This window comes from Mustelus asterias, chromosome 16 (assembly GCF_964213995.1).
Source record: "Mustelus asterias chromosome 16, sMusAst1.hap1.1, whole genome shotgun sequence".
Lineage (NCBI taxonomy): Eukaryota > Metazoa > Chordata > Chondrichthyes > Carcharhiniformes > Triakidae > Mustelus > Mustelus asterias.
In genome coordinates this window covers 9282842-9427020 of record NC_135816.1, presented here as the reverse complement: position 1 = coordinate 9427020, position 144179 = coordinate 9282842, and the positions used below count along the sequence as shown (strand labels likewise).

At 44.9% G+C, this 144179-nt stretch overlaps 1 protein-coding gene across 1 annotated transcript; it reads left to right on the top strand.

Annotated features, from left to right (window-relative positions):
- The first annotated feature begins 26370 nt into the window (after window positions 1-26370).
- Window positions 26371-135055, top strand: LOC144505614 (protocadherin-10-like). The gene is made up of 6 exons (XM_078231718.1): window positions 26371-28809; window positions 30673-30800; window positions 32405-32457; window positions 43677-43771; window positions 44088-44233; window positions 134719-135055. Exons 1-6 carry the CDS (start codon window positions 26371-26373, stop codon window positions 135053-135055), a joined length of 3198 nt encoding a protein of 1065 aa, XP_078087844.1.
- The last annotated feature ends 9124 nt before the right edge of the window (window positions 135056-144179 follow it).

Here is a 144179-nt window from a genome sequence, read left to right as displayed (position 1 = left end):
GTGTAAGCAAGAAGTGAGACAAATAAGCAACACGGGGTAAAAGCAGGGCGCTATCTCGGGTCAACGAGGGGTAAATAGTTGGCGAAACAAGTCCCGGAAGTAGCCGGTCCAGCAGGCAAAATAAAGATGAATAAAAGTTACATTGATGCATGCAGAAGGATTAGGGGGCATTTAGGGGCTGCGGAGAATCTTTAACTCAAATCGGATTTTGATGTCGGGCCACATTGGATTCGGGGAGAAAGTTAAATTACATGAAATTAATTAAATAAACTGGCGAGTTTAACGCCTGAATTCCCCCCTTCCGCCGCCGAAATAAACATCTAAAATAATTCCCACATTGCAAAATATATAATCAGTCCGATAAATCTGGCAATTTTAACTTTGAAAGCCGAGTTAAATCATTAAGTGGTTTTTACTATATATTGTAAAGTGAAACAAAACGCCGGACAGCGCCCGTGGTTAGGTGGATACGAACTCGTAACCACCTGGTCGTTGAGGCTAAACAAGCGAAGTAACCACTGAGCTAAAGCCAGCGCCGAAGAACTCTACCTAATAAGAGCTATTTGAAGAGTGATGTCATTGTTAAAATGAATGGCTGGCAAAGGTTGTCTTTTACCAAAATGTTGGGTTTTCAATGTAAGAAAGTTCTCAGGATTGGAAACTCATGCCCTCTCCCCCCACCACCCGGCTTTAACTCACCTGTTTCTTCATTTTACCTCCCTCCCCCATCCTGAGGGAACAATTAGGAGCTAACAGTGTTCATAGCACACATTAAAGCACCCTAATTAAACAACACCTTGCATTCAAACTCCCCTGCTCCAATCTAACCCCAACCTATCACCCTACCCAATTCTGGCCTTGCCCCAGCCTCCCCCCCCCCCCCCCCGCCCCCACAGCCCGTGTATATATCATTGAAGGTGGCAGGACAGGTGGAGAGAGCAGTTATTAAAGCATCGTAATGTTTATTTATTAGTGTCACAAATAGGCTTACATTAACACTGCAATGAAGTTACTGTGAAAATCCCCTAATCGCCACACTCCGGCGCCTGTTCGGGTACACTGAGGGAGAATTTAGCATGGCCAACGCACTCAACCAGCACATCTTTTGGACAGTAGGAAGAAACGAGAGCACCTGGAGGAAACCCATGCAGACATGGGGAGAATGTGCAGACTCTGCACAGACAGTGACACAAGTCAGGAATTGAACTCCAAGTCCCTGGCACTGGGAGGCAGCAGTGCTAAGCACTGTGTCTGCTTGTAGTGTTCTGGGCTTTATTAATAGGGGAATAGAGTACAAGAGCAAGGAGGTTATGCTGAATTTATATAAGACACTGGTTAGACCGCAAACAGAGTATTATGCACAATGCCAACCCAGGCAATATCCTGGAGAAACAAAAACAAAAAAATGCTGGAAAATCTCAGCAGGTCTGACAGCATCTGTGGAGAGGACGTAGAGCCAACGTTTCGAGTCTAGATGACCCTTCATCAGAGGAGTTTACTCTCTACTCTCTCTCCACAGATGCTGTCAGACCTGCTGAGATTTTCCAGCATTTTTCTGTTTTTGTTTCAGATTCCAGCATCTGCAGTATTTTGTGAATATCCTGGTGAATCTCCTCTGCACCCTCTCCAGTGCAATCACATCCTTCCTATAGTGTGACGACTAGGCCTGCACACTGTACTCGAGCTGTGGCCTAACCAGCATTTTATACAGCTCCATCAGAACCTCCCTGCTCTTATATTCAATGCCTCGACTAATAAAGGCAAGTATTCCATATGCCTTTTCTTAGCCACCATCTCTACCTGTCCTGCTGTCTTCAGTGATCTTTAGGCTTGCACTCCAAGGTCCCTCTGGTCCTCTGTACTTCCTAGCATCCTACCGTTTATCATGTATTCCCTTGCCTTGTTAGCCCTCCCGAAATGCATCACCTCACACTTTTCAGGGTTAAATTCCATTTGCCACTGTTCTGCCCATCCGACCAGTCCATCTATATCGTCCTGGAATCCCATACCTTTCGCCAAAGATTACTGAGTGCTTCCGGAAGTGGGCCCTGGGGTAGCAATTAGTCTGTTTCCTGTACCCATCTTTGTAATTGGCAATTAGGTTGTCACTGCCTGGCATCACATCGACAGAGGTGAGGATAACTCTTGAATGGTCAGAGGCAATAACATTAGCAAAGTGGTTTTTCAGTTTGTTCTCTTCCATGTTGGAGTTCTACCTTGTGAGCAGCTCGCGAGGATCAAGTGTCTCATATTCCCATGAGAATGGCACATGGTTATTGGCCTTCAACCTTTCAATTATGTCAGCAAGATCAGTGATGGGGATTGGTGAATGGTTCCTCGCGCCTGGGGTTTGGTAGTTTAGTCATCTCATTTCCAGAGACTCCATTTCTCCCTCCACAGATGCTGCCAGACCTGCTGAGTTTTTCCAGCATTCTCTGTTTTGATTTAAGATTTCCAGCATTTGCAGTGTTTTGCATTTATATTAGAGAAGATTAGAGCTGATCTGATAGAGGTAGAGAAAATCTCTTCCCCTAATGGGTGCTGGGTCAGTAAATAGATACCAGGGATTCTAATTCATTGGCAAAAGGGGTGGTAAAAGTTCTTTCCTCCCTCAGAGTGGTCGGCATCCAGCCAACTTTACTTGAAAAATAGTTTTGGAGAGGGTTGGGGAATCGCACACATGGGATCGAGGACAGAGAGCAGGAATGTGGGATTAAGGAGAACAGGTCTTTCAAAAGTGACAGCACAGACACCAAAGGCTGAACGGTCTACTTCTGTGCTGTGAATTTCAGTGAGAGATTGAATGAATGGAGTTAGTGCTCGTCCATTATGCTGAACCAGGAGTGTATTGGCTTGAGGGTTAGTCGGGCACTTTCAACTCTGATGTTCAATAAAACAGAATGGAATAGAATTCCTGCAGTATAGAAGGAGGCCATTCGGCCCATTGAGTCTGCACCGACTCTCCAAAAGAAATTTTTACCCAGCTTCCCCCTCCTGTAACCCATTTACCACGGTTAATCCCCCTAACCTGCACATCTTTGAACACAAAGGGGCAATTTAGCACTGCTAATCCACCTAACCTGCACATCTTTGGACTGTGGGAAGAAACGGGAGAAAACACGAGGAGACACAAGGAGAATGTGTAAACTCCACACAGACTGTGACCCAAGGCTGGAAATGAACCCGGGTTCCTGGCACTGTGAGGCAGCACTGCAAACCGCATGCTGGAATATGTGGGGCCTCAGACCTCCTTCTGTCAGCTGAAGAGCCTCAAAAAACTGGGAAGACCTAAAATGATGTGCAGGTGAGACTGAGCGGTATGTAGAAGCAACAGGTTATTGATACAGGCGGCAAATCATAACTTTATATTTCAAGCACCTGATGGCGATATCACTGAAATAGCTTTTTCAGATGTTTAACTCTGTAGTTACTCGGGTTTTAATTAGTAAATCTCCCTTGTTGAGTGTTCGCGGCCGGAGCACTAGGGGCGCTGTCTGGCATTTTGTTCTGTAACTTATTTGCTTAACTATCCCACAGAACAATGCATTTTTTATCCGGAAACATCAAACCACATTGTGACCTCTGTCTTCTTGTTGCAAAACTGTAATTGCGTCTGAATGGTTAGGATTTGCTGAGATGAGCGATGCTCGCGAAGATGAACTGCCCAGTGGAATGTGGCCAACAGACGGGAGAATTTGGGGACGTGGGGCATTTTTTGGTTAATGTTTAAAATGCTCCAAATTTATTTTTAAAAGCCTAAACAGGACTGGAATATTTCTATCGAAAGACACAGAGTTCACCCAGCACAGACTTGAGGATCGATTTGGAATGTTCCTGGTCTGGAGAGCAGATTTCCACTCCATCTGACGAAGGAGCAGCGCTCCGAAAGCTAATGGTATTTGCTACCAAATAAACCTGTTGGACTTTAACCTGGTGTTGTTAAAACTCTTACTCTTCAGAACTGACAGCACTGAACTGCACCTTTCTGAAATCAGACCTTTGGAAAGAAGAAAATAATCATTCCAGAGTTATTGCCAAGAATAATATTCCCCCCGAATGGGGATGAAAGTCACTTCTCAACTCTGAACAGATTGCAACTAACTGCACTTCCAGCAGGTATTACTTTTGCTCAAATCGGAATTCTTGCCTCAGCATGAACTACACTGCGCAATATCGTGGTGAAATTATCTTGTCCCCATTTCCAAGCGAAAATCAACTTCACATTTAATGCAAAACTGCAGCAGGTCACGGACTTTGCCACAAGGGGGTGCTGACTCCACTCTCCTCTCTGAGATTCCAGATCCTGACAGCTGAACACTGGAGTAAATATGCTGAGGTTTCAGAGACAAGGGATGTTATCCGGCTTTAAACTTAAATCACTTTCCAGTTGAATCTAGCAAACCAAAGGAGCAAGAGTCAACTCAAATTCACTGAAACAAACTTCAGTTTATTTCACACTTTAGGGACCAAACTCATAAACTTACAACAGTTACAACACTTTAACTTTCACTTTAACTCTTTAATTTTAACACTTTAACTTTAACTGAAAACGGATACTACCTGGTTCAGAACAAAATGGCCAAGTCCGTTCCCGATGTTGATTTGCCCCGTGACTCCTTTGTCCTCTGAAGATGTTCCTTCAGGGCACACTTGCGATGTTGGGTCTTGGTTATCGCTGAAGACAAAGGCTGAACACATCTCTTTATTGGGTATTGAGTTTAAAAATTGGCACGTCATGTTGCCGCTTTATAGACCCTTAGTTAGGCCGCACTTGGAATCTAGTGTTCAATTCTGGTCGCCACACTACCAGTCGCGACCAGAATTGATTTACCAGGATGTTGCCTGGTATGGAGGGCATTAGCTATGAGGAGACATTGGAGAAACTTGGTTTGTTCTCACTGGAGTGACGGAGGTTGAGGGGAGACCTGATGGAAGTCTAGAAGATTTTGAGAGGCATGGACAGAGTGGATAGTCAGAAGCTTTTTCTCAGGGTGGAAGAGTGAATTACTAGGGGACATAGGTCTAAGGTGCGAGGGGCAAGCTTTAAAAGAGATGTATGAGGCAGATTTTTTACACAGAGAGTGGTGGGTGCCTGGAACTCGTTGCTGGGGGAGGTAGTGGAAGCGGATATGGTAGTGACTTTTAAAGGGCATCTTGACAAGTACATGAATGAGATGGGAATAGAGGGATATGGTCCCCGGAAGCGTAGGGGGTTTTAGTTAAGACGGGCAGCATGGTCGGTGCAGGCTTGGAGGGCCGAAGGGCCTGTTCCTGTGCTGTAATTTTCTTTGTTCTTTATCCCCAAACTTTCCCAATCTTCCAGAAAGTTCTCTAGCACTCAGCCAATGATGTGACCAGAAACCAATCACATTGCTTGATTGGGTCAATGGAGTGACTGGTAAAAAAACTCCCAAATGTTTATACCTCATCATATATGGTAACAATGACTCTGATGTGTCTGGCATAGTCCAAACAACTATCCTTATTTGATCAACACAGGAAGCTTCAGGTCACAGCTCACAGGCCAGGTCATGACTCACTGCAGCCTTCTAACCAGCGTCTGTGTTTAATTGTAAATTGATCAAAGTTCCCAGCATTCTTGCTCTGACAGCTAATATTGCCGTTGTTATTGTTGTAATCGTTGTTGTAGTCGGCACTCTGACCACAGTTAGTAGGATTGGGTTTTCAACAGCTCAAAGAAATGCATTAGGAAAGAATGGAAAAACACACGATTAAATTTTAAAAGAGAATATCGCTAGTCTCATTCTGTGCTACGCTGTATGGAATTTCATCATAACCTCCAACATGCCAGCTCAGCCTTTCGCCAATTCAGGAAAAGATTTGATTTGATTTATTATTGTCACATATATTAGTAAACAATGAAAAGTATTGTTTCTTGCGCGCTATACAGGCAAACATATGTTCATAGAGAAGGAAAGGAGAGGGTGAGCAAGAGTAAAAGATAGATTTAGAGGATGTGCTGGATACAGCTTGCAATAAGTCGCTACGCTCTGGCACCATTTTGGATCTTTCAGCACCAGGGTTTCAAACCCAAGGGATTCAAACCTGCGGGTAAGGACATGGTTTATCAGGCAGCAGTGATTCCCAGCCACACTTTGGAAACTGGGCAAACTGGCACTTCAAAACACTGGAGAAATATCACAACATTTTCCAAATCTAGTGGCAAGGAAGGTACTTCTACAACAGCTCCTCTCCCAGACCAACCTAACTAGCACCGAGGCGCTAATCATTCAAACCCAGCTCCGCTGGGTGAGAGGTTCGATCCATATCCTGACAGATTCTTGAGGCAACTGCTCCAATCAGCTCTCGGAAGTGGCCGGAGATTCCCAGGAGGACAGTGGAAATGCTTCTGGGACATCCCTGATGGTTTTTGCATAGAAACAAAAAATGTTTAGGATCTTTAAAGAAATTAAGACAAAAGAGAAAGGTCACAATCTGAAGCTGCTGGACGCAATGTTGAGTTCTGAGGACTGCAACGTGCCTAATCGGAAGATGAGTTGCTGTTCCTCCAGTTTGCTTTAGGTTTCACTGGGATATTGCAGCAGGCCAAGGGCGGACATGTGGGCATGAGAACAAGATGTTGGGTTGAAAGATTAACTCTGTTGTTTCTCCCTATGGATGCTGCCAGACCTGCTGAGCCTTTCCAGCTTTCTCTGTCTTTTAACAATGCTGTTTGGTGCATTATTTTTCTTCATTATATCCTTCCTGGCTGGGATGTGGCTGCTGCTTGTATAGTTGCTAATTCTTCCATTGCAGGGTCATATATATTTCATATCAGACCTGGGACATAACTTAAAATTGTGCACAATCCTTTCAAATGATGCCTTCCTTTATCATCAAGTTCCTGTTTATCTGCCATATCAACAACACTTGTCTGTATATGTAGCTTGATTCTCTAAACCAAAAGAGCTTTTGCAATATTGTTTCTTTTATATTTCTGTCAACAGTACTGATGATTAATGTGATATACAACTCTAACTCATTTATCATTTTAATCTTTTGTATCTGTAGGCTGTGAGAAAAGGAAAAATAAAAATAATAAGTTCAAAAGATGTCCCCTTTCTTCATCCTACCCCTATCATTTTAGCAGGAAATGAATCAATTCTCCTATGGACAGTGTAGAATTTAACATTATGATGCTGCATTCTTGAGCATTTGATAACTTATAAAGAAACATCTACTTAGTTGATAAAATAAAACAAAAACTCTCTGTTTCAAGTGGTGTGAGCCTGCTCATTCAGTGTCTTGAACCAGGTAGCTGAGAACTGCAAGACAAAATGCTGGAAATACTCAACAGGGCAGACAGCCGTAAAGAGAGAAAAACAGAGTTGATGTTTCAGACTGATGACCTTTTATTAGATAAAAGCAAATTACTCCGGGTGCTGGAATCTGAAACCAAAAGAGAAAATGCTGGAAAATCTCAGCAGGTCTGGCAGCATCTGTAAGGAGCTGACCTTTCGAGTCCAGATGACCCTTTGTCAAAGCTAAAAAGCATAGAAAGTGGGAGATAGAAAGTGCATAGATATATAGCTATGCGCATAAATATTGATGGTTTGAGTTATAAGGAGAGGCTGGATAGATTGAGACTTTTTTCTCTGGAGCGTAGAAGGCTGAGGGGTGATCTTATAGAGGTCCATAAAATAATGAGGGGCACAGCTCAGCTAGATAGTCAATATCTTTTCCCAAAGCTAGGGGAGTCTAAAACTAGAGGGCATAAGTTTAAGGTGAGAGGGGAGAGATACAAAAGTGTCCAGAGGGGCAATTGTTTCACACAGAGGGTGGTGAGTGTCTGGAACAAGCTGTCAGAGGTAGTAGTAGAGGTGGGTACAATTTTGTCTTTTAAAAAGCATTTAGACAGTTACATGGGTAAGATGGGTATAGAGGGATATGGGCCAAATGCGGGCAGTTGCAATTAGTTTAGGGGCTTAAAAGAAAGGGCGGCATGGACAAGTTAGGCCGAAGGGCCTGTTTCCATGCTGTAAACCTCTATGACTCTATGACCCTTTTATCAGAACTAAGTTTATTTCTCAGTGCCGCAAGTAGGCTTGTATTAACACTGTAATGAAGTTATGCGAAAATCCCCTAGTCGCCACACTCTGGCTCCTGTTCACGTACGCTGAGGGAGAATTTAGCATCCTAACCAACACGCCTTACAGACTGTGGGAGGAAACCAGAGCACCTGGAGGAAACCCTGCAGACACGAGGAGAACGTGTAGACTCCGTGCAAACAGTGACCCAAACTGGGAATCAAACCTTGGTACTATGAGGCAGCAGTGCTAACCATCGTGCCATCATGCTACCTGGAGTATGTTAAGAGGATGTGTGAGAAAGGCTGGAGATCTCACAAGGTCTTTTCTGCTGAAATGTAGCTTCTGTAAGCAAATGAAAATCAAATAATGAATCAACATAATATTGCTGGAATAATGCAACTTTTTAATCCTTTCATTATAAATTTATTTCAGGCAGCATGGTGGCACAGTGGTCAGCACTACTCTCTCGCCAGGGACCCAGGTTCGGTTCCAGCCTTGGGTGACTGTGTGGAGTTTGCCCGTTCTTCCTGTGTCTGTATGCATTTCCTCCGGGTTTCCTCCCACAGTCCAAAGATGTGTAGGTTAGGGGGAATTACCAGGGTAAATGCATGGGATAGGGCCTGGGTACGATGCTGTGCCACAGAGTTGGTGCAGAGACTGAATGGCCAAATGGCCTCATTCTGCACCATAGGGATTCTATGATTCTATTTGATCCAATCAAAAATTAAATGCTGCACTGATGGAAACATTGTGACTGTTGGAAATGTAAAATAAAGAAATGCAAGAGTGCGATTGCTTGACGAATGTGGACACTTCCCAATATAGAAAGTGTCTTGCTTTGACCTAATAGTTGCTGTGCGGCACCTTTTATTTCCAGTTTCATATTACCCGATTGTTCCACGAGGTGGCAGTATTGTGCCGCCAGCCCGCAGCATTTTGAGCCTTTCAATCCTGTGTTCAGCCTTATGGTAACAGTTAGACACATTCCAATTTAGTTAGATCATATTCACAGCAAAATCCTGTGATCCTACATGAGATTTAAAAAACTGCTATAGCCATTGATGTCTGGATGAAATTGTGGAATGTTACATCGCACAATTCAGGCCATTCGGCTTATTTTGCTGATGCTGGCTCTTTGAAAGCGCTGTCCAGTTAAGTCTACCCACCCTATTCCTTCCCCATAGCCCTGCAATTATGTTTCTTTCCAAGAATGCTTCCAAGTCTCTTTTTTAAAAGTTATTATTGAATCTGCTTCCACTACCCTTTCAGACAGTGTGGATTCGAACATCACAACTGACTGAATCTTTTCCCTCATCGGCACGGTAGCACAGTGGTTAGCACTGCTGCTTCACAGCTCCAGGGTCCCGGGTTCGATTCCCGGCTCGGGTCACTGTCTGTGTGGAGTTTGCACATTCTCCTCGTGTCTGCGTGGGTGTGCTCCGGTTTCCTCCCACAGTCCAAAAATGTGTGGGTTAGGTTGATTGGCCAGGTTAAAAAAAAAAATTGCCCCTTAGAATCCGAAAATGTGTAGGTTAGAGGGATTAGCGGGTGAAATATGTGGGGGTAGGGCCTGGGTGGGATTGTGGTCGGTGCAGACTCGATGGGCCAAATGGCCTCCTTCTGCACTGTAGGGATTCTATGATTCCTCTGGTTAATTTGCTAATTGCCTTGAATCTGTGTTTTCTGGTTGCCAATTTGTTTGTAAGCTTTTTGAACACCTTTATTAATTCTCTTCTTAACTTTACTCCCAAAAGCACAACCCTAGTTTCTCGAAGATACAAAGGCCTGAGGACACGTACCAATCGTCACAAGAACAGCTTCTTCCCTGCTGCCATCAGACCTTTCAATGGACCTACCTCGCACTAAGTTGATCTTTCTCTACACCCTAGCTATGACTGTAACACTACATTCTGCACTCTCTTCTTTCCTTCTCTATGAACAGTATGCTGTGCCTGTATAGCGCGCAAGAAACAATACTTTTCACTGTATATTAATACATGTGACAATAATAAATCAAATCAAAAATCAAATCAAATACAAAATCTAACGCAATATAAAATAAAAACAGACAATGCTGGTTAAATTCAGCAGCGTCTGTGGGGAGAGACAGAGTTGCTGGGTGGGATTTTGTGGCCTTGCTCATCCTGAAACTGTAAAGTCCTGCCTGAGGTCAATGGATCTTTCCGTGGTCCGCCCCTTGCCCGTTCCGATTCCAGTGGCGGGCAGAACAGTAAAATTCCAGCCAATGTTTCTGATCTAAATTATTTGCTCTCCAGTTCCGTTTCTCTCCACAGAGGCTGCTGAGTTTAACCAGCATGTTCTGTTTTCATCGCAGATTTCCAGCATCTGCAGCATTTTGCTTTTACCTAGCTTCTCAGCTCTCTCCATTTAACCATTCTCCATCAATCTCTGCAACATCCTCTGCAAAGCCTCAGCATCCTTTCTAAAACGTGGTGCCTGTATGATGTTGGACACAATGCGGAAGGGCAATATTTCATAAAATTAAAAAAAATGTTGCTTTAATTAGCTAATCAAAAGGCAGCAAACTGCAGATTCCGGAAAGCTGGAACATTCATGACTTGTGAAGAGACAAGTTGACCAATCTCCACTTCTCTTTTTGGTGTTCAATGAATGCTTGGGTTTGATTCCAAGACAGTGGCCTATGATGGCCCATCCGTGTCTCCTTACCTCACGTGTGACCCAAGACACTAGAATCATAGGATCCCTACAGTGCAGAAGAGGCTATTTGGATCATTGAGTCTGCACTGATCCTCCGACGGACCACCCTAACCAGACCCTCTCCCCTGCCCTATCCCTGTAACCTCACACATTTACCATGGCTAATTCATCTAACCTAGACATCTTGGGACACTAAGGAGCAATTTAGCATAGCCAAGCTGTAGGAGGAAACCGGAGCACTTGGAGGAAACTCACAAAGACACGGGGAGAATGTGCAATCTCCACACAGACAGTCACCCAAGGCTGGAATTGAATCCTGGTCCCTGGAGCTGTGAGGCAGCAGTGCGAACCACTGTGCCACCATGCCGCCCAACATCTGGACATATGGCCTTTGAACTCAATTGGAGCCAATGCATAGCATTTTCTTTCAGGATTCTGGTGAGACATTGAGAGAACAAAGAACAAAGAAAATTACAGCACAGGAACAGGCCCTTTGGCCCTCCAAGCCTGCACCGACCAGGCTGCCCGTCTAAACTAAAACCCCCTACTCTTCTGGGGACAATATCCCTCTATTCCCATCCTATTCATGTATTTGTCAAGACGCCCCTTAAAAGCCACTATTGTATCTGCTTCTACTACCTCCCCCGGCAGTGAGTTCCAGACACCCCACACCCTCTGTGTAAAAAACTTGCCTCGTATATCTCCTTTAAACCTTGCCCCTCGCACCTTAAACCTAAACCCCCTAGTAATGGATTCTTCAACCCTGGGAAAAAGCTTCTGACTATCCACTCTGTCCATGCCCCCCATAATCTTGTAGACTTCTATCAGGTCAATAGGAGAGGAGCTTGAATCTTTCCTGGTGTGGATTAAGTATTAGGAAGACAGTAGCTATTGGTTCCCATTCCATTCCCCTCACTGGCAATAGTCTGAGACTAAACCAGTCTGTTCAGAAACTTGGTCTCACATCTGAGCCCAGGCTTAGCTTCACTCTATATTCACACCATCTTTCCATCTCCTGAACATTCCACAACTCCACCCCTGTCTCAGCTCATCTGCTGCTGAAACTCTCATCATGCCTTTGCTGCCTTGAGCTTTGACTGTTTCTATGCAGCCCTGACTGGTCTCCACCCTCCAGTAACCTCATCCACATTTTTGTTCTCTGTACTCACACAAGGTCTTATTCGTCTATCACTCCTGTGCTTACTGACCTCCATTGATTGCAGCCAATGTCTTGATTTTAAATTTCTCATCCTTGCCTTCAAATCCCTCCATATTCTTGTTGTCTCCTCCAGCCCCACGATCTTCTGAGATGTCTGAGCTACTGAGCATCCACCACTGGTGGCCATGCCTTCAGTTGCCTGGGCTCTAAGCTCTGCGATTCTCTACAGTGGTTAGCACTGCTGCCTCACAGCGCCAGGGACTCAGGTTCGATTCCTGGCTTGGGTCACTGTCTGTGTGGAATCTGCACATTCTCCACGTGTCTGCGTGGGTTTCCTCCAGGTGCTCCGGTTTCCTCCCACAGTCCGAAAGACGTGCTGGTTAGGCGCATTGACCATGCTAAATTCTCTCAGTGTACCTGAACAGGCACCGGAATGTGGCGACTAGGGGATTTTCACAGTAACTTAATTGCAGTGTTAATGTAAGCCTACTTGTGACTAATAAATAAACGTTAACTTTATCTCCCTTCTTTAAGAATCTCCTTAAAACCCACACTTTAAGCAAGCTTTTGATCATTTGACGCTAATATCTTCTTCAGTGGCTTGGTGTTTTTTTTTGTTTTAAGATGTTTTATTAAAATTAATTATATGGGTTGTGAGCATCGCTGGCTGTCCATCCCTAAATAGCAGTTAAAAGTCAACCTCATTGCTGTGGATCTGGAGTCACATGTAGGTCAGACTGGGTAAAGATGGCAGATTTCTGCCATTTCTATTATAGAAAGGATATTATTAAACTAGAAAGAATGCAGAAGAGATTTACAAGGATGCTACTGGGACTTGATGGTTTGAGTTATAAGGAGTGGCTGGATAGACTGGGACTTTTTTCTCTGGAGCGTAGAAGGCTGAAGGGTGATCTTATAGAGTTCAATAAAATAATGAGGGACATAGATCAGCTAGTCAATATCTTTTCCCAAAGGTAGGGGTGTCTAAAACTAGAGAGCATTGGTTTAAGGTGAGAGGGGAGAGATACAAAAGTGTCCAGAAGGGCAATTTTTTCACACAGAGGGTGGTGAGTGCCTGGAACAAGCGGCCAGAGGTAGTAGTAGGGGCGGGTACAACTTTGTCTTTTAAAAAGCATTTAGACAGTTACATGGGTATGATGGGTATAGAGGGATATGGGCCAAATGCAGGCAATTGGGACTAGCTTTGGGGTTTTAAAAAATGGTGGCATGGATAAGTTGGGCCGAAGGGCCTGTTTCCATGCTGTAAATGTCTATGACTCTATTTCCTTCCCTAAAGGACATTAGTGAACCCGATGAGCTTTTACGACAATGGTTTCATTTTAATTCAAGATTTTTATGGAATTCAAATTTCACTACCTGCATGGTGGGATTTAGAATCCCTACAGTGCAAAAGGAGGCCATTTGGTCCATCGAGCCTGTACCAACAAGTATCCCACCCGGGCCCTATCCCCGTAACCCCACTTATTTATCCGGCCAGACCCCAATCTATGTACAGTAAAATGGCCAATCAACCTAAGATGCACATTTTTGGAATGTGGGAGGAAACCGGAACACCCGGAGGAAACCCACACAGACACGGGGAGAACGTGCAAACTCCACACAGACACCCAAGGCTGGAATTGAACCTAGGTCCTTGGCACTGTGAGGCAGCAGTGCTGGCCACTGTGTCACTGTGCCACCCTTTGAATCCCTGTCCCCAGATCTTGCTCTGGATTACTAGCCCAGTGACAATACCACTACACTATCGCCTCTCATGGCATTCAAGATGTTATATAAATATAAGTCGTTGTTGTGTGAAGCTCAACACCACATCAGAACTATGCCATTTTCTGATGGAGCCAATGCTTCAACACTGTTCACATTCCAGCATTGGTGAATGCAACTTTTTGGTCCACATGGTTAATGGCTCCCATTGTATGGCCCAGTCATTTCCACACGCTGCCTTGCATCTCACCTTCATTGGAAACTCAGTAACCAGAGAGATTGTAACCCATTTAAAAACACCCAGATCAGCTCCTCTGCTAAACTAACAGAATAAATTTCTTAAGTTTTCCAACACTGTACAATCTCAGGGTTGATGTTTTATTTTGGTCTAAGACCACATGGAAATCCATCATTAAGAATGAAAGCACTGTCGATTTAACTTTTTTTTATTTGTTCATGGGATGTGAGCATCCTGGGTTGGGCCATCATTTATTGCCCATCCCTGAGGGCAGTTAAGAGTCAACCACATTGCTGGGCTCTGGAGTCACATATCGGCCAGACCAGGTAAGGATGGCAGATTTCCTTCCCCAAAGGACATTAGTGAACCAGATGGGTTTTTACAGCAATTGGCAATGGGTTCATGGTCATCATCAGACTTTTAATTCCAGATGTTCTGTTGAATTCAAATTTTATCATCTGCCATGGTGGGATTCGAACGCAGGTCCTCAGAGCATTAACTTGGGTCTCTGCATTACTAATCCAGTGACAAATGAAGACTTATGGAGGGTTTGACTAAGTTTTTTAGGGTAAAGAGGGATTGATTTGCATTTGACTGTTATGACATCAAAACCCCCAAAGTGCTCCATGGTCAATGAAGTACTAATGTATCATGGTCGGTGTTGCATTGTATGGAATCCTAGGAGGCCCCTGCTACATCCAACAAATACACATTGTATTGCGTGCCAGGGACAATTTCCCTGCTCTTCTTCCATAGAACCATAGAATCCCTATAATGCCAATCTGCCCATCAGGTATACACTGACTCTCTGAAAGAATTACCCAAACCCAATTTTTTCACACAGAGGGTGTGCATGCATGCACCATGCAACCCCATGCATTTACCAGTTGCCAATTTAGCATAGCCAATCCACCTAACCTGCAAATCTTTGGACTCATAGAATCATAGAATCCCTACAGTGCAGAGGAGGCCATTTGGACCATCAACTCTGCACCAACCACAATTCCACCCAGGACCTATCCCCGTAACCCCGCATATTTACCCTGCTAATCTCCCTGACACTAAAAGGCAATTTATCATGGCCAATCCACCTAACCTGCAAATCTTTCGACTGTGGGAGGAAACTGGAGCACCCGGAGGATACAGCGAGAATGTGTAAACTCGACACAGTCCCCAATGCGGGAATTGAACCGCTGGTGCTGTGAGGCTGCCATTGTGCCACTGTGCCGCCCCCACCGTGCAACCATGCTGCCCCTTCAGGTGCTGCATCATCAATGTGGGATATTTTCTCTCACCTGAAAGGACAGATGCGGCCTTTGTTTAACACTCAGGGAGAGGGCGAGGCGCCTCTGACAGCGCAGCACTCCCTCAGCATTGCGCAGGAGTCTCAAGCTCAGTTATATGTCCAAGTCTCTGAGCGGGACAGGAACCGAACCTCCTGCTGACTCAGAAGTGGGGAGACTGCTGCCCAACGGGAATCACGACTGGTCCTTGGGGCTGGGTATGATATTGTGCCAGCGGTTCAGGAGAGGAGCTGAGAAAAATTGGAGAGAGTGGGGAAAGAAAAGAACTGGATTGAAAGAGGATGTGGTTAGTTTCTAATCTATGCAAAGTGAATGAGAGATCAAATGAATTTTTCTCATTAAAATGATCAGACAAGCAGCGGGGAAAGTTTAAATGCGTAGAACGAAAGACAAAGGCAGTCAATCAAGTATAATAATCAGCCGGCAGGGTCCTTGCAGAGTACAGATAAGTGCAGCATCTTTGGATGCACAGCACTTTGAAGAAAATGGGAAAATGTAATCCCAGGGTAGTCTGCAGATCTGATGCAACAGCGCTGCTGCTGTGAAGAATTAATCCAGACTCCGGGTGTGTTGAACCGTGGGTGAATGTTCTCACACACACCATTGCCAGATTTAAGGGGAGCCGGAATCGTGGAAGGTTCTTAAACAATTATTGTTCAATCAATAAACAATAATGAGATAAACAATTAACTCCCAGATAACCGCTTGGTTTTAATTTTTGACAGTAATTTCATTAAAAAAAACTCTGTTTGTATTCCCGTGTTTGAAAGCTAGATATTGATTTGACTTGTTCATTATTGTCACATGTATTAACATACAGTGAAAAGTATTGTTTCTTGCGCGCTATACAGACAAAGCATACCGTTCATAGAGAAGGAAAGGAGGGAGTGCAGAATGGAGTGTTACAGTCACAGTTAGGGTGTAGAGAAACATCAACTTAATACAAGGTTGGTCCATTCAAAAGTCCAATGGCAGCAGGGAAGAAGCTGTTCTTAAGTCGGCTGGTCTGAGACCTCAGACTTTTGTATCTTTTTCCCGATGGAAGAAAATGGAAAGGAACATGTCCAGGGTGTCGTTGATTATGCTGGCTGCTTTTCCGAGGCAGCGGGAACTATCGATGGAGTCAATGGATGGGAGGCTGGCTTGAGTGATGGAATGGATTTCACGACTCTTTGTAGTTTCTTGCAGTCTTGGGCAGAGCAGGAGCCATACCAAGCTGTGATACAACCAGAAAGAATGCTTTCTATGATCTTTATGTATTTGATATACAATTGAGTGATCGTGAATTATCAAACTCTTACCTTTACAATTTGTCCGATTTTTAATTTCAGGTCAATAAATTATTGAATTATAGAAAAATACATGACTGAAGGAGGCCATTCAGCCCATTGTTCCAGTGCCGACTCTGGGATAAAGCTATACAGTTCGACCTGCTCACCTGCCCTTGCAAATTATCCTCAATTATATTCAATCATTTTTCTAATTCCTTTTCCGAAAGTTATTACTGAGCCGCTTCCACCGCCTTTTCAGAGCGGTGGAATTGGAGGGAGATTTTAAATGGATGGTTGATTGGCGGTCTTGTAAAGTCAAGATGACCCCTTCCCCAAGAGACTTACAAATTAAATTCAGAAAAGGAACTAAAGAATGCAGATTTTTTTTTTAACTAAACACAAGGTCAGTATGCAGAGCAGATTCCCAGCAGTGGGTGGCAGAATGGGTTCCAAGACGGAATTCCGCAGGTTCATTCGGTCAACCAATGGCACTCAGGGTTATTAGAAATGCACCAAGGGGATAGGTGGGATAGATGGGCTGAAGGTTCTCTCCTGTGATTTTGCAGTGTCCAGTGAAGGAGCTGAGACAGAAAGAGAAGGAATGACCCAAATGAATTTCCAGTCACCTATCAAATCACTGGCTGGCAGCTGGGTCCTCCAGTTGGCCTCAGTGCCTGGGTTGAGAAGCTGACAGAAGGTCAGATGGGCAGAGTGGTAGCAGATGGTAGTTAACCCTAATAAGTGCGATGTGATGCACTTTGGAAGAAGTAACAAGTTGTGGGAATATTTAATGAATGGCAGGACACTAGGAAGCTCAGAGGAACAGATGGATCTTGGGCTCCTTAGTCACAGATCCTTGAAGGTGGCAGAGTAGGTGAACAGGATAGTTAAGAAGTCATATGGACAATTGTTTTTGTCAGTCGTGGCACAGAGTACAAGAGCAAGGACATAATGTTGGGGTTGAACAGAATGCTGTTAGGCCAGAGCTGGATTGCTGTGTGCAGTTCTGGTCACCTCACCATAGGAAGGCTGTGATTGCACTAGAGGGGGTACAGAGGAGATTCACCGGGATGTTGCCTGGGATGGAGCATTTGAGCTATAAGCAGAGACTGGATAGGCTTGGATTGTTTTGTTTGGAACAGAGAAGGCTGAGGGGGGACATGATTGAGCTGTGTAAGATTATGAGGCGTATGGACAGGGTGATTAGGAAGCAGCTGTTCCCCTTGGTTGAGGGGTCAATCGCGAGGCGGCATAGGTTTAGAGTAAGAGGCAGGAGATTCAGAGAAAATTTGAGAAAAAGAATTACTCAGAGTCTGGTGAGAATCTGGAATGCACGGCCTGGGAAGGTAGTGGAGGCTGGAACCCTAAAACCTTTCAAAAGTATTTGGATGAGCACTTGAAACATATTATTCAATGATATGGGACAAGTGCTGGAAAACAGGATTAGCACGCCTTTGATGGTAGTCATTGTCAGTGTAGACTCAATGGGCCGAAGGGCCTTTTCTGCACTGTATGACTCTATGGCTGGAATTTTACACCCCCCCCCGCCCCTCACCAAGGATATCGAGCAGTGGAGGAGCGGACCATGGGAAAGTCCGTTGTCCTCGGGCAGGTTTTGGGACAAGCAAGGCTGTAAAATCCCACCCGTAGACTCTTTGAGAGCAGGATAGCAAGAAACATCCAGGAGTCCTTCTCCATCATCACTATCTAGCTGCAAGTGTGCCTGTTGGATGAGGACAGAATGAAGTTTGGCTCGTGACTCCCTTTCATGGTCAAATAGCCCAGTGCTCACTGCCACATTGCTCAGAATCAGTGACCTCCTGGAAATCCAGGCATTTGTAAGTGGAGGCTGTTATTGAGAAAGATAGGCAAGGAATAATTCTATATCTGCAGAGCACAGGTAGAGGGAAATTCAACATCAACCTAGCTGAATGTCTGTTGATAGGTTATTTCAGTCTGGTGAATTCGGGACCTGTATTTGCACCCCGCAGAAGCAGGAATAAGCTGGATGTTAGGCCATTCCTCTTTTCCAGAGGTTAGTGAATCTCTGGACATTATTGCCAGCTGGCCTGGTGGGTGCTGCCTCCCTGCATGCCTTCGAGATTGAGCTTCTTGGCTCCAGCAGAGATCAGTGGGAGGTAAATGCATTAACAATGAATGTACAGATGGTCAACATGATTTGCTGAGAAGGTTTTCAACACCTGGGGAGATGGGGGGAGAGGAAACTTACCAGATTTTGTTCCCCTTATTGTCCTTGAATTCCACTCCTCTCCCTCTGACACATTTTGCTTCTTCCAGGAGGTTAGTAACTGTGGGAGTAAGTGTTTAGTCATTATGTTCCAGGCATTGTGTTGTGTGGGGTAAGATTGGTGAACCAGCTGATCTTTTAGAGCCTGTCATGTTCTATTGTTAATGTGTTCAGATAACACTGAGAATCTACGAGGTTTTATGGTGAGAATACATGAGGGGTTTACACATTCTAGTGAGAATGTATATGGGGTTTGGACATTAACTTGATAATTTGAGAAGGTACATTACTGTGTTATGGTGCAGATGTTATGATATGAGTGAGATCCTTTCTAGCATCAAGCCAATTTATAATATGCAAGGATTCATTAGTAAATCTGATTTGTTTCCAATTGTTCTTGATTAATTTCTCACACTAATTGTACAGTCTATGGCTGGATTAACACATCTTCTGACATTTAAATGGCTCATTAGTTGTTTATAAAACATCAAAGGATCTTTACTACAGGTGTACAGTGCTTGCCTACATTTAGTCATAATGGACTAGCATTCTCTGGAATTACATGCTTCAGATATGATAAGGTTGGCAGTGCCTTATGTTTGAAAGAAAGCATGAATTTTGATCAAGCTTTGATTAAGTAGTATAGTCATGCTAACTAATGCTGCAACTGTAACACTGTTCACTAATTAACTACACGCAGTCCGAATGATATATGAGATATTACTGAAAGCTTGACATTGCTTTACAAGTGCTACAAACGGCTTTGAATCACTCCACATTGGTTCAATACATAGAACAATACTTATTCAATACAAGCTGCCACAGAGCAGGAAAATCCATTGCATGGAAGCTTCTTTAGGCCGTCCAGGGAGATATGAAAGAAAAAAGGATATCAAAAACTTGCATTTTTTTGAGCATCTATCACAACCAAGGTCCTTCACATCCTTACCACTTTCAGCAAATCAATTTTACCCCTGCGTCCTTGCACATTGTAAAGTATAGGAAACTGGAAGGGAGCTCATTCATCTCTGTCCATTAGGACCAATAAGGTGTCATATCGTCACTGTTGTAAAGTAGAAAATTCAGCAACAAATTTGTTCACAACAAGCTCCCATAAGCAACATAAGACCATAAAACATAAAAGCAGAAGACCCTAAGATGTAGGTGCAGAAGTAGGCCATTCAGCCCATTGAGTCTGCCCCGCCATTCAATGACATCGTGACTGATCTGGAATTATAATCCTCGATGCCGCTTTTCTGCCTTATCCCCATAACCCTTTATTCCCTTACTGATTAAAAATCTGTCTATCTCAGCCTCGAGCACACATAACGGCCCAGCCTATACAGCCCTCCGTGGTAAAAAATTCTACAGATTCACTACCCTCTGAGTGTAATAATGTAACAATGACCAGATGATCAGTTTGTGATGTTGGTTGAGGGATGAATGTTGGCTCGCACACTGGGGAAAACCCTGTACTTATTTGAATAAAGGCATGGGATCCGTCCAGCTACCTGAAAGGGCAAGCCGGGCTGGGCTGGGCCGAAGTTTAACTTATCAGGAGGCTACACCTCTGACAGCATATAGTCTCTCAGCACTGTGTGGATAGTGTCAACCTGGACTATGTGCTGTAGATTTCAGGGCTCCAACTGATGACTTTTATGACTCAAATGTTATCATCTGGACCACTGCTGACACTGTCTAGATTTGTCCTTGTTGCTTCTGCTAATGATGTGCAGTCATACGATATGCACAATGTTCAGTACAGCTGGTCACTGTGGATAAGGTGAAGAACATTTTATATTCCTGAGGAGGTTTCTTAAGTCACTAACAGTCTGGTGATTTGGTACTTTAGGTCATTTATATTCCAGATGCCACTGCCCTCTATATTAGTCCATTGGTGCCACTGTGTATTACTGATAATCATAAATTCACAGGATTTAGGATAAATCCTTTCATCTGAACACATTTAATCTGATGTAGGTTTTTGTTTACCATGATTGGTGTTTAACGTTAGTGGTACACATTGTTCCGAAGGGCAGGAACAAATAACTAACTTGTAATGCCAAGATCATTATTCAAAACATAGTATTTCTGTAAGACAGAAGTGGTATGGTGGACTGCCACATGCAGCAATATAAATGTTCTTTAATCAGCCAGCCAAGATGTGCCCAGGCTGAGACTGGTTATAATTGACTTCAAGACAAATCAAAGATTTTAAATGAAAACCTGATCCCATGGTGTATTTTAATCAGAAGGTACAATTACTGAGTACCATCTGCTAACATTGGAAAGCATTTATGAGCGTAGCTGGAAACAATATCGTTATCCTAGGTCATGTTGTAATATTGTTGCCTGGAACATGTTTCTGATTAAAGTTTTAGTTGAGGCTCTCACTATGGATTGGATTAAAGCAGGAGCTTTCTTTTACTGGCGCTGTCATTCAGCGCCATCGGAATCTTTCAAAATGTTCACATATCTCTTTTGGTGTCCAGAAGTTAGCAATGAAGAATATGGATGACAATGTGTTGCATTTAAAGATAACAACAGATTGGGAGCGAAAGGGTTTCAATGTTCCAAGCTTCACTGAATGACTATCTGGAGCTCTGGACATCGAAGTATATTTTCGCGTATAGAGTTTGGGACACAAATGTTCTGATGAAAGATCATCAACTTAAAGCATTAGATTTGTTACCTCTTCACAGGCGCTGCCAGACTTGCTGGAGATTTCTAGCATTTTCTGTTTTTATTTCAGATTTCTAGTATAGGTACAAAAGTACATAAGAAATAGGAGCAGGAGTAGGCCATCTAGCCCCTCGAGCCTGCCCCGCCATTCAATAAGATCATGGCTGATCTGATAGTGGTTTAGTTCCACTTACCCGCCCGCTCCCCATAACCCTTAATTCCCTTATTGATCAGAAATCTATCTACCTGTGTCTTAAACATATTTAACGAGGTAGCCTCCACTGCTTCAATGGGCAGAGAATTCCAGAGATTCACTACCCTCTGAGAGAAGAAGTTCCTCCTCAACTCTGTTCTAAACTGACTCCCCGTAATTTTGAGGCTGTGTCCTCTAGTTCTTGTTTACTTTCTAAGTGGAAATAATCTCTCTGCCTCTACCCTGCCTAGTCCCTTCATTATCTTATATGTCTCTATAAAATCTCACCTCAGCCTTCTAAACTCCAATGAGTACAGGCCCAATCTACTCAATCTCTCCTCATAAGCTAACCCCCTCAGCTCCGGTATCAACCCGGTGAACCTTCTCTGTACTCCCTCCAAGGCCAATATATCCTTTCAGAAACAAGGGGACCAAAATTGCACACAGTACTCTAGTTGCGGCCTCACCAGTACCTTGTACAATTGCAGCAAGACCTCCCTGCTTTTATACTCCATCCCCTTTGCGATAAAGGCCAACATTCCATTTGCCTTCTTGATCACCTGCTGCACCTGCAAACTGAGTTTTTGTGATTCATGCACAAGGACCCCCAGGTCCCTCTGCACAGCAGCATGTTGTAATTTTTCACCATTTAAATAATAGTCCATTTTACTATTATTCCTTCCAAAGTGTCCATAATATTCTGCCATTCAATCTAAAGTTTTACCTCTGGGCAATGGTTGGGGACTCCGCCAATCAGGAATTGTATAAGGTTTATGGGTCCAACATATTTCTGCTTTGATAATTTCTTTCAATAAATCTTTTTAATTATTGCACATTAGCATGAAAGCAAATTACCGCAGATGCTGGAAATCTGAAATAAAAGCCAATAATGCTGGAATTTCTTGGCAGGTCGGGCAACATCTTTGTAAAGAAACAGAGTTAAATTTCAGGTCACTTCCCTGTCAGCATCAGGTGTCATGAAGGGTCACTGGCCTGAAATGTTAATTCTGTTTCCCTTCACAGATGGTGCCTGACCCACTGAGTATTTCCAGCATTTTCAAATTTTTATTAATGATTGCACATTAGTAGATATGTGATTTCTAAACACTAACTCCAATTAGGCAGTCAGTGCTCCGTGGTTCATTTTCAAATCATGGTCTGGATCTGAAATGTGTTATTATTAATTTGTGAACAGCCGGAGTTATTTGTCAAACTGTATGGTTTCAGTTGTCAAAATAAATGAAAGGCAATTTAATTTCTACAGATAAACGTTGAAGATGTAAAGTTGCTTTGATTAAAAGAAACAGAAATTGGACAAATATGAGAGGATGTTGATTATTCAAATTATACAGGACAATTACTCTCAATGAATGGGCCAGATTATATCCTGAGTAATTGATGCATTCAGAACTAGTCTCATATCCAATCCTCTGACTGAGCTCCCTTAGCTGAGCTCTGCTTGGATAACAGCAGCGATGTGAGGTTTGGGTCTAATTCAATTTTCCCAGTATAGGGCACGGGACATTTGTCAAGGTTCCTGCCACTTATGGCTAGTGAGTAACTTGCAGAAGAATGTTTGTGGGCTTGGACGTTAGCCCCAAATCAGGATGATGTTCAGCTATTAAAAAAAGAATGAGCTTACATTTATGTAGCACCTTTGATGACCTAAGGATGCCACTTTACAATCAGTGAAGTACTTCTGAAGTGTAGTTGTTATTCCACTCTCCGAGCTGCTTCAACAGCAAGCTCTGAATCCTAAACCCCACAGAATGATGTTAATGATGATGAAGGGGATAGATAGAGTGAACGTTGAAAGACTATTTCCTCGGGTGGATGGAGCTATTACAAGGGGGCATAACTATAGGGTTCGTGGTGGGAGATATAGGAAGGATATCAGAGGTAGGTTCTTTACACAGAGAGTGGTTGGGGTGTGGAATGGACTGCCTGCAGTGATAGTGGAGTCAGACACTTTAGGAACATTTAAGCGGTTATTGGACAGGCACATGGAGCACACCAGGATGATAGGGAGTGGGATAGCTTGATCTTGGTTTCAGATAAAGCTCGGCACAACATCGTGGGCCGAAGGGCCTGTTCTGTGCTGTACTATTCTAGAACAGGGCCAGAAGACACATGGGAGTACCACCAACTGCAGGTTCCCCTCCCAGCTACACACCATCTTAACTAGGGACTATCTCATCATTCCTTCATTGTTGCTGGATCAAAATCCTGCAACTTCCCACCTAACAGCACAGTGGGTGTACCTACACCACACAAACTGCAGCAGTTCAGGAAGCCACCTAATGACTACCTTTGCAAGGGCTATTGTTGCACTGTCGGAATTCTGTGATTCTGATGATTAGGCATGGGCAATGAATGCTGGTCTGGCCAAAGATGCTCACATCCCAGAATGAACAGGAAAATGTAGGAAACACTGCTGGTATGTTTTGCATGGCAATGTTCCACAAACAGGGATGTGATAATGGCAAAAAGGAATATTATTTCAGTGATGTTGGTTGGGAGATAAATATTGATGCCAGGACATTGAGGAGAACTCCCTTGCTCTTCTTTGAAGATAATGTCACAGGGTCTTTTGGGGACCGAGAATATTTCTCAGTTTAACAGCGCAGTGCCCCCTGGAGCCTCAGCCTAAATTTTGTGGTAAAATCTCTGGGGTGAGACTTGAACTCACAACTTTTAAGATAATTGGCAAATGGACAAGAGGGGAGATGTGGACTTATTTTTAGCACAATGCATTGATAGGATCAGGAATGCACTGCTTGGAAAGGTGGTGGAAGCAGCTTCATTGGGAACTTTTAAAAGGGAATTAGATACAAACTTGAAAAAAGAAAAGAAGTTGCATGGTCATGGGGGACGAGCAGGCAAGTGGATTAATTGAATTGCTCTTTCAAAGAGCTAACACAGGCCTAATGGACCCAATGGCCTCATTCTGTGTTGTATGACCATGATTCTAGGTAGGCAGGGGAGAATATTACAAGGTAAAATCACTTAAGTGGGAAGTACTGCTCTTTGTGAACTTTATTTACCCAGAGGAGTGTTTTCCCTCCTTTCAATATCATCTAAATAATTCAAAAAGGTAAATAGTTATGTCATGATTAACTAATAGTGATGGAAAATTCAGCCAATTCCTGTTACATTGGGGCCTAGCGGAATGATTTGAAAAAGATCAGATCTATTGTAATGACTCCACCTGTTCCAGTCAGAATCTAATCAGAAAACATAACCAGTGCTCAGCTGTGAAATTTGCATTGCACAGTATCAGGGTTGGAATTACATTGCTCTGTGTAACGACACACATATAATTTACTTGCAGAGAAGTTTCAAAATTGAGAAAGCTCGATGATGGACAAAGGCTGACAACGCAGAACAAGACCATGGTTGAAATCCAGACCCGCATTTATATAGGGTTCTTAATGGTGAAAGATTTTTTCAAAGTGCTTTGCAGCCAGGTGTAGCCACTTGCACACAGGCAAATTATACACAGCAAGACCCCACAATCTGAAATGGATAAAGGTAATCTGTTTTTAGCTACTGCTTTGGGGACAGGTAAGATGATGGGTGGTGGGGGGGGGGGGGGGGGGGGATTTCATTACTTCCCTGAGGTAGAGCAATGGAACTTTTTATTCAGGTCCTCAGTTTAATATTCCTTGGGAAAGAGAGCAGCCCTGACTGTGCAGCACCTCCTCAATACTGTATTGGGGGTGTTCACATCTCTAGAGTGGTGATGGAACCCATAACCTTCTGACTTAGGAGCACCCTAACACTAACAAATGTTACTAAATAAACGGTGGCACAGTGGTTAGCACTGCTGCCTCACAGCGCCAGGGACCCGGGTTCGATTCCCAGCTTGGGCCACTGTCTGTGCGGCGTCTGCACGTTCTCCCTGTGTCTGTGTGGCTTTCCTCGGGGTGCTCTGGTTTCCTCCCACAGTCCAAAGATGTTCTGGTTAGACGCTTAGGCCGTGTTAAATTCTCGCTCAGTGTACCCGAACAGGTGCCGGAGCGTGGCGACAAGGGGATTTTCTCAACAACTTCATTGCAGTGTTAATGTAAGCTTACTTGTGACACTAATAAATAAACTTAAACCACTGCAGACTAAATGTAAAGTGTAGGTAAGAAAGACAGGCAAAACAGGATCTCACTATGAGAGGGCGTCAAGCTTGACTTTATTTGCACCTATGATTTGCCATTTTATTATGAATCTCCTACATAACCCAACGGTACTATAATTAAACGTGGGAATGGAAGTGGCGAGACCTGACAGTGCCTTATAAATACAAATCTAAGCGCATTATTTCTTCTTTGCGCTTTTCGAAATGCCCTTGTGGAATGAAGCAGGTACTCCCGGAGGGAGCCAGGGGCGCAGGGACACGGTGTGCTTCGTAGGCAACACACGCATTGCAATCGCTCCGAAGTCGCCCGGAGCGCTGGTATTGGAGCCAGTGCCTCGGCGGCGCTGTTCCTCCAATGAGGTGCTGAAATGCAAGCTGGGGAGCGGCTGGTACCCCCCCTTCCCCTCCCCTCCCCTCCCTCTCCCTCCCTCCTCAACATTACACACAGCACAGCAGACAGAGCTCACACCAACTCCAAGCTGTTCCACAGACCGGACCGGGGGTTGGGGGGCGGGGTGGGTGCTGGAGTCTGGCAAACTCACAATGTGGCCACATCCACGGGACCGCCTGGGCTCACCCAAGCTCTGGATCCAGAGAGCCGCGGAAAAAAGTTTGCTCTGAAGGCTTGGACCGGTGGGTCCATCCCCGGAGTGATTGGAGTCGGTGGAGGGGCTGTGGCGGCCGGGCAGGGATGTGGCAGCCGGGCAGGGATATGGCTCATCCTGCGGGGACGTGCAAGTGTTTGCTGCTGTTCTTCCTGAGCTTTTTGGACGCGGCTGGCGGGCAGATCCGCTACTCCATTCCCGAGGAGTTAAAACACGGGGCTTTCGTGGGGAACATCGCGGACGACCTGGGATTGAACGTGGCCGAGTTGTCGGCCCGCAGGTTCCGGATAGTGAGCGGTGCCCGCAAGCATTACCTGGAGGTCAACCTGGAGAACGGGATCCTGTTTGTGAACGAGAAAGTGGACAGGGAGCAACTGTGTGGACTCAAACCCACCTGTTTCCTCAGCCTGGAAGTTGTGATTGAGAATCCTCTGGAGTTGTACCAGGCTGAGATTGAGATTCTGGATGTCAATGACAACTCTCCCAGCTTCCCCAACACTCAGGTCAAATTGGAAATCACCGAGTCGGCGGCTCCGGGCTCCCGCTTCCCCCTGGAGAGCGCCCAGGACCCGGACGTGGGCACCAATTCCCTCCGCACCTACCGGCTCAGCCCCAATGAGCACTTTATCCTGGAGGTGCAGAGCCGGAGTGAGCGCAGCAAGATCCCGGAGCTCATCCTGGAGAAATCCCTGGACCGGGAGCAGCAGGCGCTCCACCGGCTCCTGCTCACGGCGGTGGACGGGGGGCTCCCGGAGAAATCGGGCAGCGTCCGCATCGCCGTCACCGTGCTGGACTCCAACGACAACGTGCCGGTGTTCGAGAGGGCGGTGTACACGGTGAGGGTCCCGGAGAACGCCCCCCGGGGCACCCTCCTCATCCAGCTCAACGCCACCGACCTGGATGAAGGCACCAATGGCCGAATAGTCTACTCGTTCGGGAACCACGCACACGAGGCGGTGCGGGAGTTATTCTCGGTGGATCCGCAGACCGGACAGGTCAGGGTGAAGGGGGTGTTGGATTTCGAGGGCAGCCCGGTCCATGAGCTTTTTGTCCAGGCCAAAGACATGGGTCCCAACGCGGTGGCGGCTCATTGCAACGTGATAGTGGAGCTGGAGGACGAGAATGACAACTCCCCGGAGATCCTGCTGACTTCCCTGTCCAGCCCGGTACCGGAGGACGCTTCCCCGGGCACCGTCATCGCCCTGATCAGTGTGACAGACCGGGACAGCGGGCCGAACGGCCGAGTCAGCTGCCGGCTGCCCGGGAACCTGCCCTTCAAGTTGCTGCCCTCGTTCAAAAAATATTTCACTCTGGTTACCGAGAGGCGGCTGGACCGGGAGCTGGTGGCCGAGTACAACATCACGGTGGCGGCCCGGGACGGCGGATCGCCCCCGCTGTCCAGCAACCGGACCATCCGGGTCAAGGTGTCGGATGTGAACGACAACCCGCCCAGGTTTTCCAGACCCTCCTACACGGTGTATGTGACGGAAAATAACGCGCCGGGAGCTTCCATCTGCTCGGTGACGGCGGAGGATCCGGATCTGAACCAGAATTCCTACCTTTTCTACTCCATCCTGGAGGGAGAGATCCAGGGAATGTCCATCTCCACCTACGTGTCCATCAACTCGGACAACGGGAACCTCTACGCGCTGCGCTCCTTCGACTATGAGCAACTCAAGAACTTCCGAGTCCAGATTCAGGCGCAAGACGCCGGCTTTACGCCGCTGAGCGGAAACACCACGGTTCACATCTTCATCCTGGACCAGAACGACAACGGGCCGGTGATCGTGTCGCCGCTGCCCCGGAACGGCTCGCTGGCGGCGGAGACGGTGCCCCGCTCGGCCGGGGCGGGACAGCTGGCGGTCAAGGTGACGGCGGTAGACGCGGACGAGGGGCCGAACGCCCGCCTCTCCTACCGCCTGCTGCGGGCCACCGAGCGGGGGCTCTTCAAGCTGGAGATCCACAGCGGCGAGATCCGCCTGGCCCGGCCCTTCAGCCACAGGGACTCCCCCCAGCAGCGGCTGGTGGTCTTGGCCAAGGACAGCGGGGTGCCCCCGCTCTCTGCCACCGTCACCATCCTGCTGACAGCGGTGGACAGCGCCCCGGGAGCCCGGGCTGAGCCCAGCCCAGACACCGGCCTCCACTCCCAGCTCACCCTCTACCTGATCATCTCCCTGGCCTCCATCTCCTTCCTCTTCCTGGTGGCCATCCTCTTGCTGGCCCTGCTGCGCTGCCACCGGGACCGGCTCCGGCTCCACGGCTGCCCCGCCGCCGCCGCCTGCTTCAGCCGCCGCAGGAACTCGGCGCAAATCTTCCGCAAGACCGACACCAACCTGCAGCTGGCAGCCGGAGCCAAGGCGGCAGGCGGCGGCCCCGAGCTGCCCGCCTGCCGCCTCCCCTCCCAGCCCTACCGCTACAAGGTGTGCCTGAGCCCGCAATCGGCCAAGGGAGACTTCATGTTTCTCCGACCGTGCCGCACGCCGCAGGGAGGCGACGTCCGCGTCGGGAACCAGGTACCGGCTGAGGTGAGGCTGCTTCCTTCAACTCACTGCCCAGCGCTCCCTGTAACAAATTCAGCCCAATCCGGTATCCAGCGCCTCTATCTATCACCCCCCCCCCCGCAACTCATCTCAGCCTCCTGTGCCATACAACACAGATGGAGGCTATTCGGCCCATCTTCCTTGTGCTGGTTCATTGAGAGTCATCCAGTTAGCTCCCCGCCTCGCTCTTTCCCATCAGAGCTGTAAAGTTTGGCTTTCCCCTTTATATCTTGCTGAAAATTACCGTTAAATCTGTTCCTTCCAGGCAGACTATTCCAGAACCCTCCTTAGGAAAAATCACCCCTCACACACAGACACACAAACATATACAGACACATTGAATTTCAGCATCACCCCTCACACATATTATATATATATATATATATGTTAACCTCATTAATAGGAATACCTATCCGATGTATAAATATTTGGTCCCCATTATAATTCCCCACCAAAGGTTATTCAGGGTTAACACTGCAATTTGGACTCGAAACGTCAGCTCTTTTCCCTCAAACATGCCGCCAGACCTGTTGAGATTTTTTAGCATTTTCTCTTTTGGTTTGGGATTCCAGCATCCGCAGGAATTTGTTTCTATACAATTAATACTTACCCAGCAGGTGACTTGTGTTAATATTGAGTCTAACAAAGCTTTATTTGGGGAGGGGGAAGGTGAGGGAGGTGCTGTTGATTACATGCCCACCCGAGGAGAACCTCATTGCGAGCCCGCGCATCCATGGACCAAGTTTAACGCCGGCCGTTAACTCATTCCACCCCCAGCTCGCCCCCGCCTTTCCCACACTCACTGACCGAATGCTGTTTGTGTTAACCCTCAGATTGCCAGACTCCTTTCCTTCAGTCGGGACATATCACACGGAGGGTCCTGTCTGATCCGCTGTCTTCAACTTTCATTCCGTTTATTAGAAATCATGGTTTCAACAGACAAGATCTGCGACATTTGCTCCGACCCATTGATACCGAATGTACAATCTCATTGGGACATCTCTCCGCACAGTGTATAGTCCTCAACGACTTACCGCGCGTCTGTTTTCCTGGACTGGGTATCTGTGCGTTACATTTAGCGAAACCATAATCGCCCTAACAAAGAAAGATCTCAACATTCCAACATAACCACCACTTCCCCTTTCTCCCATAACCCCGACAAAGAAATTATTTACCCCTTGCTATCATTTGGGTTAAAGGGTATATTTTAAGATGACCAGAAGTGCACTTGTATCAGAATTGCAACCACTGATATATCCAAATGTCAAGAGAATCAGATCTGGACGTCCCGCGCTCAGAGGACCCTACAGTGCAGAATGAGGCCATTCGACCCATCGAGTCTGCACCGACCACAATCCCACCCAGACCCTATCCCCATAACCCTAGCTAGTCCCCCTCACACTAAGGGGCAATTTAGCACGGCCAATCCACTTAACCTGCGCATCTTTGGAGTGTGGGAAGAAACCGGAGCACCCGGAGGAAGCCCACGCAGATACGGGGAGAACGTGCAAACTCCACACAGACAGTGACCCAAGTCGGGAATCGAACCCGGGTTCCTAGCGCTGTGAGGCAGCAGTGCTAACCCACTGTGCCACCCCAGTTGACAAATGCTGTGGAGAACTGTGACTGACCCCAATGACCCTGTGCAGATCTCACGCCCACCCTGAACTGAGTCCGTGGGGATATTGGATGTCCCACACGGACTCGGGGGGAGTGGAGGGGGGAAGGGGTGGGTGGGTTGGAATCAGGCACCGATGCCCGCAAGATCTGAGAGAGGCATTTCATTACTAGGAGACATCAGTTACAATACTTCATGCCACTTTTTTGTTGAGAGTTTTTTGATTGCAGACTGGAAGAGATGGTGCTATAATAGACGCGCCTGTTTTACGGCGACATGAGTCCTCGCCACAGGATTCCGCGCACAGTATTCTGCTGACTGCCTTCGCCGCCAGCGAGATACAGGGTTCTGGGAGAGGGTAGTGGGATATGGAAAACTGGAAAGCGTATTCCTTTATAATGACAGCGGGACGGAGTTGACTATTTTCCATTCGGCTCCTGACTTGGCGTGGATTGATTTGAAGGGAGCCTTGGTATGGTTAGAATCAGAAAGCCCAGAGGGAGGTTATTCGGCCCGTCACATCCCTACCGGCTCTTTGAAAGAGCTACTGTGCTCAATTAATCCCCCCCCCCTCCCCCCATCATCACCCACTCTCTCTCTCTCTGTACCACATTGCGTTTTTCCTTTATCCAATTTCCCTTTTGAAAGTCAGTTGGAACTGCCTCCACCCGCCCTTTCAGCGAATTTAGTGAATACAGATGCAACATAATCAACTGTTTTCAAGCTGGCTTTGTTTCCCCGCATTTCACTGAGAGATTCAAGACTCCTTGAACAGTCTCCCGTGCTGTCACAGTATTAATTCCACTGTAATTAATTTCCAATTAATTCAGTCTCGTCCACCAAGTTGCGGCTAACACTGCGATCAAACTGTGTTATGTGGAGATGATGGAGGGGAAGGGGGACTGTGGGGAGTGCGGGGGAGGGGGTATTGCTAATGGCATCGTTTGTATTGATCTAAATTGATCTGTAGCACGCTGCCTGTTCACCCACAGCGCGGTCCGATGCAAATCAATGGGACTCTGGCATATATCCACAGCAACAGAATTAATATTCAGTCGGATGGGTAACACTCAGAAGCCTTAATGCAGCACCCCCCCCTCCCTCCCCCCGACTCCCACCACCCCCTCTGCCGAGAGAACATTCATTTCCCCAGATTGTTAAACTGATCATTTCAATTAATATTGATGTGCTGAGGAAGTGGGATCTCTGAAGGCAGAGAGATGTGTCTGTGTGTGTCTGTCTGTGTGTGAGAGAGAAAGGAAATATCCCGGCGATTGCTCCGGGTTGTCTTCGTGTCAGTTGTATAAGCAAATGCATTATTTAAATTTGGATTTGGAGTGGAAATTAACTGGAAGTATGCATAGAGAGGCTTTCCTTTTGAGAAGAAAGGATTCCGACAGCTCGTGCAGCGCCGGCGAAGGTTTAATAAACCCGCAAACGCGCATTTAATTAATGTCAAATGCGGTTCCATCAGAATTATTGGCTTCAGAACTACAGCTTGCAAAACACAAGTACGAATGATCCGGTTTACAGATTTTCTTTGTGTTCTGACCTTGAACCGTTCTTACCGCTAGCACATTGGGTGTTGCGGTTAATCCATCCAATTATTGGCACGGTTTAATTAGCGTTTAACCCTTTCATGACCACGCTGATTTATAGATCCGCCGCTAAGGCCAGTTGGAGGCAGGTCGCGGTGTTTTAGGCAGTAGTATAGTGGCGCTCACACAGATCTCTCTCCCCCCCCCCCCTTTTAGGGATACAGTTTACCCTTCACGGCGCTGGGTTTGGGGTTGGGTGCGTTGTGCTAACTTTTAACAAGGGGATGGGGGAAGTAGAGGTGGATTAGCGCGCCCGGGTTCCCTCTCCCTCCCTAACATACACCTGCTATCAGTCTCGGAGCTTCGTGTGTTGTCTGCATTGGCGAGTGAATGCAAAACAAACAGCCCCTGTTGTGTTTTTCAGGTTAAACAACAAAACACTGACTACCCGCCTATCCAGAGAAATGGTGGCCTCAGGTACTTAAACCTTTCCTCATCTCATTCACATCTCCATTGCATTTTACCTGCCCTCTCCGTCTCTCTGTTTATCTGATTTCACTTCATGTTGTGGCCCTAAGCTGTTCTTTTTTTTGGTTTGAAGTTCCTTTACACATTTCTCTCTCTCTCTCTCTCCCTCTCTCTCGCTCACACCCAGTCTCACGCTGCGGTTTTTTTTTATTTATATCCATTCACAGCTCATGGGACGCGGAAGAGACGGGAGTCCAGCACAGCAGGGAGATGGAGTCAGGCAAAGTGCGGTCAGCGTCCACTACACCAACCGGTGAATACTCAGGGGAGGGTGGATGGGTGGGTGAGTGAGAGGGGGGTGGGTGACTGAAGGAGGCAGCCTGAACATACACAGCAACACCTGACAGGCATTTCTGTTAATGTAAATATTCACATCGTATATTTATGAAAACATTTTGGCACACTTTGACTTGACTGTTAAAGCGGGGTTTAATGATTGGCCAAAGTGGATGGAAAATCAAACGTGTAACAGACCGGCTCCCCCAGATACAGTTTGTCATCTCGTGTTCCGGCTTTTAATGCAATTTATACGTTTTATTTCAAGACTCCCGGTTTATTGTCGCTCAGATCAGCGGTTGAACTAGGGTTGGGGGAGGTGGTCAGTTAAATTACCAGTAACTATTATTTATATAATAATCCTCCTGGCTTGTTATCAGTATTCTGGTTTGAGTAAGCACAACTTTGACCTCACTGTGATTGGAGAGAGTAGAGAGCTTTTAAAAAAACGGTGAGGAAAGGCTGAGCAGGTAGCTCTGATGTTCCTGTCGGAATTCTCATTCTCTGGGAACTGAGAGTTTGTCACCGATCATTCCCAGTTTGCACAGAGTCTGAAACGGACAGAGGCTCAGGTGAAAACAGGATGCCGAATGCAGCACTGAGGTTTTATAAAACATTTAACACCCCATTAGTTGTTATTACTTAGTTAAATCAACATTTTAGTGGCCCAATCTTCCAGTCCACAGAGGGAATTTGTGACTATGAACTGCCCGCTCTAGGTGTCAGCATCTCTTTTCTTTCCCTACATTAAGGGCGATGCCGTCGGGTGAAGTTTCCCGCTTGACGTTGTTGATTATTAAGGATTGCCGGACGCGAGTAAAAAATAGTGTTACAGATAGCCATTGCCGCGATGCAGCAGACTAGCACACACACTCCTCTATCTCACCAGCCACACCTGTCTGTCTCTCTCTCTCTGTCTCCCCTTGTGTGTCTCTCCCTTTTTCCAGTCCCCTCTCTCTCTGTGTGTCTCTCTTTGTCTTCCCCTCTAACACTCCCTCTGTTTGTGTGTGTGCGTACCCCATGTGTCTAACAGTCACTCTGCCTTTCCCTTTCTTTGTGTCTGTCCCTGCATGTCTCTTTCCCTATCACTCTCCCCCTCTCTCTCTCCCTTCCATCTCCTTCTCTCTGTCTCTGTGTGCGTCTCTCCCTTTCACTCTCTCCTCTCTCTGATGTCTCTTTCACTTTCTCTCTCCCCCCTCTCTCTGCTCGTCTCTCTCCCTTTCACTCTCTTCCCTCTGCATGTCTCTCGCCCTCTCTCCCTCGTGCTGTCTCTCCCGGTTCTCTGCCTATTTCTCTGTCTCTCCATCTCTCTCACTCCCCCACTCTCGCTGTATCTCGCTCTCTCTCTGTCTCTGTCACACTCATACTGTAATTCAATCCAACAGGGGTTAGCAGCTAAAACGTTCGTCACTTCTAAAGCAGTTAAATCTGCATGACCACCCTGATTATGTTAATGTCAGCAGTGTTCATTAAAATAACGAAATCATAAGTAATGAGAACAGTAGAATGAAATTAATGTGATGAGATTTTGAAATCCACGCATCTATTTTATGCAGGAATAACCTGAAAGAGACATTTTAAGGGAATGCAAGATCCTTCTTTAATGGTAGCGAGGATCCGGTCATGGGGGCCCCAGAAAAACAGGGGATACAGGATAAAATTCAGATGATGGAAGACAGTTTTTGGACAGATGATATTTAACTATTTTGCGGAGGTGACGAATGATTACAATAGTCTGCGTAACAACACTGAAATCAGAACCCTCCACCTGAGACAGACATTTGGAGATCCCATTCCCTCAAGGGTCTATCTTTGTCCACCTTCTATTTCTCACCTATATGCCGCTCCTTGGCAATGCCATCCACATGCAGGAGTCAAATGTGTGTTGACAGCATTGGCTTTACCTCAGCACAACCTGCCTTGACCCCTCCATTGCCTCTGGACTGTCCAGTTGATGAACTGCAATTTCACCTGACTAAATACTGGGAAAACTGGAGCCATTGCTTTAGGTGCTTGCCCCAAACTCTGTTCCCTCACCATCCATGGTCACTGTCTGAGGCTGAACCAGAACATCTGGAACATTAACATCCTCTTTGATCCTGAGCTGATCTTCTGATCCCATTTTATGTTCATCGCTAAGATCTCTTGGTGGTGCCTGTTATATTGTCTAGAAACTTCTCCCCTAGCCAGGCGCTATGCCAGCTTAACTGCTGCTGAAAGCATCATTCATGCTTTTGTGAACTCCAGACGTGACTATTCCAACAATTTCTTTCTGGATTCCCACTTTTCCATAACCCTGGGCTATCCAAACCTGACTGCTGATATTTTATCCCACATCAAGTCCTGATTACCCTTCACCCCTGTGTTTCCTTTTTTTATTTATTCATGGGACATGGACATCACTAGCTGGCCAGCATTTATTGTCCATCCCTAGATGCCCAAGGGCAGTTGAGCGTCAACCACATTGCTGTGGTTCTTGACTTACATTAGCTCCAAGTCTCATCTGTGTGTTCAAATCTTCTCACAGCCTCACCTCCTCCCTAAGTCCAAACCTCCAGCCCTACAACCAGCACAAAGACTGGCTATTTCCACCTGTATAATGTCACTCAATGATGCCCTGCCTTCATCTGCTACTGGAAACCTCATTCATGTTTTTGTTGCCTAACCTTGACTATTTTCATACAATCCAGTTGGCCTTCTACACTCAACCCTTCATAAACCTGAGACCCTCCAAGGCTCAGTTTTTAAAATTTAATTTGAGATGTGGGCATTGCTGGCTAGGCCAGTGTTTATTGCCCATCCCTAATTGACCTTCAGCAGGTGGTGGTGAATTGCCGTCTTGTACTGCTGCAGTCCTTGAGGTGTGGATGCACCCATAGTTCTGTTAGGGAGGTAATATCCGTGGCAGTGAAGAAACAGTAATAAATTTCCAAGTCAGGATGGTGAGTGACTTGGAGGGGAACCTCCAGGTGCAGTTGTTCCCAGGTATCTGCTGCTCTTGTCCTTCTCGATAATAGTGGTCAAAGGTTTGGAAGGTGCTGCCTAAGGAATCTTGGTGAGTTCCTGCAGTGCATCTTGTAGATGGTACACACGGCTGCCAATGTTCGCTGGTGGAGGAGGGATTGAGTGTTTATGCAAGGTATAGTAATCAAGCAGGTTGCTTTGTTGGGATTCTTTGAGTGTTGTTGGAGCTCCACTCATCCAGGCGGATGGAAAGTATTCCATCCTGACTTGTGCTTTTTAGATGATGGAAAGGCTTTGGGGAGTCAGGCGTGAGTTACTTGCTGCAGGATTCCTAACCTTTGCCCTGCTCAGGTAGCCACAATAATTACAGGGCTAGTCCAATTCAGTGTCTGGCCCAGGATGTTGATAATTGTCCATGTCCTTACTCATGTTGAGTCACATTCACCCATTACCCCTTTGCTCACTGATCTACATTGGTTCTGGTAAAACAACATCTCAATTTTAAAACTCTGATCCTTGTTTCAAATCCCTCCCTGGCCTTAACCCTTTCCATCTTTCTAACCTCCCCAGAACTAAGGTCTGTTTGCTCCTTTAATTCTGGCCTCCTGAGCATTGCAGATATTAATTGCTTCAGCATTAGCAAGTGTTCCATTAGCTGTCTAGACCCCGAGCTGTGAAATGCTGTCCCTGAACATTGCTACCTCACCTTCCTCCTTTAAGATACTCCTTAGAACCTATCTCTTTGATCAAGATTTTAGCCAATGCACTCACCTTACCTGGCTTAGTTTTGAATTGTCCTGTGAGAGAACTTGGGACATTTTCTTACATGAGAAGCACTATATAAATGCGAACTGTTTTTTTGAAGAGTTCTGTGCTTCTCCAATTCTGGTCTTGTACATTGGCCTACACCCTTCACACCACCACCAGAAGCCATATGGAAGACGTATGGTTCAGTCGGCCGTTAGGAAGGCAAATGCAATGTTCACATTCATGTCGAGAGGGCTAGAATGCAAGAGCAGGGTTGTACTTGAGGCTATATAAGGCTCTGGTAAGACCCTACTTGGAGTATTGTGAGCAGTTTTGGGCCCCGTATCTAAGGAAGGATGTGCTGGCCTTGGAAAGAGTCCAGAAGAGATTCACAAGAATGATCCCTGGAATGAAGAGCTTGTCATATAAGGAATGGTTGAGGACTCTGGGTCTGTACTCGTTGGAGTTTAGAAAGATGAGGGGGGATCTTATTGAAACTTACAGGATACTGCGAGGCCTGGATAGAGTAGACGTGGAGAGGATGTTTCCACTAGTAGGAAAAACTAGAACCAGAGGGCACAATCTCAGGCTAAAGGGACGATCCTTTAAAACAGAGATGAGGAGGAATTTCTTCAGCCAGAGAGTGGTGAATCTGTGGAACTCTTTGCCTCAGAAGGCTACGGCGGTGAGGTCATTGAGTGTCTTTAAGACAGAGATGGATAGGTTCTTGATCAATAAGGGGATCAGGGGTTATGGGGAAAAGGCAGGAAAATGGGGATGAGAAAAATATCAGCCATGATTGAATGGCAGAACAGACTCGGTGGGCCGAGTGGCCTAATTCCGGTCGTATGTCTTATGGTCTTATGGTATGGAGCCATATGGCTCTCTCCCTCAACCCTTCCTTGCCTCTCACTCCTTCTTTAAGATGCTCCTTAAAACTTACCTCTTTGCCTAAGCTGCTAATCACCTGTCCTAATATCATCGCCTTTGCTTCAGTGTCAATGTTTGTCTGATTGTGTGAAGAGCGTTGGGATGCTTTGCGACATAAATTATCTTGAATATTTGAATAATATCTCTTCTCCAGAATAAATAATCCTATGTTCTTCAACTTTGTATTCTAGTTCAAACGAATCTTTGTTGATTGCCTCAGGGCCAGCAGATCCCTGCTGTAGTACAGTGACCAGAATCACATATTGTATTCCAGATAGATCTGTATCAGTGCCCTTTACTGACTGTTTATTAACTCATGGGCTCTGCATTCTGTGCCCCTGGTTATGCATCCCAGGATCTTATCCTTACTACCACACACACTGTGGTTGTTTCTCAGTGCACTATGCACTGATGTCTGTGATTTCTCCTGCATTTTCTCCCATACCCTAGAGCCATTTAGTCGATATAGACACTGTTCATGCTATTGTCATTACTTTGCCTTTGTCCGTGTTGCATGCCATTTGCCACCATCAGCCACCCTCCAAAGCTATTCAGACCCCACTCGTGTCTACCGTGTGATGTCTCTCTGCAATTTGCTGTTGTCTGCACTTTTACTTTTGTCCCATCTCCAAACAGTAATGACCCCCAGCACTGATTCCTGTTGCGTCTCATTGGTGACCCCTTTGTCAATTTCCTTTATTAAATACAGTTTGTTCCCTTTTGGTTTAATATATTTTCAATCCATTTTAGAAGTAAATTCATGAATACATTAATCCATTTACTTAAAGTGTTGTTACACTAATGTATAGAGGGATTTCATTCCATGGTAATTGCTCCTTTATTATTGAATTTCCCACTACTGAAATTGCCCATGTTTATAATAGACAATTGCTTCCAGTAGCCAGAAAGACCACAACTATTATCCAGCTGCTTAAATTGCAACCTCAAAGTTTCTGGTTATTTTGTTCGAAATGCTCTGTTTACTTCAGATAAAAACTGCTGTGTAACTCACTAATACTGAAAACAAAATATTCTAGATATTGGGGGTCTGAAATAAAAAGAGAAAATGCTGGAAATACTCAGCAGGTCTGGCAGCATCGATGGAGAGCAGTGATCTGAAACGTTAACTCTATTTCTCCTTCCGGCACTCATTGTTCTTACCCACCAGCCCACACCTCATTAAGGTGCACTGAATTACAGGAACAAACACAAGGAAACTGCAGTAATAAGAACAGAACATTTTAAGATGATTTCCATTTTTTGTATAAGTAAATAGCAATTCGATGAGGCGCACGGCGTGTGATAAAATAGCCTTTTATTGAGACAGACTTTGCTTCCCTTAGGCTGTGGTGGCATTGATGAGTGAGACACATTATAGAGTTTGCAGCCAGCTGTGCTTAAACAACAGTCAACGCATTTCATTTACTTTATATTAAAACTATAAGACAGCTCATTATTTTGCAGTATATTGTGGGGAAATTGTGGCAGTAATCCAACAGTTGCAATTGTGTTTACACCAAAGACAGAATATATTTCATGCCCTTTGTTTCCTAACAAGCAGAGCAACAAAGTTTTGTTATGACAGGAATAGCAACATCTGCAAAGTCATGAAACTGTTGAAAGAGTTGAGGCAGGTTGTCTTTTAGTGAATGACTCTAAAGAACCACTGCATTGATATAGCATCCAGTCAGGTCAAGGGTTGCATACATTATGAAATCATGGTGCATGAAATAAAGGCTCCCATGTTACATTGACCAGCACATGCAGTGGGTAAATTGTATTTGCATAAACATGCCTGAAAGAAGCCCTAGGGACTGTAGTAATGCAATTTTATCACTTGCTTGGTCATACAGAACTTGAATCTTGCTGAAAAGAAAGACATGTTGCTGAAGCTTTTCACGTCACACTCATCAGGACAAACACAAGAATGCCAAATTTCAAAATGATCACAACAAGTTGTACTACAGGAGAAAAGGGTGCTGATTGGCTGATGGAGGTAACTTGGTTGACGGAGGCAACTTGGCAATCAATCAGCCCAATTTTCTCCTGCAGTACAACTTCTTGTGATCATTTGAAATTTGCCAGCGACAGGTCAGAGTAAAACATTATCATTTATTTATTCCAATTTCACAAAAATAGAGAAAGTCTTACAACTCTGCCTCTTTAGACAATCTGCATATTTGAATTTAAAAAAACCAACAGTGTGTCGCGCTTTTGGGAATAAATTATACCTTTAAACTTACTCATTAGTGTCAAGGTTTTGCTTTAGTTTCCTCAGCTTCTCCCATTTCGCTCTATCCAAAGACAAATCTGTTATCAACAGTGTGGTCCCATAGGAAGAGGATGGTTAAGTAACCACCAAAATAAAAACTCACTTTAACATTTTCACAGTGCATCACTAAGGTGCAAGAAAAACACAATACCCTAGCCAGACAAAGAACTGTTAAGAGGAATGGTCAAAAGCATGGCCAAAGAGGTGGCATTTAAGGAAGCTTAAAGGCTGAGAGAGGTTTTAGGAGGCAACCAGCAATGGGTCAAAGGTTGTTCATGCACAGCCACCAGTGGGGGGAGGGGCAAAGTGATAGAATTGGTGAGGTGAAGGAGGTGTTTGGGGATGTTGTGTCAGAGGTGGGGAAGAGTGAAGCAAAGGATGTGCAAGAATGAGAATTCTAATTTTTTGAATCCCTACAGTACAGAAGGAGGCCATTCAGCCTATCAAGTCTGCACTGACTCTCTGACAGAGTATCTTACCCAGGCCCCCTCCCCCTCTCTAACCCCGTAAACCCACACATTTACCGTGGTGAATCCACCTAACCTGCACATCTTGGACTGTGGGAGGAAACCGGAGCACCCGGAGGAAACCCATGCAAACACTGCACAGGCAGTCATCCAAGGTTGGAATTGAACCCGGGTCTCTGGCACTGTGAGGCAGCAGTGCTCTGCCCCTGTGACACCCTCTAGAAACAGAAGTAGGCCACTAGACTCTTCAATACGATCTGGCTGATCTATGCCGGCCTCAATTTCTCTTCTGTGGCATTTCCCCGTCGCCCTCTATTCCTCAATCTATCAAATACTTATCCACCTCCACTTCAAATACATCTAATGATCCAGCACAGTCTATTAGCTGACACTGCAGTGTAGTATTGAGGGAGTGCTTCATGGTCAAGTATGCAATATTACAGGTGAGAAGTTAAATAACAGTCCTGTTTCCTCCATGGTTAATATTAAAAAATTACATGGCAAAGGAGAGCAGAAGTATTCTCCCGAGTTTCCTGCCCAATATTTAACCCTTAACCAACATCCCAAAAACTCCTCATTATTACATTATTGTTTGTGGTAGCCTGCTGTGTGTGCAAATTGGTTGCTGTATCCCCTACATTATAATGACTATATTTCAAAAGTATCTGCAGAGTGCATTGGTACATCCATAGGTTATGAAATGCGCTACATTAATGCAAGCTCCTTCGATGAGGCTCAGAAGCTAATGAATTGGACTGATTTACATAATCCAGTCTGAAACATCAGAGCTGTGCTGATGAAGCAGCATAATTCAGAGTCTGTGATCCACTGAATAGAACACTCATTATAGTCGCAGATTTGCTCCAAATGTCTTCCTCCAAAGGCCTACCATTATCAACCGTGTGTTCCCACTGAATGTAAAGGTGAAATTGCCGTCGTCCCAGATGACTGGAGGCTTCTCTCCCCTTTGAGGACGGTGATTTAACCTGAGGATCACCACACCTCAGGCGAGGGGCAAGTTTGAGAGGTGGAGCTTTTGTAATGTCAGCTGATACGGGTATTCAAGCCTCGCTGTTAGTATTGTTCTGCATCACGAACCAGCCGTCTAGCTGACTCCCCACCCAGAGAAGAGGAATGCTTAAATAATTAACAGAACACCATTCTATTTGTTTATGCTGGTTTGAGTTGATGTCCAAGATTCCATAGCTCTATATAAAGAAGATTAAGGAATTGTCCTAATGTCTTGTCCAGCATTCCTTCCTCAACTAACTGACCTTGAAACAACAATGCTACCGGAAATCAAGAAACGGCTGAAGGCATTGAATGCAGCAAAGGTGAAGGGCCCTAACAACATTCCAGTTGGAGGATTGAAGACTTTGCTCCGGAGATTTCCACCCCCCTGGTTTCAGTACAGCTGTGACACTGGCATCAATATGATACTGTGAAAGATTGTCCAGATGTGTACTTTCCATGAAAAGCAAGACAAATCCAACCCAGTCAACTAGCACCCCAGCAGCCCCTAAATTAAAGCGATGTAAGGTACTGTTGACGGTGCTATCAAGTGGCACTTACTCGGCAATAACCTGCTCACTGATGCTCAGCTTGGGTTCTGTCAGGGTCACTCAGCTCCTGACCTCATTACAGCCTTGGTCCAAAAATGGACAAAAGAGCTGAACTGACATGAGAGTGACTGCCCTTGACATCAAGTTAGTATTTGACTGAGTATGGCATCAAGGAGCCCTAGCAAGACAATGGGAATCAGGAAAACTCTCCGCTGGTTGGAGTCATACGGAGCACAAAGGAAGATTGTTATTGGTGTTGGAGATTAATTATCTCAATCCCACGACATTGTGGCAGGAGTTCCTCAGGATAATGTCCTAGGCCCAACCATTTTCAGCTGCTTTATCAATGACCTTCCCTCCATAATAAGGTTAGAATGATGATTGCACCATTTGTGACTCCTCTGACACCAAATCAGCCCTTCTTTCAAGCATGTTCATACAAATATGAAGAAGACCTGGATGATATTTAGGCTTTGGCTGATAACTGACAAGTAACATTTGTGTCACACAAGTGGCAGGTGATGACTATCTCCAACAAGTGAGGATCTAATCATCTCTCCTCGACATGCAATGTTATCGCCACTGCTGAAGCCGCCATTTCAACATTCCGGATGTTGCCAATGACCAGAAACTGAACTGGACTATCCATATTAATATTGCAGCTGCGAGACTGGGAGTTCTGTGGTGAGTAACTCACCTTCTCACTCCTCAAAGCCTGTCGACCAACGAGAAGACAGCAATCTGGAGTGTGATGGAATAAAGAGTGCGACTTTATAGAGAGAGCAGCTGCGAGTTTGGTTAGTGAGAACATTCTATTCTAGTTTTGTTAGCATTCAGCATTTAATATTGAATTAAATATTCCTTTTTAAGTTAAGTTTAAGTTTCTAAATCCAGTTTTAAGCAAAGATATACAAGCTGTCTACGAGAGAGCAGTTGTATTTGGTTAATTAGGTAGCTAATCTGGTTTCTAGCCGGGCTGATGTATTTAACTCTTACCGAGTGTAAATACAGAGCTCTCACTGTGACTTGTGGGAGTGCAACATTGTGGAGTGAGCAGTGGGAGTTTGAGTGAGGAAGGTTGGTGAAGAGGGGAACCTAATCTGCACATCCTGTGGGAGGAAACCAGAACACCCGGAGGAAGCCCATGCAGCATGGGGAGAATGTGCAAACTGCATACTGACAGTCACCCAAGGCCGGAATTGATCCAGGTTCCTGGCGCTGTGAGGCAGCAGTGCCAACCATTATCCCACCGTGCCGCCACAATCATTGAGCATGTTCAATAAAGAAATTGATAGATTTCTGGATATTAATGACATTGAGGGATAGAACAGGAAAAGTGGCATTAGCATAGATGATCAGCCAATGGCAGTGCAAGCTCAATGGGCCAAATGTCCTATTCCTGCTCCTATATTCCTAGTCCCCAGTTTTCTGGATGGACGCAGCTCCAACAACACTCAAGAAGCTTGACACCATTCAGGACAAAGCAGCCTGTTTGAGTGGCACCTAAGACAACACGTTAAACATTCACTCTCTCCACTGTTGGCGTTCACTGGCAGCAGTGTGTACCACCTGCAGGATGTACTGCAAGAACTCAGCAAGGCTCCTTCGACAGCACCTTCCAAACCTACGGCCTCTACTATCTCGAAAGATAAGGGTTAGCAGACACACGGGAAAACCAACATCTGCAAGTTCCCCTCCAAGCCATTCACCATCCTGACTTGGAAATATGTCGGCATTCCTTCAATGTCGCTGGGTCAAAATCTTGGAACACCCTCTCTCACAGCACTGTGGGTGTACCTACACCACATGGACAGTAGCAATTCAAGAAGGCAGCTCACTGCCATCTTCAGGGCAATTAGAGATGGGCAATAAATACTGGCCAAGCCAGCGCTGCCCCCATTCTCTGAGAGAATAAAACAGTTTAACAGTATTTATGTTGCAACTTGGAAGGTAGTAAAATATCTCGAGGTGCATTACATCATAATTTGACACTGATGCCACATAAGGAGACATCAGAACTGGTGATCAAAAGCTTGGACAAAGAGGTAAGTTTTAAGGAGTGTTTCTAAAGGAGGAAAGAGGTGGAATAATTTATGGAGCAAATTCCAGATCTTGGGGCCCATATCACTGAAGGCATGGCCGCCAGTGGTGGAGTGATGGAAGTTAGAGATGGAGAAGGGGTCGGAATTGAAGGAACGCGTTGTTCTTGGGAGGTTGGAAGAGATTCCAGAGATCAGGAGGGATGAGGATAGGGAGGATAAAAATACAACATGGGATCATCCACCTGTAATGACTTTACCTATGTGGCAACAATTATTGCAGCTGAAAGTCATTCACTGTGCATATATATGACAATGGAAGTGCTTCAAAGGCAATCTGAAGGTTTACTTCAAGAAATGCAACATAAATGTCAATATTGGAAAGACCTTTGTTCAGATGATGACCCGTCTGATTGAAGGGACTCAATTTCTTGAGGACACACAATGGCAAGAAGAGGCCTCGAAAAGGTATCCCAGCGATCTTGAGTCCAAGGACTGATCCCACCAACTGGAAACACCTGCCAAGTGTGCAGCCAAATGTGTGACTTGAGAATTGGGCTCATCAGCTACGGCAGGACCACAGAACCCATGAAAGATGACATGGAGTTTCCTAGGCGGACACTCATACTCATTAGGTCGCTAAGATATATTCACTGTATACATACATATTCACTGTACAAATATATTTTGATTTGATTTATTATTGTCACATGTATTAACATACAGTGAAAAGTATTGTTTCTTGCGCGCTATACAGACAAAGCATACCATTCATAGAGAAGGAAATGAGAGAGTGCAGAATGTAATGTTACAGTCATAGTGAAAGTGTAGAGAAAGATCAACTTAATGCAAGGTCAGTCCATTCAAAAGTCTGACAGCAGCAGAGAAGAAGCTGTTCTTGAATCGGTTGGTACGTGACCTCAGACTTTTGTATCTTTTTCCTGACAGAAGGAGGTGGAAGAGAGAATGTCCGGGGTACGTGGGATCCTTAATTATGCTGGCTGCTTGGCTGAGGCAGCGGGATGTGTAGACAGAGTCAATGGCTGGGAGGCTGGTTTGTGTGATGGATTAGGCTACATTCACGACATTTTGTAGTTTCTTGCGGTCTTGGGCAGAGCAGGAGCCATACCAAGCTGTGATACAGCCAGAAAGAATGCTTTCTGTGGTGCATCTGTAAAAGTTGGTGAGAGTCGTAGGTGACATGCCAAATTTCCTTAGTCTTCTGAGAAAGTAAAGGCATTGGTGAGCTTTCTTAACTATAGTGTCGGCATGGGGAGACCAGGACAGGTTGTTGGTGATCTGGACACCTAAAAACTTGCTAAGCTCTCGACCCTTTCTACTTCGTCCCCGTTGATGTAGACAGGGGCATGTTCTCCATTACACTTCCTGAAGTCGATGACAATCTCCTTTGACATTGTGGGAGAGATTATTGTTGCCGCACCAGTTCACCAGATTCTCTATCTCATTCCTGTACTCTGTCTCATCATCATATATATGTTCCCTATATGTATTAATTGTATATATATTCACTGTATATAGCCACTATGTATACATACTATATATGTTCACTATAGTCAGTGTCTATATATTCACTATGTATATCGTGTGTGTGTATGTATGTATGTATGTATATTACGCACACATTATATATTAGATATATATGCATATATAGAATCATAGATTTATTGCTACTTTGAAAACTTAATAGTTTCGGATTTAGCCCAGGTTCATCAAGTGCACAGATCTCTCAAAGTATTGATGCATATTGGTAAGACCATAAATATGGTAATCAAAATACTGGGTTCATTTTCAGGGGGACAGAATTGAAGAGCAGAGAAGTCATGTTCAAGGTCTATAGAACCTGGCCAGGCCACACCTGGAGTATTGTGTATTGTTCTGGGCTGTATTATATAAAAACAGATTTGGAGGAGCTGGAGAAGGTGGAAAAGGATTTTCTCACTCTTGTGACTGGAAGCTTGTTTCCGGTGGGATTCCACAGGGCTCAGTATTCAACCCCTTGCATTTTGTGCTTCTTGTCAATCATTTAGAATTTAACATAGGGACCATGATTGAGAAGTTTATCGATAGTGCGCAATGTTACTGTGTGGTTGATAATGAGAAGGAGATCTGTAAACTGGGGAGAGATATAAATGGACGGGTCAGCTGGGCAGAAAAGTGGTAAATGGAGTTTGAGCTGGAGAGGTGCACGGTCACACTTTCGGGGAGTGTAAAGAAGGCAAAGGAACACATAAAAAACGGTAGGATTCTGAGAAGTGTAGTGGAAGCATGAAATGTAGATCCCTGTAGCAGCACAGACAGATAAGATCGTAAAGAAGGTAGGGTGAATATTTTCTTTTATTAGCTGTGTATAGAATTTTGGTAAGAAGTTTAACAGCACCAGGTTAAAGTCCAACAGGTTTATTTGGTAGCAAAAGCCACACAAGCTTTCGGAGCTCCAAGCCCCTTCTTCAGGTGAGGAGCAGAGAGGTCTTGCTGAAACCGTACAAAACACGAGTTAGGACACAGCTGGAACACTGTGTAAATTCTGGTCACCACATTATGGGAAGGATGTGATTGCAATGGATACTGAGGAGATTTACCAGGATGTTGTCGGGAATTGAGAATTTTAATGTTGAAGAAAGATTGGAAGAGGCTGGGGCTGTTTTCTTTGTACCTGATGAAGTTGACGGGAGATTGAATTGAGGTGTATGCAATTATGAAGGATCAAGATAGATTCTTTACTACTTATTGTATAGGAAGGAGCTATTTCGCTTAGCAGAATAGGGACTTGAAGTGAATGACAGAAGGGGAGCCAATGAGAACTAATTTCACTCAGAGGGTGGTGGGGGCTTGAAACTCTCTGAAAGAATGGGGCAGAAAGTGAAATCACATTTAAATTGGGAAAGTTTATTGACAACACTACCACTAGATGGTGCACTATTCACATTTGCACAAACACACACACACTCCCAACAAGGCTACAGACCACAAACTGGAAAGTAGCTAACAGTCAGCACACATATGATGGGCTGAATGGGCTCCTTTTGTACTGTAGTTGCCTATGTTCCTGTTTTGGAAGATATTAGAACTGAGAGGCCAAACATATCAGGAAAGATTGAACAGAATGGGACTCATTTCACTATCTGTGGGTCAACCCACAGCACGTGGACTGCAGCGATTCAAGGAGGCAGCTCACCACCACCTTCTCAAGGGTAACTAGAGATGGGCAATAAATGCTGGCCACACAGTGACGCCCATGTCCCACAAATGATTTTTAAAAAATCAGGGTGACCTAATAGAAATCTTCAAGATTTTGAAAGCATTTAATAGGCTAGATGGAGAGAGGATGTTCCTGTTTGTGAGGGAGCTGGGTCTGGTCACTGATAAATCCAGCTGGGAATTCAGGAGAAAATTCTTTACCCAGAGAGTGACGAGAATGTGGAGCTCGCCACCAAAGTGTATCATTGAGGTGAAAGGCATAGATACACACAAAGGGAAACTAGATAAACACTTGGGGCAGAAAATAATAGAAGGATATGTCAATGGGATTAGAGGAAGAGAGGTTGGAAGACAAATATTTAGACCATAAACACTGGCAATAGACCGGTGAGGCTAAAAGTCCTGTTTCTGTGCTGTAACTACCTTGTAACCCAAGATAATTCTGTTAATTTGTTCTGGGTCGTATGCAAGTCTGTGGTTATTTGCCAAATTAATTCAGAGCAATGTGGTCCGGTGTCACACAGACTAGATCAGGCAGATGTTACAGGCACCCTCCCCTCGGACAGTTGGGTTTTAATAATAATCCTGGTGTTTTTTTTAAAACTGGTGCCAGCCCAGGAATCAGTTTGCACAACTTGCTATTAAGACCATAAAAAATAGGAACAGGAGCAGGCCATTCGGCCCCTGGAGCATGCTCCGCCACTCGATAGGATCATGGCTGATCCATTCCTCACGTCACTTTCCTGCCCTTTTCCCGTAATCCTCGATTCACTTACTGATCAAAATTCTGTCTATCTCGGCCTTAAATATTACAGCCTTGCTCCAGCCGAGACCAGGAAATCCCACCTGAGGTCAACATACATTTCCATTGTCCGCCCTTCCGCCCGCTCCGATTCCATGGCGGGTGGCAGAATTCCGGCGATGGACTCTGCCCCCACGGTTCTCTGTGGCAAGGAGTCCCAAAGACACTCAACCCTATGAGAGAAGAAATTCCTCCTCATCTCAGTATTAAATTGGCACCGCTTTATTCTGAGACTGTGCCCCCTTGTCCTGGACTCTCCCATGAGGGGAAACTTCCTCTCAGCGTTCACCCTGTCAAACCTCTTAAAAATCCTATATGTTTCAATGAGATTGTGGGATTTGAACTGTAGAGTTGCTTGTCCAGTGACATAGCAATTCTACAACCCATAATATTACTGAACCTATAACATAACTGGAGATCATACAGCTCATCCACTCCTGAATATAATTATCAATTAGAGGAAAGTGAGGGATGTGGAAAAAGGGGAGAACATTTTAAAGAGGGAATTCCAGAACTTGAAGCCTTAACCAGTGAGAGGCACAGCCAGCAATCGTGGGTGAAATGAGTCCAGGGAGGCGTCATTCCAACATAGGTTAACAATACTGCTCGGTACATTAAAGATCAAGTGATTAACGCGTAACATATGAATAATACAACGTAGTAGCTACAACACCAGTACAGACCTCATTGTACTCACAATGAAAGTCAACAAACCAGGATTATCCACGGGGGAATTGCTGAACTTTACATTTTATTCTCTCAATCTGGAATTATTCAGTAATTTGAAGATCATAAGAAATAGGAGCAGGAGTAGGCCATTCGGCCCCTCGAGCCTGTTCCACCATTCAATAGGATCATGGCTGATCCGACATTCCTCACGTCCACTTTCCTGCCCGTTCCCGTAATCCTCGATTCCCTTACTGATCTAAAATGTGTCTATCTCAGCCTTAAATATACACAAGGACCAGAATTTTCCCGTCTAGCCCACCACAGGAATCATGGTGGTGCAGGGGGTGGGGAGGGTGGGTGGACCATGCAAAGGTTCGTTGACTTTGGGTGGGATTTTCCGGTTTTGGGGCGAATATGGCCAGAAATCCCTGCCTGGGGACTCTGTCCCCACAGCTCTCTGAGAGAAAACATTTCTCCTCATCTTAAAATAGCGCCTCTTTATTCTGAGACTGTGCCTTCTGGTCCAAGATTCTCCCGTGGAATTGTCGGTCTGGAAAAGACTCGATGACCTCGCGTGCAACATTCTTTGATGCATTTTAAAGCCACGCTTTTGGTAAACTTTACTTTTGGCTGCTTCCTTTATTTGTCTGTTTAGATGTCCCTTAACTCGACAACTCTAAAGCAAACCCAGTGAAGTGCTTCATTGTAATAGTCCAAGTCTTGCCCCAGTGACACGTGGGAACTGCTGAGATACAAATAGCTGGTGTTACAGATCTGTTCAAGCCCAAGGTGGGGTGCAGTGCCTTTTCCCGTCTGCTTGGATCTTGTATGTCTCTCTTGTGGGAACCATGAATTGGAGTTAATTTGAATTTGGTTTCTGGAGCAAGCACAGAGATGGATTTGCCCAGTCCAGTCTGAGCTTTGCCTTTGTAACTTTGAGAATGGAGTAAAAATGTTCTAAAAATCACTTACATGATCCAACAGCGCCACCGAGAGGCGAATATCCGCTACAACATGTTAAGGCGGGACTCCAATAGTGCTCATCAGTGTCGCCTTGTGGACACAATGAGTACCGCCTGTGAAAAACTGCAACGTGCAAATTAAATTGAGATTTCACAGTAATTTGGTCCAACCAGTTGGTATCGCTGTTTAACCACCATGCAAGCAACTAGTCCTCATCCCTATTCCATCTTCAAACTCTTTTCCTTCTGTTATCTGTGCAGCGAATCTCAAATTTTGACACTGTTTCTGCATGAATCACAAACTCTGGGGGTGAATTCCACAGCTCATAACTCTTTGTGAAGAAGCTTTTCCCTGCCTTTTGTTCTGAGTCACTTACATTTAATTCTTGTATCGGCCGCCGTTTCTTTTATGCCTCTGAACAAATGGATGCAATCTGCTCTGTTACCCTGACCCTGACCCTCTTGCAGGGTGCCAGCGTGGACACAGAATCCCAATAGCGCAGAAAGAAGTCATTCGGCCCATCGAGTCTGCACCGACTCACTGACAGAGCATCTCACCCAGGCCCACCACTGGTCACCCTATTATAGAAAGGATATTATTAAACTAGAAAGAGTGCAGAAAAGATTTACTAGGATGCGACCAAGACTTGATGGTTTGAGTTATATGGAGAAGCTGGATGGACTGGGACTTTTTTCCCTGGAGTGTAGGAGGCTTAGGGGTGATCTTATAGAAGTCTATAAAATAATGAAGGGCATAGATCAGCTAGCTAGTCAACATCTTTTCCCAAAGGTAGGGGAGCCTAAAACTAGATGGCATAGGTTTAAGGTGAGAGGGGAGAGATACAAAAGGGTCCAGAGGGGCAATTGTTTCGCACAGAGGGTGGTGAGTGTCTGGAACAAGCTTCCAGAGGCAGTAGCAGAGGTGGATACAATTTTGCATTTTAAAAAGCGTTTAGACAGTTACGTGGGTAGAATGCGTATAGAGGGATATGGGCCAAATGTGGGCAATTGGGACTAGCTTAGTGGTTTAAAAAAAAGGCGGCATGGACAAGTTGGGCTGAAGGGCCTGTTTCCATGTTGTAAACCTCTATGACTATGATTTTATCTACCCTATCTCTATAACCCTACACATTTACCCTGCTAATCCCCCTAACCTGCACATCTTGGGACACTAAGGGGCAATTTAGCATGGCCAGTCCGCCGAGCCTGCGCATCTTTGGATGAGGCACATTGCCTCCTTTTGTGTCCTCTGATTCTGTGACCCTTTCATCATTTTCAATATTTTTATTCTTATCATTCCATAATTTGTGCTGTTTTATTGGAAATTCTTCATAATGTCCTCAGTTGCTTGGCGCTCTCAGCTCTGAGTGCGAGGGTCATTGTTCAATCCCAATCTGGGGTCTTGAGTACAATATCTTTTCTGACGCTCCCAGCCCAGTACTGAGGGAGTGCTGCACTGTTGGATCCTGCCACCTCTCTGTTGCAAACCGAGACCATGTCTGACCTCTCGGCAGTTGGGGGGAGGGAGGGAGTGAGTTGGGTGTTGACAGGGGACATAAAAGATCCTGTGGCACTATAATGAAGAAGAGTGGGGGGGGGGGGAGCAGCTTCTCCCCAGTGGCCTGGACAATATACGTACCTCAAATAACCTCACTGAAACAATTAACTGATGTCAGAATCTCATTGCTTCTGTGGGATCTTGCTGTGCACAGATTGACTACACTTCAGAAGTCCACCTTTGGCTGTAAAGCACTTTGGGATGTGCCAAGATTTGGCAAAGGTTTCTCTTTTCCAACATACACCCAACTTTTGACTGCATCACAGGGGTGGAAATCTGACCGTTCATTTCTTTTGTTTTAAATACAGAAATCAACCGGCGAGCCCCATCGCCAGGTGTTGATGGCCATGAATGGACACCAAGGTATGGACCGCAGTACCCTTACCCTGACCAGCCCATGGGATACAAGCTGAACGTCTACATACCTGGCAGTGCCCCAGTGAAGTCCAGCAAAGTGAACTCAGCCAGTGATACAGATCAGAACAGCACATTCTCAACCTTTGGGAAGAAAACCAAACGGACTTCATCACTTGATATCGAATTCGATAGAACTTTAAGTTAAAGTTTGCAACTTACTGGATTCTCGCCACAGTTTTAAAATAAAATTCATTTAAATCATTTTAGAACCGAGATGATTCACCAATAATTGACAAAAACGAAGCCATGAGGAGATGTGGAGAATTGTTTTTTGCACAGCAAGTTGTTACAATCAGGAATGCACTGCCTTAACAAGAGTGGATCCAGTCACAACCTTTCAAAGCGGAATGCAGCGTTACTAAGATCAGAAACACTCACAGGACTATCGGGAGCGAGCAGTGGCTGCATTGGGGAAAGGGGAGGGAGGGAAATTGGGATCAATTTGTAGATATCTGACATGGGTGTGGTGGCTTCCTCCTGTTTTAATGAGCTGTTCATCTCAGAGTGTGTATGGAGCATGTTTCAGATCAAATCAGATTGTGATGTTTTATCTTCTACTGTGTTTGGTGACAAGAACAATTTCTCTCAGCCTCTGAATGTTCGAAACTGTGTGGAAATGAATAATCTTCCAAACACCACTGTTGCCGGTTCTTTTTAAAAAAAATACAATTCCTGCTGAGAAGTTAAACATTTACTAACTTTGAGGCACTGCCCTCCAGAGGCTGACCTGGCAATGACCGCCCTCCAGTGTCTCACTGGGCAGTGACTGCCCTCCAGTGTCTCACTGGGCAGTGACTGCCCTCCAGAGGCTGACCTGGCAATGACTGCCCTCCAGTGTCTCACTGGGCAGTGACTGCCCTCCAGAGGCTGACCTGGCAATGACTGCCCTCCAGTGTCTCACTGGGCAGTGACTGCCCTCCAGAGGCTGACCTGGCAGTGACCACCCTCCAGTGTCTCACTGGGCAGTGACTGCCCTCCAGTGTCTCACTGGGCAGTGACTGCCCTCCAGTGTCTCACTGGGCAGTGACTGCCCTCCAGTGTCTCACTGGGCAGTGACTGCCCTCCAGAGGCTGACCTGGCAGTGACCACCCTCCAGTGTCTCACTGGGCAGTGACTGCCCTCCAGAGGCTGACCTGGCAGTGACCACCCTCCAGTGTCTCACTGGGCAGTGACTGCCCTCCAGAGGCTGACCTGGCAGTGACCACCCTCCAGTGTCTCACTGGGCAGTGACTGCCCTCCAGTGTCTCACTGGGCAGTGACTGCCCTCCAGTGTCTCACTGGGCAGTGACTGCCCTCCAGTGTCTCACTGGGCAGTGACTGCCCTCCAGAGGCTGACCTGGCAGTGACCACCCTCCAGTGTCTCACTGGGCAGTGACTGCCCTCCAGAGGCTGACCTGGCAGTGACCACCCTCCAGTGTCTCACTGGGCAGTGACTGCCCTCCAGTGTCTCACTGGGCAGTGACTGCCCTCCAGTGTCTCACTGGGCAGTGACTGCCCTCCAGTGTCTCACTGGGCAGTGACCGCCCTCCAGTGTCTCACTTGGCAGTGACTGCCCTCCAGAGGCTGACCTGGCAATGACCGCCCTCCAGTGTCTCACTGGCCAGTGACTGCCCTCCAGTGTCTCACTGGGCAGTGACTGCCCTCCAGAGGCTCACTGTAGTTGGCAGATATTTACCCTTTTGCTAATATTGCTCTCTCCTAAAGGCATTTATTTCATGCTGGGGTCAGTTGGCTAAAGGACACTCGTGAACCAGATGGGGTTTTACGGCAATCATAGAAACACATAAACTCGAAGCAGGAGTAGGCCATTTGGCCCTTCAAGACTGCTCTGCCAATTGATAGATTTACGGTCACCATTAGACTTTTAATTCTGTATTGAATTCAGTCACTGTGGCACAGTGGTTAGCACTGCTGCCTCACAGCACCAGGGACCCGGGTTCAATTCCGACCTTGGGTGATGTGTGGAATTTGCACGTTCTCCCTGTGTCTGCATGGGTTTTCTCCGGATGCTCCAGTTTCCTCCCACAGTTCAAAGATGTGTGGGTTAGGTGGCTTGGCCATGCTAAATTGCCACTTGGTGTCCAAAGATGTGTAGGTTAGGGGGATTAGTGGTTATGGTGATTGGGTGGGCCTAGGTAAGATGCTCTTTGGAGGGTCGATGCAGACTCGATAGGCTGAATGGCCTCCTTCTGCACTGTAGGGACTCTATGATTGTATGAAATTTCATCATCCGCCACGGTGGGATTCGGACCCATGTTCCCAGAGCATTATCCTAGCTCTCTGGATTACTAGTCCAGTGATAATACCACTAAGCCATCACTTCTCCCTCACTTCCTAATGATTTAAAAAAATATTTATTCATAGGATATGGCATCACTGGCAAGGCTTGTCCAGCCCTAACTGAGTGTCTCACTCAAACATTTCACAGGGCAGCTAAGAGCTGTGGGTCTAGAGTCACATGTAGGCCAGACCAAGTAAAGATGGCAGATTTCCTTCCCTAAAGGACATTAGTGAACCAGATGGGATATGACAACGAACTGGTTTTTATTTCAAATTTATTTAAGTTTTCTGTGGTGGGATTGGGACTCATTTCTCCCAGAGGATTGATCAAGACCTCTGGATTATTAGTCCAGTAACATCACCACTTTGTCACGGTCCCCTACAAGCCTTGATATTGACCACTGAGAAATGACTCCATTGTGGGGGGATGTTGTGGGAGGAGGGATTGTAACTGGCGCAATTCAGCCTGTGCTGCAGAGAAACATGTAGATCCAGGTGGAGTTGCAGGGCTGTGAGTACTCTGGTTTATTCCCACGCGTGCAGAGATTTTGTGATTGATTTGACCAACAATCTTTCTCCCGCCATTCCCCGCATCCTCCCCCTCCATCCCCATAAACACCGTGCCAGCTGAGATCAGATAAATTCAGTAGATTAGGATTAGAACCGAAGCATTTATGGTCAGAAGCTCAGAATAAACTTCTGGCAAACTGCAAATAGACATTCTTCGAGTGTGAACATCAACCGGCTAATTGAACTGCAGAGACTCCACACTTGAGTTAGTTGTACTCTTACTTGATGCCAGTAGACTGGAATTTTCCATAAGGTATCATGAGCAAGAAACCTGACTAATCCCCCCTGCTCCCACTCCATGACCAGTGCCTTCATCTACACATTGTGTAAGATTAGCTGACTCTGATGTGAAGTATGATCTTGCATGACTCACTGTCGATTGGTATCTTACTGAGTGGGGCTAGACAAATAGAAAGAAGGAACAGAAAGAATGGGAATTTACATGGTAACTTGCACAATGCGAGGATTCACAGCCAATTAAATATTTTCTTTTGAAGTGTGATCACTATTGCAACAGAGCAACCCCAGTAGCCCAGTTTGGTCACCGCAACACCCCACCCCCTCCACAAACAATAGCGTGCTAATGGTCAGATAACTTTAGCAAAGCTGTCTTAGGGATAAAGGTTGGTCAGGACATTGGAGAGAGAATTCCATTAAAATATTGGCCATGGGATCATTTATGTCCACGTGAGAGAGACTCGGTTTGACATCACATCTGAAAGGCAGCAATTCAGAGAGTTCAGCACTCCCCTGGTGCTGACACCATAGTGCCATAGGAGATTCACTAGGTTGGTTCTGGAGTTGAGAGGGTTAGCTAATGAGGAGAGACGGAATAGACTGGGGCTAGACTCATTGGAATTTAGAAGAATGAGGGGAGATCTTAAAGAAACATATAAGATTTTGAAGGGAATAGATAAGATAGAAGCAGGGAAGTTGTTTCCACTGGCAGGTGCAACTAGAACTAGGGGGAATAGCCTCAAAATAAGGGGGAGCAGATTTAGGACTGAGTTGAGGAGAAACTTCTTCACACAATAGAGTCATAGAGGCTTACAGCATGGAAACAGGCCCTTCGGCCCAACTTGTCCATGCTGCCCTTTTTTTTTGAAACCCCTAACTAATCCAATTGCCCACATTTGGCCCATATCCCTCTATACCCATCATACCCATGTAGCTATCTAAATGCTTTTTACAAGATAAAATTGTACCCGCCTCTACTATTACCTCTGGCAGCTTGTTCCAGACACTCACCACCCTCTGTGTGAAAAAATTGTCCCTCTGGACACTTTTGTATCTCTCCCCTCTCACCTTGAACCTATGCCCTCTAGTTTTAGACTCCCCTACCTTTGGGAAAAGATATTGACTATCTACCTTGTCTATGCCCCTCATTATTTTATAGACCTCTATAAGGTCATCCCTCAGCCTCCTACGCTCCAGAGAAAAAAGTCCCAGTCTATTCAGCCTCTCCTTATAATTCAATCCATCAAGTCCCGGTAGCATCCTAGTAAATCTTTTCTGCACTCTTTCTAGTTTAATAATATCCTTTCTATTATAGGGTGACCAGAATTGCACGCAGTATTCCAAGTGTGGCCTTACCAATGTCTTGTACAACTTCAACAAGACATTCCAACTCCTGTATTCAATGTTCTGACCGATGAAACCAAGCATGCCGAATACCTTCTTCACCACTCTGTCCACCTGTGACTCCACTTTCAAGGAGCTATGAACATGTACCCCTAAATCTCTTTATTCTGTAACTCTCCCCAATGCCCTACCATTAACAGAGTAAGCCCTGCCCTTGTTCAATCTACCAAAATGCATTACCTCGCATTTGCCTAAATTAAACTCCATTTGCCATTCGTCAGCCCACTGGCCCAATTGATCAAGATCCCACTGCAATTGGAGATAACCTTCCTCACTGTCCACCATGCCACCAATCTTGGTGTCATCTGCAAACTTACTAACCATGCCTCCTATATTCCCATCCAAATCATTAATATAAATGACAAATAACAGTGGACCCAGCACTGATCCCTGAGGCACACCGCTGGTCACAGGCCTCCAGTTTGAAAAACAACTCTCTACAACCACCCTCTGGCTTCTGTCAAGAAGCCAATTTTGTATCCATTTAGATACCTCACCCTGGATCCCGTGAGGTTTAACTTTATGCAACAACCTACCATGCGGTACCTTGTCAAAGGCCTTGCTAAAGTCCATGTAGACAACATCAACTGCACTGCCCTCATCTACCTTCTTGGTTACCCCTTCAAAAACTCAATTAAATTTGTGAGACATGAGTTTCCACTCACAAAGCCATGCTGACTGTCTCTAATCAGTCCTTGCATCTCTAAATGCCAAAGGGTTGTGAATCTGTGGAATTCCCTGCCCTGTGAAGCAGTTGAGGCTAGCTACCTCATTGAATGTTTTTAAGACAAGGATAGATAGATTTTTGAACAGTGAAGGAATTAAGGGTTATGGCAAGCGGACGGGTAAGTGGAGCTGAGTCCACAAAAAGATCAGCCATGAGCCTATTAATGGTGGAGCAGACTCGAGAGGCCAGATGGCTTACTCCTATTTAGAACATAGAACATAGAACAGTACAGCACAGAACAGGCCCTTCGGCCCACGATGTTGTGCCGACCTTCATCTGAAACCAAGATCAAGCTATCCCACTCCCTACCATCCTGGTGTGCTCCATGTGCCTATCCAATAACCGCTTAAATGTTCCTAAAGTGTCTGACTCCACTATCACTGCAGGCAGTCCATTCCACACCCCAACCACTCTCTGCGTGAAGAACCTACCTCTGATATCCTTCCTATATCTCCCACCATGAACCCTATAGTTATGCCCCCTTGTAATAGCTCCATCCACCCGAGGAAATAGTCTTTGAACGTTCACTCGATCTATCCCCTTCATCATTTTATAAACCTCTATTAAGTCTCCCCTCAATCTCCTCCGCTCCAGAGAGAACAGCCCCAGCTCCCTCAACCTTTCCTCATAAGACCGACACTCCAAACCAGGCAGCATCCTGGTAAATCTCCTCTGCACTCTTTCCAGCGCTTCCACATCCTTCTTATAGTGAGGTGACCAGAACTGCACGCAATATTCCAAATGCGGTCTCACCAAGGTCCTGTACAGTTGCAGCATAACCCCACGGCTCTTAAACTCCAACCCCCTGTTAATAAAAGCTAACACACTATATGCCTTCTTCACAGCTCTATCCACTTGAGTGGCAACCTTTAGAGATCTGTGGATATGGACCCCAAGATCTCTCTGTTCCTCCACAGTCTTCAGAACCCTACCTTTGACCCTGTAATCCACATTTAAATTAGTCCTACCAAAATGAATCACCTCACATTTATCAGGGTTAAACTCCATTTGCCATTTTTCAGCCCAGCTTTGCATCCTATCTATGTCTCTTTGCAGCCTACAACACCCCTCCACCTCATCCACTACTCCACCAATCTTGGTGTCATCAGCAAATTTACTGATCCACCCTTCAGCCCCCTCCTCTAAGTCATTAATAAAAATCACAAAGAGCAGAGGACCAAGCACCGATCCCTGCGGCACTCTGCTAGCAACCTGCCTCCAGTCCGAAAATTTTCCATCCACCACCACCCTCTGTCTTCGATCAGATAGCCAGTTACCTATCCAATCGGCCAACTTTCCCTCTATCCCACACCTCCTTACTTTCATCATAAGCCGACCATGGGGGACCTTATCAAACGCCTTACTAAAATCCATGTATATGACATCAACCGCCCTACCTTCATCAACACACCTAGTTACCTCCTCAGAAAATTCTATCAAATTTGTGAGGCACGATTTGCCCTTCACAAATCCGTGCTGACTATCCCGGACTAATCCGCATCTTTCTAAATGGTCGTAAATCCCATCCCTAAGGACCTTTTCCATCAATTTACCAACCACCGAAGTCAGACTAACCGGTCTATAATTACCAGGGTCATTTCTATTCCCTTTCTTAAACAGAGGAACAACATTTGCCACTCTCCAGTCCTCTGGCACCATCCCCGTGGACAGTGAGGACCCAAAGATCAAAGCCAAAGGCTCTGCAATCTCATCCCTCGCCTCCCAAAGAATCCTAGGATACATTTCATCAGGCCCAGGGAACTATTTCTTGTTCTTATGTTCTTAAAGTTTATTTATTAGTCACAAGTAAGGCTTTCATTCACACTGCAATGAAGTTACTGTGAAATTCTCCTAGTTGCCACGCTCTGGCACCTGTTTGGGTCAATGCACCTAACCCTCACATCTTTCAGACCATGGGAGGAAACTGGAGCATCCAGAGTAAACCCACGCAGACACGGGGAGAACGTGCAGACTCCGCACACACAGCGACCCAAGCCGGGAATCTGGCGCTGTGAGGCAGCAGTGTTAACCACTATGCCACCATGTTGCCCATCTTATGCCATCCTAGAGCCAATCCTCTGCACTGGCAAAACGTTCTGACTCAGAGGCAAGGCTGCCACGCACTGAATCACAGCTGACACCAAATGTGGCGGAATATCAATGATTCATTTTGGTTTGCACGTTTATCGAGGATTTTTTTCCACCGGGATAAGAAAAACATGTCAGATGGATCTGACTCCATTGCCAGCGTCTTGTTCATACCATAATTACTTACTGACTCAAAGTATTCACAGCTTGCACCATTTCTGCTGCATTCATTAACTGGGTGGATTGATGCCAGGTGTTAGTCAGTGCACTGAGTGGGGCAATGGTGTTGTAATGAGCAATGTTAATGCAAAAATGAAGCAATGAAAATGGGAAAAAGTTATTCCATTGACTTGTTGGGTTTCTCACAATGTTCAATAAAGTTTTGCACCTGGAACTGGTGGGTGCAGAGTTAGTTCACTGGCCTTTATGTTTAGGCTTCTTCACCGAGAGGGTGCTGCACTGTCTGAGGCACCGATTTTTAAATAAGATGTAAAATGGAGGGCCTCTCCTGTGGGTGTAGGAGGCACATGGTCAATATTTTGGAGATGAGCAAGGGAGTTCTCCCCCGTGTCCTGGCCAATGTATTATGTGGGTGGCACGGTGGCACAGTGGTTAGCACTGCTGCCTCACTGTGCCAGGGACCCAGGTTCGATTCCCAGCTTGGGTCACTGTCTGTGTAGAGTTTGCGCATTCAATCAGTGTCTGCGTGGGTTTCCGCTGGGTGCTCCGGTTTCCTCCCACAGCCTGAAAGACATGCTGATTTGGAGCATTGACCCGAACAAAGGCCAGAATGTGGCGAACTAGGGGAATTTCACAGTAACTTCATTGCGGTGTTAATGTAAGCCTTACTTGTGACTAATAAATAAATGGATAAATTATTTATTACTTTATGATTTATTATCAACTTCACTGAAAACAGATTATTTGGCAATTATCACACTGCTCTTTGTGGGAGCTTGCTGTGCACAAATTGGCTGTTGCATTTCCTGTATTACAACTATAACCACACTTCAATAGTCCTTCATTGGCTTTAAGTTATTTGGGATGTCGCTCGGCTATGCAAATACATTTGCTTTCATTCTTGTTTAGGAGTTCACAGCACCAGATTTTTCCATTTTGTATTAATTGCAATTTTTGGAGTGTCTAACAAAATTATCTGCACTGGCTCCTTCTCTGTATTTTCTGTTTCTTTTTATGCAGTTTTTCATCAAAGTATAGCTCACATTAAAAAAAGGGGTGTTGGTTTAATATCTCATCCATAAGTGGCACCTCTGACAAATTGTAACCCTTTTATATGTCTGGATATGGGGCAAAATACAGCAATCAACCAGGCTCCAAATGGAAAGGTTTTGCAATGTGTAGGGTTGGAACTGGGTGTGATTCTTCCCATGGTAGAATAGGCCATGGGCAATCACTGTCCAAGATGACATAGTGTTTACACTGGGAGAGTCAGTCATGAAACCGGAATGTTGAACTCTCTGGATTCAGACTGTAAATTCTTAACCGACCACCTTAAAGATGAAAGTGCTCCCAACTAGCTCACCATAGAATCATAGAATCCTACAGTGCCATTCAGCCCATCGAGTCTGCACTGACCACAATTCCACCCAGCCCCTATCCCCATAACCATATGCATTTACCCTAGCTATTCCCCCTGACACTAAGGTGCAATTTAGTATGGCCAATCCACCTAACCCGCACATCTTTGGACCGTGGGAGGAAACTGGAGCACCCAGAAGAAACCCATGCAGACACGGGGAGAACGTATAAACTCCACATAGAGTGTGACCTGAGCTGGGAATCGAACCCGGGTCCCTGGCACTGTGAGGCAGCAGTGCTAACCGTGCCACCTCCCAATTGAATAAGTGTCACCAGACACTGGATTCAGGGAGTTTTGAAGACCGTGATTGGCTCAGGTTTTAATGGATGGTCTTAAAATGATAATTGGATCCCAAGCCACTTGGTGAAGAATGAATTGAGATGCAATTGCTTTGCTTGGTAGTTGGTCTGTTTACAGAACACAGCTTTATATACGTCTGCCTCCTTTCTACCAACACAGTGTCACAGCACTCTCTCTTTAAAACAATAAATCAACAAAATAAACTAATTAGCAAATTAGAGGGACAGTCCCTTAAAGTGGCACTATAATAAAAAGGCAAAACTTCAACGGAAGTTCCTCACTTTTGAGCAAATTTAACAAACTTAATGAATTACCCAATTGAACAAAGAAGCCAATTAAACCAACTGATAGCCCCTAAGGAGCACTGTATCTGAGGAAAAAACTGAAAAAAACTGTACCAAATTAAATTAAAATGTCATTTTGGAGCAGCCTCTCTTTATAAGTGTTCTATGCACTTAATTAAGCAATGCCCTTCACCTTTGCATGTTAACAATATAATTAACTTACTATCAACATAAAAGATTGACTTGGATTACATGATAATTCATGTATAGCCCCAGATCCACATTCTTGGCAGTCATGTTTGTACCCAGTACAACACTGAGTGCAAACCTGAAGGAAAACCCCAGTCTGGTATTTTTACTATTAAAATATGTATATATCAATGACATACAATTTATAAAAGCCTTTAGAAATATACCTTTGCAGCAATGTTATTGCAGTAAGTGTCCGCTGATCTTTTTCTGTTGACCTTGAAGACATTTTGTTGGACATTGGGAGTTTACTGCCTCGCTCGTCCCGAAACTGTAAAATCCCGCCCAAGGTCAACGGACCTTTCCATGGTCCGGCCCTTGCCCGCTCCAATTCCCGTGGCGGGAAGTAGAAATATCTCCACGGAGACCCCATTGCACCCTTTCATGAAATTAACGGTTTTCATTTGGGCACCCCTCATTATTCTCTTTTCCAGAGAAAAGAATCGCAGTCTGTGCAATCTTTCTTGATAGATATAACCCCTCAGTTCTTGTATATTTTCTATCCTAGTCTGTTCCCAGTTGTTGATTTCAGCTGTGTTTGAGCTGTTGCAATGGGCCTTCATGCCCTGGCTCTAGGGAACTTACATTTATATAAGACTTTCAGTGTTGATAAACAGACCTAGATGTTTCTAGGTAATGAAAAAATGGACACAGGAAGCTGTAAAGGAAAAGGTTAGTGGGAGAAATAAGTGTTAACAAGGTACTTAAAGGAGGTGAGTTAGTGAAAGTGTGGAGGGGGGAATTTCAAAGCAAAGGGGCTTGATGGCTGAAGGCACACCCTCAATGGTGAATGAGGAGGGAGTGTAAGAGTCCACTTAGAGAACAAGAAGTCTTGGGAAGTGGAGTTTATGGAGAGAAGGAGAGGTAAGGCTGAGAAGGGATTTAAAAGCAACAATGGAAATTTTAAAGTCACCGTAGACCAGTGAGAAAAAAAAAACAGAATAGCTCTTGTTAAATTTCATGGCAAGTATTAAATCAGCAACTCTATTAAACATATCAAAAATATTAAATCATTATTGCTTCCGTCATTTATTTTGCTACTTGCGGATTTTGCAGTTTTTGTTAGCTAAAACCCTCACTAACTGCAATGCTGCACCCCTCTAGGATTTATTACACTCCTTTCAAATATGGGATTGAATTGTGGAATTCATCTCACATATGAAGTTTCACATTTCCTGATCTCAATCAGAACAGCGAGTGTACCAGGCAGCAGTCCCCGTGACTTAATGACATCCCATCTGAAAGCAGTGTCGTTAGCAAATACCAATTGCTCAGCTCTGTCTCCCTCACCTTAATCAGTTTGCACACACAGAAACTCAGCTCAGTCTTCGTCTACCACTTCTGGGACATTTGCAATATTTGACCCCCCCCCCCCCCCCCCCCCCAGCCCCCACCTCACACCCAGTCCCACATTTTGAAACGTGGGTTGGCTTCACACTCCCCTGTCGAATTTATTACACATCTTTCAAATGTGGGATTGAATTCTATAGGATAGGCCTATCTAAACCCTTATCATCCTCGACCACTTAGTTGCAAACCATGAAACCTTGGGGCCATATATAAAAACCAAGACGTGGCTATGAAGTTGTCCAGATTCACAGCTCTGATTTGGGATTTCATTGCAAATTAAGCAACAGTGTTAGAATAGAATAGAATCCCGACAGTGCAGAAGGAGGCCATTCAGCCCATCGAGTTGACACTGACCACAATCCCACCCAGGCCCTATTCCCGTAACCCCACATATTTATCCTGCTAATCCCCTGACACTAGGGGAAATTTAGCGTGGCCAATCAACCTAACCCGCACATCTTTGGACTGTGGGAGGAAACCAGAGCACCCGGAGGAAACCCACGCAGACATGGGGAGAATGTGCAAACTCCACACAGACAGTGACCTGAGGCTGGAATTGAACCTGAGTCCCGGGCACTGTGAGGCAGCAATGCTAACCACTGTGCCACTGTGCCCCCCTGTTAGAAGCAACTATTTCTAAGTGTTTAGGCTAACAAGACTCAAACAGGGCTACCCAACATAATAAAAATAATTGCAAATGAGGGCTGGGCCCAGGGCTGCACAGAAAGCTGGGGCTGCAGATTGGGCACTGCTGTCTTAACAAGCAGTTGGATGCAGCATTGTGAAACCAGGGATCATTTTGGGTGAATGAGATAAGGTGAGGCTTTCCACGCCTGTCCCAAATATCGTGTGAATGCCGAGGAGATGAAACATTGCTTTATAGTTGGACCTTCTTACGTGCTTCTTTCACTTGCCTTCTGAGGCAGAGAGTTCCAAAGTCACAAAACCTTCTGAATAGAAAAAAAATCTCCTAATCTCTGTCCTAAAAGGGTGACTCCTAATTCCAAAAAAGTGCCTCCTAGCCCTGGACTCACCCACAAGAAGAAACATCCTTTCCATATCCACCTTGTCAAGATCATCTTATATACTTCAATCAAGTCACCCCCTTACTCTTCCAGACTGCAGTAGAATGGACCGATTCTCTCAACAGTTCAGAATAATGAGCAATGATTGTGTTGATTCTGAATGGACTTGATAGGGTAGATGCTGAGATGCTGAGAGGAAAAAAAACTTTCCCCTTGTCTGGAGAGTCTACAATTAGGGGTTTGCAGGAACAAAGCAACATATGAATAAAATCATAGAATCCTACATAGAATCCTACAGTGCAGAAGGAGGTCATTTGGCCCACCGAGTCTGCAACGACCACAATCCCACCCAGGTCCTATCCCCATAACTCCATGCATTTACCCTAGCTAGTCCCCCTGACACTAAGGGGCAATTTAGCATGGCCAATCCACCTAACCTGCACATCTTTGGACTGTGGGTGGAAACCGGAGCACCCGGAGGAAACCCATGCAGCCATGGGGGGAACGTGCAAACTCCACACAGACAGTGACCCAAACCAGGGGTAGTAATAGGGAGTGATAAACTATTTCGCTCCTGAAACCTGTTCTGCCATTAAATGGGATCACAGGTGACCTGTGAACAAATACATGTACCTCCTTTTGCCTCATATCCCCTAACACCCTTGCATAACAAAAACCTATCAATCTCACTTTTAAATTTGACAATTGGTCTAGCAGCAGTCACCATTTTCAGAAGAGAGCTCCAAACTTTTACCAGTCTTTGCCAGTCAAAGTGTTTCCTAATTTTGCAGGCAGCAACTTCTGGATTTCTGGATTTAACAGTGTATGTGCAGACTGCAGATGGTGCTGCCAGTTTCAGAGCAAGCAATGACTGCGAACACTAACAGCTACACTGTCATTCTGACCACAAAATCCCAAGCCTGAAGTCCAATCCTTGGTCACCATGCTTTAGGAATGATGTCAAGGTCTTTGAGAGAAGGTTAACCGAGATGATTCCTGGAAATTGGGTCTTGGGTCTGTTTTGTGGAAAGATTGGAAAGACAGTTCTCCTTCGAGCAGTGACGGTCGAGAGGAGCCCCACAGGGAGAAACTGTTCTCTCTGCAAATGAGTTGGTTACTAAAGGTCACATTTAGAATAGTTGACAAAAGAACTTGAGGCAGAATGGGAGAGAGTTATTCACAAAGAAGGTTGTTATTCTCTGTAACATGCCAACTTGAAAGGATGGATTCCAGAAGAACTTTCATAAGGCAATTGGCATCTATTTGGAGAGGTCTAATTGCAGTTTAATGGGGAATAAATAAGTTGCAGTGTAGGACAATCTTGGAGTGCTTTTCTAAAGACCTGGCACAAGAGCGACAGGTCTGAATGACATCCTTCTGTGCCCTCGGATCCTGACCTATTAAATATTAACACTGATTTACATACAAGCTGCTATTTAGTTTATTAGTTGTCTTTGTAATGGAATGGGACAGACAATAAAATCTTTTTAATATATTGCTGGAACCTAAGTTTTTGTGATCTTGTGTACAAGTATTGTTTGTTACAAACACTTGATAAATGGATTTGATGATATGAATACCAAACTTGAAACCAACTGATCCCAGTCTCTTTGTGATCTAATGAAAGATATATTATTATTTCTCTTCCTGCTGCAGATTGACATTTCTTTAATTTTACTTTCTCTTGGTTTACAGGTTTGCTTTTTATGTGAAATGACAGTGGGAGGATAAGTCTTTGCAGTGGCTCCATAAAGGAACCGTGGTGCACGAAAGCTGTGCGGGACCTAGTCGAGAAGAAAAGGAAAGCGTACAAAAGGTTCAGAGAGCTTGGTGAAGACAGGGATCTAGATGAGTATATGGCTTGTAGGAAGGGACTAAAGAAGGAAATTAGGAGAGGTCACGAGAAGGGGTCACGAGAAGGCCTTGGCAGGTAGGATTAAGGAAAACCCTAAGGCGTTCTATAAATATGTGAAGAATAAAAGGATGAGACGTGAAGGAATAGGGCCTATAAAAGGTAAAGGCGGGAAAGTCTGTACGGAACCAGTAGAAATGGCAGAGGTGCTTAATGAGTATTTTGCCTCGGTTTTCACAGAGGAGAAGGACCTGGGTGGATGTACTGCGGGCTTGCAGTGGACTGAAAAGATTGAGTATGTGGACTTTAACAAAGAGGTTGTGCTGGAATCTTTGAATGGCATCAAGATAGATAAGTCGCTGGGTCCGGATGGGATGTACCCCAGGTTACTGTGGGAGGTGAGGGAAGAGATTGCAGAGCCTCTGGCGATGATCTTTGAGTCGTCGATGGAGACGGGAGAGGTGCCGGAGGATTGGAGGATTGCGGATGTGGTTCTATTTTCAAGAAGGGGAATAGGGATAGCCCAGGAAATTATCGACCGGTGAGTCTAACTTCAGTGGTTGGTGAGCTGATGGAGAAGATCCTGAGGGACAAGATTTATGAGCCTTTAGAGAGGTTTAGTATGCTCAAGAATACTCAACATGGCTTTGTCAAAGGCAGATCATGCCTTATGAGCCTGGTGGAGTCTTCGAAAATGTGACTAAACACATTGATGAAGGGAAAGCGGTAGATGTGGTTTATATGGATTTTAGCAAGGCATACGATAAGGTCCCCCATGCACGGCTTCTAGATGAAGTGAGAGGGCATGGGATCCAAGGGGCTGCTGCCCTGTGGATCCAGAACTGGCTTGCCCAAAGGAGGCAGAGAGTGGGTATGGAAGGGTCTTTTTCTAAATGGAGGTCGGTCACCAGTGGTGTGCCCCAGAGATCCGTTCTGGGACCCTTGCTGTTTGTCATTTTCATAAATGACCTGGATGAGGAAGTGGAGGGCTTGGTTGGTAAGTTTGCTGACGACACGAAGGTTGGTGGGGTTGTCGATAGTCTGGAGAGATGTCAGAAGTTACAGAGGGACATAGATAGGATGCAAGACTGGGCGGAGAAGTGGCAGATGGACTTCACCCCAGATAAATGCGTAGTGGTCCATTTTGGCAGGTCAAATGGGATGAAGGAGTACAATATAAAGGGAAAGACTCTTAGTACTGGAGAGAAACAGAAGGACCTTGGGGTCCGGGTCCATGGGACTCTAAAATCGGCCCCGCAGGTGGAGGAGGTGGTTAAGAAGGCATATGGTGTGCTGGCCTTTATCAATCGAGGGATTGAGTTTAGGAGTCCAGGGATAATGATGCAGCTATATAAGACCCTCATCAGACTCCACTTGGAGTACTGTGCTCAGTTCTGGTTGCCTCATTACAGGAAGGATGTGGAAAAGATTGAAAGGGTGCAGAGGAGATTTACAAGGATGTTGCCTGGATTGAATGGCATGCCTTATGAGGATAGGCTGAGGGAGCTCGGTCTTTTCTCCTTGGAGAGACGTAGGATGAGAGGAGACCTAATAGAGGCATATAAGATGTTGAGAGGCATAGATCAGGTGGACTCTCAGAGGCTTTTTCCCAGGGTGGAAATGGCTGCTACGAGAGGACACGGGTTTAAGGTGCTGTGGGGTAGGTACAGGGGAAATGTTTGGGGGAAGTTTTTCACACAGAGGGTGGTGGGCGAGTGGAATCGGCTGCCGTTAGTGGCGGTGGAGGCAAACTCAATAGGGTCTTTTAAGAGACTCCTGGATGAGTACATGGGACTTAATAGGATGGAGGGTTATAGGTAGGCCTAGAAGGTAGGGATGTGTTCGGCACAACTTGTGGGGCTGAAGGGCCTGTTTTGTGCTGTAGTTTTTCTATGTTTCTATGTTTCTATAACTCTTACCCAGGTCCTGCAAAGTTGCTGCAGCTGGAGACAGAAGGAAATGCTACAGACTGCCCATCAACAAATGAAAATGATCACATCTGGAGGCTCCATTGGAGCTCAGGGTTTTAGTGATGTTTCACTGCTCTTTTGATTTGGAATGATTTTCCAATTTAAATAATGTGAACTCTGAGGTTCTTCCTTTTTTGAGGTCCTGTTTCAGGTTGGCATTTAAGACACAATTCAAACAAAAGCAGAGTGATCTCTCCCATGTCCTGGTCAGTATTTGTGAACCTGCAAATGAATCTGCAAAGAGATGATCTAGTCTTTATCTCATTCCTGTTGGTGCCACCTTACTGCACGCGCATTGGCTACCATGGTTTCTGCATTCTGATAATGAGTACGCCTCAAAAGCACTTAATTGGCTGTAAAGTATTTTGGGAAAACATGAAGGGTGCTATGGACATGGGGAGAGTGTGGAAATAACAGCTGGAGGATTTGATGGGACAACTATTATAAATTGTTGCATTAGCTGTAAATATCGCTAAAGAGCTAGAAACCAATTAGCTAGGAACGGATTGTTATGTGTAAGTGTTCTGGGCAGGTCACATTTAGCAGCTGCACGAGATACTCATGTGAAGTGTAACAGAACCAAATCAAACTGGTCCTTCTATTGTACAAGGCAGCATGGCAAGTATTAATCATTAAGGGAAGGCATTTTCTGGCCTCCTGTGGCGTGTTTCTCACGGTGAGAGGCAGCGTGCCATCTGTGAATGGTGGAATCTTCGAGTCCTGCCTCTGTTAATGGGATTTCCCATTAACTGCACCCCACACTGTGGGAAACCCATAGAGGGGACACACCTTTAGCTGGTCTAGAAGATCCCGCTGGCTTGAACAGCCGGAAAATTATGACCAAAGGATTCTGATCTTTCCAAGCTTCTAACCAACATCTGGGAACCTAAAGATAACAAGAATATACAATATGGTGGCAGCAAGTAACAGAGCAGGGAGGGAACATTCAGGGTGTAACATTGGCCTAGAGTTTGCAGTCAGCAGCAACCACTGACCTCAAATCAAACTAGGAACCTGCCAAGCATTATCCGCATGGTGAGAACTTGGGCTTGAAGGAGGAAGGATTCTCTCCTGGTGTGGACTTCGTTAGTCTATAAGACACTTTGACAAGATTTCACATGTTTTCATGTTGATTTTTTAAACGTCATTTACATTAATGCAATACAAAGCCTGCTAAAACAGTCAGATTAATGTTCTCAAAATGTCATTCGTATGAATCTATTTTCACATTTAAAAGACCTGTTCCAATGACTCTTCATTGTGGAATTTGAGATAAGGCTCCTTAACACTGGGCAATACCGGCTCGAAGATCTTTTGTGTGACTAGTTTGTTCGTGAACAATCAGCCCACCTATTCCATATCTGCCATTTACATCTACAGGTCAGTGATAGAAGTTGAAGACCTTGAGAGTTGTGTTGGTTGGCCCATAGCAACTTCTGTATTTATGTACTCGAATACGCATGTATTAGGACATTACTGGGCCTCTCTGACACACAATAACAGTGAATTCTGAGCTCAGCGCCATTACTAGCACCATAAAATGCAGCCAGTATGTTGTTTTTAGTGAGATCCTGCAAACCGCAAGTTGATGATTTGCTTTAGTGATGTTGTTTGAAGGATTAATATTGGCCAAGATTTCAGGGAGATCTCTCCTGCTCTTCTCTGAATTGGCATCATGTGATCTTCTACTCCCATCTGATAGGGCAGATGGAGCCTCAGTTAAATATCTCATCTGAGAGACGGTACCTCCGGCAGTCCAGTGCTCCCTCAGTATTGTACTAGATGTTTGCGTTCAAGTCCCTGGAATGGGATGATTGGGTTGATTGGCCATGCTAAATTGACGCTAGTGTCAGGGGGATTAACAGGGTAAATATGAGGGGTTACGGGATTAGGGCCTGGGTGGGATTGTGGTCGGTACAGGCTTGATGGACCGAATTGCCTCCTTCTGTACTGTAGGGATTCTATGATTCTATGAACCTCCTGACTTAAAGAGAAAGTACTACCCACTGAGCTATGGCTGAAGAGTTAGCACTGATGTAGCACAATGGGCCAAATGGTTGTCTTCCATCATTCGAGATGAAAACCTTCACTGCTTGTTTAGTGTAAACCTTCCCAGACATAGAGTGACCTCCATGGGAAACAGAGAAATATCATGGCAGAGATTGTCTGTCTGAGATAGGGGATGAGGTGTATTCTTGATCACGTATCTGTCCAAGATTTGGGATGGCTGGATGATGGCACTGGTATTCGATTTTAGTGCTGTGCCTCAGTGTACTAAACTCACAGACAACCGAAAAGAAAAGTTGAAGAAACTTTTTGTCCAGGCCTACTGATAGGGTTAGCTGCAGAAAGGTGCATGGGACCAGTTAGTTCAAAGCTCTGTTTCTGTACTGTACATTCCTCTGTAATTCTGTGCGATTTCCTATTATCATGTATTTAGGATTATGTTAACGCAGCTTGGTAAACATATCAAATCTCATCCCCAAAATTCCATTATATAAAAAAAATTGTTAAACACATTTTCAAATGTCAGAACAATCAATAAAGCTAATGCAATGTACATAATTCCTGAGGGATACCTGTCTATCCGCAATCCAAGCACAGCCATCTGCTGTCATAAAGTTGGCACAGTGTGCATGTAAACAGCAGATATTTATATTCTCTGCCATCATTCAGACTATGGCAGACTGTGATAAACAATTGAACAATTTTCAGACCCAACAGTGCTTTGAGTCTCCGACTTAATCTTCTATCGAAGCTTGCTGGTTGAGAAACCAAGATGAACGTCCAAAGATATATCCAAACCAGCGCTGGGTGCTGCAGTCTTGAATGCAGAGTTTTTAACATACTAGAATGGTCCAGTCGTGTCTCTGCCCCATCTGCTGCTGATATCCGCAGCCATGCATTTGCTACATCCTAATCAGGAGTATTCCAATGCTCACCTGGCTAGTCTCCCAATCTCCCCACCTCCAGCAACTTGAGCTCATCTAACACTCTGCTGCCCATTTCCTAACTCGCATCATGGGCTGCTCCTTCATCACTCCTAAGAAAAATGCAGAAAGATGGTGCACGCTAGAGAGAGAGGAACACTATAAGTAACAGTTTGTGAGATGTTAAACTGCTTTAAACTTGTTCTTCACAATTTTGAAGCTGTCTTCACTTGCCTCAGTGCCATGGTTCATCCTGATGTAGTTCTTTGGGTGTTACCTTTTCTATCAGTTTAAAAATTATTTGCTGTGACTTGACAAGGTTTCAGAGCCTGATTTTCACTGATCCACATTGTCTGGTCCTCTTGGCGTTTAAGGTTTTTGTAAGATATTTTTTGGCCTGGATACGCAATGGTGCAGGTGAGGTCTAACATAACACCAAATGTTTCACATCGATGTAGGACATAACCAGGTATTTTGATGCAGAATCCAGCCCATGATTTTTTACAGATGAATCACCATTAAAAGGGAGCCAGACTGAATCCAGAGCAGATTGTACTGTTCCAACTCTAATTTCAGAATAATTCATGAGTACCTAGGTTTTTGGCTCCAGTTGCACCCTACAGACTGAGACATATCTGCCCCTTCATGAAAAAATACAGCAGAGCAGATGGACAAATGTTCCTTTGTGCGTGTGTGGTCATTGCCCAACATTTCAGCTCCATCACTCACATTGCCTGCTGTCCGTGGCTAGACACTGTGTATTTTTGAGTATCTTGTTAGTTAGATCCCCAGTGGTCTGGTAGTCATAAACATTCTAATTTGTAGTCGTGTGGTGTCTGAATCTTGACAGCTTGAACTTTGTATTTTGTATTTGGAACAACTCAACTTTGCATGTTTCGAATCCTTGCATGTTATCTGAAGACCTGTCTCTGATACACACATCACTGCTTCTACCTACTCATAATTTCAATCCATGCATTCCAGAAATATATTCTAATTATTGCCAGCAGTAATTTGCATGATTTAGTATTAGAAATCACAGCTGATGGATGTTTACACAGAGAATATTTATCCCTCAATCAACATCACAAAATAACCCTGGATTATCTGTTCGTTCGTTATCAATCCCTTGAAATGAGGATGACGTCTGCCGGGCTCTCTGAATTTGTGTCTCCTCAGGTGACTCAGTAGACCAGTCCTGGAGCTACAGGATTTGGGCAGAGAGGTGCCTAGAGGAAGGTGGGGTGGGTGCGGGGGATCCCTTGAGACAGGGTCTGCTTTCTGTCTTTCTCTTTTTGTCACTTCTCTGCAGATTTTACACAGTTTCTGACTGTTGCGGCTTGCCGGATGAGACACCGTCACGCAATGCAGTTCACCCCCCCCCCCCCACCATTCCACGCGGCCCCCCCCGCCCCCCCCCCCAGCTCCCCACCCCACCCCCTCTCAATTACCGATGTTAATTTGTCCCCTTTTCAATGTGGCCTTCAGAGTGTCCTTAAAATGTCTTCTCTGTCCTAGGGATAGAGCGGCACGGTGGCACAGTGGTTAGTGCTGCTGCCTCACAGCACCAGGGACCCAGGTTTGACTCCCGGCTTGGGTCTCGGTCTGTGCGGAGTCTGCACATTCTCCCCGTGTCTGCGTGGGTTTCCTCCAGGTTCTCCGGTTTCCTGGGAGGAAACCCAGGCAGACAGGAAGAGAACGTACAAACTCCACACAGACAGTCACCCAATGTTGGCATTGAGCCTGGGTCCCGAACGCTGTGAAGTAGCAGTGTCACCATGCCGCTAGGGTTTGTTTGTCTGTATCATCCTTCGACTTCATCCATCCTTATTATCACATTGCTGTCTGTGGGACGTTGCTATTTGCAAAAGTATAAAGAGCTTTGGAATGAGATTGTGAAAAGCACTGCTGAGATGTAAGCCCTTTCTTCTCAATAATACAATAATGTTTTCTTAAGACAAACATCATCCAATTTTCATTCAATACATTCTTACCTGTGCATCCAATTCCAGGTTGAATGATAGTGTCAGAGGAGTTTCCACCAGATTGAAGCCAAGTTAATGGGTCACAAACCAGGAAAAACCATGGCACTGGACAATGGTTGTGGAATGATTTTAAATATTTTAAGGCTTTGCTTGAAGAAAACTAATTTTTTTAAAGGCACCAAATCTCCCCAGTTTCCTTACTTCATTGTGAAGTACGCATAATACAACTGGGCTGAGATTTGGGTGGAATATTTGGGTTATACTGCCCAGTTATCTGTGTCCTTTCGCGAGCTTGTTACACCTTGTATTTGCAGCTTCCATTCATGGTCTCCTTGGCTTTGGAATATTTGCTGAATAGGGAACTGGCGCTGTTTCTCTTAATTTTTCGCAGAGAAGAGGGGAAAATGTCATTAGAAGATAAGCGGTAAGCCAGTTTTCATATAGAAAGTGAAATGGACATATTGGAATTGAAAACCCCTCTTGTGTGCTCTGTAACTGGAAGACACCGAGGCATGGTCCATTGGGGAAACCATGCAGACGCTACGACAACGGATGAATGAACACCGCTCGACAATCACCAGGCAAGACTGTTCTCTTCCTGTTGGGGAGCACTCAGCGGTCACGGGCATTCAGCCTCTGATCTCCAGGTAAGCGTTCTCCAAGGTGGCCTTCATGACACACAACAGCGCAGAGCCGCTGAGCAGAGACTGATAGCCAGGTTCGCACACATGAGGACAGCCTCAACCGGGATATTGGGTTCATGTCACACTATCTGTAACCCCCACAGCCTGTTTGGATGTGCAAAATCTCACTAGCTGTCCTGTCTGGAGACAATACACATCTCTTTAACCTGTGCTTAATGCTCCCTCCACTCACATTGCCTGTACCTTTAAGACTTGATTAGCTGTAACGGCTCACATTCCAATCATTATTCATGTAAATTGAGTTTGTGTCTTTGTGCCTTGTTTGTAATCAGAACTCCCACCCACCTGACGAAGGGACAGCCTGTTCCGAAAGCTCGTGGCGTTTACTACCAAATAAACCTGGTGGACTTTAACCTGGTGTTGTCAGACTTCTTACTGTGTTTACCCCAGTCCAGCGCCGGCATCTCCACATCATGACTGGAAGACACACACAGCAATGAGAGTAAATTCAGGAATTTAGTGTGACAGGGAATTGCTCTCACACCCACGACACGCTGGCAGGAAAATGAACACTCCAGACTTTGTTGGGACTCACAAAATTTTGATCTAATGTGAGACATTTATTGAAAAGCAGAGAAATTATTTCCAACTTGTGTCGAATCTTAGTTCGGCCACATTTGGAGGATTGTGTGCTTGTTGCGATATTATAAAAATGATATAGGGGCACTGGAGAAGGTGCCATAAAAATTAACAAGTATGCTGCTGGAACTCAGAAGATAAAAAAAATCTCCGTAGAAAGGTTAATGGGGTGAGCTGATGGATGTCTTCATCATAACAAATAGTGTTAGCTCGGGTAGATGTGGAGAAGAAGTTTTCACTTGCTAGGAGACCAAAACTATAAATACAAAAGCAAAATGCTGTAGATGCTGGAAATTTGAAAATTAAACAATCTGGAAATCTGGCTTCTGACAGTAGTTCATTCATCTTAAATGAGATGCTGCCAGTCTATTTTTCATCATTTCAGTATTTTCTTATTCATTCCTGGGATATAGGCTTTGCTGGCTAGACTAGCATTTTTGCCCATCCCTAATTGCCCTTGAGAAAGTGATGGTGAGCTGCCTTCTTGAACCACTGCAGTCCATGTTTGTAGGAAAATGCACAATGCTGTTCGTGAAGGAGTTTCAGGATTTTGACCCAGCGACAGTGAAGGAACGATGGGCAATATATTTTCAAGTCAGGATGGTGAGTGGCTTGGAGGGGAACTTGCTGGTGGTGATGTCCCACTTGGGAGGGTTCAAACTAGTTTGGCAGGGGGGTGCGATCCAAAGCAGTAGGGAGACAGAAGAGAAGTTTGAGGACAGCACAGAAGTTAAAGAGAGCACATTAAGTAGTAAAGGCAGTGTCAATAATCTTAGTACCAGACAGATCAGGCAAAAGCAGAGCAGAGAGCAAGGGAAGTCCAGATTAAACTGCGTTTATTTCAATGCAAGAGGCCTGACGGGCAAGGCAGATGAACTCAGAGCATGGATGGGTACATGGGACTGGGATATTATAGCAATTACTGAAACATGGCTAAGGGAGGGACAGGACTGGCAGCTCAATGTTCCAGGGTACAGATGCAATAGGAAAGATAGAACAGGAGGTAAGAGAGGAGGGGGAGTTGCACTTTTGATTAGGGAAAGCATCACGGCAGTTCTGAGAGGGGATATATCCGAGGGTTCGGCCACTGAGTCTATATGGTAGAACTGAGAAATAAGAAGGGGGAAATCACTTTGATAGGATTGTACTATAGGCCCCCAAATAGTCAGCGGGAAATTGAGGAGCAAATATGTAAGGAGATTGCAGATAGCTCCAAGAAAAATAGGGTGGTAATAGTCGGAGATTTTAACTTTCCCAACGTTGACTGGGACAGCCATAGTATTAGAGGGTTGGATGGAGAGAAATTTGCTGAGTGTATTCAGGAGGAATTTCTCATTCAGTATGTGGATGGCCCAACTAGAGAGGGGGCAAAACTTGACCTCCTCTTGGGAAATAAGGAAGGGCAGGTGACAGAAGTGTTAGTGAGGGATCACTTTGGGACCAGTGACCATAATTCTATTGGTTTTAAGATAGCTATGGAGAATGATAGATCTGGCCCAAAAGTTAAAATTCAAAATTGGGGCAAGGCCAATTTTGATGGTATAAGGCAGGAACTTTCAAAAGTTAATTGGGGGAGTCTGTGGAAAGGCAAAGGGATGTCTGGTAAGTGGAAGCTTTCAAAAGTGTGCGAACCAGGATTCAGGGTAAACACATTCCCCTTAGAGTGAAGGGCAAGGCTGGCAGAAATAGGGAACCCTGGATGACTCAGGATATTGAGGTCCTGGTCAAGAAGAAGAAAGAGGCACATGACATGCATAAGCAGCTGGGATCAAGTGATTCCCTTGAAGAGTACAGGGGGTGTAGGAGTAGAGTTAAGAGGGAAATCAGGAGAGCAAAAAGGGGACACGAGATTGTTTTGGCAGATAAGGCAAAGGAGAATCCAAAGAGCTTCTTCAAATACATAAAGGGCAAAAGAGTAACAAGGGAGAGAATAGGGCCTCTTAAGGATCAACAAGGTCATCTATGTGCTGATCCACAAGAGATGGGTGAGATTCTAAATGAATATTTCTCATCAGTATTTACTGTTGAGAAAAGCATGGATGTTAGGGAACTTGGGGAAATAAATAGTGATGTCTTGAGGGGTGTACATATTACAGAGAAGGAGGTGCTGGAAGTCTTAAAGCGTATCAAGGTAGATAAATCCCTGGGTACCTGATGAAGTGTATCCCAGGACATTGTGGGAGGCTAGGGAGGAAATTGCGGGTTCCCTGGCCGAGATATTTGAATCATCGATAGTCACAGGTGAGGTGCCTGAAGATTGGAGAATGGCAATTGTTGTGCCTTTGTTTAAAAAGGGCTGCAGGGAAAAGCCTGGTAACTGCAGGCCAGTGAGCCTCACATCTGTGGTGGGTAAATTGTTGGAAGGTATTTTGAGAGACAGGATCTACAGGCATTTAGAGACGCAAGGACTGATTAGGGACAGTCAGCATGGCTTTGAGTGGAAAATCATGTCTCACAAATTTGATTGAGTTTTTTGAAGGGGTAACCAAGAAGGTAGATGAGGGCAGTGCAATTGATGTTGTCTACATGGACTTTAGCAAGGTCTTTGACAAGATATCGCTTGGTAGGTTGTTGCATAAGGTTAAATCTCACGGGATCCAGGGTGAGGTATCTAAATGGATACAAAATTGGCTTCTGGACAAAAGCCAGAGGGTGATTGTAGAGAGTTGCTTTTCAAACTGGAGGCCTGTGACCAGCGGTGTGCCTCAGGGATCAGTGCTGGGTCCACTATTATTTGTCATTTATATTAATGATTTGGATGAGAATATAGGAGGCATAGTTAGCAAGTTTGCAGATGACACTAAGATTAGTGGCATAGTGGGCAGTGAAGAAAGTTATCTCCAATTGCAACGGGATCTTGATCAATTGGGCCAGTGGGCTGACAAATGGCAGATGGAGTTTAATTTAGACAAATGTGAGGTGAGGCATTTTGGTAGATTGAACCAGGACAGGACTTATTCAGTCAATTGAGAGCATTGGGGAGAGTTACAGAACAAAGAGATCTAGGGGTACATGTTCATAGCTCCTTGCAAGTGGAGTCACAGGTGGACAGAGTGGTGAAGAAGGCATTCGGCATGCTTGGTTTCATCGGTCAGAACATTGAATACAGGAGTTGGAATGTCTTGTTGAAGTTGTACAAGACATTGGTAAGGCCACACTTGGAATACTGTGTGCAATTCTGGTCACCCTATTATAGAAAGGATATTATTAAACTAGAAAGAGTGCAGAAAAGATTTACTCGGATGCGACCAGGACTTGATGGATTGAGTTATAAGGAGAGGCTGGATAGACTGGGACTTTTTTCTCTGGAGCGTCGGAGGCTGAGGGGTGATCTTATAGACGTCTATAAAATAATGAGGGGCATAGATCAGCTAGATAGTCAATATCTTTTCCCAAAGGTAGGGGAGTCTAAGACGAGAGGGCATAGGTTTAAAGTGAGAGGGGAGAGATACAAAAGTGTCCTGAGGGGCAATTTTTTCACACAGAGGGTGGTGAGTGTCTGGAACAAGCTGCCAGAGGTAGTAGTAGAGGCGGGTCCAATTTTGTGTTTTAAAAAGCATTTAAATAGTTACATGGGTGCGATAGGTATAGAGGGATATGGGCCAAATGCGGGCAATTGGGATTAGCTTAGGGGTTTTTAAAAAAGGGTGGCATGGACAAGTTGGGCCAAAGGACCTGTTTCCATGCTGTAAACCTCTATGACTCTATGACTCTATGTTCCCATGTTACTTGCCACTTGTCAGCACAAGCCTGGATATTGTTGCATTTCACTGCCTTTGGACACCGAATGTTTCAGTATCTGAGGAGTTGCGAATGTGCAGAACGTTGTGCAGTCATCAGCGAACATCTTCACTTCTGACCTTATGATGGCAAGAAGGTCATTTATGAAACAGTTGAAGATGGTTGGGTCTTGGACATTAAAACGAAAAACTCCTGCAGCGCTGTCCCAGCACTGAAATGCTTGACCTCCAACAACCTCCTACTCTGCCCAAGATCGCAAGAAACTACAAAAGGTCATGAATGTAGCCCAATCCAACACGCAAATCAGCCTCCCATCCATTGACACTGTCTACACCTCTCATTACCTCGGCAAAGCAGCCAGCATAATGAAGGACCCCACATACCCCGGACATTCTCTCCTCCACCTTCTTCCGTCGGGAAAATGATACAAAAGTCTGAGGCCACGTACCAACTGACTCAAGAACAGCTTCTTCCCTTCTGTCATCAGGTATTTGAATGGAGCTGCCTCGCATTAAGTTGATCTTTCTCTACACCCTCGCTATGACTGTAACACTACATTCTGCACTCGCTCATTTCCATCTCTATAAATGGTATGCTTTGTCTGTATAGTGCGCAAGAAACAATCCTTTTCACTGTATACTAATACATCTGACAAGAATAAATCAAATCAAATCAAATTAAACAACCACAATCATCTTCCTATGTGCCATGTATGACTCCAACCAGTGGAAGATTTTTTCCCCCTTGATTCCAGTTTTGCTAGGGCTCCTTGATGCCATACTTAGTCTAATGTTGCCTCGATGTCAAGGGCAGTCTCGCTCACCTCACCTTTTGAGTTCAGCTCTTTTATCCACGTCTGAACCTAGGCTGTACAAAGAACAAAGAACAAAGAACAATACAGCACAGGAACAGGCCCTTCGGCCCTCCAAGCCCGCGCCGCTCCCCGGTCCAGGATTGAATCCTGAATCCAGGATCCCCGCCCAATTTTCCAGCCTATCTACATACCAATATCCTATCCACCGAGCTGTCCCTCACAGCTACGATGCTTTGTTCATTACAACCTATTAACTTACCCCCACCCCCCCATTCCAGACCATGTGATCTCCAGGGAGAGGCGAAAACCCAGAGTGAAAAACCCCAGGGCCAATATGGGGACAAAAAAATCTGGGAAATTCCTCTCCGACCCCCTGAGGCGATCGAAACGAGTCCAGGAGATCACAATGGCCCCGATCGGAAAATGCTTCCCAACCCTAGTCATTTCCACTTCCACGAACACCATATGAATTCCCTGCCCCCGAGACAGGTTCCCAACTATCCGCAGTCTCACTCTGTACTGGCACCAGCAAGATGATTGTAGAATGAAGCCTTGAAACGAGAAACCAGGAACAATTAGCCCGCGCCGCTCCCTGGTCCAAACTAGACCACTCTTTTGTATCCCTCCATTCCCACTCCGTTCATATAGCTGTCTAGATAAGTCTTAAACGTTCCCAGTGTGTCCGCCTCCACCACCTTGCCCGGCAACACATTCCAGGCCCCCACGACCCTCTGTGTGAAATATGTCCTTCTGATATCTGTGTTAAACCTCCCCCCCTTCACCTTGAACCTATGACCCCTCGTGAACGTCACCACCGACCCGGGGAAAAGCTTCCCACCGTTCACCCTATCTATGCCTTTCATAATTTTATACACCTCTATTAAGTCTCCCCTCATCCTCCGTCTTTCCAAGGAGAACAATCCCAGTTTCCCCAATCTCTCCTCATAACCAAGCCCCTCCATACCAGGCAACATCCTGGTAAACCTCCTCTGTACTCTCTCCAAAGCCTCCACGTCCTTCTGGTAGTGTGGCGACCAGAACTGGACGCAGTATTCCAAATGCGGCCGAACCAACGTTCTATACATCTGCAACATCAGACCCCAACTTTTATACTCTATGCCCCGTCCTATAAAGGCAAGCATGCCATATGCCTTCTTCACCACCTTCTCCACCTGTGACGTCACCTTCAAAGATCTGTGGACTTGCACACCCAGGTCCCTCTGCGTCTCTACACCCTTTATGGTTCTTCCATTTATCGTGTAGCTCCTCCCTACATTATTCCCACCAAAATGCATCACTTCGCATTTATCAGGATTGAACTCCATCTGCCATTTCCTTGCCCAAATTTCCAGCCTATCTATATCCTTCTGTAGCCTCTGACAATGTTCCTCACTATCTGCAAGTCCTGCAAGTTTTGTGTCGTCCGCAAACTTACTGATCACCCCAGTTACTCCTTCTTCCAGATCATTTATATAAATCACAAACAGCAGAGGTCCCAATACAGAGCCCTGCGGAACACCACTAGTCACAGGCCTCCAGCCGGAAATGTAATGTACGTCAGGAGCTGAGTGACTTTAGCAGAAACCAAAATGAGTGTTCTTGAGCAGGTTATTTAAAGTTAAAGTTTTTTATTTATTAGTCACAAGTAGGCTTACGCTAACACTGCAATGAAGTTACTGTGAAAATGCCTTAGTTGCAGTCTGGCGCCCTTTTGGGTACCCTGAGGGAGAATTTAGCATGACCAATGCACCTAACCAGCACGTTGTTTGGACTGTGGGAGGAAACTGGAGGACCCGAAGAAACCCATGCAGACATGGGGAGAATGTGCAAACTCCACACAGACAGTGACCCAAGCCGGGAATCAAACCTGGGTCTCTGGTGCTGTGAGGTAGCAGTGCTGACCGCTGTGCCACTGCGTTGGCTGAGTCAGTGCTGCTTGATGGCACTGCTGATGACATTTTGCATCATTTGCTAATGATCGGGAGTAATCTGATGGGGAAGAAATTGGCCGGGTTGGATTTGTCCCCTTTTTGTGCACAGGACACACCTGGAGAATTTCCCACATTTAAATACCAGTATTGTAGCTGTACTGGCACAACCTGGCGAGGGGCATGGCAAGTTCTGGAGAATAAGGGGGGCGGGATTCTCCCATCCCAGTGTGCTGAGTTTTTGGTGCAGTGGGCTGGGAGACTCCAGCAGTGTCCGATTTGTGCGATCCGTGCTGGGCGTCCAGGCCTGAGTGTGTCTCCCAGCACTGGATTTCCGGCGCCGTCAGATCTGTGCCGGAAATTGGCGCTGGGCTGCCTAATGTATGTAGCCTCTTATTACTATGTAGTTTGACTCTAATTAGTGGGCCCGGGACTGAAGTCTCCAGGCCTGCGAGCCTCTCCCCCTCTGCCGGGAGTGGTTCACTCCAACGGCATTTACAAAAGCTCCCCACTAACGGGCAGCTAGCCCAACCTTGCTGGAGTGACGGGGGTGGGGGAGGGGGGTGGGGGGCAATCGAGGCCCCGCAGACGTTCAGGCGCCGGGATGGGGTGCCCCCTTAGCATTGGCATCTTAGCACTGCCCATTGGGCACTGGGCAGCACTAAAGGGGTGGGGCCTAATGGGGCAGGGCCTCTGTGAAGGTGATCGGTGGGGGTAGGGCTCACGCTGCCACTCTGCAGCTGGGATCGGTGGGGACGGAGGGAGGCCTGCGATCGGGGCTGGCCATCGGGGTGGGCATGATGTGGAGATGCCGGTGTTGGACTGGGGTAAGCACAGTAAGAAGTCTCACAACACCAGGTTAAAGTCCAACAGGTTTATTTGGTAGCAAATACCATAAGCTTTCGGAGCACAGCTCCTTCGTCAGATGGAGTGGATATCTGTTCTCCAACAGTGCACAGACACAGAAATCAAATTACAGAATACTGATTAGAATGCAAATCTCTACAGCCAGCCAGGTCTTAAATGTACCGACAATGTGGGTGGAGGGAGCATTCAACAAAGGTTAAAGAGATGTGTATTGTCTCCAGACAGAACAGCTCGTGAAATTCTGCAAGTCCAGGAGGCAAGCTGTGGGGGTTACTGATAATGTGACATAAATCCAACATCCCATTCTTCTTAGAGATAGGATGTATGCGCATTTCGAAAGGAATAAACTCATTAACGATAGTCAGCATGGTTTTGTGAGAGGGAGGTCATGCCTCACTAACCTGGTGGTGTTTTTTGAAGAAGTGACCAAAATGGTTGACGAAGGAAGGGCCGTGGATGTTTATATGGACTTTAGTAAAGCGTTTGACAAAGTCCCTCATGGTAGGCTAGTGAAAAAGGTTGGGTCTCATGGGATAAAGGGGGAGGTGGCTAGATGGGTGGAGAACTGGCTTGGTCATAGAAGACAGAGGGTGGTAGTGGAAGGGTCTTTTTCCGGCTGGAGGCCTGTGACTAGTGGTGTACCGCAGGGCTCTGTATTGGGACCTCTGCTGTTTGTGATTTATATAAATGATCTGGAAGAAGGAGTAACTGGGGTGATCAGTAAGTTTGCGGACGACACAAAACTGGCAGGACTTGCAGATAGTGAGGAACATTGTCAGAGGCTACAGAAGGATATAGATAGGCTGGAAATTTGGGCAAGGAAATGGCAGATGGAGTTCAATCCTGATAAATGCGAAGTGATGCATTTTGGTGGGAATAATGTAGGGAGGAGCTACACGATAAATGGAAGAACCATAAAGGGTGTAGAGACGCAGAGGGACCTGGGTGTGCAAGTCCACAGATCTTTGAAGGTGACGTCACAGGTGGAGAAGGTGGTGAAGAAGGCATATGGCATGCTTGCCTTTATAGGACGGGGCATAGAGTATAAGAGTTGGGGTCTGATGTTGCAGATGTATAGAACGTTGGTTCGGCCGCATTTGGAATACTGCGTCCAGTTCTGGTCGCCACACTACCAGAAGGACGTGGAGGCTTTGGAGAGAGTACAGAGGAGGTTTACCAGGATGTTGCCTGGTATGGAGGGGCTTGGTTATGAGGAGAGATTGGGGAAACTGGGGTTGTTCTCCTTGGAAAGACGGAGGATGAGGGGAGACTTAATAGAGTTGTATAAAATTATGAAAGGCATAGATAGGGTGAACGGTGGGAAGCTTTTCCCCGGGTCGGTGGTGACGTTCACGAGGGGTCATAGGTTCAAGGTGAAGGGGGGGAGGTTTAACACAGATATCAGAAGGACATATTTTACACAGAGGGTCGTGGGGGCCTGGAATGTGTTGCCGGGCAAGGTGGTGGAGGCGGACACACTGGGAACGTTTAAGACTTATCTAGACAGCTATATGAACGGAGTGGGAATGGAGGGATACAAAAGAGTGGTCTAGTTTGGACCAGGGAGCGGCGCGGGCTAATTGTTCCTTGTTTCTCGTTTCAAGGCTTCATTCTATGATCATCTTGCTGGTGCCAGTACAGAGCGAGACTGCGGATAGTTGGGAACCTGTCTCTGGGGCAGGGAATTCATATGGTGTTCGTGGAAGTGGAAATGACTAGGGTTGGGAAGCATTTTCCGATCAGGGCCAGTGTGATCTCTTGGACTCGTTCCGATCGCCTCAGGGGGTCGGAGAGGAATTTCCCAGATTTGTTTTCCCCATATTGGCCCTGGGGTTTTCACTCTGGGTTTTCGCCTCTCCCTGGAGATCACATGGTCTGGAATGGGGGGGTGGGGGTGAGTTAATAGGTTGTGATGAACAAAGCATCGTAGCTGTGAGGCACAGCTCGGTGGATAGGATATTGGTATGAAGATAGGCTGGAAAATTGGGCGGGGATCCTGGATTCAGGATTCAATCCTGGACCGGGGGGCGGCGCGGGCTTGGAGGGCCGAAGGGCCTGTTCCTGTGCTGTATTGTTCTTTGTTCTTTGTTCTTATCCCGGTTTAGGCCGTCCTCATGTGTGCGGAACTTGGCTATCAGTTTCTGCTCAGCGACTCTGCGCTGTCGTGTGTCGTGAAGGCCGCCTTGGAGAACGCTTACCTGAAGATCCAAGGATGAATGCCCGTGACTGCTGAAGTGCTCCCCCACAGGAAGAGAACAGTCTTGCCTGGCGATTGTCGAGCGGTGTTCATTCATCCGTTGTCGTAGCGTCTGCATGGTTTCCCCAATGTACCATGCCTCGGGACATCCTTTCCTGCAGCGTATCAGGTAGACAACGTTGGCCGAGTTGCAAGAGTAGGTACCGTGTACCTGGTAGATGGTGTTCTCACGTGAGATGATGGCATCCATGTTGATGATCCGGCACGTCTTGCAGAGGTTGCTGTGGCAGGGTTGTGTGGTGTCGTGGTCACTGTTCTCCTGAAGGCTGGGTAGTTTGCTGCGAACAATGGTCTGTTTGAGGTTGCGTGGTTGTTTGAAGGCAAGAAGTGGGGGTGTGGGGATGGCCTTGGCGAGATGTTGAAGGCTCCGGAGGAGATGCCGTAGCTTCTCCGCTCCGGGGAAGTACTGGACGACGAAGGGTACTCTGTCCACCGTGTCCCGTGTTTCGCTGTGGCGCGTCGGAACTGTTGATCGATGAGTCGAGCGCCATATCCTGTTCTTATGAGGGCATCTTTCAGTGTCTGGAGGTGTCTGTTGCGATCCTCCTCATCCGAGCAGATCCTGTGTAATGTGATCGGGGTGGGGGCAGCTTGCTGGGTGGGGGGTCAGGATTGTGGGACGCGGGGGGCGGGTCAGGGGGGACGGCCCCCTAGTCGCCACACATTTGGATACATTGAGGGAGAATTTAGCATGGCCAATACACCTAACCAGCACATTTTTTGGACTGTGGAAGGAAACCAGAACACCCGGAGGAAACGCATGTACACACGGGGAGAACATGCAAACTCCAAGCAGACAGTGACCCAAGCTGGGAATCGAACCCGGGCTCCTGGCGCTGTGAGACAGCAGTGCTAACCACTGTGCCACCGTGCTTCCCTCCACACCCACGGGTGTGGAGGTGGTATTGCTGCAAAGATCAACCCATTAACTCTGTCTCTCTGTCTCTGCTTCTCTTCACAGACACAGCCCGATTGGTTGAGTTTTGCCAGCACTTCCTGTCCTTATTCCATTCCAGCTAAACCTGCCTTAAGGTTGGTGACCACCAGATGTCCTTGTGCTACAACCCTGGGATCTCTTTTTAATTTTCGAACAGTGAGGGGTTTTGCAACCGTTAAATATTTAATTTAGCCAACAGCTGCTTTTTTCTGCATTCACTTATTTTTTCTAAAATCTCCTTCTTCAGTTCACAAAAGCTCGTTAGTGCCTTAGCACAAATTTCCTGCACAATGTCATTCGGAACAGTGTTAATCTTCCTGCGCTGTGATAGTCAGTGTTTCTTCTGGCAGTGTTTGTAATAGAGGCATAATTTGCTTACGAGCACATTTCTGCAGCGAACCCTGCACTTAATAAAACCAATTATAATCCAAATTAGGATAGGTAATGACTTTAACTGTGCGTCATGTTGATTTGCGAACATTCACCTAGTTTAAATGTTAGCCAACTACATTAGGACAAGGTATTACACTGAACATGCAGGCTGTGACTCAGTGGGTAGCTCTCTCACCTCTAAGTTTGGAAGGTTGTGGTTTCGAGTCCTTCTCCAGAGACTTGAGCACAGAATTCAGGCTAACACTTTAGTGCGGTATTGAAGGGATGTTTGTATGAATGTTAAACCGATGGCATGGCACTTGTGGAGAAGAAAGGGAGCTTGTCCCAGTCAATACTTATCCTACATTACTAAAAAATGGAATGGACAGACACTGTCTCATTGCTGTTTCTGGGAGCATTGCTGTCTTTACCTCATTACAACAATGACCTCATTTCATTAGATCTGGAAGGCCCCAAGATCACAGAAGGAATTTTATTAAAAACACGTCTTTTGTTTGCAGTATTGTCAGCAGGTCCTCACACAACTGCCGTGGAAAAGCACATCTTTCTTCAGGTTTGAATATTAGTGCAGTTTTACCAAAAGCAGCAAGGAGACCGAGCAGACCCCTGCACATTTCATAGAATCATAACATATTAGGGGCACAGCAATATAACAGAAGTATAAGCAACGTAAGTAACAGGAGCAGGAGTAAACCATCCTGGCACTTGAGCCATTTCAGGCAGGACCCTGGAAAGTGCTAAAGGTCAGAGGGTCCTTGGAGTGCATATCCACAGATCCCTGAAGGTGGCAGGGCAGGCAGATAAGATGGTTAAAAAGGGATATGGGATACTTGCATTTACAGACTGACGCATAGAATACAGGGGGTCATGTTGTAACTGCATAAAATGCTGGTTAGGACACAGCTGGAGCACTGTGTGCAGTTCTGGTCATCACATGGGAGAATGTGATTGCACTGGAGAGAGTGCAGCTTTCCAGGATGCTGCCTGGACTGGAGGGTTGGAGCTGTGAGGAGAGATTGGATAGGATAGGGCTATTTTCCTGGGAGCAACGAAGGTTGTGAGGGAACCTGATAGAGGTGTGTAAGATTATGATGGGCATAGATAGGGTGGATCGAAAGGCATTTTTTCCATAAGAAGAGTGGTCAATAGCCAGGGGGCAGGGATTTAAGGTAAGAGATGGAAGACTAAGAGTGGAGTTGAGGAGAAACTTTTTCATCCAGAGGGTAGTGGGAGTCTGGAACTCACTGTCTGAAAGGGTGGTCAGAAACTCTCGTAACATTGAAGAAATATTTAAATATTCACTCACTTGCTAAAGCTGGGTGAAAAATCAGTGCCATTTTCCAGCAGTCAAATTGTAGCATTTTTATTTTTGTCTCCCAAAGTTCATGTAGTAAAAAAGCGAGTATCACAATTGAAGCGGTGAAGATGCCGGTATGTTAGCTTCCAGTGTCTGCAGGGTTGGTCACTGAACTGGTGGATTATAATGGGGATTATTGGGTTAAAGTCCTGGAACTCCCTCCCTAATCTCCAAGGCTATGGGCCAAGAAAATGGGAATAGTATAGTCAGATCTTTGTTGTGGAGATGTCAGCGTTGAACTGGGGTAGGAACAATAAGAAGTCTCATAACAGCAGGTTAAAGTCCAACAGCTTTATTTGGTAGCATGAGCTTTCAGGTGATGAAGGAGTAGTGCTCCGAAAGCTCTTGCTACCAAAAAAAGCTGTTGGACTTTAACCTGGTGTTGTGAGACTTCTCACCAGATCTTTGTTGACTGTCGTGGATATGATGGGCCGAATTTTCTCCTTCAGTGCTGTAAACATCTATAAATCTAGAAATCAATAAGGCCTTGGCTGATCTTTCACCTCAACTCCACTTTTTTACCCTATTCTCAAATTCCTTGTCTCTCTCTTATACCAGCAGCCAATTTCACACCTATTTGCAGCGGCTAGTGACCACCTGCCAAGTGAAATAGGATTGGCTGCCGTACCCTGGGGCCATCTGTGATTGGCTGCTGTACCATGGGGTCCCCTGTGATTGGCTGCTGTACCCTGGGGCCCCCTGCGATTGGTGAGATGAGGGGATGGGAGGAGTGGGCGAATGTGTTGGGGATTGTACTCCTGATCCTCCTGGGCCCCTGAAAGGAATTTGGAACAAAAAAAACGTACCTTTTTGAGGCCTTTTCAGACCTGATCCAATTCCTCACTTGCTAAAGCTGGGTGAAAAATCAGTGCTATTTTCCACCAGTCAAATTGTAGCATTTTTATTTTAAGTTCATGTAGTAAAAAAGCGAGTATCACAATTGAAGCGGTGAAGATGCTGGTATGTTCGCTTCCAGTGTCTGCAGGGTCAGTCACTGAATTGGTGGATTATAATAGGGATTATTGGGTTCAAGTCCTGGAACTCCCTCCCTAACAGCACTGTGAGTGTAGCTACACCAAATTGACTGCAACGCTTCAGGAGTGGCACGATGGTACAGTGGTTAGCACTGCTATCTGACAGCGCCAGGGACCCGGGTTCGATTCCCAGCTGGATCACTCTCTGTGCAGAGTCTGCACGTTCTCCCCGTCTTGTCTGCGTGGGTTTCCTCCAGGTGCTCAAGTTTCCTCCCACTGTCTGAAAGACATGCTGATTAGGTGCAATGGCCACGCTAAATTCTTCCTCAGTATACCCGAACAGGTGCCGGAGTGTGGAGACTAGGGGATTTTCACAGTAACTTCACTGCAGTGTTAATGTAAGCCTACTTGTGACACTAATAAATAAACTATAGAAGGCAGCTCATCCGCGTCTCCTCAAGCTTAGGGAAATAATAGCCAGCCTTGTCCCAGCAACACCCACGTTGAATGAATAAATAAAATGAAATAATTGCCCACCTCTGCTGTTTTAACCCCACCAGAGTTTCTGCCAGACAGGGAGGATGAAAATCACCCCTGGGGTAAGTCTAGAGAACATCCTGTCCATGTTTACTCAGCCAAATCCTCAATGGTTTCCCCAATCTTTTCTTCCAGTCACCCTAGCAGTACGGAAATAAGTTGCATTTTTATATCCTGCCTTTCATAAAATCCCAAAGTGCTTTTAAGGCAATGAAGTTAATTTCGAAGTTTCTAAGTGGGAAATACTGCAGCTAATTTGTGCACAGCAAGATCCCACTAATGGAAAGGTGTTAATGACTTCATAATCAGTATTTAATGATGTTTGTTGAGGGATAAGCACGAGGCAGTAAACTGCATGGAAATCCCTGACTTTTCCCTGTATCATGCCCTTCTGCATCCACTGAGATAGTTACAGGGGCTGCGTTTAATATCGGCACGGTAGCACAGTGGTTGGGGCGGCACGGTAGCACAGTGGTTAGCACTGCTGCTTCACAGCTCCAGGGTCCTGGGTTCGATTCCCGGCTCGGGTCACTGTCTGTGTGGAGTTTGCACATTCTCCTCGTGTCTGCGTGGGTTTTCTCCGGGTGCTCCGGTTTCCTCCCACAGTCCAAAGATGTGCGGGTTAGGTTGATTGGCCCGGTTAAAAATTGCCCCTTAGAGTCCTGAGATGCGTAGGTCAGAGGGATTAGCAGGTAAATATGTGGGGTAGGGCCTGGGAGGGATTGTGGTCGGTGCAGACTCGATGGGCCGAATGGCCTCCTTCTGCACTGTAGGTTTTCTATGATTTCTATGATTCTATGCATCCAAAAGATGCCATCCCTCACAATGCAGCACTCTCTTGGTACTGAACTGAAGTGTTAACTTGAAGTTTATGCTTTGGTTTCTGGAGCAGCACTGGGAACCTTCAGACACAAAGGTGAGAGTGCTAGCACTGAGCCAAGGCTGACAGATCATGATATCATAATTTGTCCTTTGATATTGAAGAAGATTTGATATTGAAGAGCTTTTAAATTTTGCATGACAGGTAGATATCGTTAGGGGGGAACTGCCTGCTTAAGATAAGAAAGTATGGCGATTAACCATCTATGCAGTTACCTTGTACAGGGAGATCGAACCCAGTGATATTGCTAAATGCATTTTTTGCAGTGAGTTTTTTGGTGTCTAATGAGACACATGTTAATTGGGAATGATCCACAGATTGAACTCTGGATCAGGGAGACATCTTGGACATCTGACCTTTTGAAACAAGATATTCTCAGCTGCCATTCAGCATTCTCAATGGGATGGACCTCCCAGTAAGAGGTAACTTCACAGATGGTTAATCGCCATTCTTTCTTATCTTAATCAAGTTGTTCCCACTTACAGAAATCTAAATGACATATTAATTGAGAGCTCTTTTTCATTTCCTTTAATGATTTCCGGTAAACTCTTTCCTTTGTTGCTGTCCATTGCAGTTAAGGGGTTCTGAGTGCAAATTATGAATGGCTTGTCAAGAGAGATGGGGAAGATTTTCTTACAAGAGGCATTCTCTTACCCATTATACACTGAGTCATCAGATTTTTTCTTTGAGGTGTTGTCAAAGGTCTGGCGAGGGAACATTGATTGGAGAAACCTTTTGGGGAACAAAGTGAAACATTGCTATGACATTGCCAGTCAGGTCAAACACACCCCTCACTATGATGAATCTTGCTAGCAGCTGCTTTATATACCTCTCTGTCTCTGGTTGAAATCAGATTGAAAAACTCCCGATAGCTAAATCCATTGACAAACAATTTGAATTTCAGTTAGTGACTACTGGATCATTCAAGTGAATGATGCCCCGTTGTAGCTGCTAACCCCTTTCATTGTTGTTGGGACCAAGGTTTTGGAACTCCCTATCTATCAGCACTGTGGGTGCACCTTCACCATATAGACTGCAATGGGTCAAGATGGTGGTTCACCACCAACTTCTGAGGCCAACTAAGGAAGGGCAATAAATGCTGGCCTCGGCGCTGATGCTGACAGCTCAAGAATTTAAAGAGAAGAATTTTCCTTTTTTTTATTGCTGCTACTTTCTTCCTTTTTTTCTGATCGCTCCCCTCCGTAGGCGGACGAGACTTTTAGATGATTGTCAAACTTTGTGGCTGCATGATGGACCTTTTTGGTTTGGTGCCTTTGCATTTCTTCTGTAGGTGGAGATGCACCATCTGGCTCTCTCTAGGGTGCCTGCTGATCTGGCTCCAGTGAGGGAAATCTGCTCTGCCTGCTCCTTCCAGATGTCTCTGGCTGGTTGGATAAAGTGTTGGCTGTTGTTTCTACGGCTGGATCGCTGCCATCTGTGTGGGAAGTGAATGAGAAGATGCCCCAAGGATTTGGGCCAAAGAGTGTATGCATCTTACAGCAGAGCTTACAAGTAAACCTATCAAATTAGAAACAAGGACATCTAGCTTATTTCTTTCACATCCATTTTTATCAGTTTATTGCTTTGTAAATGGTAGGAAAATTCATTTTAAGAAAATAATATGATTTATAATTGCCACAATGCATCTTATTGTAGAGTTAGCAAATTTACTTTGCTTTAGGAATTCTTTTGGAATTGAATCATTCTTTACAAAGCAAAGTGGGTGAATACACTGACCATTGTACAAAGAAAAATATGAAAGACAACATTATTATGCAGATTTCATGACTCGGGGATGTCCCAAAGCATTTGATTTGATTTGATTTGATTTATTATTGTCAAATATATTAGTATACAGTGAAAAGTATTGTTTATCGCATGCTATACAGACAAAGCGTACCATACATAGAGAAGGAAAGGAGAGAGTGCAGAATGTAGTGTTACAGTCATAGCTAGGGTGGAGAGAAAGATCAATGTGAGGTAGGTCCATTCAAAAGTCTGATGGCAGCACGGAAGAAACTGTTCTTGAGTCGGTTGGTTCAGACTTTTGTATCTTTTTCCTGATGGAAGAAGGTGGAAGAGAGAATGTCCGGGGTGCGTGGGGTCCTTATTTATGCTGGCTGCTTTGCCGAGACAGCGGGAAGTGTAGACAGAGTCAATGGATGGGAGGCTGGTTTGCGTGATGGATTGGGCTACATTCACGGCCTTTTGTAGTTTCTTGTTACATATCTTGTTATAGAACCATAGAACCATAAAACATTACAGTACAGAAACAGGCCTTTTGGCCCTTCTTGGCTGTGCCGAACCATTTTTCTGCTTAGTCCCACTGACCTGCACCTGGACCATATCCCTCCACACCCCTCTCATCCATGTACCTGTCCAAGTTTTTCTTAAATGTTAAAAGTGAGCCTGCATTCACCACTTCATCTGGCAGCTCATTCCACACTCCCACCACTCTCTGCGTGAAGAAGCCCCCCCTAATATTCCCTTTAAACTTTTCCCCCTTCACCCTTAACCCATGTCCTCCAGTTTTTTTCTCCCCGAGCCTCAGTGGAAAAGGCCTGCTTGCATTCACTCTATCTATATCCATCATAATTTTATACACCTCTATCAAATCTCCCCTCATTCTTCTACGCTCCAGGGAATAAAGTCCTAACCTATTCAACCTTTCTCTGTAACTCAGTTTCTCAAGTCCCGGCAACATCCTTGTAAACCTTCTCTGCACTCTTTCAACCTTATTAATATCCTTCCTGTAATTAGGTGACCAAAACTGCACACAATACTCTACATTCGGCCTCACCAATGTCTTATACAACCTCACCATAACATTCCAACTCTTATACTCAATACTTTGATTTATCAAGGCCAATGTACCAAAAGCACTCTTTACGAACCTATCTACCTGTGACGCCACTTTTAGGGAATTATGTATCTGTATTCCCAGATCCCTCTGTTCTACTGCACTCTTCAGTGTCCGACCATTTACCTTGTATGTTCTACCTTGGTTTGTCCTTCCAAAGTGCAATACCTCACACTTGTCTGCATTAAACTCCATCTGCCATTTTTCAGCCCATTTTTCTAGCTGGTCCAAGTCCCTCTGCAAGCTTTGAAAACCTTCCTCACTGTCCACTACACCTCCAATCTCCAATCTCCAATTATATTTCATGTTGCATTCAGCTAAGTATTTCTGAAGTATAATCACGGTTGTAATGTAGGAGCTGTGGAAGCCTATTTGTGCAGAGCAAGCTCCCATAAACAGCAATGAAATAAATGACTCAATCATTTGTATTTGTGATATTGACTGAGGGACAAACACTGGGGATAACTACTCGCTCTTCTTCAGATTTCAGAATCTTTTATGTACCCGTGAAAGTTCACAGAGTTCCTCAATTTAATACCTCATCTGTGCCACGAATGTGGAACTTTACAAGGCAGTTACGTTTCAAGATGTTCCCTTCAATGTAAAGTTAAACAGAATGTTCTGAAAAGGGAAGTTATCAAATCACAATGAACACTCCATCTCAGAGACATGCCTATGTCATCAGGTTACACGGGGAAGTGAAGCTCAAATGGAAACTCATTGAAATGTCAAGTAACGGTTTTAACACCTTTACCAAGTATCTCACAGAAAAGGGACAGCTGCTGCTCGGGACATGGAAGCAGATAAGTTGCAGAGGGAATTGGTTCGTGTTAACAACCAAACAGGGTGCGTGTGACATTTCTTTTCTGTTCCGCACAAAGGAATGGTGTTTGAAGATATAAGGAATGTGGAATCATCAAGGTGTGACTTTCTGGTGGTAATGAAAACTAGAAACCCCCTTATACAGAATAAAATCCAGCACATTTCTACCTCTCTTTAGTTCTGAAGAAGAGTCATACAGATTCAAACATTAACTCTGCTGTCAAACCTGCTGAGTGTTTCCAGCATTTTCTGTTTTTGTTTCAGATTCCAGGATCCGCAGTATTTTGCTTTTATATGAGTAATCCAGTGTGGGGATGGGGGGGGGGGTGGGGGGTGGGGTGGAGGGGGGGGGGGCGGGGAGGGTGGAGGGGGGGTGCATGTTGTGTGTTCAAATCCCACGAGGTCAAATTAGAAATCTAATTAGAAATCCGACTGAGGGCGGCACGGTAGCACAGTGGTTAGCACTGCTGCTTCACAGCTCCAGGGTCCCGGGTTCGATTCCCGGCTCGGGTTACTGTCTGTGTGGAGTTTGCACATTCTCCTCGTGTCTGCGTGGGTTTCCTCTGGGTGCTCCGGTTTCCTCCCACAGTCCAAAGATGTGTGGGTTAGGTTGATTGGCCAGGTTAAAAATTGCCCCTGAGATGCGTAGGTTAAGAGGCATTAGCAGGTAAAATATGTGGGGGTAGGGCCTGGGTGGGATTGTGGTTGGTGCAGACTCGATGGGCCGAATGGCCTCCTTCTGCACTGTAGGGTTTCTATCTTCTATCTAATAATTTATGAATTAGCATCAAATAAAATTGTAATGACAGCTTCTACAATGTTGTAATATTATTTTTGGTTTACTAATATCTTTCAGGAAAGGTAATCACTATCTACCTGGGTTGGGTCTCTAAGTGGCTCCAACCCAAACTCTATCGATGTCCCTGGCCAAATAATTGGCAATAAATGCAGTCTTATCAACATTTTCCAGCAAGCAAAATAATAATTAAATGCGACTCACTTCAAATGTTGGACGAAGCGTCACATGAAATCAGTGGAGATATTGGGAGTGATCAAGGTCTGTATATTTTGCAAAAGATTGTTTCACAAAATAAAGAAGGAATGTGTCATCTGAAAGGTTCAAAAAAGATGACTGATGCCTGAGCGTGAAATTTCCTGGAGCTATTGGCTATCCAAGAATTCAAACAATTCTGAGCGATAGATCTTTGAATTTTTTTGGTTCTGTATTTGGAGTTTCAGAAATTTGTAATTTAAAGAAAGAAATAAAGAAAGCCTTGCATTTACAAAGTGCCTTTTATGACCTAAAGACATCCCAAAGCATTTTCCAGCCGATGAAGTACTTTTGATGTCTCAACACTAAATAGTGAGAGCTATTAATAAAGTAGTAAGTATCCACCAAGGCATGGCAGCTCTGCTAAAACCTCTCTGCTCTGGTTCATTGCTAATTTATAGAAAACACTACATGTTCTCCAAAGCAGTTTGTAAGGTTACTTGCTAGTCTACATCTGTTAATAAATGTCTTTCAAGCTGTCTGCCTTCTTAAGGAATGAGAGAAAGATCATTTATCAAAATTTCTCTCATTATAGCATTGTCCCTTTCCAGATTAGATTAATTAAACTGTTAGAACCATAGATGTTTACAGCTCAAAAAGAAGCCATTCAGCCTAACATAAGCTGTACTGGTTCTTTGCTGGAGCAATCCAAAGCCAATCCCACTGGCCCTCTCCTTTCCTCCTAGCCCTGTATATTCCAATTCACTGCTTCAATATTTATGTTGTTTTCCTTTCAAGAATACAATGGTTTTGGCCTCAGCCACTCTCTGGGCTGAATTTGACCGGGCACCCCGGGCCTTGTCCCCATCCCGGCTCCAGCCCAGCTAAAATGTCAGGGGGAGCCTGCCTAAGAGAAGACCACCTGCCTCGCCAACATTTAATGTGAATAGACTGGGGGCAGAATTTCTATCCCTCAGGAAGTCCCGCCACCAAAAGTAGCTGGCTAACTAAACGCAGCTCTCCAGTGCTGGCAGCGCCACTGGGAGTGGTGGCCACGCACGATCCTGCACTTAGGTTTCAGTGTTCAGTACTGGATCAGGTCTATGTAAGTATTTGGAGTCTCTCAGGACACTAATGAGGGAGGTGGAGGACAGGGGTTTGAGAGGCCATGGACAGGAGGGGAACCTGAGTGGAGAAATATCTCATAAATTTCTCATAAGCCCTTTTCACTTCTCTTATTTGCTTTTTCACCTCCCCTTTGAAACTTCTGTATTCAGCCGGGTTCTCAACTGTATTTTCTGTTTGATACGTGTCATAAGCTTTTCTTCTTTATCTTAATTTATAACTCATTTTTCATCCAGAGAGCTCTGGATTTATTTGCCATAACTTTCCCCTTTGTGCCAGAACGTTTTTTAAAAATTAGCCCATTGTACAGCTACAGTTTTTTTTGGCACTCTCCCCCAGTTAATTATTCTTAATCTGGATTGCCCTTTTCTACTGCCCTCCTAAACTTTATGATACCATGATTACTGTCCCCGAAATGTTCTCCCACTGACACTGAATCAATCTGTCCCACCTCACTTCCAAGAACCCAATCCAGCAGTGCATTCTTTCTTGTTAAACTGGACACACACTGCTGTAGAAAATTTTTCTGAACATAATCTAGGAACACTTGTCTCTCTCTGCCCATTACATGACCATTATCCCAATCTATATCTGAGTAATTTTAGACCCCATTATAACTACTCTGGAATGTTTGCATCCCTCTGTAATTTCTCTGTTGATTTGTTCCTGTACATCTTTTCCACTAATTGTTGGTCTATAGACTACACTGAGCAATGTGATTGCACCCACTTTTGTTTTTTAGTTCTAGTTCTTGAACCCTCTGGGACATCTTCTTTCTCCAGCATTGCAATGGTCTCCTTGTTCTTTTGCCAATTATCATGAATCTCTGCCCTCTAGTTACTCATCCTCCTGCCAGTGCAACCTGTTCTCCTTATTGATTTAATCAACACCCATTCTGAACACCTCTATCAAATCTCCATATAACAAACATTGCTCTCAGGAGAACAATTCTCTAATCCTTCCACGTAACTGATGTCCGTCATGCCTTGTGTCACTGTCGTAAATTTCCTTTGTAGCCTCGGCAAATAAAATGTTGGACACAGGATTGGACCCAATACACCAGATGAAGGTTAACCAATTATTTCCAAAGGTTTAGTATAACTCACTTGATTATATGTTCTATCCCTCCATATCTAATGTCAAGGATCCCATAATCATAGTGCAGATTGGCAGAAGAGAATTTAACATAGAAACCTAGAAAATAGGAACAGGAGGAGGCCATTAGACCCTTTGAGCCTGCTCTGTCATTCATGGCTGATCATGGCTGATCATCCAACTGAATAGCCTGATCTCTCCTCCCCACTCCGCCCTGTATCTTTTGATCCCCTTCGCCTCAAGTGTTATATTTAACTGCTTCTTGGAAATTTCAACTTAATTTTCAGGATTTAAAACTTACAAGGCCGGAAACAAATCAGTAAGTACAATTGTATTATGTATCATTTAATATAAAGGCATAAGCATATTAGAAATAGGAACAGGAGCAGGCCATTCTGCCCTTGAAAACGTCCTGCACCATTTGATACGATCATGGCTCATTGATCTTCTACTTCCATTCCCAAGGCGAAAATAAGTAATTTTTTCTCTCTGAAAGTCGTGAGTCTTTGGAACTATCTTCCCCTCAGAGTGATGGAGGCAGGCCAATCAATATTTTTAAGGCAGCAATAGATAGATTCTTGACTAACAAGGGAGTCAAAGGCTATCGGGAGGTAGAAGGAATGTAGAGTTGAGCTCACAGACAGATCAGCCACGATCTAATTGAATGGTGGAGCAGGTTCAAGGGGTTGAAGAGTCTAACCCTGCTCCTAATTGGTATGTTTCTGTGCATTCCTCCTTCCCACTTAATTCCCATGGTATCCAAAAATCTATTAATCCCTAAAATAAAAGCAAAATGCTGCAGGTGCTGGAAATCTGAAATAAAAACAGAAAATTTTGGAAAAACACACCAGGTTTGGCAGCACCTGCCTGTTCTCCCCGTGTCTGTGAGTGTTTCCCCCGGGTGCTCTGATTTCCTCCCACAGTGCAAAGGTGTGCAGGCTAGGTTGATTGGCCATGTTAAATTGTCCCTTATTGTCCCGAGATGTGTAAGTTACATGAATTAGCCATGGGAGATGTGTGGATGTGTGGGATTACTGGGATAGGGCAGGGGAGAGATGCTCTGTGAGAGAGTTGGTGCAGACTCGATGGGCCGAATGGCCTCTTCTGCACTGTAGGGATTCTATGATCTGTGGATGCCACAGAGTCCATGTAACTCTCCTCCAGAGCTGTGATAATGTTCTCACCCTTCTTCAGCTATGAGGAAGATTCATACAGACTTGAAATATTAACTCCTTTTCTCTCTCCACAGATGCTGCCAGTCCTACTGAGACTTTCCAGCATTTTCTGATTTCATTTCTGTTAATCTCTGTTGTGAATATGCTGAATGATTGAACAACCACGTGCCTCTGCATGGAGAATTCCAAAGATCCACACCCTTTGAGTGAATAAATTCTCCTCTAAATGCCCGATCCTTTCTTCTGAGACTGTGACCCAGTTTGAAGATTTCTCAGTCAGGAGAAACATTTTCTCAGCGTCAAAACTGTCAAACCCCTTACAAATTTATTGGTTTCAATGAAATGTCCTCTCATTCCAGACTTCTATATTATAATAACATGAGGTGACTTGATGTGGCAAACAATTAACTAAAGAGTTTATTGATAAGAATAATTATATATACGAAGAGTTCAACAGTACAACTGATACAGGTCTACCCCTAACATGCCCCGACTCCAACTGAAGCCTTCAGGCCCCAAGAATGCTTGCCCTCATTCCCGATTGGCCTAGGTTCATGTGCTCATGCTCCATTGGCTCTGACCTGGGCAAGTGGTTGGTGAAGGATTGCCCCTTAAAGAGGCCATGCTACCATATATATATATAGAAGATATCTTTTGCGAATGGATCCTGAACTTCCAAACTCACAGACCACAATCATTAAGGATAGGCAACAACACATCCTCCATGATAATCCTCAACACCGGTGCCCCACAAGGCTGTGTTCTCAGCCCCCTACTGTACTCCTTATACACCTATGACTGTGTGGCCAAATTCCCCTCCAATTTGATTTTCAAGTTTGCTGAGACACCACTGTAGTGGGACAAATCTCAAACAATGACGAGACAGAGTACAGGAATGTGATAGAGAATCTGGTGAACTGGTGCGGCGACAATAATCTCTCCCTCAAGTCAACAAAACGAAGGAGATTGTCATCGACTTCAGGAAACGTAGAGAACATGCCCCTGTCTACATCAATGGGGACGAATTAGAAAGGGTCGAGACCTTCAAGTTTTTAGGTACCAGATTACCAACAACCTGTCCTGGTCCCCCCTTGCCGACACTATAGTTACGAAAGCCCCACCAACGCCTCTATTTTCGCAGAAGACTAAGGAAACTTGGCATGTCAGCTACGACTCTCACTTACTTTTACAGATGCACCATAGAAAGCATTCTTTCTGGTTGCATCTCAGCTTGGTATGGCTCCTGCTCTGCCCAGAACCGCAAGAAACTACAAAGGGTCGTGAATGTAGCCCAATCCATCACGCAAATCAGCCTCCCATCCATTGACTCTGTCTACACTTCCCACTGCCTCGGCAAAGCAGCCAACATAATTAAGGACCCCATGCATCCTGGACACTCTCTCTTCCACCTTCTTCTGTTGGGAAAAAGATACAAAAGTCTGCGGTCACGTACCAACTGACTCAAGAACAGCTTCTTCCCTGCTGCTGTCAGGCTTTTGAATGGACTTACCTTGCATTAGTTGATCTTTCTCTACATCTTAGCTATAACTGTAACACTACATTCTGCGCTCTCTCGTTTCATTCTCTGTGAATGGTATGCTTTGTCTGTATAGCTCGCAAGAAACAATACTTTTCACCGTATCCCAATACATGTGACAATAATAAATCAAATCAAATCAAATCAAACACATTACACGGCCCAACAAATCCTTGCCTGTGTTTATGCTCTCACCGTTCTTCATCTCATCCTGTCAACATATCCTTTTATTCCTTTCACCCTGATGTGCTCATCTGGCTTCCCATTAAATGCATCTATACTACTCGACTCAGCCACTCCTTGTGTTGATCTGGAGTCCAAATTCTGACAGCTCTCTGTTTAAGGGAGGATTTCATTTGCATCTTTTGTGTATTTAAAATTTGCACTCCATCACATCAGCAATTTAATTGCTGTTAACCAATTATAACATAGTGCTGTGATAATTATTTTTATATGATTCCATCTCCTCACATTGTTGTGGAACTCAGGCGAATCTAATCATTGAGCACATTTTGTAAGAGATTAGGAATTAGAGCAGGCATAAAATATCGGCATGGCAACCCTTGGGGCATCGGTGCAGCCAGGATATTTATCTTTCATTTGATGATTGGCAGAAAATACAAAAAAAAGTAAAACCAACGTCTCAGATCTCGAAATTTCAATCTTTCTGGACGTGTTGGGAAATATTTTTTGAGAAATGTTGTACCTGCCAAATGACAAATCCGAGTTCCAGAAACAAAACAAATTTAACCCGGTAACGTGTTATGAAGAGTGACTGAGTGATCTGAAGAAAAGTGGCACAATTTGAAATCTTTCTAATACATGCACATGTAGATTAAAGGTAATGGCTGGAAATGACTTGTACACCATTAGGAAAGAAACATATTATTGTGGCAGGAAGATAATTGAATAAATAAAGAAGAAGCCATTTGAGGCATAGAGCTACTACTGCTGGGAAAAAAAAAGCTCTTTCCAATACAGTTAAAAACATACGTAGGAGTTGGTGATATATTGGCATTCTACTTCTGGGACTAGAATTTAAATCCAACTCACAACCAGCGTGTTTTAGTGTTCATCTCGTTCCCAACAAGCTCCAGTTCGACACTAATTATCAATGGGTTCCATTGAGGCTTGTTTGAAAAAGAAATGCCACATTACCACACTGAGGGTTAGAGAAGAGAGTGGGACCTAAAGTTGGAGATGGAGCATATTTGTGGAATGGATTTGAAGGATTCAAAATGACAACTTGTAGAGGTTGAAATGGGCAGTCTGAGTGATGGTGCAAAAATGAGGCTGGGAGCTTATCTTGGGGTCAAAGTTGTGCATCATGTAATTTAGCCTCAGACAGTTGCCAGGGACAGGGAGGAGTCAGTAACTAGGGAACAGAGTTTGGATTGGTGACTGAAGACAATGGTTTCAGTGTTCATAGAATCATAGAATCCCTACAGTGCCAATTTGCCCATCGAGTCTGCACCAACTCTCTGACAGAGTATCTTACCCAGGTCCTCTCCCTCGCCCTATCCCCTGAACCCACGCATTTACTATGTCTAATCCATCTAACATACACATCTTGGGACACTAAGGGGCAATTTAGCATGGCCAATCCACCTAACCTACACATCCTTGGAGTGTGGGAGGAAACCAGAGCACTCGGAGGAAACCCACGCAGACACAGGGAAAACATGCAAACTCACGGACTGTCAGCCAAGGCTGGAATCAAACCTGGAGCTGTGAGGCAGCAGTGCTAACCACTGTGCCACCATGCCATGTTCATACTAGTTAATTGGACAACATTTCTGCTCATCCCAGACTGGATGTTGATAAGCAGACTAATAATTTAACAAGATTGGAGAGTCAAGCGAGATGGTGGTCAGGACGAACTGGGGGTTGTCAATGTTCCTCTGGGAATAATGCTTTGTTTTTGGATGATGTTGCCAAGGGGAAGCATGTAGATGAGAAATAGGATAAATCCTTGAGGATACTTGAGCTAACAGTGTGGGAGCTGGAAGAGAAACCATTGCAAGTGATACTCTGATTATGATTAGATAGTTAAGAATAGAATCAGGGAGTGCAGTCCCACCCAGCTGGATGACAATGGAAAGTCATTGGGGAAGGATGGTGTTATCAACTGTGTCAAAAGGTAAGATGAGGAGCATGAGGAAGGATAGTTCACTGAAAGTTTTAAGTTGCTCCATCTCCTGTCAGCTATAACATTGAATAAAGAAATTTTTAAAAATTATTTTTTGGGATGTGGGTGTTGCTGGCAAGACCAGCATTTATTGCTCATTCCTAATTGCCGGTGAGAGGGTGGTGGTGAGCTGCCTTCTTGAACCGCTGCAATCCATGTGGTGCAGATACACCCACAGTGTTGTTAGGGTGAGAGTTCCAAGATTTTGACTCAGCGACAGTGAAGGAACGGCGATATATTCCCAAGTCAGGATGCTGAGTGGCTTGGAGGGGATCTTCCAGCTGATTGTGTCCCCATGCTGCCTTTGTCCTTCTCGATGATTTTAGTCATGGGCTTGGAAGATGCTGGCTAAGGAGGCTGTGGTAGCGTAGCCCCTTTAATGGGTCATCCTTCGTGGGCCATGTGACCGGGCTGGAACAAATGGAGCACGAGCACGTGATCCTGGGCCAATCAGAAGTGAGGGTGTGCATTCCCTGGGCTGGAAGGCTTCAGTTGGAGTCAGGGTTTTGTAGGGAGTGGGTCTGTATAGTTGTGTTGCTAAACCCTTAGACGTACATTGTACTTCTCAGTCAACAAATCTTTTAGTTTGTTACTTGCCACTGCTCAAATCACTACAGAGGCTATTAAAACTGTCAGAATTGTGGAAATTTGGGTTCACCTTTTGTCAATTTATCTGGTATTGGTCCCTGAAAATGTTTTGTTAGGCCTATATGCTCTGGGATTTAGAAGAATGCTGGGAGATCAAATTCAGATATATAAGATGATCGGAGATATGGATAAAGTAGACATGGAGTGGATGCTTCCTCTTGTGGGACATTCTAGGACGAGAGGTCTTGGTCTTAGGATAAGGGGTAGCAAATTTAAAACAGAGTTGAGGAGAAACTACTTTTCCCAAAGGGTTGTGAATCTGTAGAATTCGCCATTCCAAAGTGCAGTGGATGCTGGGACAGTGAGTAAATTTAAGGAGGAGTTAGACAGATTTTTAATTGAGAATGGGTTGAAGGATTATGGGGCGAAGGCAGGAAAATGGGGATGAGGAGCATATCAGCCATGGTCAAATGGCAGAGCAGACTCGATGGGCTGAATGGCCTAATTCTGCTCCTATAACTTATGAACTTGTTGTCATCCTAATTTGTCTATGTCAGGTGACCTCACATCAGTGCTGTTTCTTGCACCAGGGAGCTAACCTTGTGTGAATCAGCAAGAGGCAGATGAGATGATAAGGACCTTTATTAATAGCGGAAACTGGTCACTAGCTGCACTGCAGCATCAAAACAGAACTGCGACCATCCAAGGCTAAAGCAGCCCAATTGATCAGAAGGCCGTCCACCGTCTCAAACATCCTCGCCCTTCTGGCTCCGTGTAGCTGTGGTGTGTACAATCCACATAATGGAGTCCAGCACCTTGCCAAAGCTTCCTTGGAGGAGCTACCAAACCTCTGACCTCCACTAGATAGAGCAACAAGTTGCGTAAAGACACCATTACCTCCAAGTTCCCCTCCATGTCACCCCAGTTTGGACCTATCACTATTCCTTCATGGGTGCATTGTCCGTACCCTGGACCTTCCTTATCTAACAACACCGTCAGAGAACTTTCAACATCGGGATTTCAGAGCTTCCAAGAGAAGATCCACTATCAGCTGCTTAAGGGCAGCTGGAATCAGACAATGAATGCCAGCTTTGGCAGTGACCTTCAAAGTGATTTTTAAAAAAGCTGCTGACAGGACAATGTAAAAATATAGCTGAGGAGTAAATCAGTTGAGTCATGATTGATTCCATGCTTTTTAAAGCCAGGGTTCAAGGATCATTCCACCAGCCTAAAGCATGAAGACAGTTAAGTGTGGGTGTTACTCGAGTCCAATGTCGCTGCAGCAGTAATAATAGTAAATGCAATGTCCAAAAGTATAGGAAGGATCAAGTAAAGACCAGCTAATCCAACAAAATCTGACAAAGTGTCATCCAAACTTGAAACGTTGGCTCCATTCTCTCTCCACAGATACTGTCAGACCTGTTGAGATTTTCCAGCATTTTCTGTTTTTGTTTCAGATTCCAGCATCTGCAATAATTTGATTTTATCAAGCACGTCTGATTCTGGCCTAGTTTAACTTCTGCACATCCTTCAATACTCCACCAGTGGCCCAGTTCTGTCAAACCCAACAGTCATTCAATCGACCAGAAGAAGACAAATATTAGCAAATGTACCAGAATGATGTGCCTTCAGATGCCTGGGTCCTAAACTCTGGAATTGCCTTCCTAAATCTCTCAGTTCAGAAGAGGTTGCTGAATTGATACCTGGAATGAATGTGTTCTCTTATCAGGAAAGGTTCAGCAGACTGAGCCTATTTCCACCAATAATAAGGAATTTAAAAGAGTGAGGGCGGGCGACTTGATTGAAGTTTATAAGATCCTGAATGGGCTTGACAAGGTGGATGTGGAAAGGATGTTTCCCCTTGTGGGTGAGTCCAGAACTATTTTAATTTGATTTGATTATTATTGTCACATGTATTAGCATACAGTGAAAAATATTGTTTCTTGCGCGTTATGCAGACAAAACATACCGTTCATAGAGAAGGAAAAGAGAGGGTGCAGAATGCAGTGTTACAGTCATAGCTAGAGAAAGATCAACTTAATGCAAGGTAGGTCCATTCAAACGTCTGACAGCAGCAGGGAAGAAGCCGTTCTTGAGTCGGTTGGTACGTGACATCAGGCTTTTGTACCTTTTTCCCGACGGAAGAAGGTGGAAGAGAAAATGTCCGGGGTGCGTGGGGTCCTTAATTATGATGGCTCCTCTGCCGAGGCAACGGGAAGTGCAGACAGAGTCAATGGATGGGAGCCTGACAAAGTTATCGGGGTTGATGGGAATGTGGAAATTGAAACACAAAGAGATCAGCCAGGATCTTGTTGAATGGTGGAGCAGGGGCTGAATCGCCCAATTCTGCTCCCATTTTGTAAATTCGTATGACTTTGTCTTTCCTCCTTCCATTTAGATGCTCCTTCAAACCCAGCTCTTCGACCAGCCGAATTTCAGTTTATGTGACATGGGGCGGGATTTTCCGGCTGCTTGCCCCAAAACTGGAAAATCCCACCTGAGGTCAACAGACCTTTGCATAGTCTGCCCCCCCTGCCCGCTATGATTCCCGTGGCAGGCGGGATGGGAACACTCCCCCCTTGATGGGAATTCCCCCCCCGGGGATTTTCACAGTACCTTCATTGCAGTGTGAATTCTAATAAATAAACTTCATTACTTCACTTCATGGTGTCTGAGTTTGTTTTACAATGCTCCTATGCGCATCTTGTGACAGTTCCTTTCATTAAAAGTCTGATTTAATATCAGTTGTAAAATCAGATCACAGCACCACAAGTGTCAGCCGTGCCTCAATTCTTCGTACTTTCACATTCGAGTCAGGAAGTGTCGGGAAGTCCCACTCCAGAGGCTTCAACACCAATTCTAGATGAGCATTCAAGGGCAGTACTGACGAGCACTGCACTGGCGAAGGTGCCATCCTTCTGATAAGATGCCTAACTGAGACCCGGTTTGCCCTCTCATGTGGGCATAAAATACCCCAAGGCGCTCTTTCAGAGAAGAACAGGGCAATTCTCCCAATTCTCTGGCCAATAATTATCCCTTAACCAATGTTACTAGAACAGATTACCCGACCATTTTTATATTCCTGCTTGTGAGAGCTTGCTATGCGCTGCCATGTTTCTGACATTGCAACAATGACTACACTTCAAATGTATTTCATTGGTGATAAAATCCTTTGGGACCTCTTGAGGTTGTGCAAGTTGCCATCCAATTGCAAATCATCTCTTATTTCTCCCTCCAGATGCATTACAAGTTTCCACTACATATAAATCACTGACGCAAAGTCCCCACAACTGGAAACGAAGGAGTGTACGAACCTGGATTTTTATGCTCAAATTTCCAGAGTGGGATTTGAACGCACAGCCTTTCTGACCTGGAGGTGAGAGTGAACCCACTGAGCTGTTGCTCACACCTGGTAATAAAATAGGGTCAGTGAAAGGTTACTTCCCTCGCAGTGCTTTCCTTTCATTCATAGGCAGTATGATCTTGACTGGCTGCTGTACTGGACGTGTAACAATACCTGGAGATACCTGTGCAGCAGAAAGTAACTTAGTGTGACCTGCAAATTAACTCGGGTTTGGTAACCACGGGTCAGAATTGCCAAAAGAGAAAATGCTGGAAAATCTCAGTAGGTCTGGCAGCATCTGTAAGGAGAAAAAAGAGCTGACGTTTCGAGTCCAGACGACCCTTTGCCAAATCTTGTCGGCTGGACTCGAAACATTAGATCTTTTCTCTCGTTACAGATGCTGTCAGACCTGCTGAGATTTTCCAGCATTTTCTCTTTTGGTTTCAGACTCCAGCATCCGCAGCTATTTGCTTTTATTTTGGTCAGAATTACCAAATGCTTTTCCTACAAATCTCTCAAGAAGTAATTGGGGAGGCAATGGCTTAGTGTATTGTTACTAGACTATTAATCCAGAAACTCAGCTAATGTTTTGGGGACCTGGGTTCGAATCCCACCATGACAGATGGTGGAATTTGAATTCAATAAAAAATATCTGGAATTAAGAATCTACTGATGACCATGAAACCATTGTCGATTGTCGGAAAAACCCATCTGGTTCATTAATGTCCTTTAGGAAAGGAAATCTGCTGTCCTTACCTGGTCTGGCCTACAGTGACTCCAGAGCCACAGCAATGTGGTTGGCTCTCAACTGCCTTCTGAAATGGCCAAGCAAGTCATTCAGTTTAAAGGGCAACTAGGGATGGGCAATAAATGCAGGCCAGCCAGCAAAGCCTGTGTCCCCCAAATAAATAAAATAATAAGTGGAAGATTACATGCAATCTTGTTTTTTTAAAATCATTCGTGGGACATGGGCATCGCTGGCTGGCCAGCATTTATTGCCCATCCCCAGTTGCCCGAGGGCAGTTGAGAGTCAACCACATTGCTGTGGCTCTGGAGTCACATGCAGGCCAGACCAGGTAAGGACGGCAGATTTCCTTCCCTAAAGGACATTAGTGAACCAGATGGGTTTTCCCGACAATCAATGATGGTTTCACGGTCGTCAGTAGATTCTTAATTCCAGATAATTTTTATTGAATTCAAATTCCACCATCTGCCGTGGCAGAATTCAAACCCGTGTCCCCAGAACATTAGCTGAGTTTTTGGATTAATAGTCTAGCAATAATACCATTAGGTCATCGCCTCCCCTCGCATGATAAAGTGGGGACATGAATAAAACATGTACAATAAAGTAAAAGAAGAGAAGAGAAACCAAAGTTGTCGAGAATATGTAGAATTTATCATTGAAGAGACACAGAAAGATTTCTGTGGGAAGCTGAATAGTTAGATGTCATGGTCCATTTGGAACCAACTTTATTTAGCTATAGAGTCATACAGCATGGAAACAGGCCCTTCGGCCCAACCTGTCCATGCTGCCCTTTTTAAAAAAAACTCCTAAACTAATCCCAATTGCCTGCATTTGGCCCATATCCCTCTATACCCATCGTACCCATGTGACTATCTAAATGCTTTTTAAAAGACAAAATTGTACCCGCCTCTACTACTACCTCTGGCAGCTTATTCCAGACACTCACCACCCTCTGTGTGAAAAAATTGCCCCTCTGGACACTTTTGTATCTCTCCCCTCTCACCTTAAACCTATGACCTCTAGTTTTAAACTCCCCTACCTTTGGGAAAAGATATTGACTATCTACCTTGTCTATGCCCCTCATTATGTTATAGACCTCTATAGGGTCACCCCTCAGCCTCCTACGCTCCAGAGAAAAAAGTTCCAGTCTATTCAACCTCTCCTTATAACTCAATCCATCAAGTCCCGGTAGCATCCTAGTAAATCTTTTCTGCACTCTTTCTAGTTTAATAATATCCTTTCTATAATAGGGTGACCAGAATTGCACACAGTATTCCAAGTGTGGCCTTACCAATGTCTTTAACAAGACGTCCCAACTCCTGTATTCAATGTTCTGAGTGATGAAACCAAGCATGCCAAATGCCTTCTTCACAACTCTGTTCACCTGTGACTCCACTTTCAAGGAGCTATGAACATGTACACCTAGAACTCTTTGTTCTGTAACTCTCCCCAATGCCCTACCATTAACTGAGTATGTCCTGCCCTGGTTCAATCTACCAAAATGCATCACCTCGCATTTGTCTAAATTAAACTCCATCTGTCATTCGCCAGCCCACTGGCCCAATTGATCAAGATCCTGTTGCAATTGGAGATAACTTTCTTCACTGTCCACTATGCCACCAATCCTAGTGTCATCTGCAAACTTACTAACCATGCCTCTTACATTCTCAACCAAATCATTAATATAAATGACAAATAACTACAAATTCCTCCAAATTATTTGTAGGAATCAGGCTCAAGTCCTATTGTCAGAGTTTTAGGAGTTGGGATTGAAGTTAAAGAGTAGGCCTTCGAAGGTAGCAATATTGAAATATGAACATGACTTGACTAGTGCTTGACTTAATATTAATATTACTTGGCTAGTCATCCAATCAGTCCTGTAGCAATGGTCCGGTGACATTACTTCAGATTCCACCACATCATCTCGTGCCTAATTAAATTAACTCTGAAATAATAAAAGCTGTATCAGTGATGATGACCATGAAACTACCAGATTTTGCAAAATTCCATCTTTTGTTCCTTTTCTTATTCATTTATGGGTGTTACTGGCTAGGCCAGCATTTAGTGTCCATCTCTAATTGAGAAGGTGGTGATGAGCTGCCTTATTGAACTGCTGCAGTCCATGTAGTGTAAGTACACCCACAATGCTGTTAGGGAGGGAGTTCCAGAGTCCTAGTGTCAGTGAAGGACTGGCAAAACTGTCCCAGTTCAGGATGGTGAGTGGCTTGAGGTGGAACATCGGGTAGTGGTGTTCCCATGTGTCTGCTGCCCTTGTCCTTCTAGATGGTAGCATTCATGCACTTGGACAGTGCTGGGTATGGAGCCTAAGTTTTGAAGTTCAACAAGTTATAGGGAGATTATAGTTATAGGGAGAGATTGGACAGGGTAGGACATTTTCTTTGGAGCATAGGAGGCTGAGGTGTGATCTTATAGAGGTGTATAAGATCATGAGAGGCTTGGATAGGGTGAATGCACTCAGTTTTTTTCTCAGGGTTGGGGAATCGAGAACCCATAGGTTCTGTAGGGCATAGCTTTAAGTTAAGAGGGGAAAGAATTAAAGAGAACCTGAGGAGCAACTTTTTAACACAGAGAGTGGTACGTATGTGGAATGAGCTGCCGGAGGAAGTGGTTGAGGCAGGGACATTGACAACGTTTAAAAGGCATTTGGACAGATACATGGATAGGAAAGGCTTCGAGGGATATGGACCAAATGCAGGCAAATGGGGTTAGTTTAGATGGGCACTTTGGTCACCATGGACCAGTTTGGGCTGAAGGGCCTATCTCCATGTAGATGACTCTATGATTCAATGAACAATATTCTTTAGGGAAGGCAATTTGCTCGCTCTTGCCTTTATGTGACTCAAGGCCCATTGCAATATGGTTGATTCTGAATGGCCTTCGGCGATAGCCAAGAAAATGACTCAGATGCACTCATCTGGCCCACATTCCACCTTTGCAAGGGCATTTAGGGTGATAAATGTTGGCATTGCCAGTGATGCCCACGTCTCATGAATGATTAACAAAAACTGGATTACCTCCACTGCCATGTGCTATTGAGAATAGGAGCAGTAAGGTATGTTAGATTAAAGTATTGCTGCAGAAAATGATGCAGGAAGGACAGCTTCAGATCCTTAGAGTGGTGACATGTATCTTCAGGGAGGTTAACCAGAACCATGGAGGAACGATTTACCTTAATTTGACAGGGACTGGGCACCAGGATGAAACGTTAGAGAGGAGTTATAAGGTGTACCGAGGACTGGGGGAGACAAATACCATTAGAATAATGAATGCTTTAGAAACAGGAGAGGTTGCAAAGGGAGAACTGCAAGGCAGTTTAAGATGGTTGCACGTGTATAAATACTGGAAGTGTGGTAAACATGGTTGATAGTTGCAAGTGTAAATGGCAACATGGGGTTATGATATGATGATGATAATGAAGACCTGGCCTAAATAGGACAGGAATCGACATTTAATATGAAACTCCATTTAATAATAGGCTACGATTTATTCAAGAAGGATACAGAAGCATAAAAAAGTGAAGTTGGGGAAGAGTTGACAGCATTGATAAAAGATTCTGTTACAGGACTGGAAAGAGTTAATGTACTTGAAGATTCAAATACATAATCTGGTAAGAATTTGGAAGATTAGAGCAGCTATTTTGCTGCTAGATGATTACTACAGGCCACCTAATAGTACGAAGGAGATAGAAATCAGATTGCCACAAGATGCAAGAACTTTAGAGTAGTAATAATGGATTTCAATTATCCTAATACAGACTGGGTCAATAACAGTACAAAAGGCAACAAAGGGAAGGAACTCTCCATGTTGAAATGTGTCAAAAAAGGTCTTAGTCAGTGTGCTTTCAACCCAATGAGGAACAAAGCAATGCTGGACCTCGGGAATTAAGTGGAGTATGTTTCAGTGAGGGAGCATTTGGGAAATTGTGATCACAGCCTCACGAAATTACAGGTTTATAGAAAATGACAAGGCAAAATCAAATGTGAAAACATCTAACTGGAGGAGGCCTAATTGCAGCGAGTTGAAAAGTGATCGGGTCTAAGTGAATTGGAATCAAAAGTTGGCAGATAAACATGCAAATGAGCAATGGGAGGCCTTCAAAGAGGAATTTGTTTTGGTGCAGGCTGGACAAATTCTCGCGAGGGGGGGAGAGGAAAATCTAACGATAGTGCTGACTGGATGATTAAAGATATAGAGATTAAAATGATGAAAGAGATCAAAGCTTATGATAAATGTCATAATTTAGTAGAGAACCAAGCTGAATACCAAAAAATACACTGGATAAACAGAGAAGGGAATAAGGGGGGACAAGGAGAGATGATAAGAATACATTAGTAAGCAATAAAAAAAGCGAACATGTAAGTAATAAAAGCGTTGCAACATTTGCAATTCTCCAGTCTTCCAGCATCACTCCTAAATCAAGGACAATTGAAAGACAGAGCATCTAGTGTAGATAGCAATTCTACTTTGAGCTTTTCTAATGTAATAAAATCTCTATCTATTTTTATCTTATCCAATTTCTCTGTGCTTCATCCACAGGTGTTGTTGAGAAGGTCATTGTTTATTGATCATCCCCAATGACTCTTGGGAAGCTGATGGTGAACCATTTTCTTGAGCAGCAACAGTCTTTGTGCTGATGCTGCAGTGACTGATTTGATATGATTTGATTTATTATTAATATGTATTAGTATACAGTGAAAAGTATAGTTTCTTGCACCTTATACAGACAAAGCATACCATTCACAGAGAATGAAACGAGAGAGCGCAGAATGTAGTGTTACAGTTATAGCTAAGATGTAGAGAAAGATCATCTAATGCAAGCTAAGTCCATTCAAAAGTCTGACAGCAGCAGGGAAGAAGCTGTTCTTGAGTCAGTTGGTACTTGACCTCAGACTTTTGTATCTTTTTCCCGATGGAAGGTGGAAGAGAGAATGTCCGGGGTGCGTAGGGTCCTTAATTATGCTAACTGCTTTGCTGAGGCAGTGGGAAGTGTAGACAGAGTCAATGGATGGGAAGCTGCTCTGACTGTGCTATCAGAGAGGGAATTCAAGGATTTTGACCCAGTGCTGGTGAGTGGAACAGTGATCAATTTCCAAGTTAGGATGGTGGCATGACTTGGAGGGGAACTTGCAGGTAGTGGCATGTGTCTGCTGCCCTTGTCCTTCTCGGTGGCAGATATGGGGGGTTTGAAGGGTGCAATCAGAGAAGCATTGCTGTGCTGCTGCAGTGCATCTTGTATATGGTACACGCTGATGCCAGTCTGCGGCAGTGGTGGAAGGAGTGAATTTTTAAGGTGATGGATAGGTGCCAATTAAACCAGTTGCTTTAACCTGGATGGTCTTGAACTTCTTGAGTATTGTTGCAGCTGCACACACCCAGGAAAGAAGAGAGTATTTCACTGTGCTCTGTTTTGTGCCTTATAGAAGGTGCACAGGCTTTGGGGAATCAGGCGGAAGTTACCCCCCATGGAATTTCCAATTTCTGTCTTGCTTTTGTAGATACAGTATTGATATGGCTAGTCCAGTTAAGTTTCTGGTCAATGGTAACCCCCAGGATGTTGATAGTGGAGGATTCAGCAATGCCTTTGAATGTCAAGGGAAGATGGTTAGATTTGCTCTTGTTGGAAATGGTCATTGCCTGATAGTTATGTGGCGTGGATGTTACTTGCCATTTATGAGTGTCAGCCTGAAGTTGTTCAGGTCTTGCTGCATTTGGACTTCAGTATTTGAGTGATGCTGAACATTGCACAATCATTAGCGAACATCCTCACTGTGACCTTACGATGGAGGGAAAGCCATCAATGAAACAGCTGAAGATGGTCGGGTCTAGGACACTACCATGAGGAGCTCCTGCATTGAGGTCCTGGGGCTCAGATGATTAGTCTCCCACAATACATCCATCTTCTTTTATGCCAGGTATGACTAGTGAAGAGTTAATCATGTTGCCTTCAGTTTTGCCAGGGCTTCTCGATGCCACACACGGTCAAATGTCGCGTTGATGTCAAGGGTAGTCACTCTCTCATCACCTCTTGAGTTCAGCTCTTTCATCAAGATTATAATGGGGTCAGGAGTGAGTGGCCCTGTGTAATAACCTTGCTAAAGCCAGTCCTTCAGTACCATGATGCTTTATTGAAATAGGATTGGCTATCTAACAGGAAGCAGAGAGTTGGAATAAATGGGTGCTTTTCTGGTTGGCAGTTGGTGACTAGTGGCGTGCCGCAGGGATTGGTGTTGAGGCCTCAACTGTTTACTATATACATAGACGATCTGGAGGAGGGAACCGAGTGTAGGGTAACAAAGTTTGCGGATGACACAAAGATGAGTGGGAAAGCGAATTGCGTGGAGGATGCGGAAAGTCTGCAGAGAGATTTGGATAGGCTAAGAGAGTGGGCGAGGATCTGGCAGATGGAATATAACGTTGATAAGTGTGAGGTTATCCACTTTGGAAGGAATAATAGTAAAATGGACTATTATTTAAATGGTGAAAAATTACAACATGCTACTGTGCAGAGGGACCTCTGTGCATGAATCGCAAAAACTCAGTTTGCAGGTGCAGCAGGTGATCAAGAAGGCAAATGGAATGTTGGCCTTTATCGAGAAAGGGATGGAGTATAAAAGCAGGGAGGTCTTGCTGCAATTGTACAAGGTACTGGTGAGGCTGCAACTAGAGTACTGTGTGCAATTTTGGTCCCCTTATTTGCAGAAGGATATATTGGCCTTGGAGGGAGTACAGAGAAGGTTCACCAGGTTGATACCGGAGATGAGGGGGTTAGCTTATGAGGAGAGATTGAGTAGATTGGGCCTGTACTCGTTGGAGTTTAGAAGGCTGAGGGGAGATCTTATAGAGACATATAAGATAATGAAGGGGCTAGACAGGGTAGAGGCTGAGAGATTCTTTCCACTTAGAAAGGAAACAAGAACTAGAGGACACAGCCTCAAAATAAGGGGGAGTCAGTTTAGAACAGAGTTGAGGAGGAACTTCTTCTCTCAGAGGGTAGCGAATCTCTGGAATTCTCTGCCCATTGGAGCAGTGGAGGCTACCTCGTTAAATACAGGTAGATGGATTTCTGATCAATAAGGGAATTAAGGGTTATGGGGAGCGGGTGGGTAAGTGGAACTAAACCACTATCAGATCAGCCATGATCTTATTGAATGGCGGGGCAGGCTCGAGGGGCTAGATGGCCTACTCCTGCTCCTATTTCTTATGTTCTTATGTAAAAGGGCCAGTCCGCAGCTTACAATAACTTGAGCGGCACGGTGGCACAATGGTTCGCACTGCTGCCTCACAGTGCCAGGAACCTGGGTTCAATTCCAGCCTTGGGTGACTGTCTGTGTGGAGTTTGCACATTCTCCCTGTGTCTGGGTGGGTTTCCTCCAGGTGCTCCGGTTTCCTCCCACAGTCCAAAGACGTGCTGGTTAGGTTGATTGCCATAGTACATTGCCCCATCATGTCAGGGGGACTAGCAGGGGAAATAAGTGGAGTTATTTGATTTGATTTGATTTATTATTGTCACATGTATTAGCATACAGTGAAAAGTATTGTTTCTTGTGCGCTACACAGACAAAATATACCGTTCATAGAGAAGGAAACGAGAGAGTGCAGAATGTAGTGTTACAGCCATAGCTAGGGTGTAGAGAAAGATCAACTAATGCAAGGTAGGTCCGTTCAAAAGTCTGATGGCAGCAGGGAAGAAGCTGTTCTTAAGTCGGTTGGTATGTGACCTCAGACTTCTGTATCTTTTTCCTGACGGAAGAAGGTGGAAGAGAGAATGTCCGGGGTGCATGGGGTCCTTACTTATGCTGGCTGCTTTGCCAAGGTAATGGGAAGTGTAGACAGAGTCAATGGATGGGGGCTGTTTATGGGGATTGTGGTTGGTGCAGATTCGATGGGCCAAATGGCCTCGTTCTGCATTGTAGGGATTCTATGATTCTATGAGCCAGTGTTCCGGACCCAAATGCCCCTGGTTCAGGCTGTGAGCATGGTTTTTAAACTCCTGCCCCTTGTCTCTCATTGGCTGAGCTCCTGCTCGCTCAATAGGGGAACTCATGCTCCATGAAATCCACAGGGAGATCCGTTAATGGTGCCCCATGTCCTTCATACCCACAAAACCTGGTGAAACCAAGCTGAGCATCAGCGAGCAGTTTGTTGCTATTCTGGTGCCATTTGGCAGCACTATTGATGACACCTTCTATCTTTTTGCTGATGATCAGGAGTAGGCAAATGGGACAATGATTGGCTGGATTGGATTTGCCTTGCTGTTTGTGGACAGGACATATTTGGGCAACTTTCTATATTGTGGGTCGATGCCAGCATTGTAGGTGTACTGGAACAGCTTGATGCATGTGGTATCTTCATTGACAAGGGAATCAAGCGGTATGGGAGACAGGCAGGAAAGTGGAGTTAGGGCCCCATTCAGACCAGCCATGATTTTACCAAGGAGAAAATAGGATGAAAAGCTGTCTTTCGTCTAAATGACTCTAGTTAGAAAGATGGGACAATATGAGATGACGTGCACCTCCAACCAATAGAAGAGGTGAGCTTAGACTATTTCCAAATAAGAGATCTCAGAAAAATGAGATGTGGGAATAAAAGTCAGAAAATCATAATCTTTGTTGGCACAGTGTTACCAAGGTTTCCGGGGTATGATTCTTCTGGGCACAGTTCAATGTCACTTCAAAGGTAAAGAGAGGGACATCGCCTGTGCTGGTAATGCTCAAGGACTCTTAGGAACTTGAAGGATGGGGGACTTCCATGTTGTCTTCACTGTTTTCTGTTAAATCTTGCTTAATAAATTCTGCTTAATTCATGCATACTAGCACCTTGTTAGGTCAAACACAACCGAGGATCCTAGTGTTAGAAGTAAAAAATTTGGAAATTAGAAATTTTAATTAGAAAGGTTTTACACTTTAAAACCCGACAATCTTCTAAGGAAATAGCAACCTTTGATTCCCAAATATTTGTCCAACAAGGAAGAAGAGTCAAATGGACTCAAAACATTAACTTTATTTCTTTCTCCACAAATGCTACCAAAGCAGCTGGGTTTATTCAGCATTTCCTGTTCTTACTTCAGATTTCAGTATTTTGCTTTCAACTAAGGGAAGTTGAATGGTGTAACACTAGTGGCACCTCGCACAGAGCAACTGAAAGCTGTAGTTTGGGCCGTATGTGGTGAACCATAGATGGTTACCACTATGGGTACTGAACCATAGATGGTTAGCAATATGGGTACTTGTACATATGTTACTGTTGTCACTGTTGGGGTTAGGGTTGGGGTGTTCTACCTGTTGGTATTGTTCTGTGGTACACTCCGGTTGGCTCCGCCTACCTGTAGGAGTATAAAGGTCACTGCACTGCCTGGTGACCCTTTAGTCTGGGATTGTATTGTTATATAGTATGCTCCATTCTTGTTACTAATAAAAGCCTTTATTTCCCGGGTACGATCCAGCCTCCCGAGTGATTTAATCGCGCATCACCGTACTGTTAAAATTGCCTGGCAGAGTGGAGAGAGGTGAAACAATCCAGTTGATGGAAGAATTGAATCTCACATTGCCGATAGAGGAGTTAGGGGCAGGGCTCAACCATGACTCCGAAATCCCTTCCCCAGGCCAGTTCAGGCTGGAGAAGCTCAGAATGCAGCTGGAAGTTAATGAGAGAGAAAGGAAAGCACTGAAGAGGCAAAGAGAGAAAGAAAGAGAGAGAGAGGGGAATTCAAGCTCTGAAAATTGGAAGCAGAGCGAGCAGCTTAAAGGTGGAGAGAGAGAGAGCAGACAGTTGTAAACTATGAGGGAAATCCTCTCTCTATTTGGTAGCACCCCCTGTCTACCTACTTCAGAACCACTCTCTCAAGTATGCTAGATTCACTCCTAAATTTGAAGAGAGTGACGTGAGTCATTTTTTTGCCACTTTTGAAAAAATAGGATAGCTAAAATAGCCATCAGTGATCTGGACATTTTTAATTCAAAAGTAGCTGTCAGGAGTCTACGCCATACTGACCCCTGGTGTGTCCATGAATTATATACAGACCAAGGCTGCCATCCTAAGTACCCATGAGTTAGTCCCAGAGACATATTGCCAACAATTCTGGATGCTTGTAAAAGGCCCACACAAACCTACATCGTGTTCGGACAGCTGAAGGGAATCACATTCGCCCCAGGGGTAAGATCCCTGAGAATCCCACGCACCTATGAGGAATTGCGCGAGTTAGTATTGCTGGAGGAAATCAAAATCTGCTCACACTCCAAGCTGTGAATGCAGTTAGAGGGGCAGAGAATCCTCATAGCGAGAGATGCAGCCATCAAGGCAGACAGCTCTGATCTCACACGTAGCACTGGAAACTCAGGCAGAACCTTTTCCAAACTATTCCCATGATCCTGGGAAAGATAGGCCGGGCTACCTAGATAGGAAATACCCCTCAATCAGAAAGGAAAACACCAAGGTGGGTGCACGAAGCTATCTTGTCAACCTGAAAGGAGAACCCATAGAGATCTATATGTTCCCATTGTAATAAAATAGGTCATTCCAGATCTGGGTGCTGAAGATTGCGAGGAAAACTAGTTGGCCTAATAGAGCTTCATATGAATTGACCCCTGAAGGACACCCAGTGGGTCGAACAACAGAGCCGGCAGAGACTCTTGCTACAGAGTCTTACTCTTTGGAGGGCATGCCACTATGTGTGTCTGATCTGGACAAATTCCCACAGAGCTTTTGAGTTTTGTCATTTTAGATACAGTGATCCCTACTCATCCCACAATGTGAGCAAGTCCTTTGTACTGCCCAGGGACACAGAGGCATTAATTTTGGAGGCAAACTTAAACCTACCTTCAAGCTATCTCTGTTTATTTTTGCTATTTTCCAATCTGATGGGACCTCTCCAGGGAATCTTGGATAATTAAAGCCAAATGCATCAACAATTTCAGCCGTCACTTCCTTTAACACCCGAGGCTATGTATCAAGTCCGAAAGGACCTGGGATTTTGTTACATTTTAGTTGCAATAACTTTCTTCATACATTTTCCCTGCTGATTGTCATTGTTTAAAATTCCTTCCTTCCTTTCACCTCCTGATTCAGATTTATTTCTGGGATGTTATTTGTATCCTTTACGGTGAAGACAAATGGAAAATTTCTTTCAGTTCATCTTCCATTTCCATATTTGCCATCATTAATTCCCCATTCTCACGTTCTAAATGATCAACACTCACTTCACTCATTCCCTTCCTTTTTAAATACCTGTAGAAACTCTGACTGTTTTTGTATGTCCAACCATTTTTCTCTCATACTCTAATTCTCCCTTCTTATTACTCTTTTAGCCATGCTTTGTTGCTCTTTATATTCTGTCCAATCTTCTGAACTGCCGCACATTATTGCAGAACTATATTTTTTCTTTCTTTTTTTTGAGTGAGCCGTGGCTGGTGGCTGGTGCATCCTTCACTTTAGTCTTTCTTTCTCACAGGAATGTATCATTTCTGAGTATTCTGAAACATCTCTGTAAATGTCTGCCACTGCACCTTCACTGACCTATCCCTTAACTTTATCCCAGTTCACTTTAGTCACTCTAGTTTAAGTTTAAAACATCAGTCTTAGATCCCCTTCTCTCTCCCTTAAACTGAATGTGAAAAAAATCATATTATCATCACTGTCAGCAAGGCCACTGAGAGCTCACAATGAAGTCATTAATTAATCCTGTCGCATTGCACATTAGCCGGTCTAGAGTACTCTGTTCTTTGGTTGGCTCCAAAATGCGCTGCTTTAAGAAACTATCCCAGAAAGACTATGAACTGATCATCCAGGCTACCTTTGCCAATATGATTAGTTTAATCCATAAATAGATTGGAATCCCAATTATCACTGTATCTTTCTCATAAGCTCCCATGATTTCTTTCTGTACATCCTGTCCTACTGTTGGGCATCCTTTGAACCACTCCCATAAGCAGCTTCTAACATTTACTATTTCTTATCTCTACCCAAACTGAGATCAGCCATGATCATATTAAATGGTGGAGCAGGCGCGAGGGGCTGAATTACCTACTCTTGCTCTTATGATTCTTATGATTCTTATGATAGACCTTTTACTGTTTTATGAATCTGACAGTTATCATAAATTTCCATTTTGTGTTTCACTTCAATCTCAATATCTTTAGTTCGTCATTGATTTAAGTTGAGCCTAAAACATGAAGTTGGATTGCCCCCAATGATCAGAACATTAATGGAAAAACACTGCCGATGCTGGAAATCTGAAAATTGAAATATTGGTGATTTGAGATAATCTCGTCACTTGGACACCTAATTAAACAGTGTTACTTATAGTTCATAAAAGAATGCCAAAGGCATCAGACTTAACATGACCCTACAATTGGAAGTGTAAGCAAAGTGATGCGTTACCCCCCTCTTCGTTACATTCTTTCTCTCGGCAATGACTTGCAATTATGCCTGGGCCTTCAGACTTCAAAATTCTTTACAGGCGCACTGTAAAGAGCTTTGCTTTTCACAGATTGCATTGTCAAGTCCGACTATCTCACCACTCTGTTCTCTCTCCATTTCCATACCAATTTCGCTTTCTGTCTCATATGGAATAAGCAGCTATTGCTCTTGCCCCATCTCTTCAAACTTCACATTGTGCATTCTCCTCTCAACATTCCTCTTAAACCTTTCATTGAGTTCAAGTGAACCCACTCTAAATTTAAATGAATGTCAGCCTTCCCTGTGAACTGATTCCTCTCTCCTCGTGTCCTAGTCCTATCAGTGAGACTTTGAGTACCATGATCATCATCAAACTGCATGCGTTGCAAATATTATAGATTGTCATTTTCATAAAGATCTGTTGGTGCCAACACTTAATCTTTCTCAGGTGTTTGTCTCATTATAATGTTCATCCCACTCCAGCCTAACTGTTCCACTCTGCTTTTCAGACATTAACTAAAAATTAATTTCTAGCTTTTAACCTGATTTACATGCCCCACCAGAATCCATTGCACAGGATTTTATGTGACTCATGCCCTCTCACATTTGAAATGAATATGTTACCTTTCTGAAATGTTCTTGCATTCTGAATATCATCCCTTCCTTCAGCCTCTGATACTCTCAGTTCTATTTATGCATCCTCGCTCCAAATTAACGCTTGATTTTACCCTGTAAGCAATTACTGTATCTTGAACCTTCCACACAAACAAAATCATTGGCATTGAATTGTCCAATTATTTTATCGAGATTAAAAAAAAATACATGAATGCTCAGGAATCTGAACCGTAACTGAAAATGCCGGAATTGTAAAATGTATCAGTTAGCATCTGAAAAGGCCCAGACAGGTGAACGTTACAGGGGAATTCTGATGAAGGGTCATTGTCAAATCATTAACCAATCTTTTTCTTTTGGATGTTGATCCGTCTGCTGTGTATTGTCAGCACGTTCTGTTTTTAACTGAACATTTAGTGCTTTAACGAGTTAACTCCCAAGTTGTCACCAAACAGACAATTCTACCTGTTATTTTTCGGGTAGGAACCAATTACGTGGCAAAAGCATATCGTTATAAAAGTGAACTCATAGAATCGTAGAGTGATATGGTACAGAAAGCGACCATTCGGCCCATTGCATTTGTGCTGCCTCTTTGAAAGAGCTACCAATTAGTGTCAATCCCTTGCTTTTTCCCCATAGCCCAACAAATTTTGTCCCCTTCAAGTGTTTATCCAATTCCTTTTGAAAGTGACTATTAAATCTGATTCCAATGTCCTTTCAGGCGGTGAAACCAGATAACAACAATTTATTGAGTTAAAAAAATGCTCATCTCCCCTCAGATTCCATTGGCAATTATCTTAAATCTATGTCCTCTGGTCACTGACCCTTATGTCACCGGAAACAGTTTCTCCTCGGTTACTCTATCATAGTCTTTCTAGAATTGATAGGAGTGAAATAAATTCTGTGTATCCCTGTAGCCTCTACAATATTTTATCATGAGTAGATGGGCGCCTCTTTGCTTATGTTAATAATGATCCTAATTAACATAATTATCACAATTATGATAATGATAATGTTAATCAAAGTGGAAAATTGTTCAGGTATGTCCTGTCCACAAAATGTAGGACAAATCTAATCCAGTCAATTACATTCCCAGCACTCTACACTCAATTATCAGCAAAGTGATGGAGGTGGCAGCGACAGTGCTATCAAGCTGCAGTTACTCAGCAATAAGCTGCTCACCATTGTTAAGTTTGAGTTCCTCCCGGGCTATTCAGCTCCAGACCTCATTACAGCCTTGGTTCAAACGTGAACAAAGGAGTTGAATTCCAATAGGGAATTCAGAAGAAACTTCTTTACCCAAAGAATGGTCAGAATGTGGAACTCACAGGGAGCAATTGAAACGAATAAGGTAGATGATTTAAAGGGGGGATGGGTTGGGTAGACAAACAAAATGAGGGAGAAGAAAACAAAGGTTACAATGATAGATTCTAATATTTATGTAGCACCTTTAACGTAACAAACATCTCTAAGCATTTAATGGGAGCATTATATGACAAATATTGAATATTGGTGAAAAGAGAGACATATTGCTGAAGCTTTTCATCTTGCACTCATCAGCCCATTTAAGATAATCAGTCAAGCTCGCATTTGGCACATTTATGTTTGCTAGAAGTGACATACATTCGTACACAGGGACCTGTTCTCTGTAAACGAAAGGAATATGTGTTTGCACTCTTTTTGAATTCCATGGGAATTTGCGGAGCCTGTAATTCTCCATTGCTTTCACCTCGGCAATGCCTCAGCCAATCAGGGTCGACTTGCCATCAAATCAGCACCCTTCCCTCTTGTGCTACAAATTGTTAGTGTTTGAAGTTTGGAATTCTTGTGTTTGTGCTGATGAGTGTCCCTATGCTAAATGTGAGAGTAACATACCTTGATATCAAGGCAGCATTTGACTGAGAGTGGCACCAAGGAACATCAGTAAAATTGAAATAAGAACATAAGAACATCAGAAATAGGAGCAGGAATAGGCCATCTAGCCCCTCGAGCCTGCCCCGCCATTCAACAAGATCATGGCTGATCTGAAGCGAATCAGTTCCACTTACCCACCTGGTCCCCATATCCCTTAATTCCCTTCATTCCCTTAATTTCCTTATCGATCAGAAATCTATCTACCCGTGATTTAAACATATTCAACGAGGTAGCCTCCACTTCAATGGGCAGAGAATTCCAGAGATTCACTACCCTCTGAGAGAAGAAGTTCCCCCTCAACTCTGTTCTGAACCCTTATTTTGAGGCTGTGCCCTCTAGTTCTGGTTTCCCTTGTAAGTGGAAAGAATCTCTCTACCTCTACCCTATCCAGCCCCTTCATTATCTTATATGTCTCTATAAGATCACCCCTCAGCCTTCTAAACTCCAACGAGTACAGATCCAATCTGTTCAATCTCTCCTCATAAGCTACACCCCTCATCTCCGGTATCAACCTGGTGAACCTTCTCTGCACTCCCTCCAAGGCCAATATATCCTTTCGCAAATAAGGGGACCAAAACTGCACAGAGTACTCCAGTTGCGGCCTCACCAGTGCCTCGTATAGTTGCAGCAAGACCTCCCTGCTTTTATATTCTATCCCCCTCGCGATAACGGCCAACATTCCATTCGCCTTCTTGATCACCAGCTGCACCTGCAGCTGAGTTTTTGTGATTCATGCACAGGGACCCCCAGGTCCCTCTGCACAGTCGCACGATGTATTTTTTCTCCATTTAAATAATATTCCAATTTACTATTATTTCTTCTAAAGTGGATAACCTCACATTTGCCAACGTTATATTCCATCTGCCAGATCCTCGCCCACTCGCTCAGCCTATCCAAATCTCTCTGCAGACTTTCCGCGTCCCCCACGCAATTCGCTTTCCCACTCATCTTTGTGTCATCAGCAAACTTTGATACCCTACACTCAGTGCCCTCCTCCAGATCATCTATGTAAATGGTAAACAGTTGAGGCCCCAGCACCGATCCCTGCGGCACGCCACTGGTCACCAACTGCCAACCAGAAAAGCACCCATTTATTCCAACTCTCTGCTTCCTGTTAGATAGCCAATCCCCAATCCACGCCAACACCTTACCCCCAACTCCTTGCACCCCAATCTTCTGCAGCAACCTTTTGTGAGGCGCCTTATCGAATGCTTTCTGGAAATCTAAAAACACCACATCCACCGGTTCCCCTCTGTCAACCGCACTAGTCACATCTTCATAAAAATCCAGTAAATTTGTCAAACACGACTTTCCCTTCATGAATCCATGCTGCGTCTGCTTGATCGAACCACTCTTATCCAGGTGCTCTGCTATTTCCTCTTTAATGATGGACTCCAGCATCTTCCCAACTACGGACGTTAAGCTAACTGGCCTGTAGTTACCCGCCTTTTGTCTATTTCCTTTTTTAAACAGCGGCGTAACAGTAGCTGTTTTCCAAACAGCTGGCACTACCCCAGATTCCAGCGAATTTTGATAAATAACTACTCACGCAGCTGCTAATACCTCAGCCATTTCTTTCAGTAACCTGGGATTCATTCCATCCGGGCCCGGGGACTTGTCTACCTTCAGTCCCATTAGTCGACCAAGCACTACCTCTTTAGTAACAGTAATTGTATTAAGGACCTCACCTCCCACCAACTCTCGATCTCTAATATTCCGTAAACTATTTGTGTCTTCCATCGTGAAGACCGACACAAAGAACTTATTTAAAGTCTCGGCCATTTCCTCGTTTTCCACTATTAAATCCCCCCTCTCGTCCTCCAAGGGTCCAACATTCATTCTAGCCACTCTATTCCTTTTATATATTTGTAAAAACTTTTACTATCATTTTTTATATTTTGAGCTAGTTTAGTTTCATAATCTATCTTTCCTTTCTTAATTGCTTTCTTAGTCGTTCTTTGTTGTTTTTTAAAGCTTTCCCAATCCACTAATTCTCCACTATTTTTGGCCACTCTGTACGCATCTGTTTTTATTTTAATACTCTCCTTTATTTCCTTCGTTATCCACGTCTGGTTATCCCTTTTCTTACAGTCCTTCTTTATCACCGGAATATATTTTTGCTGAGTACTTAAAAAAATCTCCTTAAAAATCCTCCACTGTTCCTCAGCTGTCCTACCTACCTACCAGTCTGCTCGCCCAGTCTACATTAGCCAATTCCGCCCTCATCCTATCGTACTCCCCTCTGTTCAAGCAGAGGACACTGGTTTGGGACCCGACTCCATCTGTATCAGAAATTCAACCATATTATGATCACTCAACCCAAGAGAATCCCTCACAAGAAGATCCTTAATTCTACCTGTCTCATTGCACAGTACCAGATCTAAGATAACTCGCTCTCTCATAGGTTCTGTAACATACTGTTCAATGAAACTATCCCGACAGCATTCTAAGAACTCTTCCTCAAGCCCTCCACGTCCAATTTGAGTCGACCAATCAATATGCAGGTTAAAATCCCCCATGATTATTGCCATACCGTTTTTGCACGCATCCATTATTTGCTTGTTTATAGCCCTCCCCACCTCTAAGTTATTATTTGGGGGCCTGTGGACCACGCCTACCAGTGTCTTTTTCCCCTTATTATTCCTTATCTCCACCCACACCGATTCCATGTTTTGCCCCTTAGAGCCTATGTCGCCTCTCACTACCGTCCTGATATTATCCTTTATTAACAGAGCTATCCCACCACCTTTTTCTACCTTCCTAAATGTCTGATACCCTGGGAATGAATGGGAATCAGGGGGATTAGTGCACTTTAAAAAAATTCATTTCAAGGAGCTTGGATGTCGCTGGGTGGACCATCCTTTATTGCCTGTCCCTAACTGCCCTCCATTTCAGAGGGCATTTGAGTTTTGTTTTATTCATTCATGGGCTCTGCTGTCACTCAGTTCAAAGGCAATCGGGAATGGACACCAAATGCCACTCTTGCCTGGGATGGCCATATCGCATTAAAGAATAAAGAAGGAAACGGTTACTGGCGGCACGGTAGCACAGTGGTTAGCACTGCTGCTTCACAGCTCCAGGGACCTAGGTTCGATTCCTGGCTTGGGTCACTGTCTGGGTGGAGTTTGCAAGTTCTCCTTGTGTCTGCGTGGGTTTCCTCCGGGTGCTCCGGTTTCCTCCCACAGTCCAAAGATGTGCGGGTTAGATTGATTGGCCATGCTAAAATTGCCCCTTAGTGTCCTGAGGTGCGTAAATTAGAGGGATTAGCGGGTAAATATGTAGGGATATGGGAGTAGGGCCTGGGTGGGATTGTGGTCGGTGCAAACTCGATGGGCCGAATGGCCTCTTTCTGCACTGTAGGGTTTCTATGATTCTATGATTCTATAAATAAAAAAAGAAAGCTTGTTCAGGGAGGTAGATTTTAAGAAACATCCTGAAGCAGGGAGGGAGCTGGATTGATGGAGAGGTTAGGAGAGGGAATTCCATATGGGATTGGGTAGCTAAAGGCACAGCCACCAATGAAAGGCAATTAAAACTGGGATGAGCAAGAGGCCAGAATTGAAGGAGGGCAGAGATTTGGCGAGATGGGGCAAGTTACAGAGGGAGGCAGGGAGGGAGGGTCAGAGGATGGTGAAGGGAGCGATTTGAAAACAAGGAAGAACACTTTCACAATAGAGGGATTCCTGGAATGGGAATCAATGTGTGTCAGTGAGTACAGGGATATTGGATGAGCAGGACTGCACAGCAGAACTTTGGATGAGTTCAAGTTTATGGAGGGTAGAATTTGGAAGGCCGGTCAGGACTAGTAACATAGAAATTAGAAGCAGGAGTAGGCCATTCGGCCCTTCAAGCCACTCCTCCAATGATTTTGATCATCGCTGATCATCGAATTCAAAATCCTGATTCCCCCCCCTTTCCCCCCCGATATACCTTGACTTCTTTAGCTCCTTGAGCTATATCTAATTTCTTCTTGAAATCAGACAACGTTTTGGCCTCAACTACTTTCTGTGGGAGTGAATTCCACACATTCACCACCCTTTGGGTGAAGAAATTTCTCCTCACCTCAGTTCTAAAAGGTTTACCCCTTATCCTCAAACTATGACCCCTAGTTCTAGACTCCCCCACCATCAGGAACATTCTATCTGAATCTACCCTGTCTAACTGAGGTCTGGTTCACTAATTTTCTTTTGGGAAGGAAATCAGTTTACCTTACCTGGTCATATGACACCAGTTCCACAGCGCTTAACTGCCCTCTAACTGTTTTGGAATAGTTAACTCCAGATGTAACAAAAGTATGGATGAGGGTTTTAGCAGCAATTGAACTGAAGTCGGGTTGGAGACAGGCGAAGTTAATAATTTAAACAATTATCATCTGTCTTTGACACTTTACCCTCGTTGCAGGACAAGCAACCAAAGAGCAAAGAACAAAGTAAAGTGCAGCACAGGAACAGGCTCTTTGACCTTCCAAGCCTGTGCCGGTTATGATGCCCTAACTAAACTAAAGAAAAAACCTTCTGCCCTTACTCGGTCGTATTCCTTTATTCCCTCCCTGTTCATGTCCCCATCCAGATGCCTCTTAAATGTTGCGAATGTGCTGCTTCCACCACTTCCTCTGGCAGCGTGTTCCAGGCACCCAACACTCTCTGTGTGAAAAACTTCCCCTGCACATCTCCCTTAAACTTCCCCCCCCCCCTCACCTTGAACCTGTGCCCCCTTGTAATCGATACTTCCACCCCTGGCAAAAGCCTCTGACTATCCATCCTGTCTGTGCCTCTCATAATAATTGTAGACCTCCATCAGGTCACCCCTCAGCCTCCGTCTTTCCAGCGAAAACAATCTTAGTTTATTCAACCTCTCCTCCTAGCCAACATCCCTGAAATCAGGCAACATCCTGATGAACCTTCTTTGCACTTTCTCCAAAGCTTCCACGTCTTTCTGGTAGTTTGGTAACTAGAGCTGCACGCAATACTCCAAATGCGGCCTCAAGGTTTTATATAGCTGCAACATGATTCCCAACTCCTGTACTCAATACCTTGGCTGATGAAGGCAAGTATGCCATATGCTTTCTTCATCACTTTGGCAACTTGTGTTGCCACATTTGGGGAACTGTGGACTTGAACACCCAGATCCCTCTGTGCGTTGATTTATTATTTAGATGTATTTAGTTTTGCCATGTCTCAGGAACTGAGAGAGGCACTCCAATTTCATTACCTTCTTGTACAATCATTTTACATTTCAGCATAGCTGTAATCAATAATTTTCTGCTTGCTTTCCTCTGAGATACCTGGGTCCATCTGCTGCAACCACCAATCTTCTGTGCTTGGATCTCGGGAATTTAGGAAATAAAGCAAGCAGAGCAGCTCATTCAATCCCTCAAATCTATTCAGCCATTCCGTAACTCAATACCATTTATCCAATTTTGTTGATAGTCCTTGATACTTGTACTTAACAACAGTCCATTTATCTCAGTCTTGCGGAGTGTGTATTAGCTTTTGTGTGAAGAAATGCAAAAGCAAAAACAAAACACTGGAAATCTGAATTGAAGACAGAAACTGCTGGAAATATGCAGCAGGCCAGGCAGCAGCTGATGAGAGAGAAACAGTGGTAATGGCTGGAGCTTTCCGGCCCTTCATGCCGATGGGAACTTCCTGTCCTGCTGATGGCACATCCCCTGCGACGGGTTCCCTGGTGGTGAGGGGTGCATTCAATAGGAAACCCTATTGACAACGGTGGGGCCAGAAGATCTCACCATCAGCCAATGGCAGGCTGCCTCCGTCACCCCGTGTTTTGGGTTGAGCGGAAAATCCCGTCCAATATTTCAGGTCGTCACAGGGTCACGGGCTCAAGGTGAGAGGGGCAAAGTATAACTCAGATATCAGAGGGACGTTTTTTACACCGAGGGTGGTGGGGGCCTGGAATGCGCTGCCAAGTAGGGTGGTGGAGGCAGGCTCGCTGACATCGTTTAAGACTTACCTGGATAGTCACATGAGCAGCCTGGGAATGGAGGGATACAAACGATTGGTCTAGTTGGACCAAGGAGCGGCACAGGCTTAGAGGGCCGAAGGGCCTGTTTCCTGTGCTGTACTGTTCTTTGTTCTTTGTCGTGAACCCGGATGAAGGGTCACAGAATGAACTCTGTTTCTCTCCACAGTTGTTGCCTGATCTTTTTCTTAATTCATTCTTTTCTGGGATGTGGGCGTCGCTGGCTAGGCCAGCATTTAATTTCCATCCTTAATTGCCCTTGAGCTGAGTGACTTGCTATTGGCTATTTGAGGGGGCATTTAAGAGTCAACCTCATTGCTGTGGAGCTGGTGGCCGGGTAAGGTTAGCAGATTTCCTTCCCAAAAGAACATTTGTGAACCAGATAGGCTTTTACAATGATCGATCACAGTTTCATGGTCACCAGTGGGCGAGCTTTCAATTCCAGATTTATCAATTTAATTTAAATTCTACCAGCTGCTGTGGTGGGATTTGAACCCATTCCCCCAGAGCATTAGCCTGGGTCGTGGGATTACCAGTCCAGCGATTTATTGAGTTGATTCATGATTTGTCGGTGGTCGTTCTTACGCCGTCAGAACAATTTGACATTTTTGAAGCCAATTCTTTGTGTTCAGCTTTTTTCCATGGCTTATTTTGTAACGATTCTCAAAGTTCTTTAATCTTGTTTTTAACCAGCCTCAAAGTAGCTTGCTTGCTGCTTCCAACAGTTCATTATTTTCAATCTCATTGAAGCTGTCACAGCTGCTCCCCACACTTTCCCTCTGCAAGCATGTACATTTTAATTGCAATGATATTTAACCTTCTCACTGACATACTGGGAACATCAGGAAGAGGCCATTCAGCCACCTCATGCCCGTTTTGCCGTTTAATTTTCCGTAAGCTTGAATGCTTTCACTAACAAAATTCTGTTTTTTGAAATTCTCAGTTTTGAAATTTTCAATTAACCTCCGGTTTCAACAGCTTCTTTTATTAGTACTTCAGCATTAATTGTAAGATTATGCTAATCTGTTTTGGATTCATTTAGCAGAGGCATTGGTTTCTCTCTACTTAACCCATCATCATCTTCAAACACCTCAATCAGGACACAGCTTATAGAAGCCTACAAGATTATGAGGGGCATGGACAGATTGATTAGTCAGAAGCTTTTTCCCAGGGTGGAAGAGTCAATTACTAGGGGGGCATAGGTTTAAGGTGTGAGGGGCAAGGTTTAAAGGAGATGTATGTGGTGAACCATCGTTGGTTACCACTGTGGGGTTATTCCAATGTTACTGTTGGGTTAGGGTGTTGCCACTGTGGGGGTTGTTATAATGTTGTTGGGTTAGGGTGTTTACACTGTGGGATTAATATACCTGTGGTGGATGTTGTTATGGCACATCCCGGTCGGGCCCCGCCTCCTGGGGAGAGGTATAAGACCCTCTGCTCAGGCGGGACCCCTCCAGTCTGGATTGGTGTACTCGTGTTATATAGTTCCATTGTTTATCAATAAAAGCCTTCAATCGCTGAAGCCTTGTACCTCGTGCTTGATTGTCGCGCATCAATGTACGAGGCAAGTTTTTTACACAGCGGGTGATGGGTGCCTGGAACTCGCTGCCGGGGAAGGTAGTGGAAGCAAATACGATAGTGAGTTTTAAGGGGGCATCTTGACAAATACATGAATAGGATGGGAATAGAGGGATATGGTCCCCGGAATGGTAGGGATTTTAGTTCAGTCGGGCAGCATGGTCGGTGCAGGCTTGGAGGGCCGAAGGCCTGTTCCTCTGCTGTAATTTTCTTTGTTCTCTTTGTTCTAAATGTTCTACACAAGCAAGAATAAAATCCTAGGTCAAATTTTACACCTATCCCCCCCTGGAATCGGACTGGCACGTGGGGTGGGGGCATAAGTACAAATGGCCTGGTCGGGTTTGTTGCTTATCTGCCCCTCTGCTGGCATTTTACCCGGGTTGGGTAGGTCTGGCCATCTGCCCTTGGGAAACACGTAATGGACATGTAAGGGCATCTTCTTGCTATTGCTGCGATTCCACCAGTGGTCAGGTCCCATGCCACATGACTAGGCTGCCAGCTGAGCTACGGTGGCCTGGCTGTAGGCTTGGCAGAGGGGTGTCCCTCTTGGTCAGGCCTTTTGAAATCTACAATGACCCCCCCCCCCCCTCCTCCCCACCAACCCCCCCTCCCAGTGGAACTAGCCCAACACTGGTTCAACTCCCAGCCTCCTGATCACGACCACCCCCCACCCCATCTCACCTTCCTGGGATCTGTCTGTCTGGCACTTAGTATTACCTTTCACTTACTGCCCCCCCCCCCCCCACCTGCTGTTCCTCATTGAGGATAGACTGTAGTCCCAGCGATGGCCCAGCGGTAGCGCTACTGGGACTGGAGAGCAGCTGGCTAATTGATTGACTGGCAGCTCTGGGAGATGGATTATCCTCCCCATTGGGGGAGAAAGCCACAACCTTAGGCAATTAATAGCCTTAAATCTGATCATGACTTCCCAGGCCAGTGGAGAGGGGGTGGGGACTCACCCCTACTTTTCAGCCTGGATCCCAGTGATGGGAGGGAGGGTGAAATTAGGAGAATCCCAGAACAGGGCAGATCCAAGTGAACCCAGTAGGCCACTTCTGCACTTTCTGGCCCATTCAAAAACTGAGCAAAAATTTAAATTTCCTGCTCCCAAGACTGGAGAGATCAGATCATCGTGAGTGAGTAAACAACAACAGAAACAACTTATATTTATATAGTATCATAAATATAATGAAATGCCCCAAGGGCACTCCACAGGAGCATTATAAAACGGAGTATGCCATTAAGGCCTATAAATAGATAGAACATAGAACATAGAACATTACAGCGCAGAACAGGCCCTTCGGCCCACGATGTTGCACCGACCAGTTAAAAAAAAAACTGTGACCCTCCAACCTAAACCAATTTCTTTTCGTCCATGAACCTATCTACGGATCTCTTAAACGCCCCCAAACTAGGCGCATTTACTACTGATGCTGGCAGGGCATTCCAATCCCTCACCACCCTCTGGGTAAAGAACCTACCCCTGACATCGGTTCTATAACTACCCCCCTCAATTTAAAGCCATGCCCCCTCGTGCTGGATTTCTCCATCAGAGGAAAAAGGCTATCACTATCCACCCTATCTAAACCTCTAATCATCTTATATGTTTCAATAAGATCCCCTCTTAGCCGCCGCCTTTCCAGCGAAAACAATCCCAAATCCCTCAGCCTCTCCTCATAGGATCTCCCCTCCATACCAGGCAACATCCTGGTAAACCTCCTCTGCACCCTCTCCAAAGCCTCCACATCCTTCCTGTAATGTGGGGACCAGAACTGCACACAGTACTCCAAGTGCGGCCGCACCAGAGTTGTGTACAGTTGCAACATAACGCTACGACTCCTAAATTCAATCCCCCTACCAATAAACGCCAAGACACCATATGCCTTCTTAACAACCTTATCTACTTGATTCCCAACTTTCAGGGATCTATGCACACATACACCTAGATCCCTCTGCTCCTCCACACTATTCAAAGTCCTCCCGTTAGCCCTATACTCAACACATCTGTTATTCCTACCAAAGTGAATTACCTCACACTTCTCCGCATTAAACTCCATCCGCCACCTCTCGGCCCAACTTTGCAACCTGTCTAAGTCTTCCTGCAAACTACGACACCCTTCCTCACTGTCTACCACACCACCGACTTTGGTGTCATCAGCAAATTTGCTAATCCACCCAACTATACCCTCATCCAGATCATTAATAAATATTACAAACAGCAGTGGCCCCAAAACAGATCCTTGAGGTACACCACTTGTAACCGCACTCCATGATGAATATTTACTATCAACCACCACCCTCTGTTTCCTATCCGCTAGCCAATTCCTGATCCAATTTCCTAGATCACCCCCAATCCCATACATCTGCATTTTCTGCAGAAGCCTACCATGGTGAACCTTATCAAACGCCTTACTAAAATCCATATATACCACGTCCACTGCCTTGCCCCCATCCACCTCCTTGGTCACTTTCTCAAAAAACTCAATAAGGTTAGTAAGGCACGACCTACCTGCCACAAAACCATGCTGACTATCACCTATCAATTCATTACTCTCCAAATAACTATAAATCCTATCCCTTATAATTTTTTCCAACATCTTGGTCAAAATTTTCCGGCTGTTCCTGTCAATGGCGTCTTCCAGTCCTGCTGGTGACAGCGCCTCCCCATGGGTTCCCCGGTGGTGTTGGGTGCGAACTTTGGAAAATCTATTGAGTGCGGCAGGATGAGAAGATCTCACCGCTGGACAATGGTGGGCTGCCTCCGTTGCTGCAAAGGGAGGCAGAAAATTCTGCTCAATATGTCTAATGATCACGTTGTCAAAGATAGCTTTAAGGGGCGTCTTAAAGTTGGATAATTAAGTGTAGAGGGGTGGAGATGTTTGGGGAATTCCGCAGCTTGGGGCCTAGATCAGTGGTTCCCAACCTTTTCAGTAACACAGCACACTTCAATGAGACAAACAATTCCATGGCGCACCCACTGAGACTTTAGTGGACAGGTTCAAAAGGCAATTAAGGAGGCTAATGGAATCTTAGCATTTCTCTCCAGTAGAGCCTGTGTTATACAACGAAAGAAGTTCAGTTACAATTTCAAGTTCTGGTTAGGTTTCATTAATGTATTTGGTTTTGGACAGCACACCTTGGGCTTTGGAGGGAGTGCAGCACAGATTGAGCAGAATCTTCCTGGGGCTAAAGGATTAAATTATGAGGAGAAGCTGTGTATTGCCTTGAATCTGGAAGATTTTTGGGTGATCCAATCCCTGAAGTCCTAAAATGATTCAATGAAGTAAACAGGAAGAATCTCTGTTCCGTAGTAAGGTAACCAAGAACATAGGGGCACAATCTTGAAATTTGAGCCAGAACTGTTAGGAGTAAAATGCACACAAAGGGGAGTAGTAATCTGGAACTCTCTTCCTCAAGAAGGCTAAGGGTCTCTCAAGAGGCGAATAATAGATTGTAGTTAAGAGTGTCAAGATCAATGAGAGGCTTTGTGATGGTAGTGTCCCTATCACTGGTCCAGAAGCTCTGGGTTCAAGTCTCCCGTAATAGTTTTAACAACACCAGGTTAAAGTCCAACAGGTTTATTTGGTAGCAAATACCATTAGCTTTCGGAGCGCTGCTCCTTCGTCAGATGGAGTGGAAATGTGGAAATGTATAACACTGGGTTCAAGTCCCCCTACAGGACTTAATGGCCATGGGAGGTGCGTCTGTAACTTTGTCAAATGCTCAGTCCTTGCAATTCCCCTGATGGCAGGTGGTAACAGTGGGAGAGTTTCCTGGTCACCATACTGCAGAAGGCAAAGGCAAACCACCGTGCTGAGCACCAATTCAGTGGAAGTCTGTGGGCAGCGATAGTTTTCTAGTGCAGCGGGGTGGGAGAATCTCATGGCCGGGCATGCACGGGATTTGCGCATGTGTTCCCGCCACGAGCGCATCTCCCAGAGCCAGATTCCCAACACAGTCAAATCCGGGCTGGAAACCGGCGGGAAGACAGGTAAGTAATTTAAATCTTTATTTTAATGTAATTTAAATGTAATTAGCGGGCCCGGAACTGAAGTCTCCAGACCTGCTAGCATCTTCCCCACCCCCTCCCACCCCTCCTGCCAGAGTATTTTTCTCCAGCGTGGATTACAGTCGCTCTTCACTTCTGAGGAACTATTGGGATTACCCCGCTGGAGTGAAGTGAGGGGACAATCGGGCTGGAAGGTGGTGCCCCCTGGGTATTGGCACCCTGGCAGTGCCTGTGTCCCCTGGCATTGCCCAAGGGGCAAAGTGCCCATTCCTAGGAGGCATCTTGGCACTGCCCATCGAGTGCGGAGCAGTGCCAAGGGGTGGGGCCTATGGGGGCGGGGCCTCGGTGGGCGATCAGTGGGGATGGGGGTGTCCCACTGCCACTCTGCCATTGGGATCAGTGGGGGAAGCGGGGAGGCCAGCGTTGGGGTGGGCTGGGGGGGGGGGGGGGGTGTTAGCCAGGAGGTTCTGCACTGCGGGGTGGGGGGAATGGGGGGGGTGTGGTCAGCACTTGGTGGATCGGTGGAGGGGGCTCCAGATTGGGGTGGTCCAAGACTTGGGGGGGGGGGGGTCAGCACTGCCCGGGAATGGTCAGCGTGCCACGATTAGGCTCTGGGGGTTGGGGGGGCAGCACTGCAGGGGTCGCGGGGTTGGCCAGCAATTGAGCTGGCCAGAAAACTGGAGGCTGACAGTTCGGGGCCACGGCGCATGTGCAGAGGTCCACTGGTTTTAGCCTCCTGGGCGGTAAATAGGCCCCGTCCCCTGACATTTTTGAGGAAGTGACAAAAACGGTCGATGAAGGAAGGGCCGTGGATGTCGTCTATATGGATTTCAGTAAGGCATTTGACAAAGGCCCACATGGCAGGTTGGTTAAGAAGGTTAAGGCTCATGGGATACAAGGAGAAGTGGCTAGATGGGTGGAGAACTGGCTTGGCCATAGGAGACAGAGGGTAGTGGTCGAAGGGTCTTTTTCCGGCTGGAGGTCTGTGACCAGTGGTGTTCCGCAGGGCTCTGTACTGGGGCCTCTGCTATTTGTGATATATATAAATGATTTGGAAGAAGGTGTAACTGGTGTAATCAGCAAGTTTGCGGATGACACGAAGATGGCTGGACTTGCGGATAGCGAAGAGCATTGTCGGGCAATACAGCAGGATATATATAGGCTGGAAAATTGGGCGGAGAGGTGGCAGATGGAGTTTAATCCGGATAAATGCGAAGTGATGCATTTTGGAAGAAATAATGTAGGGAGGAGTTATACAATAAATGGCAGAGTCATCAGGAGTATCGAAACACAGAGGGACCTAGGTGTGCAAGTCCACAAATCCTTGAAGGTGGCAACACAGGTGGAGAAGGTGGTGAAGAAGGCATATGGTATGCTTGCCTTTATAGGACGGGGTATAGAGTATAAAAGCTGGAGTCTGATGATGCAGTACATTTGGAGTACTGCGTCCAGTTCTGGTCGCCGCACTACCAGAAGGACGTGGAGGCGTTAGAGAGAGTGCAGAGAAGGTTTACCAGGATGTTGCCTGGTATGGAGGGTCTTAGCTATGAGGAGAGATTGGGTAAACTGGGGTTGTTCTCCCTGGAAAGACGGAGAATGAGGGGAGATCTAATAGAGGTGTACAAGATTATGAAGGGGATAGATAGGGTGAATGGTGGGAAGCTTTTTCCCAGGTCGGAGGTGACGATCACGAGGGGTCACGGGCTCAAGGTGAGAGTATAACTCAGATATCAGAGGGATATTTTTTACACAGAGGGTGGTGGGGGCCTGGAATGCGCTGCCAAGTAGGGTGGTGGAGGCAGGCACGCTGACATCATTTAAGACTTACCTGGATAGTCACATGAGCAGCCTGGGAATGGGGGGATACAAACGATTGGTCTAGTTGGACCAAGGAGCGGCACAGGCTTGGAGGGCCGAAGGGCCTGTTTTCTGTGCTGTACTGTTCTTTGTTCTTTGTTTGTTCTATTCTCACTGGTGGCCTCTGCAGTGCACAGAGTGTGGGAGATTCTTGTCTGGAGTCCCATTTAAAAAAACCCAGCGTTATTACTGCAGTTTTCCCGTGAATTGAACATTGAGAATTTTTTTGGGAGAATTACACCCCATTAGTACTAATTGCCCTCTTAGGACATTGTATCTGAAAAAGTGTATTAGGAAATAAAAATAAATGTCAGGAATTCAGGGATAAATCAGCCATGATGTAATTAAATACTGGAACCGGCTCTTGGAGTTGAATGGAATGCCCATTCTTGTATTATGTTGAGTAATTTTAGTGAAATGCTGCTGTGTTCTGTGAATCTTTATTCACCAGAGATTTATCAAGTACATAAATAATGTGCTCTGCATGGCTCTGGATTGATTTTAAGAGGGGTACAGATTCCAGAAACAATTCTGCTGCTTGTGCTTTTACACCCACACTCTGCTTGCTGAAGTCTCACTCTTTATTCCTCAAACCCATCGCTGAATTTTTGCTCCTTCTCTGCCCGTTCTCTGCGTGGAAGTCTCGCTATTTAAACTCCCCTCTCCTCAGTGAAGTCTCGCTCTTCACACCCCCTCTCCTGTGTTGCACTCTAATTAAATACCCACTCTCCTCGCAGAAATCCTGCTGTCTACAACTGCGTAGATCTCGCTGAGGCCTCTATTTTATCCCTTACATTCTTCGCTAACTTCTCGCTCATTTTATGCTGCTCTCCTGCTTCACAACCCCACTTCCCTCGCTGAAATCTCCCTTTGTGTTGCTTCACTACACCCTCTGAAAACCCAATCTTTATCATCCATTTTCTCACTGAGGTTTCACTCTTGATACACCCCTGTACACACTCACTCGGCACGATAGCACAGTGGTTAGCACTGCTGATTCACAGTGCCAGGGACCTGGGTTTGATTTCCGGCTTGGGTCACTGTTTGTGTGGAGTTTGCACATCCTCCCCGTGTCTGCGTGGGTTTCCTCCAGCTGTCCGGTTTCCTCCCACATTCTGAAAGATGTGCTGGTTCGGTGGATTGACCTGAACAGGCGCCGGACTGTGGCGACGAGGGGAATTTCACAGTAACTTCATTGCAGTGTTAATGTAAGCCTTACTTGTGACTAATAAATAAACTTTACTTTTTACCTATATCGTCTCACTGATAGATCTCTCTTTATATTCCACATTCGTCAGTAATATCTCGCTATTTAAAACTCCACTCCCCTCCCTAAAACCCTACTATTTACAGCTGGTTCTTCTCGCTGAAGTCTCGCACTTACACTTCAGCCTCCTCTCTGAAGTCTCATTCTTTCTATCCCTCCCTGCTCACTGCAACCTCGTCCAGTACCAGAGCCCCACTCTCCTTGATAAAGTTCCGCTCTTTCGATCCCACTCTCTGTGCTGAAAACCTCCTTAGAGCCCTGCTGTCCCCTCTGAGATTGATTTTCTTTACACCATGCTCCTCTGACTGACGTTCTCCTTTTAAACACTGCTCTCCTCTCAAATCCAAACACCTTCTCTCCTCGCTGAAATCTGCCAAGATTTGTGATGTCATCCCCTTTCCTAAGCTGCTATTGGCCGGGAGTTCCACCAGTCATGGAAGAGTTCGGCTCCTGTGTCTCTGGCATTGCTGATTGGCTGACCCGTGGATACACTTGCCTGATTGCCCAGACTCCATATTCCATCCAGACCTGCTTCAGACTCCCTGACCTGGGACCCAGACATCCAGACCCAGACCTCCCTCTCCAGCGGAACTGTGCCAGTCTCAAAATGCAGAAGTTTTGTACTTTTGTACAAAATCCCACGGTACACATGTGGAGAGTTGGCATGGTACACCAGTGTGCTGCGGTGGCACACCATTTGAAAAATACTGGTCTAGACAATGAGAGACACAGACAACTGTGAGTAAAATTCGAGATGTGCAAGAGACCAGAATTGGAGGAGCACCTATATCTTATAGAAACATAGAAACTAGAAGCAGAAGTAGGCCATTCGGCCCTTCAAGCCTGCTCCATCATTCATTATGATCATGGCTGATCATCAAATTGAATATCCAGGTTCCCTCCTTCCCCCATATCCCTTGATCCCTTTAGCCCCTAGAGCCATATCTAGTTTCTTCTTGAAATCAGACAACATTTTGGCCTCAACTACTTTCTGTGGGAGTGAATTCCACAGATTCACCACTCTCTGGGTGAAGAAATTTCTCTTCACCTCAGTTCTAAAAGGTTTACTCCTTATCCTCAAACTATGACCCCTAGTTCTGGACTCCCCCACACTAGGAACATTCTTTCTGAACATACCCTGTCGAACCCTTGGAGGGTTGTGGGACTGGAGGAAATTGCAGCGTTAGGAAGGGATTTGAAAATAATCTCTAGTTTAACTAATCCCCAACTGGTTTTCACAAAGTGTGGAGCATGAAAATGTAACTTTAGTTCATGTGATGAATGATTAGAGTTTATGTGCAATCATATACAACAAAGGTCATTGTGTTCCCATTACCTTGCTGCTCTTGACTTCCTTGATGGTCGGAGTCACAAGACTGACAGTTTGACCTTTGAACACTCGAGCTAATGTTTCGTGTAAAGCCACTTATTGTAGATTCATTTGAAGAAGGTGATTAATCATTTTAGTTTCATATTGATCAGCTATTGATTTGGGTAAACAATATTATTGCCTCAAAGTCCCTCATGACATCAGGATTGGCATCTAAAGACCCTCTGAAGTGACCCAGCAAGGCATTCTGTTGTGATAAATAAGGATGGGCAATAAATGCTGGCTTTGTCAATGATGCCCACATATCAAGAATTAATCTTAAAAAAATCATTTATCCATCAAAAACTATTGATAGTAATTGATATATTGGATGTTGAGGCAGACCTGAGAGAATATATTTATTAGGCAATACTGAACAGGCTGGAGCTCTTTTCTCTACAAAAGCGAAGGCTGGTGTAAGAACTTTTAAAGGTCTTTAATTTAGTGCAAGGGTTTGATAGGATAAGCATAGGGAAGTTGTTTCCATTTGTGGGAGAGTCCAAAACTAGCAGTTATAGGATAGACTATAATAAATCCAGTTGGGAATTCAGGAGAAACTTCTTTACTCAGAGAATGGCAAGGTGTGGAACACAGAACTCTTGAGGCTTAGCTGAATGGGGGTGGAAGCTAGATAAACCCACAAAGGCGATAGGATGGAAGAGTGATAGGGTTAGTTGAAGATTGGTAATAGGCAGCTCATGTGGAGCATGTACAGACCAATTGTGCTGAATAGTCCGCATTTCTTCTCTTGACACAATGTAACTCGATATATTAAAGACATATATTAAACATTGCAGACAATTTTGACAAGAAAATGTCCTTCCCAGACAGTGGACTGCTGAAAACTAAAATCAGGTTAATTATTTTCTTTCTAGATCAGCCCAACACTGGTTCCTCTCACTGCTTGAACTGACAGAGCATTTAAAGATCTGCACTGTGGACAGACAAAGAACGGCTACAACAATAATTTAACAACAATAATGGCAATAGTGGCTTTGAAATGGCTATTTTGACTGAGAGCTAAGCATGCTGGGATTTTTGGTTAGCTTATAGATTAAAACCAGATGCAGGTCATAAAGGGGCTCTGGTCTGGGAGTGATCTGAAGTTTCCCAGATAAGGGAAGTTGTTTACATTAACCGAGACAATGTGACTTTGATTTTTATGGCTGCTATTTATGGAGTATGCAGTTTGAACTGAGTGTAATGGCATCATTCACAAGCAATTTCATTGGATATTTGAGCCATGTGATCAATTTCTGGTTGGCTGGATGACAGAGAATGTTCCGGAAGCGAGTGGAGAATTGTGGATAAAGAGACATGTGAGCCTTTGTTTGATAGCGATAACTCGAAGAGACCAACCATCACAACAAGACCTGTGCCCCTGAAGATGCTTCAGAGAAGGAGAAGATAGATTCTACATCGAGGACATTTCTTGGCCAAGGTTTTCCTAAACTTGGTAGTATCTATTTTCAGTTAAATAGTTCAAGTTGATGTTCAGTTAAAGTGCAGTTTAAGAGTTAAAGTTCAGTTGAAAGTTGATGTTCAGTTAGAGTTGAAGTTCAGTAAAGAGTTGATGAGTTGCAACTGTTTATGTTTAAGTTGGTACTAGAAGTGTGAAATAAAGAAATAATTGAATTCCTGTCCTTGTTTGTCTCATTAAACTGGAATGCTTGGAAGGTGTTTAAATTAAAGCCGTATAACAGCACCTTCCCAGAATATAAATATCCAATTAAAATCTTCTTCTTCTGCTTAGACAGTCCCTTAGAATTGAGGGTGACTTGTTTCCACACTAATAATCAGTTCTCAGGCGACTAAGGATTCCAATTCTCAACCTGTAGTCTCTGTCACAGCTGGGGTAGATGATGGGTGGAGGAGTGGGTGGGTGAGGTGCCTGGGTTGCCACGTGCTCCTTTCGCTAACGACGTTAGGCTTTGGCTTGCTCTCGGCGATGAAACCGAGGTGTGCAGCTCCTTCCAGGATGCTTTCCCTTCACTTTGGCCCATCCTGGGCCAGGGATTTCCAGGTGTCGGTGAAGATGTTTCACTTTTTCAAGCAGATTTTGAAGGTGTCCTTGAATCGTTTTCTCTGCCCTCCTGGGGCTTGCTTGCTGTGTCGAAGCTCTGAGTAGACATTTGTTTTGGGAGTCTCATGTCAGGCATGCAGATGATGTGTCTCGTCCAGTGGAGCTGATTGAATGTGGTCAGTGCCTCGATGCAGGGGATGTTGGCCCGAGTGAGAACATTGATGTTGGAGTGCCTCTCCTATCAATGGATTTGCAGGGCCTTGCAGAGGCAACACGGGTGGTACCTCTCCAGGGTTTTGAGGTGCCTGCTGTACATAGTTCTCTGAGCCATATAGGATGGCCAGTGTCATTAATGCTCTGCAGTGCATAAGCTTGGTGCCAGGTCTGAGGCCCTGGTCTTCAGGTGCTCTCTTTCTCAGGCAATGACACACTGAAAGATGTGCTGAACCTTGTCAATGAAGTCTGCCCTTGTTGACAGTAGGTTCCCAAGCTATGGAAAATGCTTCATGTTGTCCAAGACCTCGTTGTGGATTTTGATAATCAGAGGGCAATGCTATGTGGCAAGGGCAGGTTGGTAAAGGATCTTTGTTTTACGGATGTTTAGTGTAAGGCTCATGCTGTTGTACACTTCAGTGAAGATGTTGATCATGGCTTCGAGCTTGCGCTTTGAGTATGCACTGACACAAACATCATCTACATGCTGTAGTTGATGGGTTGACCTTCAAACTGGCCTGAACAGATTCATGTTTGTTCTGTAGTTTACCTCCATTCCAGTGGAGAGCTTGGTGAGGCTGCGATGAAACATAACAGAAGGAAGATTGAGCAGGCTGTCGGTGGGATAACATAGCCGTGCTTGAACCCAGTCTGAATGTGAATTAGGTCTGTGCTGGATCCACTGATCAGAATCACTGCTTGCATGTCATCATGGAGCATGGTGGAGGATGGTAGCCAGCTTTTGGGAATGACTGAAATGGAGGAGGATGCTCCATAATCCCTCATGGTTGACAGTGTTGAGAGCCCTTGTGAGGTCAAAAAACACCATGTGCAAGGGTTGGTCCTGTTCCCTGCATTTTACTTGTGGCTGCTGTGCAGTGAAGATCATGTCCATTGTGCCCTGTGGTGGTTGGAATCACATTGGGACTCACTTGGATGATGACATAGTCAATCAGTTATAAGTTTGGAGTGAGAGTGTTGACATGAAAACTTGTACTTGTCTCTCCAATGGAAAAAGTATCGCTTGTGACAAGGCTGTGTTCTAGACATTTTGTCAAGAGCAGAGTTTCTCTCCCCCTCTTGGCTGATTACATCATCCCAGAGCTCTGTGTCCTTTCCAACTCTGGAGTTGAAGTCAGCAAGGAGGATCAGTTTGTTGCACATTGGGACTCAGGCCAAGGATTGTTTACGGCTGGGATAAAATTACTCTTTAGACTTGTTTGTAGCTTCCAGTGTTGGGGTGTATGTATTGAGGACTGTAGCACATTGCCAGGGTGAGCTGAAGGATCATAAGGTATTTGTTTATCCCACTAGGAGAGTCTCTGAGATGGGGAACTAGTTTGCTTCTGGTGGCAAAGTCAAACGCATGAAAGTGGCGACCTTCTGTTTATCCTTTGCAGAAGAATGTGTAACCACCACCTGGTTCCTGAGCTGGAATTCTTCTGCCCATTGCGTTTTGCCTAGGAAGCGATGTCAATGTCAACATGCATGAGCTCCTGAGTAACGATAGCAGGACGTAATTCTGATTTGTTGCTGGTGGGGTTGCCCATAAGGGTCTTGGCATTCCAGGTCCTGAACTTAATTTTAAAGGGTGAAAGATGCCTGTCTATGAGTTATTTTAATGTGAGGCGGCCATTGCACACCATCTACCACTTGGGCTTGATGGAGTAAGAACTTAGTCCAGAGGCAAGGGTGTCCAAGACATTTAAAGACCAGGCTCCACTAGGACATACGAGCACACATACTCCTACTGTTCTCCTTTCTCCTTCCCACAGGACTTCTCTTCCTGGTATTCATTAAGTGCAGTGTTGCCCTCATTAGGCCCATGAGGATTGCACTGGCCTCTCGCCGTTAATGGCCATTTTTATGATCCCAGCTGGTGTTATGATTGGATGGGAAGGTCCCAGAATGCAACCCTAGCTCAGAAGACCGTAATATTTTATTCTTTAAGGAAACATGAACTGCCAAGTAGTTTTTAACAACACAAAAAAAAATTCAATAAACATGAACATTTTGACTATAATACAATACTCTTTCCCTCGCCCTTATCTTTACAAATGTAAACAGACTGTAAGGATAACACCTCACTCTGAAATCAAATGGCAGATACCACTCAATCGATCTTTCATGAATTTCTCCTCAAATTACCCCCCATATAAGTGTTTCCAAACTGCACTCTCAAAAAGACATGCTTTAAAATCTTCTTTCAAACAATGCTTTCTATCAGCTGTTTTCATCAAGAATCTACCTCCGGGTTTTCCAATTATCCTTTCAAAAACAGCTCCCTCTCCACTGTTTTAACAAAGATCCACCTCCATGTTTTCCAACTCTCTTTTCAGGAATCTTTCGTCTTAAATGTTTTGAAACAAACTTTGAGATCCAGCCACAGATCACAAATATTAGACCCTTCAGATACCTTTCTGACTTCTCACTAGCCAACTCCTTCTCAGCTCTGCCTGCCTTCACTAAATACCCTGTTCTAATTCAAATTGCCTCAGTTCCTTTAAGTTCAGACTTCATAGAAGCTTCTCTTCATTTTCTTAACTAGCTGTTTTTTAGGTTTCTGGCACCTGTCTACTTTGCCGCTTACTCCATTGTAGGACTTGCTACTAGGATACAGGACAAAGCATCTGTTGTATTTTTCTGCTTTCCCAGAACATGTTCTGTCTTTTTATCAAACCTCATAACCCACAGTTTGAATCATTGTACTCGGGGCATTTTCCTACCTCCTTAGAATTTAAGATTGTCACGAAAGTCTTGAAGTGGAGATCAAGAACAGAATCTGTGAACTTCTCACTAATGGTTCTTTGTCACCACATATCTCTATTCAGTCTCTATCAGTGAACAGGATAGATGGTAAACTGGTTTTGTGTTTTCCATCCATCTGTATCTGAACATGTACAGCTTCCAATTTTGTGGAAGATTCATCTGCAGCAAGAAAGTGGGTCATAATAAGCTTAATTGTTTTCATTCTTTGGACATGGGCATCGCTGGCTGGACAGCATTTATTGCCCATCCATAGTTGCCTTTGTTCAGAGGGCATATAGAATCATAGAATCCCTGCAGTGCAGAGGGAGGCCATTCGGCCCATCGAGTCTGCACCGACCCCCACAATCCCACCCAGATCCAATTCCCGTAACCCCACATATTTATCCTGCAAATCCCCCTCACACTAAGGGTCAAATTAGCATGGCCAATCAACCTAACCCACACGTCTTTGGAATGTAGGAGGAAACCGGATCACCTGGATGAAACCCACGCAGACACGGGGAGGATGTGCAAACTCCACACAGACAGTTACTCGAGGCCGGAATTGAACCCGGGTCCCTGGTGCTGTGAAGCAGCAGTGCGAACCACTGTGCCACTGTGCTGCCCTATTAGGAGCAGAAATAGGCAATTGCTGTGGGTCTAGCATCACATGTAGGTCAGACTGGGTAAGGAGGGCAGATTTCCTTCCCTAAAGGGACATTAGTGAACCAGATAGGTTTTTCCAACACTCGACAATTGTTTCATGGTCATCAGTAGTTAATTCCAGATATTTTTTATTGAATTCAAATTCTACCACCTGCCATGGCGGGAATTGAACCCTTGTCCCCAGAACATTAGCTGAGTTTCTAGATTAATAGTCGAGCGATAGGCCATCGCCTCCCTGGTAAGTATCTGGTGATATCAGCATCTCTTTGATTTTCTCAGAAGATTCTTCCTAGCACCACGTATTTTCTTATTCTAGCTGATATAATGGCTCACTGATGACACTTAGGTTGAACAGGAACTTTTCAACTTGGTTCACCACATCCAGGAATCTCCAGAGCTCAGTCATGTTCTGGGGAGTTGGCTCGACGACTAACTCTGTGGATCAACTTTGAGGCCAGATTCATCCACATTATGCCTCGGGAACTTGACAGTCAACGGTGAGAATTAACATTTGTTGTTGAGTGTAAGCCCTGCTCCTTTAGGCATCACAGCACAGCTTGCACTCTAGTGTCATGTTCTGTCTGAGTGGATCCATGGATTAGATTCATCCATGTGACCTACCACTCCATCCAATCCTTCCAGGATACTTGCCATTATCCTCTGGAAGAATTCTGGTGCTGATGTGATGCCAAAGATTAGTGTTTTGAAGCAAAACCTCTCAAATGTAATGAGATTATAAAGAAGGTTGCGAGCAACTTAGACTCTCCATCGGGCGGTCATTGCCAAAAACCACTATTTGCATCTAGCTTCAGAAAGATTGAACCCTTTCCCAATTTAGGTAAGCTCTTGTACACAGATGACATATGATGAGCTGTGTGTTCAACTGCTTTCTTCAGCTGTTTAAGATCAACACAATTTGAATCGATCCGTTGGAATTTGGCTGTGGGACAATCCCCATTGTTGGTGCTGTCACAGGTGAAATAACCCTCTGCTTCATCATGGAGTCAATTTCCTCCTTTAACTTTGGCAAGAGTGGGTGAGGGACTTTTCTGGGTGTAAAGAGACACACTGGCACACTCTGGATGTGGAGTTACCTGGTACACTGTCTTCAGATTTCCTGGTTCTGCGAAACAGCTGTAGGAATTCACCTCTGGAGTTGAATTTTGTAATCTGGAACTGGCACACAATACTCCAAACACACCGCAAAATGGATCAAGGGGGGTCTTGATGTCATAGAAGCATAGGAATTAGGAGCAGAAGTTGGCAATTCAGCCTCTTGAACCTGCTCTGCCCTTCAATCAGATTATGGCTGATCTCTTCCTGGTCTCAAATCCACCTCCCTACCCAATATCCCTTTAACCCGCTTTTTAAAATCAGAAATATATCTATCTCCTTCTTGGAACCATCTAATGGTTCAGACTCCACCCGTTTTGGGGCAGCAAGTTCCACAAATTCACCACCCCCTGCGAGAAGTAATTCCTCCTCATCTCAGTTTTAAATCTACCGCCTCTCAACCTATACCTGTGACTTCTTGTTCTAGATTGCCCCACAAAGGGAAACATTCAGTCTACATTTACTTTATCAATCCCTTTTAGCATTTTATATACTTCGATCAGATTCCCTCTCATCCTTCTAAACTCCAGCGAGTATAAAACGGTTTAATCTCTCCTCATACTCTCATCCCCAGAATCAATCTGGTGAATCTCCTCTGAACTGCTTCCAATCACCCCCGAGGTGTTGTTCCTCGAACTTGTGTTGAGTTTTACTGGAACAGTACAACAGGCAGAAGACAGAGGTATCAGTGTGAGAACAGGGTGGGGAATTCAAATGACAAGCAACAGGAAACTTGGGGTCTTGCTTGGCTACTGAGCGGAGGTGTTCCGCTAAGTGGCCACACAATCACTTTTGGTCTCCCAGTGTAGAAGAAACTGCATTGTGAGCTGTGAATATAGTGTACCAAATTGACCGAAGTGCATGTAGTACATAGAACCAGAAGACACAACCTCAGGCCAGAAGGACGATGCTTTAAAACAGAGAGGAGGAGGAATTTCTTCAGCTAGAGAGTGCTGAATCTGTGGAATTCTTTGCTGCAGAAGGCTGTGGAGGCCAGGTCATTGAGTTCTTTAAGACAGAGAGAGATAGGTTCTTGATTAATAAGGGGATCAGGGGTTATGGGGAAAAGGTAGGAGAATGGGGATGAGAAAAATATCATCCATGTTTGAATGCTGGAGCAGTCTCGATGGGCCGAGTGGCCTAATTCTGCTCCTATGTCTTATGGTCTTATGTAAATCACATCTTCACTTCGAAGGAATTTTTACAGTCTTGGAAGGTGAAGAGATAAAAGGGGAGGTGTTATACCTTCTGCATTTGAATGGGAAGGTGCCGTGGGAAGGGAATACGTTTTGGGGTGATAGAGGAGTGGACCAAGGTACCTCTTCAGAATGCTGAGAGGTGGGAGTGGAAGGGAAGATATATTTGGTGATGGCATCTTGCTAAAGTTGGTGAAGTTCGCGGAGGGTGATCTGTTCAATACAAGGCTGGTGGGATGGAAGTTGAGGACAAGGGGAGCACCAACATGGATCTTGGAGGGAGATTGAAGTATGGGAAATGGGATGGAGATGGTCAAAGGCCCTGTCAACCATGCTGGGGGGGAATCCTTAGTTGAGAAAAAAGAAAGACATATCAGAGGCTTTCCTTCTATTTTTTCTTTCATTCGAAAGGGACACTTATGGTGCTGACTCCTCTTTGGTCGCTGTAATAACTTTGGCTCACCAGCTAGGTATCAAACAACTAATGTTTATTTACAACATACTATCTCACAGAGTCTTACAGAGTCTTACAGAGTCT

Coding starts and splice junctions, on each gene's coding strand:
- LOC144505614 (XM_078231718.1), top strand. CDS start 26,371: ATGTGGCAGCCGGGCAGGGATATGGCTCATCCTGCGGGGACGTGCAAG. Junction 28,810..30,672: donor GGAACCAGGTACCGGCTGAG/GTGAGGCTGCTT, acceptor TTTTGATTGCAG/ACTGGAAGAGATGGTGCTAT. Junction 44,234..134,718: donor CAAGAAGAGGCCTCGAAAAG/GTATCCCAGCGA, acceptor CCCTTTCCTAAG/CTGCTATTGGCCGGGAGTTC.